Source organism: Symphalangus syndactylus, chromosome 5 (genome assembly GCF_028878055.3).
Source record: "Symphalangus syndactylus isolate Jambi chromosome 5, NHGRI_mSymSyn1-v2.1_pri, whole genome shotgun sequence".
Lineage (NCBI taxonomy): Eukaryota > Metazoa > Chordata > Mammalia > Primates > Hylobatidae > Symphalangus > Symphalangus syndactylus.
The window spans coordinates 65,080,161-65,212,414 of NC_072427.2; the positions used below are offsets into that span (position 1 = coordinate 65,080,161).

At 46.3% G+C, this 132,254-nt stretch overlaps 5 protein-coding genes across 18 annotated transcripts; 2 read left to right on the top strand and 3 right to left on the bottom strand.

The window, feature by feature from the left end:
• The first annotated feature begins 5,190 nt into the window (after positions 1-5,190).
• On the top strand, positions 5,191-66,055 carry BUB1B (BUB1 mitotic checkpoint serine/threonine kinase B). Of its 4 annotated transcripts, none has more exons than XM_055278677.2 (23): positions 5,191-5,453; positions 9,276-9,419; positions 14,314-14,373; positions 14,789-14,933; positions 20,899-21,095; positions 28,119-28,288; positions 29,568-29,782; positions 29,955-30,046; positions 40,892-41,121; positions 43,980-44,092; positions 44,611-44,726; positions 45,299-45,348; positions 46,779-46,839; positions 46,959-47,064; positions 50,573-50,847; positions 52,893-53,026; positions 53,903-54,043; positions 54,378-54,478; positions 57,436-57,585; positions 58,270-58,412; positions 62,419-62,590; positions 63,381-63,487; positions 65,496-66,055. In XM_055278677.2, exons 1-23 carry the CDS (start codon positions 5,419-5,421, stop codon positions 65,689-65,691), a joined length of 3,153 nt encoding a protein of 1,050 aa, XP_055134652.1. In that variant the 5' UTR covers positions 5,191-5,418; the 3' UTR covers positions 65,692-66,055. The 4 variants fall into 4 exon arrangements, with proteins under 4 accessions (XP_055134652.1, XP_063495156.1, XP_055134651.1 ...); XM_063639086.1 differs by having other exon boundaries at positions 5,194-5,453; positions 46,764-46,839; XM_055278676.2 differs by having other exon boundaries at positions 5,224-5,781.
• LOC129482629 (small ribosomal subunit protein uS15-like) lies at positions 54,666-55,159 on the bottom strand. The gene has a single exon (XM_055278679.2). The coding sequence runs from the start codon at positions 55,132-55,134 to the stop codon at positions 54,679-54,681; it is 456 nt and encodes a 151-aa protein (XP_055134654.1). The 5' UTR covers positions 55,135-55,159; the 3' UTR covers positions 54,666-54,678.
• Positions 66,056-84,048: 17,993 nt separating the features above from the next.
• Positions 84,049-122,357, top strand: PAK6 (p21 (RAC1) activated kinase 6). 11 transcript variants are annotated; one of them, XM_055278701.2, is made up of 11 exons: positions 84,049-84,211; positions 85,674-85,755; positions 98,313-98,424; positions 109,678-109,886; positions 110,739-111,392; positions 117,139-117,636; positions 117,781-117,914; positions 118,257-118,383; positions 118,462-118,587; positions 119,053-119,187; positions 120,802-122,357. In XM_055278701.2, the coding sequence occupies exons 4-11, from the start codon at positions 109,683-109,685 to the stop codon at positions 120,967-120,969; spliced, it is 2,046 nt and encodes a 681-aa protein (XP_055134676.2). In that variant the 5' UTR covers positions 84,049-84,211; positions 85,674-85,755; positions 98,313-98,424; positions 109,678-109,682; the 3' UTR covers positions 120,970-122,357. The 11 variants fall into 11 exon arrangements, with proteins under 11 accessions (XP_055134676.2, XP_055134673.2, XP_063495161.1 ...); XM_055278698.2 differs by lacking the exon at positions 84,049-84,211 and adding an exon at positions 84,235-84,878; XM_063639091.1 differs by lacking the exon at positions 84,049-84,211 and adding an exon at positions 84,235-84,421.
• Positions 95,797-104,457, bottom strand: LOC129482642 (collagen alpha-2(I) chain). The gene is made up of 5 exons (XM_055278729.2): positions 104,155-104,457; positions 103,748-103,939; positions 102,970-103,036; positions 97,793-98,183; positions 95,797-97,674 (listed from the first exon to the last, which is right to left on the bottom strand). Exons 1-5 carry the CDS (start codon positions 104,455-104,457, stop codon positions 97,338-97,340), a joined length of 1,290 nt encoding a protein of 429 aa, XP_055134704.2. The 3' UTR covers positions 95,797-97,337.
• Positions 122,358-125,151: 2,794 nt separating the features above from the next.
• On the bottom strand, positions 125,152-128,140 carry ANKRD63 (ankyrin repeat domain 63). The gene has a single exon (XM_055278726.2). The coding sequence runs from the start codon at positions 127,406-127,408 to the stop codon at positions 126,260-126,262; it is 1,149 nt and encodes a 382-aa protein (XP_055134701.1). The 5' UTR covers positions 127,409-128,140; the 3' UTR covers positions 125,152-126,259.
• Positions 128,141-132,254: the final 4,114 nt, after the last annotated feature.

Genomic DNA, 132,254 nt, shown 5'->3' on the forward strand with positions numbered 1-132,254 from the left:
TTGGCCAGGCTGGTCTCAAACTGCTGACTTCAGGTGATCCACCTGCCTCAGCCTCCCAAAGTGCTGGGATTACAGGCGTGACCCACCGTGCCTGGCCCTTTCCCTGTTTCTTAACAGCCCTACCATATGACTGCTTCTGAGTTTGTGATCCCTTCTGATCTTTTGCTTCTTTTTTGCCAGATGCAGAACAGTTGATACCTGGTATCTCTCCATTTACTGCATATATCAGTGTGGACATTCTCGGTTAGGCAATTTCCAATGTTTTGAGAAGACCATGAAAAGTAGGGTACTTCTACCTAAAAGCAGAAGCATACTCCAGAAAGGAGTTTTCATGGAACTGAAGACAGAAACTCTGCTCCTTGGAGAGTTCCCTAGAACCCTGTTAGCAACAGCTACTGTGAGATGCAACTGAGCAGCGGCCAGCAGCCCCCAGCCCTGGGCCGATGTATCTTTTCACCTTTCATCTCTGTTCCTCCTGGCAACACAAATTGGTTTGGCTTATTGTGCCCCCTTCTCATTGGTTCTTCTATCTCAAGACACCTAATCACTGGTAAATTGAAGATGCAGCTGCTGTTGATTGGCAGCTCTGTTAACCACTAGGGTAAAAGACCAGCATGGTGATCATGCTTTCCCAGATGTGGCATATTTCTGGCCCTGAACACCACCCCTCTCCTTCAATTCTGTCCCCCTTGACCCTCCTCTCACCCCAGATAGTCCCTCCTTCCTTCTGTGGTTGCACAGTAAACAAGCAGTCAGCCCAACGGTTCCCTGGAGACCCAGAGATTTTCATCTTTGGAGTGTCTGGCCTGCTAAAGCTGTATTTTATATCATCTGTGAAGGCAAGGCAAAGTTGAGGAAATCAGCCTTCACACAATTAAGAACATTTATATATCCACAAGCCCAGGCAAGAGATCATAGATTTTTGGACAACTAAATCCATCTAAAAACCACTGATGAAGGTAGGGTTGGTTTTGATGTAAAGTAAATACATAAAATTGAGGAGCTTCTAGAACAGTCCCATAGTGCTACCAGTTGCCACTGTGCCTGAAACTCCACCACTAAGATTTATTCCTGGCCGGGCGTGATGACTCACTCCTGTAGTCCCAGCACTTTGGGAGGCCGAGGAAGGCGGATTACTTGAGCCCAGAAGTTCAAGACGAGCCTGTGCAACATGGTGAAACCCCATCTCTACAAGAAATACAAAAATTAGCTGGGCATGGTGGCATGCACCTGTAGTCCCAGCCACTCAGGAGGCTGAGGTGGGAGGATCTCTTGAGCCTGGAAGGCAGAGGCTGCAGAGCCGAGATTGCACCACTCCACTCCAGCCCAAGTGGCAGAGTGAGACCTTGTCTTGGAAAAAAGAAAAGAAAAGATTTATTCCTTCATAAATTTTCTTCTCCTGGAGACTCCTGTTAAAATACAAGGAGCCCTGGAGGGGCAACATATTGAGTAGCATGTCCCAAAAATCTGTTCTGAAAGAAGGAGTGTGGAAAGGTTTCTTTATGGTCAAGTAAGTTTAGAGATGCAAACATATTTGAATACCCCCTGTGGTAGGCAGAATAACGGCCCTCAAAGATGTCTGTGTCCTAATGCACAGAATCTGTGAAGATGTTACTTTATGTGGCAAAAGGTATCCAGCAGATGTGATTAAGGTTCAAGACCTTAAGATGGGCCGGGCGTGGTGGCTCACGCTTGTTATCCCAGCACTTTGGGAGGCTGAGGCGGGCGGATCACGAGGTCAGGAGATCCAGACCACGGTGAAACCCCGTCTCTACTAAAAATACAAAAAATTAGCCAGGCGTGGTGGCGGGCGCCTGTAGTCCCAGCTACTCGGAGAGGCTGAGGCAGGAGAATGGCGTGAACCTGGGAGGCGGAGCTTGCAGTGAGCCGAGAAAGCGCCACTGCACTCCAGCCTGGGCGACAGAGCGAGACTCCGTCTCAAAAAAAAAAAAAAAAAAAGACCTTAAGATGGAAAGCGTAGCTTGGATCATCCAGGTGACCCCAATTTCATCACACGAGCAGAGAAATGTTCCTGTTCTCAGAGATGTGGCAATGGAAACCAGGTGAGAGAGATGCTGTATTTCTAGCTTTGAAGATGGATGAAGGCAACCATGAGTTAAGGAGTGCCAGTGTATGCCTCTAGAAACTGGAAAAAATGAAACAAATTCTCGCAAAGAGACTCCTGATAGAAACTCGGCTCTGCCGGCCGGGCGCGGTGGCTCACGCTTGTAATCCCAGCACTTTGGGAGGCCGAGGCGGGCGGATCACGAGGTCAGGAGATCGAGACCACGGTGAAACCCCGTCTCTACTAAAAATACAAAAAAATTAGCCGGGCGTGGTGGCGGGCGCCTGTAGTCCCAGCTACTCGGAGAGGCTGAGGCAGGAGAATGGCGTGAACCCGGGAGGCGGAGCTTGCAGTGAGCCGAGATCGCGCCACTGCACTCCAGCCTGGGCGACAGAGCGAGACTCCGTCTCAAAAAAAAAAAAAAAAAAAAAAGAAACTCGGCTCTGCCAATATTTTATTTAGCCCAGTGAGACCCATGTCAAATTTCTGACCTATCAAACTGTAAGATAATAAATGTGTATCGTTTTAAGCTATTAAGTTTATGATAATGCATTACAATATCATTAGGAAACAAACACACCCCCATCCTTGGAGATTCAGGTGCACTTTGGCATATTAAGGGCTCCACGAAGCTTTTCATTTAACTCAGGACTTCAGAAACTTAGTTGAACACCAAACTCTTAATCCCCTGTAACATATTAGCATCTTAGAACATGATGTGAAAAATACTGCATCTCAGTATTAACTATTTTTAACATCTGAGTGTGATTTAGTTCCTATGTTTTCAATGTGATAAGTGAAAGAATGGGACACAGGACAGGTAAGTTTTGATGGCCCAGCATGGAGGTCTAAAGAGGCGAGGCCGGGGTTGGAAAACTCATGGCAGAGCAGTGAATAGATAGGTGGGCACATGCTATAGATAAACTTTGGCTGCTATACAACTTGTGTTGTTGTGCTCAATAGTTTGTGCCAAGGCCTCCTTGCCCTTCAGGTTGACCATCTTCTCCAGGATATTTCCCCTGACCTCTTCTCCCCAGGACTAGGTTGGAAGCCTCTCTCATATGCTTCCATAGGCTCCTGAGTTTATTTATCTCCGGCTGTGGCAACAATGTACTGAAATTGCCTGTTTGTTTGTCTCTCCTACTGGCCTGAAGTTCCTGCAGGGCAAGTTCACTGTTCTCATCTTCTGTGTCCCATCCTGGTTCAGCACATTGGGATGAGCCTTTGTCTCATCCTCATTAGACCATAAATGTGTACGAGCTTAATCCTGACTTTCTTAGAATTGGCGGGTGCAGTTAAAGCCTATCTCCACCCAGGCCCTATGTTGGCTGCCCAGCTACAGTCCAGCCTAAAAACTCATTTTCCAAATTAAACCACAGAGCACCTTCTGTCATACATTTTGGAGTTTTGTTTTACCTACCTCCTTCTTTTCCCGTAGTGAAACAAGCAAGGGGTTTTAGCCTGAATGCGTTCTACATCATACCAGAGTTTATGGGGAATCCGACTAGGTTATAGGAAAGACTGAGATCAAAAGACCAAACGTTACATTTCCAAGATCGTTTGTAGGAAATGATCAAAATTGAGAAGCTGTAGATATGAACAGGACACCCTGTTGAAAGAAAATGAAGTGCTAGGCCAGTACTGGCATAAGGTAAGAGATAAAATGAGCCAGTTAGAGAATCCCATGCACCACACTCATGTGATCCTGGAAAGCTTCCTGGATGTGGAGGACTTTGATGTAAAAAGGAACCAAAATTTCCTATGAGGAATCACCCCTTCCCTCTCTCAGTCCCAAGGTGAAACACATGACTTGGTTCTGAACAATCAAAGCCCTGAATCCACTATCCCCAGCGACTGTTTGAGAGGAAGGGGTTAAGCAGGGTGACTCCTAAGTTTGAATTTGAACCTGTAAGGATAAAGTCGTGAATCTGTTACTCAATGGAGAATGACAGTAAGCCAACAACAAGAGTAGAGGCGAGAAATCGAGAGAGGCCCAGTCCACATGAGTCCTGGGTTAAGCTTTATCTGAAGTCTTTTATATATAAAAGACAGTAAATTCCCTTTTCCGAGTAGGCCGATTTAAGTTGGATTTCTATTTCTTTGGAATCAAGAGTCCTGATGATTCAGAGGAAAGAAGGACTTATATAACATGAACAAAGACAGAAAGCTGGGAACTAAGAACCAGAGGGTAGTGGACAGTATCCTTAGCACCTGGCTCTGGGAAGTGCCACCTCTGTGACCATTCCCACAGTCATAAAGGAGAAATCCCCTGTACCTGGGCTTTCTTGAACGACCGTGTTCCTGCCTCAAGGTGGCTAATGCCTGTAATCGCAGCTACTGGGGAGGCTGAGGTGGGAGGATCACTTGACCCCGGGAGCTGGAGGCTGGAGTGAGCCATGATGGGGCTACTGCACTCCAGCCTGGGCAACAGAGCAAGAAGAAGACCCTGTCTCTGAAACAAAACCAACCAACCAAACAAAAAGACCCTACTGCCCTGGTCACATCTGAGCTATCACAATTTCTTCCTCAGAAAATTGAAATTGAGACGAACAGTTTAATGTCAGTCAAGGCTAGTCTCCTGAAGGGGAAAAGAGGTAACACCTTGGGAAACATAGCATGGCTGTGTTTACTGCTTGTGGACTGAGCAGAAGAGAAAGCAAGACAGTATCATCACTTTATAAATGAGGAAAACTGACGGTCAGAAAGATTATGTAGCTTGCCTAAGGTTGCACACTTGGTATGATTTTACAGAACTAGAATCCAGCTTTTTGAATTCAAGGGTGGGGCAGGAAACAGGTCGGTGGCCTAAGAACTCTGGACGGGTGAGATTTGGGGCAGACAGCAGGGGTAGTCACTCTACAAGAGTCACGCCAAGTGCAAGCACTCAGAGACACCTCCCAACACTCAAAACAGCAAAGAAGTTCTGGTGCTTTAAGTGTTCCTCGCTCGGCTCAGAGAGCGAGCCACGACTCAAGACAGCACCTGCAGGGAATTTGTTTTGCCTAAGCCTGCTGCACTTCCACGGCCATTGACTCCCGGAAACTACAATTCCCATTACGCACCGCGTCATCGCGGACTAAACCGGTATAAACTACAAGCCCCAGAATGCCTTGGGCGAGAGGCAAGAGCACGGAGGAGCGGAGGGGCGTGGCCACGTCGACCGCGCGGGACCGTTAAATTTGAAACTTGGCGGCTAGGGGTGTGGGCTTGAGGTGGCTGGTTTGTAAGGGAGTCGAGTGCGTGCCTTGGTCGCTTCTGTAGCTCCGAGGGCAGGTTGCGGAAGAAAGCCCAGGCGGTCTGTGGCCCAGAGGAAAGGCCTGCAGCAGGACGAGGACCTGAGCCAGGAATGCAGGATGGCGGCGGTGAAGAAGGAAGGGGGTACTCTGAGGTAGATACGGGAGAAGAGCTGCTGGGGGCTGGGCCTGAGAGGACACGAAGGTGCCTGGTAGGTAATAGAAGGCTCCGCTCGGAGCAGTCGAGGGGGAGATCGGCACGGTCAGAACAGGCCCCGCCGGAGCCTCCTTCCTTTTGGAGTCGAATGCCAGAGCTGGAGGTGAAAATGCAGTGGACCGAGGGCACGTGCGAATCCTGCCGCATCCAGCTTCAAAGCGAAGAAGGCTGCGGGACCCCAGCGGAACAAAGAGTTTGGAAGTTGTAATGTGGTCTGTTTGTAACTCAGCTCAGCCACCTGCTAGTTGTTTGACCTTGGGCAAATCGTATGTATGGAAAATGCTGATGTTAATGCTGCCTTACGTGGTTCTGGGGGAATTCAAAGTATTTGTTATGTAACTGCTTCCAAATAAGCGCTCAACAAATGGCAGGTGCTATGCCAATAGCACAGAGATCTAAAAAGCCTTTAGCCAATATCATAGAGATCTAAATTATGCCAATAACATAGAGAACTAAAAAGCCTTTCTCTGCATGTTTGTGGCTTTTCCTTGTATTAAAAAAACTATATTGCAGTTCTAGATTGGAAATCTGTATGTGTTTTCACTATGGCGCCCACAATACCTAGATAAGTGCTATGTCATGGGCTCTTTCATTCATGTAACAAGTATTTTTTTGGCTAAGCTCTGAATGCAGCAAATATACAGACACAAAAATCTCAACCCTCATGAAGCTTAAGTTCTGGGATGGGATGAAGGTGGGGGAGTCAGACAACAAAGACAAACTGTTAGGTGGAGATGGTGGTCAGTACTAAAAAAAATAAAGCAAGTGGGGGTAGGGAATATTGGAGGTGGGAATTGTTGCAATTTTAGCATGAACACTGGAGCCTCACTGAGATGTCATTTTGGTCAAGACTTGAAGGAATCTCAAAAGCTAGAGGTTCTATATCTGAGGGGAGTACAAAGGCTGAGGGTGAGAGCTGGGGGAGGAAGTTGCACCTGGCATGTCCAAGGCCATTGTCACTGGAGCAGAATTAACTAGAAGAGTAAAAGGATATTATGTAAAAATGGTGAAGATGCAGATTGTAAGGACTTAGCTTTTACTCTAGTTGTAATCAAAAGTCATTGGAAGGTTTTGAGCAAAGGAAAGACATAATCTGACTTGGGTTTAAATGGGGTCACTTTGGCTGTAGTGTTGAATACACTAGAGGCAGCAAAGGATGGAAGCAAGGGACACCAGTTAAGAGGTTATTGAAATAATTCAGCCTGAAATAATTCAGCTCAAAAGTGAGTTGAGCCAGGTGGAAACCAGTGGAGATGATGAGAAGTGGTTGATTTCTGTATATATTTTGAAGGTAGAACCAGTAGGACTTGCTGACTGACTGAGGGGTATGAGAAGGGCATCAAAGTTGGCACTAAGATTTTTGGCTTTGGCAACTGAAGAATGGGATTGCCATTTATTTGAGAAAGAGGAAGACTGTGGGAGGAGCAGGTCTGGGAGGAAGTGGGGGCAGTCTTAGCTCAATTTGAGATATTTAACTGAGATAGCGTAATCACTATTTTTAAGAGCAAGAGAAGAAAGTTTAGATGAATTCAACAAACATTCCGGGCATAATAGTGTTATATCTTGTATTAGATCGTGGGCATACAAAAACAAATGGCATAGCCCTTACCTTTACAGAGTTCACACAATATAGAGCAGGTCCTGGTATAACGTCGTTTCGTTATAATGTTGATGAGAAAAAAAATCAATTCATTGCCGGGCTGCTGTGTATGTGGAGTTTGCACGTTTTCCGCATGTCTGCATGGGTTTCCTTAGGTACTCCAGTTTCCTTCTACATCCCAAAGATGTGCCTGTTGACTGGCGTGTCTAAATGATCCCAGTCTGAATGGATGTGAATGTGATTGCTCCCTGTGATGGATGGTGTCCTGTCCAGGGTTGGTTCCTGTCTGAGTTGCTGAGATGGGCTCTGGCCACCCTCAACCCCGAACTAGAATAAGTGAGTTGGAAAATGAATGAAGGAATGAATACAAATTACTGTAAAATAAAAATCTGTAAAGGCTGTGAGCAATGGCTCACACCTGTAATCCCAGCACTTCGGGAGGCTGAGGCAACAGGATTTCTTGAGCTCAGCGGTTCAAGACCAGCCTGGGCAACATAGTAAGACCTGTCTCTATTTAAAAAGTTTATATAAAGTGTGTATGATAATCATACAAATGCATGACAATAAACAATGCCTTATGAAAGTGCCCAGCATGCCCACTATAATGTTACTGTTTGTTTTTTAACTTTGTGGTGGTAGGAGGTACTTCTCGAAATTTTCACTCTCAAACATTTATTCCTTGAGTTAACCCACCAACACTATGACTGCAGTCACTCACTGATTCACCAAAAATTGGGTAAATGATTATTTTTTGTTTTCATTAATTGTTCTTAAGTGTATGGATAGCTCACATTTATTTCAATGTTTAATATTAAAAGTGTTTGTTTCGAGTCTTTATTCAGAAGTTTGGTGATGTTTTTGTGACCAGGAATATGCCATAGGAACTTAACTCTTGTTTATGTCAATCAGCCTGTGGTAAAATTGGTTTTGTTACATGTCATTTTGATTGAAGTCATAGTTTCCAAGAAGCTGTCTCTAACGAGTTTTCAGCGCTCATCTAGACTGAAGTCCCATATAACTTTCACCCTATTTCAAAGATTAGTGCCAATGTGTCTCTCTTTTTGTTTTAAGTCCAGAGGTAATGTCTCTTAGAAGTAGTCTTCTATCTAACCATTGCAGGGCTCTGAATTGCAGAATATGTAATGGTAATTACCTCCAAAACATTTCGGGGATTTTCTCAGTAGGCTTGATAGAATTGGGTGTGAGGATGCAGGGAATTGTGACTAGTAAACTGTGTTTGTTTGCTTCTGCTTTTGGCTACCTATATGTACAAACTTCAGTTTTGAGTCATCATTGAAACATGGGACATTAGTCTCACCCACACTTTGCTAATTTTAATGGTTTTTTTTGAGACAGCATCTTGCTCTGTTGCCCAGGCTGCAGTGCAGTGGTGTGATCATGGCTCACTGCAGCTTTGACCTCCTGAACCTAAGCAATGCTTCCACCTCGGTCTTCTAAGTAGCCACGACCACAGGCGTGTACCACCACGTCTGGCTAATTTTTCACCTTTTGTAGAGATGGGGGTCTTCCTGTGTTGCCCAGGGTGGTGTTGAACTCCTGAGCTCAAGCACTCCTCCTGCCTCAGCCTCCCAAAGTGGTAGGATTACAGGCATGAGCTACCACATCCGGCACTAATTTTAAATTAAACTAGATGATGCATTCAATGGTAGGTATAAAATTACTTGTTGCCTTTTTGTCTACTTTGCCAAATTTATAACACTTTTGTTCCCTTCTTTTCTTTCTGCCTTAAGCCCTATTCATTTTTCTTTTCTTTTCTTTTTTTTTTTAAAGAAAGAGGTGGGGTCTTGCTATGTTGCCCAGGCTGGTATCAAACTCCTGGCTCAAGAAATCCTCCCACTTCGGCCTCACAAAGTGGTGGGATTACAGGTGTGAGCCACTGCACATGGCCATGCCCTATTCTTATAGTACTGTCTACAATATCCTTGCCAAGTTGTCTTCCATCAGGCAATACTGTAGCCATAAACTTGAAAAACAGCTAACAAAGAAGCTTAGGCATATAATAATAATAATAATTCTGTGTCAGTCCACTATATTCAACCCAAGACCATGAATAATCACCTATTGGAAGACATTTACAATAATCTAGTGCTATAATAGTCAATGTTGGTATGAGATTTACATTTGTTTCCTTCTTCACAGTGAAGCCATGTCCCTGGAGGGAGATGAATGGGAACTGAGTAAAGAAAATGTACAACCTTTAAGGCAAGGGCGGATCATGTCCACACTTCAGGGAGCACTAGCACAAGAATCTGCCTGTAACAATACTCTTCAGCAGCAGAAACGGTGTGTAGAATGGCTGAGTCTCAACCTGTCATCATTCATCCCAAATGTTGTGGATAACATGGGTGTGGATCCATGAGGGATGGCATAATGAGTACCTTTCAAAAATTGGTAGTATGAGAATCTGTTCTCTACCTGCTTTTGTATCACATGACAGCTATCTGAAGATGTCCTCAGGTATAATTAAGAACAAGGGCTATAGGATTTCATTTCACTGTGGTGCAGCCAAACTCTTTTTATCAATAGAAATACATTTTATACAGGGGGCAGTGATAAGCATAGTAAAACAAGTATTACATTGCAATGCTTCCCAAAAGTATTATGTTAGGAAGTTATTTTTGAGAGTATGACAAAAAAAGAAGTGGTCTCCAAAGACATGTAAACCTCAGAACAATTGAATTTATACCAGAAAGTTCTCAATAATGATTTAACAAACTCTGGATAAATAAAAGCTGAAGAATACTCTTATGTTATTCAAATGGACCTGTGGATCTTGTTCTTCTTTAACTAATACATGTTTTGATAAATACGCTTTTTTAAAAAAAAGGTAAATCAGAATATCAGTTTCTACCTTCAATCTCTGACAAAAAGAAATACTGCCATTACAGGCAAAATATCATAATTTGGGATTATAATGTAATGACTATTCTTATTCATCTCTTTGGATTTTTTTTTTTTTTTTTTTAAATATGACAGGGTCTCCCTCTATCACCCAGGTTGGAGTACAGTGGCCTGATCTCAGCTCACTGCAACCTCTGCCTCCCGGTTTCAAGTGATTCTCCCACCTCAGCCTCCCAAATAGCTGGGATTACAGGCATGCGCCGCCACGCCAGGGTAATTTTTGTATTTTTAGTGGAGATGGGTCCTTGCCATGTTGGCTGTGCTGGTCTTGAACTCCTGAGCTCAAGTGATCCGCCCACCTTGGCATCCCAAAGTGGTGGGATTACAGGTGTGAGCTACCGCACCCAGCCTCATTCATCATATTTTTTCATTTTACATGCATCAGTAGATTGCTCTTTTTATTGAATAGGATTTCATTTATTTATTCACCAATTGATGAATATTTAGATTCTTCCAGTTTTGTGCTTTATGAATAATATTGCTGTGGACATTCTTTTTTTTTTTTTTTTTTTTTTTTGAGACGGAGTCTTGCTCTTTCACCCAGGCCGCTGTGGACATTCTTGAACAAGGCTTTTTGTAGACATAATTTTCTCTCTCTCTTTTTTTTTTTTTTTAAGAGACGGAGTCTCGCTCTTTTGGCCAGGCTGGAGTGCAGTGGCACGATCTTGGCTCACTGGAAGCTCTGCCTCCTGGGTTCACGCCAATCTCCTGCCTCAGCCTCCTGAGTAACTGGGACTACAGGCGCCTGCCACCACGCCCAGCTAATTTTTTCTATTTTTTAGTAGAGACAGGGTTTCACCATGTTAGCCAGGATGGTCTCGATCTCCTGACGTTGTGATCCACCCACCTCAGCCTCCCAAAGTGCTGGGATTACAGGCGTGAGCCACCGCGCCTGGCAGTAGACATAATTTTCATTTCCCTTGGAATGGAATTGTTGGCCCATAGAATAGATGTATGTTTAACTGTTGAAGAAACTGGTTTACCAAAGAGGTTGTAACATTTTACATTTCTACCAGCAACTCATGAGAGTTCATTTGTACCAAATCCACTCCAGTATTTGGCGTTGTCGGTCTTTTTCATTTTGGCCGTTCTAGTTTTGTGGAGTTGTGTCTCATTACTTTGCATTTCCCTGGTGACCAATAATGGTGAACGTTTTTTCACATGCTTTTTGGCCTTTTGTATATCTTCTTTTGTGGTGTATCTGTTTAGATATTTTGCCCAGTTTTCAAATTGTGTTGTAGGGGTTCTTTATTTACTTTTCCCAGGAGTATAGATTCAAGTTTCCCTGATTCAAGTTTCAGGAGCATAGATTCAAGATTCCCTGAATCTGTGCTCCCCAGTAGGGGTACTTTATGTAGTCTCTATACTAGTCTTTTATCAAATACATGTGTTGCAAATTTTTTTTTCCCTCACCCATGGCTGTTTATTTTCTGGGTGTTTTTTTTTAAACTGCTAAGTTTTAAATTTTGATGAAGTTCAATTAATTAGTGTTTTTGTTTTATGGTTAGTACTTTTTGTGTCCTCTTCAGGAGACTTTTGCCTACCCCAAAGTCACAAAGATACTGTCTTATATTTTCTTTTACTAGCTTCATTATTTTAGCTTTTTTTTTTTTTTTGAGACGGAGTTTTGCTCTTGTTGCCCAGGCTGGAGCGCAATCTCGGCTCACTGCAACCTCTGCCTCCTGGGTTCAAGTGATTCTCCTGCCTCAGCCTCCCGAATAGCTGGGATTACAGGCACGCACCACCATGCCTGGCTAATTTTTTATATTTTTAGTAGAGATGGGGTTTCACCATGGCCAGGCTGGTCTTGAACTTCTGACCTCAGGTGATCCGCCTGCCTCGGCCTCCCAGAGTGCTGGGATTACAGGCATGAGCCACTGGGCCCAGCCAAGCATTATTTTAGCTTTTATGTTTAGGTGTATGATTTTTCTTAAATTTATCCTTGTATATGGTGTGGGGTTGGAGTAAACAAGTTTTTTTCCTCCCATATGGGTTATCTTTCTAGTTGTTCTGCCTCCATTTGCTAAATTTTTTTTTTCCTTTCCTCATTGAATGCCTTGGGGCCCTTTTCAAAAATCATTTGACCACATATGTGTGGGTTATTTCTGGACTCTATATTCTGTTCCATTGATCAAATTGTCTATCTTTTCACCAATAAAATACACTGCCTTGATTAGTTTTACATAGCAAGTACAGCAGAGTGAGTTCTACAGCTTTTGTTCTTTTCAAAATTGCTTTAGTTATTCTTGGTCCTTTGCAAACAAATTTTGAAATCATCTTGTCAATTTCTAGAAAAGAGCCTACTGAAAAAGAAAAAAAAAAGGCTGGACATGGTGGCTCAAGCCTGTAATCCCAGCACTTTAGGAGGCCTAGGCAGGCGGATCACCTGAGGTGAGGAGTTTGAGACCAGCCTGACCAACATGGAGAAACCCTGTCTCAACTAAAAATACAAAATTAGCCGGGCGTGGTGGCGCATGCCTGTAATCCCAGCTACTCAGGAGGCTGAGGCAGGAGAATCACTTGAACCTAGGAGGTGGAGGTTGCAGTGAGCAGAGATTGCGCCATTGCACTCTAGCCTGGGCAGCAAGAGCGAAATTCCGTCTCAAAAAAAAAGAAAAAGAAAAAAGAGCCTGCTGGGATTTTGATTACATTGGTTTGAATCTATAGATCAATTGGTAGGATTGCTGATTTTTATCAGTAGTGCCTTAGATTTTATCGTTTCACCATTTCTGCAGATAATCTCATTATTTCACACTTTAATTGCCATATTAGCCTCATAACTGTGGTCCCTTCTTCTAATGCCTGGCTATCCTTATAAAGTTGCTTGATTAATCTTTCTGAAATCTTATATTTAAGATGCCCTCCAATTAAAGAACCAATAGTGGCTAGAAGAGATGGAATCCAGAGTCTTTAAATTTACATTTAAAGCATGTGCTTCTTACTTCTCCAGGGGCCTCCATTTGTTCTCGGTACTGACTTTATTTTATAGCTTAGGGTCCACTCACCTTCCTTTGGAAAAGCTCTTCCACCTTCGTAATTTTATTCAATATTAGTTTCCCTCTGTCTTGAAAAAACTTTTTCTTTCAAATTCCATGGTTCTTTCAGAGTCTCACCTTCTGAGGCTACTTCTGTGATACCTCCTTTTGACTTCTTAAAGCCTTTACTATCCATTCTTGGCTATTGTAATTTAGTATCCTGCTTTGTATTACTAGTTCATTTTTCATTTGTGTACTTTGTTTTTCTTATTAGAGTATAAGTTCCCATGTGTCAAGGACTAATTTATTATTTTTAGATCAAACATAACTGCTTATCCAATTTTTATTAATCATTTATCCAAATTCTGGCTTATCACCTAATTCTCCCCCTCTATTCTAACTGGTCAGTCTTAATTTGGTTTTAGCCCTCTGTCTTTTCCAGCTTTTTATAGTCATATTTTACCCTTTTTTTGAGGTGTTCTCCAGATTATTTATGGTATTATTCTTCTCTGACCAATGTTACCCATGGAAGTTTTTTTTGAACTTTAAAATTCTTATTTATATATTTGTTCATGTGTGTAAACCCTTTACATTTAAGACTAGTCAACCTAATAAGAAAGTACTGTTATTATCCCTATTTTACAAATGAGGAAACTGAAAACAGGGTTTAAGTAGCTTGTCCATGTTATCAGCTTGTGATTGGTGGAGCTGAATTTGAATCTAGGTTGTCTTGTTCCAGAGTTCTTAACTGCTGTGTAATATTAATACTGCTTTTCTGTATGTTGTCTTGAAATTTGTTTCTCTAATTTCTATATATTTCTCTCCTTATGTTAAGTAGAATCTTAATTATTTCTATTCTTTTTTTTTTTTTGAGACAGAGTCTCGCTCTGTTGCCCAGGCTGGAGTGCAGTGCTGCAATCTCTGCTCACTACAGCCTCTACTTCCAGGTTCAAGTGCTCCTGCCACCTCAGCCTCCCGAGTAGCTGGGATTACAGGTGCTTGGCACCACGCCCAGCTAATTTTTGTGTTTTTAGTAGAGATGGGGTTTCACCATGTTGCCCAGACTGGTCTCAAACTCCTGACCTCAAGTGATCCAACCCACTTGGCCTCCCAAAGTGTTGGGATTACAGGCATCAGCCGCTACACCTGGCGTTTTTCTATTCTTTAACAAACCCATAAACTCTAGTGCAATAGTTTAGATCAATATTACCTACTTATTACATGAATAAAAATGGAAGTGATACTTGTTCATTGGCTGTTGTCACTATTGCATATACTAACTTTTTCTGTTTAAATTTCAGGGCATTTGAATATGAAATTCGATTTTACACTGGAAATGACCCTCTGGATGTTTGGGATAGGTGGGTCTTTTTATTTCACAAGGACAATAGAAACATTAACAGATAAATCCTTATGGCCATGTTTCTCAAATTGGGGCATATGGAGTGTGTGTCAGAGTAGATAGTGGTGTCCTGGGGGCACAGAGATCCAGAATAATCATAATATATCTTCCTGAGGTGTTTAAGATTCAAGAAATTTCAAGTTTATGATGTACGACTTTGAACTACACCCTTCTATCCCTATCCTCAGTTTTCCCCAGAAGCATGTGCTGGAGATACTTTGGAGAAGTTTGAGGGATACAGGCTTAGGGTATGTCATTGAGGACCTCAAAAGAAACATACTTTACTTCTGCTAAAATCCAGAATGGGTCTTGGAGCAAGAACAAAGGTACATTTTCAATTTAAAATGTGTTCTTATCTTTTTCTTCCCATTTAGGTATATCAGCTGGACAGAGCAGAACTATCCTCAAGGTGGGAAGGAGAGTAATATGTCAACGTTATTAGAAAGAGCTGTAGAAGCACTACAAGGAGAAAAACGATATTATAGTGATCCTCGATTTCTCAATCTCTGGCTTAAATTAGTAAGTCTTTCTCAAGTGCCATCTGAGTTTTAAATATTAAACTAAGAGATTTTCTCTAGAGGTATCTGGTATACCAAAAAAAAGTAAAACAGCCATTTTGAACCATTTAGTAGATTGGAAACATTTAATAAATATGCAATACTTCTTAAATTGGTTCTACTTAAAGGTGGACTTAAATATAGTATAATAAGGTATTTTCGCCCTTTTAAGATTGATCGCAAAGTCTGTAGATCTCTCAATAAGTATGGATTAATAATTTATTTTACGTTTTGAAACAAGGTCTCACTCTGTCATGCAGGCTGGAGTGCAGTGGCTCCATCATGGCTCACTGCAGTCTAAACCTCCTGGGCTCAAGCAATCCTCTCGCCTCAGCCTCCTGAGTAACTGGGACTACAGTGCTGTGCCATTACATCTGGCTAAGTTTTTAATTTTTAATAGAGATGACGTCTCTCTCTGTTGCCCAGGCTGGTCTTGAACTCCTGAACTCAAGCCATCCTCCCACCTTGGCCTCCCAAAGTGCTGGGATTATAGGCGTGAGCCAACACCCCTAGTCCGGATTACTTACTTATTTATTCTAAACATAACTGGGTGCAGTGGTTCATGTCTGTAGTCCCAACACTTTGGGAGGCTGAGGTGGGCTGATCGCTTCAGCCCAGGAGTTCAAGACTAGTCAGGGCAAAATTGGTGAAACCCCATCTCTACAAAAGGTACAGAAATTAACCAGGTGTGGTGGCACAGCACCTGTAGTCCCAGCTACTCAGGAGGCTGAGGTGGGAGGGTCGCTTGAGCCCGGGAAGTCCAGACTACAGTGAGCCGAGATTGCACCACTGTACACCAGCCCAAGTGACAGAGCAAGATCCTGTCTCAAAAAAACAAAAATCAAAACAGAAAAACCTAATTGGGCCATTCAGCTGTACTGGAGGAGGAGGTGCAGGAGCTAACATTTGGCAGCAGTGTGGTTGTTTGGGGAAAAACTTCCCTCTGCGATTCTGATATCCCTTTCACCCCTTTATGAAAGTCATCAACATAAAGAAGTAATATTTTAGTTTTTTATTGGTCTTTGGACTTTTTTCACCTAGTATATTGCTACTGCCAAAAATGTCTGCCTCAGCTGGGCATGGTGGCTCATGCCTGTAATCCCAGCACTACTTTGTACTGTCTCACTTGACACGTAGGAAAAACATATTTTTTATTAAAAAAAGCTCACCGTTTCTTAGACACTAATATTACTGCTTTTTTTTTTTTTTTTTTTTTTTGAGACGGAGTCTCGCTCTGTCGCCCAGGCTGGAGTGCAGAGGCACAATCGCGGCTCACTGCAAGCTCCGCCTCCCGGGTTCACGCCATTCTCCTGCCTCAGCCTCTCCGAGTATCTGGGACTACAGGCGCCCGCCACCACGCCCGGCTAATTTCTTTTTGTATTTTTAGTAGTGACGGGGTTTCACCGTGGTCTCGATCTCCTGACCTTGCGATCCGCCCGCCTCGGCCTCCCAAAGTGCTGGGATTACAAGCGTGAGCCACCATGCCCGGCCTAATATTACTGCTTTTATTCTAAAATAAATTTTAAAAAATAAACAATAAATATTTGGAATTATTTACAACCACTACAATATGATGAAATATTGAATTTAAAACTGATAAGATTTCTTACTAAAATAAATCTCTTGACATTAAAACTGATAAGATTTCTTACTAAAATAAAGTAATAAAGTAATAAATTTCTTACTAAAATAAAGTAATAAAGTAAGAAATAAATTTCTTACTAAAATAAAGTAATAAAGTAAGAAATAAATTTCTTACTAAAGTAAGTCTTGAGGAGGACTGATTTTAAACTTCCAATACAGTTGACCCCTGAACAACACAGGGCATAGGTGTGCCCACCCCTCACCCAGTTGAAAGTCTGCATATAACTTTTGGCCCCCAAAATTATTAATAGCCTACTGTTGACCAGACGCCTTACCGATAACGTAAAGTTGATGAACACATAGTTTGTATGCTATATGTATTATATCTTTTTTTTTTTACAACAATGTTAGCTAGAGAAAAGAAAATATTATTAAGAAAATTATAAGGAAGAGAACGTATATTTAATAGTCATTAAGTGGATCATTATAAAGATCTTCATCCTCGTTGTCTTCACATCGAGTAGGCTGAGGAGGAAGAAAACGGGTTCGTCTTGCTGTCTCACGGGTGGCAGAGATGGAAGAAAATCTGTGTATTTGTGAACCTATGCAGTTCAGACCTGTGTTGTTCAAGGGTCAACTGTAGTTACAAGTATAGAAAATTAGGTAAATCCTGAAGGCATAAGGTATCTTGATTTCCTCAGGACATTCGACAAATATTTTTACATCCTTAGTGAAAAGTTGGAGAAATTACCTTATGGATATTAGTTACAGAAACTTATAATGAAGAATGGCACTCAAAGAATGCTAAACAGATTTGTTAGCCTGGAGTCTGTGGACTCTGGTGGTGTAACAATGGATTTTGTCCTTCATTTGTCACTAGCCTAAATAATATCTTTACATGTAATTTATTAAAAGTGTATCATCTGAGGTTAGGAGTTCGAGACCAGCCTGGCCAACATGGTGAAACCTCATCTCTACTAAAAATACAAAAAATACAAAAATTAGCCACACGTGGTGGTGCGCACATGTAATCCCAGTTACTCGGGAGGCTGAGGCAGGAGAATCACTTGAACCCAGGAGACAGAGGTTGCATGAACTGAGATCATGCCACTACACTCCAGCCTGGGCGACAGAGCGAGACTCAGTCTCAGAAAAAAAGATAATAATAAAAAAAAAAAAGATTGGACTAGCTGCACCTCTAAAGTGACTTTTAATCCCAGGATTCTATGATTATATTTAATTGGAGTTGTTAAAAGTAACAATTAATTAGAATAATTTATCTGTTTATTTTTGATAACCTGGTGCTTGTACTGAAGAAGAATAATATCATGAAGTAAAAAGCATAATCTAGATCAGTGCTACTGAAAGAAGGGTTTGCATACTGTTTGAGATAAGTACAAAAATTGAAAGTGAGCTTTTAGAAACTTTGGTAACAATTTGATATTGCCGGGACATCCAAGCACATCATCATTCTTCGAGTAACTTCTGTTTCTATTGTACTTTATATCAGTCCATAATGGAACACACACATACACACAATAAAACTGGCCCCTTCGCCACAGATTATTTGAGAAGCACTGGTGTAGACAACCATCAAATTCAAATGATCAGCACTAGAATGATCAGCAATAATCTGAACTTTGTATGTGGCTAACGAGGTACATATTAAACTATTGCTTTTTCTTTGTCGGTCTGGTCAAGAGGAGTAACAGATGAATTCTTCACGCTACTTTCTTTTGCTTTGCAGAAGGATTTCTCCAGTCAGTTATTTTATGTAACTCCTACAGTCTAGCTAAAGAAAAAATTGTTTCTGGAAAACATCTGGTATTTTTATTTAAAGGTATAAAATTATTTTAGTTTGGCAATTTAAGGGTTACCAAAAAAAAGGTTTATTTAACTTTTAGATCTATTAATCTAACCATATAGTACTTTTATTTATGTTATTTCTTATGTGATCTTATTCAGCACTCTGAATAACCTGATCTTTACTGGCTGTCCTATGCACAAGAACACCAGAACCATTCAGAAAGCTCTCAAAGTAGTGAACTCATTGTTAAGCTATATTTATGTAGTGACAGATATCAAAGACTGGATCTTATGCTGGTAGCACATTCAGAGTTATAACTTTTCTTGAAACACCATCACGTATGAGAAAACATCACTAATTTAAATAAGCAAGAAAAATCCACTTACTGAATTACTGCAAAATTAAACTATAAAATACTAATTATTTTTGTTAAAGATATAAATAAAACATTTCATTTATTTAGCATTTGTTGTACTAGACCATGATTAAGGGCTGGCATATAATAGCAATGTCTTCTGAGTTTGTAGAGCTTAGTTTATCTGAAAGACAAATGTGAAGCCATTAACTGTAACTGTAACAAAGAGAAAATTACGAGTTCTATAGGAACGCATACAAGAAGGACTTAACCTGGGCTAGACAATTAGGAACAGATAAATAGGAGACATTTGGTAAAGTAACAAATGGTAGCTTCTCTACTAGTAAAAGAACTCCTAACTAGAACATTGAAATGCTATTTTTGGCCGGACGCAGTGGCTCACGCCTGTAATCCCAGCACTTTGGGAGGCCGAGGTGGGTGGATCACGAGGTCAAGAGATGGAGACCATCCTAGCCAATATGGCGAAACCCCATCTCTACTAAAAATACAAAAATTGGCCAGCTGTGGTGGCAGGTGCCTGTAGTCCCAGCTACTCGGGAGGCTGAGGCAGGAGAATCACTTGAACCTGGGAGGCGGAAGTTGCAGTGAGGTGAGATTGTGCTGCTGCACTCCAGCCTGGGCAACAGAGCGAGACTCCGTCTCAAAAAAAAGAAAAAAGAAAAAAATGCTATTTTTATGTGAATTTAGGAATTGTTTTTAATAGCTTCTAATGCTGATTAGAGTCTGGTGGAATAAATATTTTTGCGAATTATTAAATTTCAGCATTAACAATTTTTACAACCTTCTCAGAAAGCAATTTGTTACCTTTTAACATAGTTCTAGGAATTTCTCTTAAGGGAATAATGTAAAATGTGAAAGGTTGTATGCATGAAGTTATTTTTTATAGAATTATTTATAATTGGGCAAAATTAGAAGTTGTTTAACTATCCAGAAGTAGATGAACAATTAAATTATGGAAGCTCTATTAGATGAAACATGATGCATTCATTTAAAAATAATAGTGAAAAGAATTCGAGGTTGCAGTGAACTATGATTGCGTCACTGCAGTCCAGCCTGGGCAACAGAGCAAGACCTTGTCTCTAGAAATAAAAAAAAATAAAAAATAATGGTTAAGTGTAAGCAGCAGCATGGAAAAGTGAATGATGCAGTATTATAGTGGAATAAAAGCAAATTTTATTATGATCAAAACTTTATAAGATAATATATATCCTTTTATCCTTAAGGGAAAAAAGACTGAAAAAATTTATCAAAATGTTTGTGGTGTGAGGTTTTTAGTGATATTTTCCTCCCTCTTGCTAATAGAATTATCTACATTGTATATGGTCTCATAATGTCTCTTCTAAAACACAGATTTGACCATGTCATTCCTTTGCTTATCGCTCACCCACCCTAACACATATAACAATTACTATTAGGTAGATTCAGAATTGATTAGCTTGATATTCAAGACCTATCACAGCCTTTTTCTCCAGACTTATCTTGCCTGGACCCCTACATAACTTTTAATTTTCTGTATCTTTGCTTATGCTATTTTCTCTGGCTGAAATACCCTTCCCTTCCCATTTTCCACCTGATGAAAGTCCATTTCTCCTTCAGGGCTAAGCTCAAATGTTAACCCCTTCCTCCCCCTTTTTTTTTCTTTTCTTTAGAGACAGGTTCTCACTATGTCACCCAGGCTAGAATGCAGTGGCACCATCATAGTTCAGTGCAGCCTCAAACTCTTGGGCTCAAGTGATTCTCCTGCCCCAGCCTCCTGGGTAGCTAGGACTACAGGCGCCTTCCACCATGCCCAGCTAAATTTTTAAATTTTGTTGTAGAGACAGGGTCTTGTTATGTTGCCCAGGCTTGTCTCAAACTCCTAACCTCAAGCGATCCTCCTACTCCTACCTCGGCCTCCCAAAGTGCTGTAATTACAGGCATAAGTGACTGCACCTGGCTTATTACTCCTTCTTGAAGCCTTTACTCTCCAACTCTTCTTACAAATCACTCAATTTTGTCTCTTTTTTAGGTCCTCCCAGTATGGTCCTTATCACATTGTAATAATAGATTTTTTTTCAATACAGGAATTGCATGTAGTAGTATCTCCAGTGATTGTTTGGCAACTAATAGGCATTCAATACGTAAGTAGAAATTGGTTAACTGTTAACACTTCTGTTACAGGGGCGTTTATGCAATGAGCCTTTGGATATGTACAGTTACTTGCACAACCAAGGGATTGGTGTTTCACTTGCTCAGTTCTATATCTCATGGGCAGAAGAATATGAAGCTAGAGAAAACTTTAGGAAAGCAGATGCGATATTTCAGGAAGGGATTCAACAGAAGGCTGAACCACTAGAAAGACTACAGTCCCAGCACCGGTAAACTTTCTTTGGAGCTTGTCTTAACTGTAAAAATAATAGAAATAAATTATCTCTTTTTTGCATCTGAATAAAGTGCTTTCTGGTGGATTGGCATGTTACGTTTACTTAGTTACTATTCAATTTTTTTAAAGATATATTTTAAAAATTTATCATAGAGTAAAATCTACTCTTTGGTATATAGTACTATGAGTAAAAAAACTTGTGATTATCATCATTACCAAGATACAGAATAATTTCACACCCCCTAAAAGAATTCACTTTGTAATTAGTACCTATGCTGAACCCAAACCCCTGGCAAACACTGATTTATTCTCCAGCCTATGGTTTTGCCTTTTCCAGAGTGCCATATAAATGGAATCGTATAATATATAGCCTTTTGAGTCTGGCCTGTTTGATTTAGCATAATGCATTTGAGTTGTAAAAGTTCTTTATAGATTGTAAATATAAGCCTTTGTCAGATATGTGATTTGAAAATATTTTCTCTCAGCTTAAGCCTGTTCTGTTCATTTTCTTAACTGTCTTTTTTAGAACAGAAGTTTTTAATTTTAAAGAAGTCTAATTTACAAGCTTTTCTTGTATGGATCGTGCTTTTGATGTTGTGTCTGAGAATTTTTTGTCTAGCCAAAGGTTGTTACAGAGATTTTCATCTTCAAGTTTTATAATTTCACTTTTTACATTTAGATCTCTGATCCATTTTGAGTTAATTTTTATAGAGGATAGTGGTTAAGGTTCTTTTTTAGCATATTAGTGTTCATTTGTTCCAATGCCAATTGTTGAAAAGACTAACCTTTCTCCATTGAATTGCCTTTATACCTTGATTTTAAAAAAATCAGTTGATCATATTTATGTAGGTTTATTGCTATTCTATTTTTTCTACCGATGTATGTGTCTATCCATTAGTGTTTACCATGCTATCTAGATTACTGTACCTTTTATAGTAAGTCTAGAAATCAGATAAAATGAGTACTCTTTGTTCTTATATTTAACTCTGTAGTTCATTTGACTTTCTATATAAGTTTTAGAATCAGCTTTCTGGGATTTTGATTAGGATTATACAGGAATATGGTATAATTCTCCATTTATTTAGGCTTTGCTTTTTTTTTTTTTTTAAGTAAACTTTGGCAGATTTTTGTCTTTCAAGGAATTGATCCATTCATCTAAGTTAATGAGTTTGTGGGCATAGAGTTGTTCATAATATTCCCTTATTATGCTTTTAATGTCTGTAGGTTATGTAGTGATTCTCCCTCTTTCTCCTGATACTGGTAATTTGTGTCTTCTCAGTCTGGCTAGGATATCAATTTTACTGATTGTTTTAGAAAACCAGCTTTTGGGTTCATTTCATTGATTTTTTTTTTTTTTCTCAATGATTTTCTGTTCTTAATTTTATTTCTGCACTTTATTTCTTCCCTCTTGCTTTGGATATAACTTGCTCTTCTTTTTGTAGTTTAAGGTGAAAGCCTAGATCACTGATTCTAGACCTTTCTCTTTTTCTAATATAAGCATTTAATGCTCTAAATTCCCTTCTAAGCACTGCTTTAGTTGTATCCCACAAGTTGTGATATACTGTATTTTCATTTTAATTTAGTTCAAAATATTTTCTAACTTACCCTGTGTCTTCCTTTTGACTCATGAGTTACTTAGAAGTGTATTACTTCAGTTAGGAAGTGTTTTTGTTAGGAAGTGTTTTTGGATTTTTCAGATATCTCTGTTATTGATATCTAGTTTAATTCCATAGTGGTCAGAGAACATAAGGTATATGGTTTCAAGTCTTAAATTTGTTAAGGTTTGTTTTATCACTCAGATTATGGTTTATCTTGGCGAATGTTTCATGTACACTTGAAAAATATGTGTATTCTGTTTTTTAGAGTGTAATATTCTGTAAATATAACTTAAGGCAAGTTGACTGGTAGTCTGTTCTGGTCTTCTGTATCATTGATGACTTTCTGTCTACTTGTTATATCAATTACTAAGAAGGGTTTTGAAGCCTCTTTGTGATTTTGTCTATTTCTTTTAGTCCCATCAGTTTTGCCTAATATATTTTGAAGTTCTTTTAGATGCATAAACATTTAGAATTTACCCCTGTATCATTATATAATGTCTCCCTTTATCCCTGATAATACTCCTTATTCAGAAGTCTACCTGGCCTGATATTAGTACAGCTATTCCAGCTTCCTTTTTGTTTGCATGGTACATCTTTTCCCTTTCTTTACTTTTTAAAAACCACATTAAAAAAAAAAAAAAAACACTCTTAGAGTTGTATAATCATCATTACAATCTAATTTTAGAACATTTTTAACACCCTAAAATGAACCCCATGCCCATTAGCAGTCACTCCCCATTCCTACTTACCTCACTCCTAGACAACCAGTACTCTGCTTTTTGTCCCTATGGATTTGCTTATTCTGGACATTTCAGTTAAATGGAATCCTACAATACATGGTCTTTTGTGATTGGCTTCTTTCACTTAGCATACTATTTCCTTTTTTTTTTCTTCCAGGGAGGGGAGGGTGGAACAGGGATTTTCAGCATACTATTTTCAAGGTTCATCATAAATGAACATAGTTGTGACATATATCAGTACTTTATTCCTGTTTATTGCCGAATGATATTCCATCATATGAATATTATTTATCCATTCATCAGTTAGTGAACATTTAGGTTGTTTGCACCTTTTGGCTATTACAAAATAATACTGTTATGAATATTTGTGTAACAGGTTTTTGTGTCATTTTCTTTTTACCTTTTTGTTAAGCTAGTCAAATTTAGCAGTGGAGGGTTATATACCAACTTTAGTGACACTTATGTTAATTAGCTTCTTTAACTTTTAACCTATGTCTTTATATTTTTTAAGTGGGTTTCTTATACACAGCAAATAGTTGGGTCTTGTTTTTTCCGTGAACTCTAACAATATCTTTTTTGTTATGTTGAGACCATTTAATAGAATTTTTAATATTGTTGGGTTTAGGTCTACTATTTTATTATTTGTTCCATGCCTTTTGTTCCTCTTCGGCCTCTTTCCTACCTTCTTTTGGATTATCTGAGTGTTTTTTAGTATTTCATTTTAATTTGTGTTATTGACTTTTTGCCTGTTACAACTTTTTAAGTGGTTGCTATAAGGTATATAATATACCTAAACTTTCACATTCTACTTAGAGGTAATGTTTTACCATTTAAAGTAAAATACAGAAGCTTTATAACCATAAAGGTTCCTTTATACTCCCTACCCTTTTGGTATACTTGCCATATGTATTACATCTATATGCATTGAAAACCCCACCAGACAATATTTTGTTTTGCTTTCAAAAGCCATATATATATATCTATCTTAAATAACTTAGGAAAATAGTCTCTTGTGTTTACCCTTTGTTGTTGTTGTTCTTTCTTCATTCCTGAAGCTCCAGGTTCCCTTCTAGTATCATTTCCCTTCAGTCTGAAGAACTTCTTTTAGCCATTTTCTTTTAGACCAGGTCTATTGTCAATTAATTCTCCTAGTTTTTCTTCATCTGAGAATGTCTTCATTTCATCTTCTTTCCTGAAAAATATTTTTACTGGATATAGAATTCTGGGTCAATGTTTCGTTTCTTTTTTTTCTTTTTTTTTTTTTGAGATGGAGTCTCGCTCTGTCACCCAGGCTGGAGTGCAATGGATGGCACAATTTCAGCTCACTGCAACCTCCACCTCCCAGACTCAAGTGATTCTCTTGCCTCAGCCTCCCAAGTAGCTGAGTAGCTGGGACTATAGGCATGCACCACCACACCCGGCTAATTTTTGTATTTTTAGAAGAGATGGGGTTTCATCACATTTGCCAGGCTGGTCTCAAACTCCTGACCTCAAATGATCTGCCCACCTTGGCCTCCCAAAGTGCTGGGATTACAGGCATGAGCCACTGTGCCCAGCCAACATTTCTTTTCTTTCACCACTTTAATGATGTTATCCCACTGTCTTCTGGCCTCCGTGGTTTCTTTTTTCTTTTTCTTTTTTTTTTTGAGACGGAGTCTTGCTCTGTCGTCCAGGCTAGAATGCAGTGGCGCAATCTCGGCTCACTGCAAGCCCTGCCTCCTGGGATCACGCCATTCTCCTGCCTCAGCCTCCCAAGTGGCTGGGACTACAGGTGCCTGCCACCACGCCTGGCTAATTTTTATATTTTTAGTAGAGACAGGGTTTCACCGTGTTAGCCAGGATGGTCTCAATCTTCTGATCTCGTGATCTGCCTGCCTCGGCCTCCCAAAGTGCTGGGATTACAGGCATGAGCCACTGCACCCGGCCCTCCATGGTTTCTAATAAGAAATCTGTAGTCATTTAGTAGTTCCTGACCTATACATAATGTGTTGATTTTCCTCTTGCCTTGTCCAAGATTTTTTCTTGTTTAGCTTTGGTTTTCAGAAGTTTGATTGTGATGTGTCTAGATGTGATTTTCTTTTTTTTTTTTGGAGACAGAGTCTAGCTCTGTTGCCCAGGCTGGAGTGCAGTGGCACGATCTCAGCTCACAGCAACCTCCACCTCCCGGATTCAAGCAATTCTCCTGCCTCAGCCTCCTGAGTAGCTGGGATTACAGGCATGCGCCACCATACCCAGCTGATTTTCTAATTTTAGTAGAGATGGGGTTTCTCCATGTTGGTCAGGCTGGTCTCGAACTCCTGATCTCAGGTGATCCACCCGCCTCAGCCTCCCAAAGTGCTGGGATTACAGGCATGAGCCACCACGCCTGGCCTAGATGTGATTTTCTTTACATTTAATCTGTGGTTCACTGGGCCTTTTGAATTTGTAAATGTATACCTTTCACAAAATTTGACAAGTTTTCAGCCATTATTTTTAAAATGATTTTTTATACCTATATTTCTTTCTCTCTCTGAGACTTGAGTTGCACAAATTTTAGACCATTTCCCCCGACTCTGCTACCAATAATCTGTCCAAGTTAAACCTTTTGATATCATTCCATAGGTCCCTGAAGCTCCGTTTAACCATTTTTCTTTTTGTTTTTCAGATTGGCCCATTTTTATTGCTCTGTCTTCAGGTTCACTTATTCTTTTCTCTTCCATCTCCATCCTGCTATTGAAACCATTCAACATAAATTTTTTATTTCAGATACTGTATTTTTCAATTCTAAAATTTCTGTTTCATTCTTTTTTATAATTTCTGTTTCTCTATTGAGAAGTTCTGTCTTTCCATTCATTTCAAATGTTTTTACCTTTATCTCATGGAACATAGTTATATTAGGTACTTTAAAATCTCCAGGCTGGGCACAGTGGCTCACACCTGTAATCCCAACATGCTGGGAGGCCGAGGCGGGCGAATCTCTTGATGTCAGGAATTTGAGACCAGCCTGGCCAATATGGTGAAACCCTTTCTCTACTAAAAATACAAAAATTAGCTGCGCGTGGTTGTGGGTGCCTGTAATCTCAGCCACTCGGGAGGCTGAAGCAGGAGAATCGCTTGAACCCGGGAGGCAGAGATTGTAGTGAGCCGAGATTGCACCACTGTACTCCAGCTTGGGTGACAGAATGAGACTCCATCTCAAAAAAACAAAATAAAATCTCCATCTGAAAACCATACCATCTGGGTCATTTTATGTTTGCATTTGCTTATTGTTTTTTCCTTTGAAAGTTGGTCACATTTTTCTAGTTCTTTGTGTGTCAAGTAATTCTTGTACCCTGGACATTTATCCTGACCCTATGTTATAAGACTCTGATCCTGTTGGCCAATATTCTCTGGAGAATATCTATGTTTTTTGTCTTAGTAGACAACCACACTTCAGATATTACAAGTTCTTTGTCATCTTGTGTGGCTGTTGGTTCCACTGTCAGTTCAGTTTTCAAGACCTTTGCTATGTTGCTTTGGGTCTGTCCCATGCACGTCCTGCTTAAGGGTTAATCTGGGGCTTGGGCAGTGGTTTATATCATAGTTCAGTTCTCAAAGCCTTTTCTGTGCTGCTTGGAATCTACTCTGTGCATGCATAGCTCAAGAGGGAACCTAAGATGTGTGCCAATTCACATACAGAATTAGGAGATCCTCTTGTTCAGCTCATTCCTTTGCAGTTCTCCTCCCATATTCTTTGGCCTTCAGAGTACTCTTTTCCCAGTCCTCGGGCCAGAAAGATGGGGTTTCTCTAGGAGTTTTACATTCACATACCACCACTGCAACAGTTTAAAACCACAAGAGAAAATGGAAGAATAAAAAAACAGGAAACAATCCTGCGTGGGTTGTTTCTTCAAGTTTTGACCCCTCTCCACAGTCTGCATGCTTTTGTTGACTTTTCAGAGCCCTCAGTTAGTTGCTTTTTTTGTATATTGTCTACAGTTTTTAATTCCTATCAGTGAGGGAGAGAGAGAGAAAAGGTATAGTGGGCATACTCCATCTTGGCCAACACCTGCAATTTATTCTGGGTTTTTGGGGTTTTTTTTTTACCCTTATGATAATACTTTTTAAAGCTAGTTAAATGAAGCAGTGGTAGGAATGGAGAATCTTCTGATAATACTTAAAACTGTGGCAGCAGCATAGGAAGTTTACTTTTCAAACTTCTGCCAGCTTTGCTAAAGTACAATGTCATGTCATAAGCAACTTCATTTCATATAGGTCAGGAGAAACTGTATATGTGTGTGTGCGTGCATGCGTATAGAAAAAGAGACACACAGTGATAAAATAGATGTGGCACAGTGTTAATTGGTGGCTCAAGTTTTCTAATAAAAAGTTAGTGGGGAAACTCTAATCTTAATAAATTCTGTGATCTTAGTCTTAATAACCCTAACCTGATCCTCAGATCAACTTAATGGTGATTTTCAGAATAATTTAAATTGGTCAAACTTGGGCATTTAAAGGGAGAGTTAAGTAATTCTAGCCAAAACTTTTCATGATCTTAAGGTGACTCTCTTTACTTCCGAGAGAATAAACATGTTCTTTGGGATATTTCTGCGTTCTTCCCCCAGCCTGTTCTTCTAATTTGTTTACTTTAACAAATTGGAAATTTTGAGTCTGGTAAAGTAGTGGTCACCTCACTAAAAGTTATGCATTCTGCTACTTTAGACAATTCCAAGCTCGAGTGTCTCGACAAACTCTGTTGGCACTTGAGAAAGAAGAAGAGGAGGAAGTTTTTGAGTCTTCTGTACCACAACGAAGCACACTAGCTGAACTAAAGAGCAAAGGGAAAAAGACAGCAAGAGCTCCAATCATCCGTATAGGAGGTGCTCTCAAGGGTAAGTTTGTTAAACGTTATTTCAGAAAACTTAGTTTCTAGTGGTAAAACCATGTAAGTGGTAAAATCATGTTAGAAGATAATACATAAATATACCTGTGGACACTGTTCTAGTTTGCTGAATACTGAGTAGCACAAAGAAGGAAGTCAAAGGAGAGCTAATATTATAGTGTGCAGTAAAATCAGAATGCATCAGTAATTTTGTGTCTTAATTAAGAAAGACCTAACATTTAGGAAGCATCAAGATTTTCTGAGTTTGCATTGTTAGTTGAAAGAAGATATGTAGTAACATAGCAGGTGTTGTTAAAGTGAAGCTTACGTATACCAAAGCCTCAGCGAATGATACTAATATGGTTAAGAACCCTGCCTTCAGAGCCCTTTGGGACCAGAAATTAGACTCTCTGTATACCCAAAGATCAGCAATAATTTTTTTTTAATTAACACGGACTTTTTTTTTTTAAGAGATAGGTTCTCACTCTGTTGCCTGAAACGTGGCGGTGCAATCATAGCTCACCGCAGCTTCAAAATCCTAGGCTCAAGCAGTCCTCTTGCCTCAGCCTCCCAAGTAGCTAGGATTATAGGTTTGAGCCACTGCATCTGGACAACACTGACTATTTTTTAGAGCAGTTTTAGGTTCATAGCAAAATTGAGCAGAAGGTACGGAGAATAATAAGCTTTTATTTACTAAATTTATAGCAGTTAGACATGTAAACCAGACTTTTAATCTCTTATTTCTTTCCTGGTATCAATTTATCAATACTCAGAATGTTGCTTGGTGGTTCTAGAATTAGGATATAGGGAGTGTATGGTCCCAAAGGCTGTTTCATCCAGATCGTGATGAAGCTTGATTAACCAGCCCCACAACAGAGAAAACCCCTAATAAATGGGTTAATTTTGTATTCTCTAGTTCCAGTATATCTCTGCTGATTTCCATTGAGAGAAAATTTAAAACTGAAGAATAAAACTTAGGTTAGTTTCTGATAAAACTAGATAATGTTATAATGATGACTGAAGGAAGATGCAGAATGTCTTTTTTGGAAATCTGTGAATAAAAGATGTGGGGTGACTGGAGGAGGGAAAAGAAGGCAGAATATAAGTCACAAAGGATGGATAAAATGATTCTATTTTTGATTTATTTTTTAAAGATTATTTTTAAAATTTCTTTTTTCTGTTGTAGTGGAAATACTCTCCTTGAGTTGAGGAAGAATAGGTATACTTTATCTGGCATCTAAGTTAATAATGAGACATTTTACATGAGGTTTTAATATTTTTGCTCCTAGCTCCAAGCCAGAACAGAGGACTCCAAAATCCATTTCCTCAACAGATGCAAAGTAATAGTAGAATTACTGTTTTTGATGAAAATGCTGATGAGGCTTCTACAGCAGAGTTGTCTAAGCCTACAGTCCAGCCATGGATAGCACCCCCCGTGCCCAGGGCCAAAGAGAATGAGCTGCAAGCAGGCCCTTGGAACACAGGCAGGTCCTTGGAACACAGGGTAAGGACTCCTAGATCCAGTGCTTTGCTGACACAACAAAGACTTCACATTTAGAGTAGAGAAGTATTTTTACCATCTCTTTTAATTCCTCTTGAATATTTAGCCATGGTCTATATATGCTGTCTGAGAACATAAAAACTATGGTAATTTTAGTTTTCTTCTTCATCTCCAGCCTCGTGGCAATACAGCTTCACTGATAGCTGTACCCGCTGTGCTTCCCAGTTTTACTCCATATGTGGAAGAGACTGCACAACAGCCAGTTATGTGAGTGTGGTTTTTGGATATTTTGAAGTGGGAATTATTAAGGGTGGGCAGTGGCGCCTATTCTACTTCCCAAAGGCAGTTTCTTCTTTATGAAGATGAAAGTAACCAGGCCAGGCACAGTAGCTCACACCTGTAATCCCAGCACAGGCTGAGGCAGGAGGATCCCTTGAGCCTAGGTGTTCAAGACCAGCCTGGGCAGCCTAGTGAGACCCTGTCTCTATTTATTAACAAAAAAGATAACCAGACAAAGTTTTGTATATCCTTTATGTTTGTATTCCTTTGAGTATTTAGGGTTAAAAGACCATTTGTTAATATTTTATTAAGGAATAAACATTAATTAGGTTTATATTTTCATTACTGAACATTGCTTTAGGAAAATCAATGGTGGCTATTCTGAAAGATGGATTGAACATAGATAAATAAGCTATTGGAATAGTTCAGGCAAGGATATTAAGGGGTGGTATTTGGGCAGGGTAGTGGTAATGAAAGGAGAAGGGAGCATGGATGGGAGAGGCTTCAGCAATAAAGTTAGAAGATTTGTCTGATGGGATAATGGGGATGTAGGGAAAAGATAATGTGATTTAAATGAGACGTTCTCATTTTGTCATTGATAGTAATGAGAAATCATGATAGTTTTCCCTCTTATCCTGCTTTTTCCTTCTGGACATATTTTTCCTCTTTCTTCCTAATCCGTAGCACTTCTGTTTTTAAGAAAAAGTATAGTAGCTGTTGGTTAAATAAACAAGCCAGCCTGAGATTTAGTCTAATGCTTAACATTGCCTAGTTCTTTTTTTTTTTTGAGATGGAGTCTCACTCTGTTGCCCAGGCTGGAGTGCAGTGGTGCGATTTGGGCTCACTGCAAGCTCTGCCTCCCAGGTTCACGCCATTCTCCTGCCTCAGCCTCCCAAGTAGCTGGGACTACAGGTGTCCGCCACCACGCCCGGCTAATTTTTTTTTTTTTTTAGTAGACACGGGGTTTCACCGTGTTAGCCAGGATGGTCTCGATCTCCTGACCTAGTGATCCGCCCGCCTTGGCCTCCCAAAATACTGGAATTACAGGCGTGAGCCACCACGCCCGACCCTAGTCCTAATACCAGGTTGAATTCTGTCCCAGTGCAAGAGTTACCTCATAACTAATTTATAACTCCCACTACATGCTAGGAATGCAAAAATAATAATTAAGATTTTGAGCAAAAATTCTGCCTAAGTGCTCAGGACAAGGGGAAGGCAATTTTTTTTCTTTTTTTTTTTTTTCTTTTTAAACAGAGTCTTGCTCTGTTGCCCAGCAGGCTGAAGTGCAGTGGCACCATCTCAGCTCACTGCAACCTCGACCTCCTGGTTCAACGGGCATGGCAGCCCACGTTTGCCATCCCAGCACTTTGGGAGGCCAAGGTAGGAGAATCACTCCAGGCCAGGAGTTCGAGACCAGCCTGGGCAACATAGCAAAAACCTGACCCTACAAAACAATTTTTTTTTTTTTTTTTTTTTTTTTTGGAGACGGAGTCTCGCTCTGTTGCCCAGGCTGGACTGCAGTGGCGTGATCTCGGCTCACTGCAAGCTCTACCTCCCAGTTTCGCGCCATTCTCCTGCCTCAGCCTCCCGAGTAGCTGGGACTACAGGCGCCTGCCACCACGCCTGGCTAATTTTTTCTATTTTTTAGTAGAGACGGAGTTTCACCGTGTTGGCCAGGATGGTCTCGATCTCCTGACCTCGTGATCCGCCTACCTCAGCCTCCCAAAGTGCTGGGATTACAGGTGTGAGCCACTGCACCCAGCCAACAATTTTTTTTTAATTAGCTGGGTATGGTGGTGGGTGCCTGTAGTCCTAACTACTCGAGTGGCTGAAGCAGGAGGATCACTTGAGCCCAAGAGTTTGAAGCTACAGTGAGCTATTATCATGCCACAGCACTCCAGCCTGGGCAACAGGGCAAGAACCTATCTCTAAAAAATAAATCAATTATAATAATAAAGAAAAATCAGCCTGGCATCATGGCTCATGCCTGTAATTTCAGCACTTTGGGAGGCTGAGGTGCAAGGATCGCTTGAGCCCAGGAGTTCAAGACCAGCCTGGGCAACACAGGGAGACCCTGTCTCCACAAAAAATTTAAAAACTAGCCAAGTGCGGTGGCTTGCACCTGTGGTCCCAGCTACTTGGGAAGCTAGGGATCCCTTGTGCCCAGGAGTTTGAGGCTATGGTGAGCTGTGACTGCACCACTGCACTCCAGACTAAGTACAGAGTGAGACCTTGTCTCAAAAATAAATAACGAAAATAAAAAAGAATCCTATGAGCCTTTATAGAAATTGATAACATACATTTATAGATGTCTGGTTTTTCTAATGTTTCAAGTCATTTTGTAGAAACATGACTTATGTTAAAATTAATATGGTACAGGAAATATTAAACTTATTATTTTTGAGACGGAGTCTCATTCTGTTGCCCAGGCTGGAGTGCAGTGGTGTAATCTTGGCTCACTGCAACCTCCGCCTCCTGAGTTCAAGCAATTCTCCTGCCTCAGCCTCCTGAGTAGCTGGGATTACAGGTTCGGGCCACCACACCCGGCTGATTTTTGTATTTTTAGTAGAGACAGGGTTTCACCATGTTGGTCAGGCTGGTCTCGAACTGACCTCGTGATCTGGCTGCCTCGGCCTCCCAAAGTGCTGGGATTACAGGCATGAGCCACCGTGTCCGACCTAAACTTAATTTTATTTTAAATTCTTTTCCATGAATGTTTTATTTGACCTCTCCACACATTTTTCTTTAGGTTGCGTTTTGCTTAATGATGTGTAGAAGCTCTTCATAGATGAAGAAAATCAGCTAAAAATCTATAATACGAGTTGCAAATATTTTCCCCCTACTTTGTCCTTGTCTTTTGGCTTCATGTAGCAGTAACCATTATGCTTTTAATTATCGTACAGTCAAATTTAAGTTTTCGTTTTTGTTTTTGTTTTTTTTCGAGACAGAGTCTTGCTCTGTCACCCAGGCTGGAGTGCAGTGGCGCCATCTCAGCTCACTGTAACCTCCGCCTCCCGGATTCAAGCAATTCTCTTGCCTCAGCCACCCGAGTAGCTGGCATTATAGACACCCGCCACCACGCCCAGCTAATTTTTGTATTTTTAGTAGAGCCATGGTTTCACCGTGTTCGCCAGGCTGGTCTCGAACTCCTGACCTCGAGATCTGCCCGCCTTAGCCTCCTAAAGTGCTGGGATTACAGGCATGAGCCACTGCACCCAGCCTTTTAAAGCTTTTTTTTTTTTTTTTTTTTAAGCTTCATCGAAATATAATTCCGCGGCTTTTAGTATGTTCACAGAGTTGTGCAACCCTTACCACAATCAATTTCAGAGCATTTTCATCACTCCAGAAAGAACCTTGTACCCATACCTGTAAGACTCGATTCCCCACCATTACCCCAATCCCCACCCTAGCAACCAACTGTTTTTGTCTCTATAGATAATTTACCAATTCTAGACATCTCATGTAAATAGTATAATATGTGGTCTTTGTTTTTTTCTTTGTTTTTTGTTTTTTAGACAGAGTCTTGCTCTGTCGCCCAGGCTGGAGTACATTGGTGCAATCTCTGCTCACTGCAACCTTCACCTCTCCAGTTCAAGCATTTCTCCTGTCTCAGCCTCCTGAGGATCTGGGACTACAGGCATGTGCCACCACTCCTGGCTAACTTTTGTATTTTCAGTAAAGACGGGCTTTCACCACGTTGGCCAGGCTGGTCTCAAACTCCTGACCTCAAGTGGTCCGCCCACCTCGGCTTCCCAGACTGCTGGGATTATAGGCATGAGCCACTGTGTCCGGGCAGTGTATGGTCTTTTCTAACTGGTTTCTTTCACTTAGGGTAATGTTTTCAAGGTTCATCCACGTTGTGATATGTATCAACACTTCATTATTTTTTATTGCCAAGTAATATTTCGTTGTGTGGCTCCACAACATTTTATTTAACCATTCATCAGTTGATACAAATTTTAAGTGTTTTCATTTTTTGGCTATTATGGATAATACTGCTGTGAATACTGTGTATACATTTTTGTGTGGACATGTGTTTTCATTTTTCTTGGCTGTATACCTAGGAGAGGAATTGCTGGATCATGTGATAACTCCATGTTTAATATTTTGAGGAACTGTCAAATTGTTTTCCAAAGAAGCTGCACCATTTTACCTTCTCACTTTCCCCTAATGTACGAGTACTCCAATTCCTTCCCAACACTTGTTATTATGCTTTTGTGGTTATTGTCATTCTAACAGAGATGTGAAGTGATTTCGCTGGTTTTGATTTGCATTTTCCTAGTGACTAATGATGTTGAGCCTATTTTCATAGGTTTATTGGCCTTTTGTATATCTTCTTTGGAGAAATGACTGTTTAAATCCTTGGCCTATTTTTCCTTTGGATTACAGTAGTCCCTCCTTATCTGTAGGGGATATGTTCCAAGACTCCAGTGGATGCCCGAAACTTGATAGTACCAAACCATTTATATACTATGTTTTATCTTATATATGCACCGTGGCCATAACTTTTGCAGTTTGAGGTATGACAGCAAAACTAACTTTTTTTCCTCTTTAGAAGATTCATTCTTACTGCAAATCTTATCAACTTCAGCATGTGATTTATTTTTATTTTTTTATTTTTTTTTTAGTGAAAGTTGAGGCTGGGCATGGTGGCTGATGCCTGTAATCTCAGCACTTTGGTTTTGGGAGGCTGGGGCAGGAGGATTGCTTGAGACCAGGAGTTCAAGACCAGCCTGAGCAATATAGTGAGACCCCATCTCTACTAAAAATAAAAATAAACTGGCTGGGCATAGTGGGCACATGCCTATGGTTTCCGTTACTATGGAGGCTGAGGTGGGAGGATTGTTTGTGCCCAGGAGTCCACGGCTGCAGTGAGCCAGGGTCACACCACTGTACTCCAGCCTAGGCAACAGATTCAGATCCTGTCTCTAAAAATAAAATAATAAAATAAAAGTTAAGAACTTTCACCTTTGGCATATCCAAATCACTAGCATCAATACTCTTGTGCTTTGGGGCCATTATTAACTATAATAAGGGTTACTTGAACACAAGAACTGCAATACTGGGACAGCTGATCTGATAAGAGTCAGCTGCTAAGTGACTAATATGTGGATGCTGAACAAAAGGATGATTCACATCCTAGGTGGAACAAAATGGGAATATATGGGATTTCATCAGGATAGTCAGAACGCCTTGTAATTTTTTTTTTTTTTTTTTTGAGAGCGAGTCTCTGTTGCCCAGGCTGGAGTGCAGTGGTGCCATTGTGGCTCACTGCAACCTCAGCCTCCTGGGATCAACCGATTCTTGTGCCTCAGCCTCCCAAGTAGCTGAGATTACAGGCTTGTGCCATCACACCCAGGTAATTTTTGTGTTTTTAGTAGAGACGGGGTTTTGCCATATTGCCCAGGCTGGTCTCGAACTCTTGGGCTCAAGTGATCCACCCTACTCAGCATCCCAAAATGCTGGGATTACAGGCATGAGCTACTGCACCTGGCCAGAATGACTTGTAATTTAAAACTGAAGAATTATTTCTGGAATTTTTCACTTAATATTTTTGGACCACCATTGACCATAGATAACTGAAACTGCTGAAAGTGAAACCATGAGTAAGGGGAAACTACTCTATTTGGTTTTTTATTGTTGAGTTTAAGAGTCCTTTATGTATTCTAGATACAATTTCTTATCAGATATATGATTTGCAAATATTTTCTCCCATTCTGGGTTGTCATTTTATTTTCTCAATGATCTCTTTTGAAGACCAAAAGTTATTTAAAATTTTAATGAAATGCAATTTATCTGTTTTTTAAAATTTTGTCCCTGAGCTTTCAGTGTCATATCTAAGAAGGCTCTGACTAATCCAAAGTCACGAAGATTTGCTTCTATACATTTTCTTCTAGGAGTTTTATAGTTTTAGCTCTTATATTTAGGTCTGTGATCCATTCTTAGCTAATTTTTGTGTATGGTATAAGGAAGGAGTCCAAATTCATTTTTCTTCATGTGCATATCCAGTGGTCCCAGCACCACTTGTTGAAGACTACTCTTTTGCCATTGAATGGTCTTGGCACTCTTGTTGAAATATCAGTTGACCAAAATGTATGAATTTATTTCTAGACTCTTAATTCTATTCCCTTGATCTATTTGTCTATCCTTATGTCAATACCACACAATCTTTTTTTTCCCCTACACAATCTCGATTACTGCAGATTTGTAGTAACTTTTGAAATTGAGAAGGATGAATCCAACTTTGTTCCTCTTTTTAAAGATTGTTTTGACTATTCTGATTCCCTTGTAATTCCTTATACATTTTAAGATTAGCCTGTCAATTTCTGCAGAAAAGCCAGCTGGAATTTTGATAGGAATTCTGTTGAATCTGTAGGTTAATTTAATGAATATTGACATCTTAAAAATATTAAGTCTTCTGGTCCATGAACATGGGATGTCTTTCCAGTTATATATATCTTTAAATTCTTTCAGTGTTTTGTAGGTTTCAGACTACAATTTTGCACATCTTTTTCTTTAATTAATAGACTATTTTTTAGGGCAGTGTTAGGTTTGCAGAAAAATGGAATAGAAAGTACAGAGAGTTCCCACATACTCCCTCCCCACCCCTCAACCCTGTGCACAGTTTTTCCTATTACTAACATCATGCATGAGTATGGTATATTTGTTATAACTGATGAACTAATATTGATACATTAATATTGGTTAAAGTTCTTTGTTTACATTAGGATTCACTCTAATGTGTTCTACAGTTCTGTGGGTTTTAACAAATACATAATATTATATATCCATCATTACGGTGTCATTCAGAATAGTTTCATTGTCCCAGAAATCCCCTGTGCTTCATTTGTTCATCCCTTTCTCTCTCTCCCAAAATCCCCTGTAACTATTGATCTTTTCATTGTCTTTATAGTTCTGCCCTTCCCAGAAAGTCATGTAGCTGGAATCATAGTATATGTAGCCTTTTCAATCTGGCTCCTTCCACTTAACAATAAGGTTCCTCTGCATCTTCTTCTGGCACAATACCTCATTTATAGTGCTGAATGATATTCCATTGTATAGATATGCCACGATTTGTTTATCCATTCGCCCACAGGAGGTCATTTTGGTGACTTACAAGTTTTAGCAATTATGAAAAAGGTTGCTGTAGACATTCATGTGCGGGTTGGTTGGTTTGTTTGTTTTAAATAGTCTTGTTCTTTCACCTACGCTGGAGTACAGTAGCATGATCCTGGCTCACTGCAGTCCTGACTCCTGGACTCAAGTGATCCTCCCACCTCATCCTCCCTAGTAGCTAGGGCTACAGGTGCATGCCACCATGGCTGGCTTATTATTATTTTTTTTAATGGGGTCTCACTGTGTTGCCCAGCCTGGTCTTGAACTCCTGGGATCAAGTGATCTTCCTGCGTCAGCCTCCCAAAGCACTGGGATTACAGGCATGAGTCACCACACCCAGCTAGGTTTTGGTGCAGACATAAGTTTTCAACTCATTTGGCTGGATTGTATAATAAGACTAATTTTAGCTTTGTAGGAAAGTGCCAAGTTATTTTTCAAAGTAGCTATACTGTTTTTGCATTCCTACCACCAATCAGCGAGAGCTTCTATTGTTCCACATCCTTGGCAGCATTCAGTGTTGTCAATATTTTAGATTTTAACCATTCTAATAGGTGTGTAGCAGTATCTTATTGTTTTAATTTGCAATTCCTTAATGACATCTGGGAAGCATCTTTTCATATGCTTATTACCATCTTTTTTTTTTTCATATGCTTATTACCATTTTTTTTTTCCCTTAGAGACAGTGTCTCACTCTGTTGCCCAGGCTAGGCTCAAGCAATCGTCCTGCCTTATCCACTCTGGTAGTTGGGACTACAGGTGCATGCCACCACGCCTGGCTACTTTTTTTTAAAGACAGGGTCCCAGCCAGCCATGGTGGCTCATGCCTGTAATCCCAGTACTTTGGAAGGTGAGGCATGTGGATCATGGGGTCAGGAGTTCGCCAGCATGGCAAAACCCATCTCTACTAAAAATACAAAAATTAGCTGGGCATGGTGGCAGGTGCCTGTAATCCCAGCTACTCGGGAGGCGGAGGCAGGAGAATCGCTTGAACCTGAGAGGCGGAGGTTGCAGTGAGCTGCGATCGTGCCATTGCACTCCAGCCTGGGTGACAAGAGCAAGATTCTGTCTAAAAAAAAAAAAAAAACAGGGTCTGACTGTATTGCCCAGGCTGGTCTTGAACTCCTGGCCTCAAGTGATCCTCCTGCCCCAGCCTCCCGAAGTGCTGGAATTACAGGCCACTGTGTCCAACTTCCATCTGTATGTCTTCTCTCACTTCCTTATTTTAAATTTATTGTGAAGTATTTTACTATTTTTGAAGCTATAGTAAATAGAATTGTTTTCTTAATTTCATTTTCTTCCCTTTTTTTACATGCTGCCTTGAGATGAGATTAATTTTATTTTCAGATTGTTCATTGCAAATGGATAAAATAGGTTGATGATTTGGTATACTGATCTTGTATTCTTTGACTTTGATGAACTCGTTTGTTATCTAAGACCATATCTTCTGCAAAAAGAGATAGTTTTGCTTCTTCCTTTCCCATCTGGACTCCTTTTATTTGTTTCTCTTGCCTAATAGCCTTGGCTAGAACTTCTAGTACAATGTTGTATAGAAGTGACAAGAATGGACATCCTTGTCTTGTTCCTGATCTTAGGGGGGAGAGCATCTGGCCTTTTACCATGAAGTATGATGTTAGTGTGGGTTTTTCATAGATGTCCTCTAGCAGGTTGAGCAAGCTGGGGAAACTTTTTAAGCATGTAAATGCTTGGACCCTACCATTACAGTTTTTGATTCACTGAGTCTGGGAAGGACCGGTATCTTTAGTTGTACAAAGGTATATAAGAAAATAAAAGGTATATAAGTTATTCTGACCCACAGGTTTGAAAATATCTGCTGTATCATGGTTGAAGTATCTTATACTTCATTCTTTTAAAATCTATGCTGCCACTCTGATTCTTCCCCCTCACCTGAGCACCTTGGACTTAATATTATTAGGTTCCTAATGCTATATTCTTAACTCTAATTCTTTTGGATACTAAACCATGAAAAATGGATTGTACTGCATAGGTTAACTTCTTTTTATATACTGGTTATGATTAGGATATGGTATTAAGATTTGTTTTCACCTATAAGTAATATAAGCTACTTGATTATCCCACTTATGGCTAATTTCCTTCCTTATCATGGCAGAGATGGTACTCAGAACATAATTTTATTTTCCTTTCTTTTTAATTTCAATAGATTTTGGGGAACAGGTGGTATTTGGTTACACAAATAAGTTACTTAGTGGTAATTTCTGAAATTTTGGTGCACCGGTCACCCAAGCAGTGTACACTGTACCTGATGTGTAGTCTTTTAACCCTTACTTCCCCCATCCTTTCCCCCAAATCCCCAAAGTCCATTGTATCATTTTTATGCCTTTGCGTCCTTATAGCTTAGCTCCCACTTTTAAGTGAGAACATACGATGTTTGGTTTTCCATTCCTCAGTTATGTCACTTAGAATAATAGTCTCCAATTCCATCCAGGTTGCTTCAAAAGCCATTATTTTGTTCCTTTTTGTGGCTGAGTAGTATTTCATGGTAGATATATACCACATTTTCTTTATCCACGCATTGATTGATGGGCATTTGGGCTGGTTCCATATTTTTGCAGTTGTGAATTATGTTGCTAAAACATGCATGTGCAAGTATCTTTTTCATATAATGACTTCTTTTCCTCTGGGTAGATACCCAGGAGTGGGATTGCTGGATCAAATGGTGGATCTACTTTTAGTTCCTTAAGGAATCTCCACACTGTTTTCCATAGTGGTTGTACGAGTTTACATTCCTCCGAACAGTGTAAACGTGTTCCCGTTTCACCACATCCATGCCAGTATCTATTATTTTTTGATTTTTTTATTATGGCCATTCTCACAGGAGTAAGGGGGTATCGCATTGTGGTTTTGATTTGCATTTCCCTGATAATTAGTGATACTGAACATTTTTTCATATGCTCGTTAGCCATTTGTATATCTTTTGAAAATTGTCTATTCATGTCCTTAGCCCACTTTTTGATGGGATTGTTTGTTTTTTTCTTGCTGATTTGTTTGAGTTCCTTGTAGATTCTGGATATTAGTCCTTTGTCAGATGCATAGATTGTGAATATTTTCTCCCACTCTGTGGGTTGTCTGTTTACTCTGCTGATTATTCCTTTTGTTGTGCAGAAGCTTTTTAGTTTAGTTTAGTCCCATCTAATTATCTTTGTTTTTGTTGCGTTTGCTTTTGGGTTCTTGGTCATGAAGTCTTTACCTAAGCCAATGTCTAGGAGGGTTTTTCCAATGTTATCGTCTAGAATTTTTATGGTTTCAGATCTTAGATTTAATTAAGTCTTTGATCCACCTTGAGTTGATTTTTTGTATAAGGTGAGAGAGGAGGATCTAGTTTCATTCTCCTACATGTGACTTGCCAATTATCCCAGCACCATTTGTTGAATAGAGTATCTTTCCCCACTTTACGCTTTTGTTTGCTTTGTCAAAGATCAGTTGACTGTGAGTATTTGGCTTTATTTCTGGGCTCTCTATTCTGTTCCATTGGTCTATATGCCTGTTTTTATACCGGTATTATGCTGTTTTGGTGACTATGGCCTTACAGTATAGTTTGAAGTCAGGTAATGTAAGGCCTCCAGATTTGCAGAACATAATTATTGATGGCCCTTGTAAATTATTTTTAGCTTCTTTTATCAATCTTACTGATTTTTTTTATTTTGATCCATATGAATAATAGTAATTTTGCTTCTTTAGGACACCATGTAAAATTGAACCTAGTATAAACCACATCCTAAGCACCAGAAAGCCTGGAAAGGAAGAAGGAGATCCTCTACAAAGGGTTCAGAGCCATCAGCAAGCATCTGAGGAGAAGAAAGAGAAGATGATGTATTGTAAGGAGAAGATTTATGCAGGAGTGGGGGAATTCTCCTTTGAAGAAATTCGGGCTGAAGTTTTCCGGAAGAAATTAAAAGAGCAAAGGGAAGGTATGTGTAATTCAAGTTTGTGAAAAGGACTTAACTTAGTTGTGTGAAGGTTGAGCTGATCTATTAAGTCTGAAGAAAACTAACCTTATAGTTTACCTTTGTGTGATGTTTCTGTGGTTGTACTGTTTCTTTCTGTGTATCAGCCAAAATACCATTGCTGCCTTCTATGGTTGTACTATTTCTGTGTATCAGCCAAACTCCCATTTATGCCTTCCATGAAAACTGCCTGGGGTGTGGGGGCACTGAGTATGTTTAGAAGTAAAGGAAGAAGTTCTAAACTGTGTGAACAATTTATATTCCCCAATACAATAAGCAAGCAGCTATGATCCCTGATATGCATATATGTGCATTCCATGCATCCCTATTAAGTAGTTTTCCTAATGTTATTGCTTGAAATATTTCACTTTACCTTTGATACTTTGTCTGAAATTTCTCCAAGGGCTTATTTAGATTAACATACTAGGTCATACTGCAATGATTTATATTATAGATATTCATATTGTTTTTTAAAGACATTATATTTCTAAATTAAAGGCAAAGGTTTAAAAATTGAGATATGGGGAATTTTTGGGAAACAGGAAGCAGTTCTGATTCTGGAGTCTGGAGTACTTGAAGGCAAGAGGTAGGGCAGAATGGGCTGGGAAGTAGGGAAGTAAGGCATATGGGGCTTAAGGCATGAGAAGGTGAAGGAGAATAAAGAAGGGTACAGAAAATGAGGTATGGGAGGGTCCACTTCCATTTAGACATTTTTTATTAGGATCTGTAAGGAAAAAGTAATGTTTCTTTTATACATGCATATCCAGAATAACCTACTAATATAGCTCAGCTCTCTTAACAGGATGTGGTGTTTGTGGGGTTAGCTGGGAAACTTAACCATCACTTATACTTTGAGGAGCAATCTTTTCTGAGTTCCAGGTGACAACCTGGAAGCAAACTTTGGTAAAGCAGACTGTTAGTAAGTTTGGAATTGCCTTCATTTGTTACACTAATTAGTGTCATCCAAGATTGTCAAAAGTGCCCTGGGTTCAAATGGAACTTGTGTGTCTAGGTAGGAGAGAGGGATGGTTGCAAAGCAAGGTGTTGAGTAAGGCTTTTAAAAAAGGAGAACCACTCCAGCAAAGAAATAGGCTAGGAGGGTGGCCAAATATGAACCAGAAAAGGAACTAGGTATCTAGATAAAAACTGCTTCCTAAGGGAAAAGCTTAGTCTGTACCAGATATATAGAAGGAAAATGAAAGTCCATTTTAGGGCCAGGCACAGTGGCTCACACCTGTAATCCCAGCACTTTGGGGAAAAAAAGACCAGCCTGGGCAACATGGTGAATTCTCATCTCTATGGGAAAAAGAAAAGGTACATTTTGTTTTCAACTAGCCAAAGAAGGACCTACTCTAGATTAGATGGGATTTAATTAGGAATAAGAAGGCATTGACCTCTGAGAATTTTTTAGTACTCATTTCTATTGTGTTTTTTTTGTTTTGTTTTGTTGTGTTTTAAATAGAGAGATGGGGTCTCCCTGTGTTGCCCAGGCTGGTCTCAAACTCCTGGGCTCAAGCTATCCTTCCCACCTTGGCCTTTCAAAGTGCTGGGATTATAGGCATGAGCCACCATGCAGACCTTAATACCCATTTCTAAGCTGGTCTCTGAATCTATTTCATGAACTTGTATAAATTCCCATCTGTGTATAAGTTTGTACCCTTATATAAATCCTCATTCCAATAAATGCAGTTTCTAGTTACTGTCAAAAACTGGCTTCAAAGACTTGCTAACTACTTACTCTCGGGGAAGAATACAAGAAAAGAGGAAGCCACACTCAGGGCCTACGCAAAGGTTGTTTTTTCTTTGCGTTGCACTTCCAAATCATTTTTTCCCTCTTCTTTCAAAAACTCTAGCTTCTTTCAGATTTCTGTCCTCTAGTTCTTTTCTATCTCCTGAGCCTCCTTAGTGTACTCACCTCAGACTTTTCAGTCACACCCCATCATTCATTAATTGACTAATAAGCACATGGCTCACTATCTATGCCTCTTTACCCTAACCTGCAAAACCCTGCATGGCCAAGCATGGTAGCATGCGCCTGTAGTCCCAGCTACTCAGGAGGGTGAGGCAGAAGGATTGAGCCCACAAGTTTGAGACCAGCCTGGGCAATATGGCAAGACCTCATCTCCAAAAACAAACAAAACTCCATGTGGCTTAGCCTTTGCCTACCTCTCCAACCCCATCTTTTTCTATTCACCCTCTTACTCTGCTGCAACTACACTGGACTTCCTTTGGATTCTTAGACACAGTGGTCTTTTCCTGTATTAGGGCCTTTGTGCCACCTAGTTTGTTAGCCTAGAATCTTTCCCCAGAACTTTGGCCCCTTAACATTTAAGTTACAGCTTAATAATGTCACTTTATCAGAATGATCTTCCCTGATCACTGGTCTTAAGTAGCCCTCCCTTGGCCTCCATCTCCCTACCCAATCAAACATTCTCATGTCACCTATTTTATTCTTTTTCCTAAACTGATTTTCTGGTGTGTGTGTTTCCCCCAGATTTGAATGTTAGCATCACATAACCAAGGACTTTGTAGTATGTACCACTGAAACCTAAGTACTCAGAGTTGTGCTTGGCACATAGTAGGTATTCAATGTTTTTTTCCTTTTAGTAGAAATCTGTGTTGTTGAAAGGTATTCTATTTTTTTATTGAATGGATAAAGAAAAGAATAGAGGCCTAGACCACAAGTTGAGGACCTTGGTCCACTAAAATCATTTTCATCGGTATTAGTAACATATATGTTGAGGAGATGAGCTCCAAAGGCAGTTTTTGACAGAATGAGTTACTATGAGGAATAATACCTCAAGCAACTTTACTGTTTCTAGCCGAGCTATTGACCAGTGCAGAGAAGAGAGCAGAGATGCAGAAACAGATTGAAGAGATGGAGAAGAAGCTAAAAGAAATCCAAACTACTCGGCAAGAAAGAACAGGTGATCAGGTAATTTTTCTTTTTTCAATACACAAAACTAAAATTTATTGAAACAAAGCTTAAACATTATAAAAATATAGAAGGTTAAAGTCCTCCCAACCCCCATTTAGAGTTTCTGGTAGTTTCTTAGCTGTTAGTAGCAGGAAAGTTGAGCGGGAAAGTAATTTAACAGGTGACTTCAAATGGAATTTGTGGCACGTGAAATAAGTGGTGCAGTTTATTGACTTCTTAGTTATACTCCAAGTCATTATGTTGTTAATTCTGGCTTAAGCTTTTTATTCTAGCTATGTTCCATTAAAATGAGATTGCCTAAAGAAATTTAGTATTTGCCTGGCACTGCTCAGTTGAGTACAACAGTACCGGTTTAGAGTAGGAATAAAAATCATTGGAAATGACTTTTGTGGTATACTCATTTTGTACTGTTAGTGGATGTCTAGGGAAAGAGTACAGTAAAGCTAATGTTAGAGCTAGAAAATAGCATTTTCTGGATGGGAGGGACATTAATTTTGTTTATTTAATGCAAACAGCAAGAAGAGACGATGCCTACAAAGGAAACAACTAAACTGCAAATTGCTTCTGAGTCTCAGAAAATACCAGGAATGACTCTATCCAGTTCTGTTTGTCAAGTAAACTCTTGTGCCAGGTAAGACTACATTGGTGGAAGGGACAATGCGTATAGGAGGGCATTTAGAACCAACCTTTGACTCTCTAGTGCCTTGAAGTCTCTTTGACTTTTACAGTATCGAGACATCGTTTTTATAAGTCTCTGTCACAACATAAGCTTTGATGCTGATGAGGGAGGACGGAGCATTGACTATTTTCCACTGAAGAAACATGTTTCTTATAGAAACAAATACATATAATGTTTTTAAAAAACAAAATCACCCATTTCTACCACTAAGAGATGACTACCATTAACACTGTTCTGTTCTCTTCTTTTGTGTTGTATTTTTGTTTTGTTTTATAAAAATGGCAGCTTACCATTTTGTAATCTGCTTATACTATTAATGCAGCTTGACATCTATTATCAAATATATTTCTGCAACATTTTTGATAACCAAAGCTTCCATCTTTTTTAAGAGAATTTGGATTGACAGTAATAATTTATCTTGGAATAAATATTATATTTAATGGAAATGCCTCTTGGACTTTTAAAAATTAAACAGTTCTTTCTGTGGGTATTGAGCACATGATTTAAAACAAGTTTCTTCACAGAGAAACTTCACTTGCGGAGAACATTTGGCAGGAACAACCTCATTCTAAAGGTGAGTTGTATTTGACAGCCTTGAAAAGAACTTGCTGACAAAAAATGTATTATGTAATAAATGGTAAATATTTTTAATTATGATAAAGGGATTGAAAGATAGGGGGACCAGGATACTAGGAATTTAGTATAAGCATATGCTTTATGATAGGAAAGACATTTGAAAGAGTATGTTTTTAAAGATTCCTCAGTGCTTCAAAATATTTGGTTTAATTGTAATTTTAAATTTACACTAACCACCAAATCTTATACTTTAGTTACTGTACACTAAACAGCAAAGACACTAAGGAAAGTGTTTCTTTTCAGGGAAAAAAAAAAATTTAAGCTATTTTATATTCAAATTGGTTTTCTTTTCTTCGAAACGTGTTAAAAGTGGTGAAACATGAATATCTACTTGTAATTGGTTTGGCAAAAATAAAAATAAAAAACATCAAAATCTAATTAAACCTCTGTTTTTAACAGACAATTTATTGGAAATATAAAGCATGGAGGAACGTTGTTAAACAACACAGTGGGATGGAATTGGCAAAATCCAGCATTATGGGGCTAGCAACCCAGTTTGTTCAACAAAAATTCCCCCCAAAACTCTATAGAATAAAAGGGATTTAAGAGGCATTTGAACAGTCACAGTATACGGATCTTAACTCTGCATCCCCAATTCAAACAAACTTTAAAAAAAAATTTTTTTTTATTTATTTATATTTTTTTGAGACTGAGTCTCGCTCTGTCACCCAGGCTGGAGTGTAGTGGCGCGATCTCAGCTCACTGCAAGCTCTGCCTCCTGGGTTCATGCCATTCTCCTGCCTCAGCCTCCCAACTAGCTGGGACTACAGATGCCCACCACCACACCCGGCTAATTTTTTTTTTGTATTTTTAGTAGAGACGGGGTTTCATCATGTTAGCCAGGATGGTCTTAATCTCCTGACCTCGTGATCCGCCCACCTCGGCCTCCCAAAGTGCTGGGATTACAGGTGTGAGCCACCATGCCCGGCCAAAACACTTTTTTAATTGGTAAAATATGAAACTTCTCACTGGACATTTGATATTATATATATATATTCATAAATTGTTCATTTTATAGGTAGGTATCATGTTTTGGGATGGGATTTTTAAAAAGCCTCTTTCAGAAATATATACTGATATATTTGCAGGTAAAATGACATGTCTGGAATTTGCTTTAAAATAATGCTGTTGGGTTGGGTTTGGGGAGTAGTGACAATGGTAGAGAATCTAAATGGAACAAGATAGTCTATGTTTAGGTAATTCGTAAATTGTTTCGTGACCTTTTATATGCTTGAAGTTTTTTGTTATCAAAAAAAACAGATTGCCTTCCTGCTTTCAAACAACACAAAATATTGATTAATTTATCTGGTTGTCTTGAAGAGTAAAGCATTTACTCCTAGAGTATATATCTAGTCTCTCTTTCTCTAGGTCCCAGTATACCTTTCTCCATTTTTGATGAGTTTCTTCTTTCAGAAAAGAAGAATAAAAGGTACTTTTGTTTGTTTGTTTGTTTGTTTTTACTTAAGAATTTTCTGTTATTATAAGTGAGGATAAATTAGGGGTTACTGTTATGAAAAAAATTGCTAAGTGAGGTATGTCTTTTTCCAGTCCTCCTGCAGATCCCCCACGAGTTTCAGCTCAACGAAGACCCCTTGCAGTTCTCAAAACCTCAGAAAGCATCATCTCAAATGAAGACATGTCTCCAGATGTTTGTGTAAGGAGCAGGATCCTTAAGTTAATGTAAATGGGCTAGTGGATTGTTTATTCAAATCCACAAAAGCTTAAGGTTAAAATTGAAACCACTGACTTGAATTAAGCACATGAAAAGATGCTCAGCATTATTACTCAACAGGGAAATGCAAATCAAAACCACAGTGAGATACTACTTTATATCCACTAGGATAGCTATAATAAAAAATTATGCACAGTAACAAGTGTTGGCAAAGTTGTGGAGAAATTAGAACATACATTACTGGTGGGAATGTAAAATGGTGTAGCCATTTTGGAAACTTTGGAAAACAGTTTGGCAGCTCTTTAAAATGTTAAGCACAGTTACCATATGATCCTGCAGATCTCTTCCCAGGTATATACTCAAAATAATTGAAAACACATGTTCACACAAAAAATTTGTACACAAATGTTCATAGCCATATTACTCATGATAGTGGAAACAACCCCAAATGTCCATCAACTGATGAATGGATAAACAAAATGTTACGTATCCATACCATGAAATATTATTTGGCAATAAAAAGGAATGAAGTACTAATACCTGTCACAACATAGATGAACCTTGAAAACGTTATGTCAAGTGAATGAAGCCAGATACAAACACCACACATTATATGATCTCATTTTCATGAAATATCCAGAATAGGCAAAGGTATTATGGATTGAGGTTTTCCAGGGGATTAGGGAGAGGGTGATGGAGAGTGACTACTAATGGGTATAGGGTTTCTTTTTGGAGTGATGAAAGTATTCTGGAATTAGATAGTGATGATGGTTGTACAACCTTGTGAATTTACTAAAAACCACTGAAATATACTTTAAAAGGGTCAATTTTATGGTATATGAATTATATCTCTGTAAGTGGGGAAAAATCACTAATTTTAAAGCCTTTTGTACTTTTAATTTTTTAACCAACATAGCAAAAGACATTTGTTCTTTTTTATATAAAATACCTTTTGTGGCAATGCAAAAGTTATGTGGGCCAATCATTTTTCTTCAGTAATGTTCTATATTAACCACTATAGACTAATGACATAATACTTAAGGTAAAAAGACCCTGTGTAGACATTTAAGTCAAAACAAATAACCTTTATCATTGGCATTTTATTAAAGTTTTAAGGAGGAAAAATCATTCTCTTCAAACCAGCCTCTGGAAGCTTGTTATGAGACTGAAAACAATTGAGTATGTTTAATCTGAAGACTTTTAAGGGGTGATGTGAGCAGTAGCTTTAGTGACTTAAAGCAGTGTTTTCCACATCCTAGGGAATCATTTGGAGGAAGTTTTTTTAAGAACACTTCATTTTAGTTTCTTCTCTGTTGACGTATATTTTATATCCAGTAAACTGCACAAATATTGTACAGCTAGATGAATTTTTCCATGCAATTTTTTTCCCATATCAAGATACAGAATATTTCCATCAACTCAGAAGAGACTAGGGAGTCTTTTGTAACTAACAGTGCTTAAGCCCCATTCCATCTAGGTGCCATTGGAATTTCCAGGGAAGAAGTCCAAATACGTGTTTTTGTCTTTTTAAAAATACTTTCTCAGATAATTCTGATACAGTTAGTCTACTGACTGCTATGAAAAGACAGTGATGTAAGAGTAATTAATTACATACTGTGTTCTGGAGTAAACCACCAGAGAACATGATGAACAGGCTAGATTTGGATGCAGTGGTTCTAGATTCAGCTGTTCAAGGATACGCTTAATTGTTAAAGGAGTCCAACTTCATCTACCTTTTTTTTTTAACCAGTCTTTTACTTGAATTTTGTTAATAAGTACCTACCAGAATTTTCATCCCCTAAAAAAATCATATTTAAAATGTCTAAGCTAATAGGGCCATAAGTAGTATTTGCATAAAATGTATAGATTATAAACATCTATTTTACTTTAATCACATATATATACATATAATGTATATATATAAATACATATATATGTATATATATATTTTTTTTTCTTTTTCTTTTTTAGACAAGTTCTCACTCTGTCACCCAGGCTGGAGTACAGTGGCATGATCTCAGCTCACTGCAGCCTCTGCCTCCTGCACTCAAGCATTCGTCCCACCTCAGCCTCCCAATTAGCTGGGACTACAGGTGTGAGCCACCATGCCTGGCTAATTTTTTATTTTTTGGAGAGACAGGGTTTCGCCATGTTGCCCAAGCTGGTCTCAAACTCCTGGGCTCAAGTGATCTTCCCACCTCAGCCTGCCTCCCAAAGTGTTGGGATTACAGGTGTGAGCCAATGTACCTGGCCAAAATTTTTTTTTTTTTTTTTTTGAGACTGAGTTTCACTCTTTCGCTCAGGCTGGAGTGAAGTGGCGTGATCTCAGCTCACTGCAGCCTCCGCCTCCTGGGTTCAAGCAATTCTCCTGCCTCAGCCTCCCGAGTAGCTGGGATTACAGGCGCCTGCCACCACGCCCAACTAATTTTTGTATTTTTAGTAGGGACGGGGTTTTGCCATGTTGGCCAGGCTGGTCTCGAGTGCCTGACCTCAGGTGATCCACCCACCTCAGCCTCCCAAAGTGCTGGGATTACAGGCGTGAGCCACTGCACCCGGCCTATAATTTTTTTTTTAACTATACTTTGTTTCTTCCAGATGTACCTCCCACTTTTAGTTACTAAGTCAGAAATTCAAAGTATGTGTCAAATTGGTAATGATCTAGAAAATTAATCTCTAGTATCCATATGGGTTAAATCAAATAGACACTATTTGTATACTACAGGTAAATATGTAAAGTGGTATAATCTCTGAGGACAGCTAAGTAATACAGATAAAGAACTTTAGTGTTTATAACCTTTTGACCTTACAATTCTACTTTTAGGAATTAATCCTAAGAATATGAAAGTGTTTATAAAGATTTATGTATAAGGAGAAAGTAGTTTTAAACTAGTAAAAAACAGAATAACCTGAAAGTTGGTTAATTTCTTATAGACCCACAATGTGGCCATTATGTTTTTAAAGAATTTTTAATAGCATAGGAAGGAAGAAATACAAAAAGTATGAGAAAGAGCAATACAGAGTATCATGAATGCTACAGTTTCACTGGTTTTAAAATTCCTTTTTAAATGCATAGAATATGCTATGCATATATCCTACCAGACATACATGAATTATCTTTAAGAAATAAATAAAAATTAGGTATGTAGCATAGAGGAAGAAGACCTAAAAACTATGAGGATAGCAAATTATTAGAATATTTACTAAGTGAAAGCCAGAAGAAAAATAGTATTTGTGCTTTAGTTCGTAGGTGAAATTTGTTGAGGAACAAAACCATTGCCCAATATTTTTCTTTGTATGGAGAATCTTCCTGGTACATTTTTTGGATGAAGTATCGTTTACTGTGTTCATGATATAAAAACCTTTTTATATTTGCCTAGATATTCTGATATGCTACTTCTGTACCCTATGTCTCTGAGCTAATGTGTCTCAGTAAAAAAGTTCTTCATGTATTGAAATATTTTAGCTAAACTTTATATGGTTTTTATTTCAGGATGAATTTACAGGAATTGAACCCTTGAGCGAGGATGCCATTATCACAGGCTTCAGAAATGTAACAATTTGTCCTAACCCAGAAGACACTTGTGACTTTGCCAGAGCAGCTCGTTTTGTATCCACTCCTTTTCATGAGATAATGTCCTTGAAGGATCTCCCTTCTGATCCTGAGAGACTGTTACCTGAAGAGGATCTAGATGTGAAGACCTCTGAGGACCAGCAGACAGCTTGTGGCACTATCTACAGTCAGACTCTCAGCATCAAGAAGCTGAGGTGACTGGGGATTTACAGGTTTTACAAACCAGATTGTTTACTTTCTTATTCTGCATGTGCTTGCCAGTTATAGTAATCAGTTATCAAGTTCTTACTAACTGCCAGGTACTGTGCTAAGTGCTTTACATGAGAGTAGGGCTGCCCCAGATGAAGTGTCAATGGGACTTAGTGATTGATTTGGATGTGAGGATTAAATAAATTTTGATGGTAAAAAACTAAGTGGTCTGAGAGGAGTATAGTACCATTGAGGAAACTTTGCAAAGTGTACATGACTGACAAAAAGGAGGCATTTAGTTTTTCTTTAATATTGAGTTTAAAATAGTGATAGGATAGCTTTTGTTAATTTTATTTATTTATTTATTTATTTATTGAAATGGAGTCTCACTCTGTCGCCCAGGCTGGAGTGCAGTGGCACTATCTTAGCTCACTGCAACCTCCGCCTCCCGGGTTCAAGCGATTCTCCTGCCTCAGCCTCCCAAGTAGCTGGGACTTCAGGTGTGCACCATCATGCCTGGCTTATTTTTATATTTTTAGCAGAGACGGAGTTTCGCCATGTTGGCCAGGCTGGTCTCAAACTCCTGACCTCAGGTGATCCACCCGCCTCGGCCTCTCAAAGTGCTGGGATTACAGGAGTGAGCCACTGTGCCCGGCCAGCTTATGTGAATTTTAAATAGGCAACTAGAGATGTGTTTTTTAAAAAACTATCTTTTGATAGAGAGGTGGAAATGAACTATGGAATAGATATGAGGGAATGGCTTACAGCCAGGGTCTGACCCTTGTTTTAGGTCAGCTAATTTAACTAATTCCAGTTTTAGGAATACTTTTTAATGGCCAATTTTTGCTTTTAAAGCTACATTTTGAGAGGCCAGATGCAGTGGCTCACCTCTGTAATCCTGGCACTTTGGGAGGCTGAGGGAGGCGGATCACTTGAGGCCAGGAGTTGAAGACCAGCCTGGTCAACACGGCTCTACTCAAAAAAACTTTTTTTTGAAACTTTTTCCCTACAGGCTTTTAAGCACATTTGCTAGCATGTATTCACATTGCATGATTTGGGTTTCTCTTTTCTTTGCCTAACCTTTTCTTCTTGAAGAAAAAAAAGTCCAGAGAAAGGATAAAGAGGAAGAAAGTGTCAATGTTAGTGTTTCTCAATGTTATGGAATATAGAGTAGATATTTACTATAGGTAAATAAAGCATAAATCCAGAAATGTATGCTGGACATGGCTTATTTACCAGGTTTAAAGGAGGTTACCTAGATTCTGATTTGGGGAAATAATGGACTTGAAAAATGAGACTATTGCTGAGTGCATTGGCCCTTGCCTGTAATCCCAGCACTTTGGGAGGCTAAGGTGGGAGGATCACTTGAGGCCAGAAGTTTAAGACCAGCCTGGGGAACAAAGTGATGCCTTGTGTCTAATAAAAATAAAATAGCTAGGCATGGTAGCACTCACCCAGGAAACCAAGGCTGCAGTGAGCTGTGATCACACCATTGCCCTCCAGCCTGGGTGACAGAATGAAATCCTGTCTCAAAAATAAAATGAAAAGTAAAAAAAAAAAAAAATGAGACTATCAAATAAATTGATAACAAATTATAAATTATTTAAACCTAAATTTTATTGTGTTAAAAAATAAAAGTATAACATAAAATTATAAAATTTGTACATTAAGCCTGGGTGCAGTGGCTCACGCCTATAATCCCAGCACTTTAGGTGGCTGAGACGGGTGGATCACCTGAAGTCAGGAGTTCAAGACCAGTCTGGCTAACATGGTGAAACCCTGTCTCTACTAAAAATACAAAAATTAGCTGGGCATGGTGGCAGGTGACTGTAATCCCAGCTACTCAGGAGGCTGAGACAGGAGAATCACTTGAACCCGGGAGGCAGAGGTTGCAGTGAGCCAAGATCGTGCAGTTGTGCTCCAGACTGGGTGACAAGAGCAAAACTCCGTCTCAAAAAAAGAAAAATGTATACATTAAGAATTTATGAAATTATAACAAAGTTGATATATATTGTTCCTATAAGAATTAACTTATTTTTTATTCTTTTAGCCCAATTATTGAAGACAGTCGTGAAGCCACACACTCCTCTGGCTTCTCTGGTTCTTCTGCCTCAGTTGCAAGCACCTCCTCCATCAAATCTCTTCAAATTCCTGAGAAACTAGAACTTACTAATGAGACTTCAGGTAGGATTATACATACCACTATATCCATGTCTAGTGAACACTTGTTTATCTCAGCAAACTGAGCTGTATGTTTTTCTTTTTTTGAGACAGGGTCTCACTCTGTCACCCAGGATGGAGTGCAGTGGCACAATCACAGCTCACTGCAGCCTCAAACTCACTGGGCTCGGGTGCTCCTCCTACCTCAGCCTCCCGAGTAGCTGGGACCACAACTGTGCCATCACCAATTTTTGTATTTTTTGTAGAGGCGGGGTTTCACCGTGTTGCCCAGGCTGGTCTCAAACTCCTGGCCTCAAAGGATCCTCCCGCCTCAGCCTCCCACTCCCTGGGATTATAGGTGTGAGCCACCATGCCCAGTCTATGTGTTTTTCTTTCTTAAAGTAGTTGCCGGCTGGGTGCAGTGGCTCACGCCTGTAATCCCAGCACTTTGGGAGGCCGAGGCGGGTGGATCTCGAGGTCAGGAGATCGAGACCATCCTGGCTAACACAGTGAAACCCTGTCTCTACTAAAAATACAAAAAATTAGCCGGGCATGGTGGCGGGCGCCTGTAGTCCCAGCTACTCTGGAGGCTGAGGCAGGAGAATGGCATGAACCTGGGAGGCGGAGCTTGCAGCAGTGAGCCAAGATGGCGCCACTGCACTGCAGCCTGAGCGACAGAGCGAGACTCCGTCTCAAAGAAGTTGCCATAAATTGTGAAATTTCTAGAATAGGTTAGTACGAAGTGAACACAGTTTCATAAACACCTGAGACAGGTGAGTGTAGTTAACAGTGCTGACTGTGTCATCTTGATTTTTTTTTTCTTCTACTCTGTTATAATATCCATTTTAAGCATTAGGTTTTTTTTGGTGATATCTTTTCACCTTTCCCTCCCACTGGCAGAAAACCCTACTCAGTCACCGTGGTGTTCACAGTATCGCAGACAGCTACTGAAGTCCCTACCAGAGTTAAGTGCCTCTGCAGAGTTATGTGTAGAAGACAGACCAATGCCTAAGTTGGAAATTGAGAAGGAAATTGAATTAGGTAAGTACCATTGAACGCATGTCCTCTGGTGCATGACAGTATACAAATAAGTGATTATTTGTACTTAAGCTTGATGCTTGAGCACTGTAAATATTCCTAGATTGTATTTTTTAAAAAAGCAGTATACAGGATGACACATCAGTAACTTCATGTCCTAATAATAGGAGTTATGTCTTCTCCTCTTACAATTTTTAACAAATTATTTTTAAAAGTATTCTAGATACTACTAACTGGCAAATACACCAGTGCCTCTATCCCTTAAACCAGGAGGTAAAAGCTAGAGGGCTGTATATGTTCACAGTGATTTTGAAATGGAATCAAACTTTCTCTACAGGTAACGAGGATTACTGCATTAAACGAGAATACCTAATATGTGAAGATTACAAGTTATTCTGGGTGGCGCCAAGAAACTCTGCAGAATTAACCATAATAAAGGTGGGACTGATTCTTTGTAATTTCAGTTACTTTGTAAATAATATGGATTGAAGCAATAACTGTCCTCATGTTACCATCAAATCTTTCTAATAATCTCTCTCAATATGTCCAAATATATTAAGTATCCTTTCAGTTTCATTTTTTTTTTTTTTTTTTTTTTAGTTAAACAATCATTTTATTGCTTGAGTACACAGACAAATTTATGCAACCAGGGCAGAGGCTGTAGATGATTCATATTTCCAATTGGGAGGGAGGACTCGCTTGGTCTTATAATATCGAGCCAAACGGTGAATCCGGCTGTCTATCAGAATCAGACGGAATTTAGCATCCTTATCCTTTCTGTTCCTCTCAAGATGCTTTCGAACAGCAACTGCTTTCTTAATTAAATGGTAGAGATCTTCAGGAAGATCAGGAGCAAGTCCCTTAGACTTAAGAATTCTTAAAATTTTATTGCCTGTCACAAAACGTACTTGTGCAACACCATGTGAATCTCTCAGGATTACACCGATCTGTGAAGGAGTCAGGCCCTTCTTGGCCAGTTTGTAAATCTGCTCTTTCACGTCGTCAGATGTCAACTTCAACCAAGTGGGGACGCTGCGTCGATAGGGTAAAGCCGACTGGGACAGGCCCTTCCCGGGAGCATGCATGCGACCCATGATGGCGGCGATCAGGCAACGAAAGGAAGCCAGTTTCATTTTTTTTAGGAAATCTCTGCTGATACTTTCTGGCCTGCTCCAATCTGGACAAGTTATACATTAGCTTTCACACAAACACCACCCACAATCACCTTGGAATTTCCGTTTATTATCATCCTAGGTATTCACATTACCTTTTTCTTATATTGGATACCTAGTTTCTTTTTCTCTTTGGTTTTTTGTTTTGTTTTGTTTTTTTTAAAGGACACGGTCTCTGTCATCCAGGCTGGAGTGCAGTAGCATGATCACGGCTCACTGCAGCCTCAACCTCTTGAGCTCAAGCAATCCTCCCACCTCAGCCACTGGAATAGCTGGGACCGTAGGTGCACACCACCACTCCCAGCTAATTATTTTTTGTAGAGACGGGGGCCTCTCTGTGTTGCCTAGGCTGGTCTTGAATTCATGGCTCAAGCAATCCTCCCACCTTGGCCTCCCAAAGAACTGGATTACAGGCATCTAACTTTGCTTTTGAATTTTTTTGCCATTCTGAGTCTCAAAGCTTTGTGTGAAGTTATTTTTCCCTCTTTCTGGATCCTTATAGGATCTTATTCTTGTCCCCGCTATTCTGAAATGTCACAATTACATGCTTTTTCATAAGTTTGTTGTCACTTATGTGCTAGGTACTCAATGGCCATTTCAATCTGTTAATTCCCTCAGTTCTGAGAAATTTTCTTCAGTGGGAAAAGTATTTCTTCCCCTCAGTTTTCTCTGTTCTCTTATTCTCTAATTCCTTTTATTAGAGGTGCATATGGCATCTTTTGGACAGAACCTCTAAAAATTTAACTTTTTTTCTCCTATATTCTCTCTTTGTCTTTTTACTTTACTTTCTGAGTATATTATCAGCTTAATATTTTTGGTCTTTTTACTAGGTTTTTATTTCTATATCTAATTTTCAAGAGCCTTTTTTTATTCTCAGGATTTTCTTTGTAGCATTCTATTCTTCATTTCAAAGATAGAATATTCTTTATCTTTCTGAAGTACTAATGATACTTTAAAATTTTTTTCCCCCTTTGTCATCTGTTTCTTCTTTTTTTTTTTTTTTTTTTTTGTCTGTTTTGATCTCTTTCACACTACAGGCTTTCTTCAAGTCTTTGGCTCTCTATTCATATTTAAGTATGGGACATTGAAAGCTCTGTGTATATGGAAAAACCTTGACAGCTGTGGACCTCAATGTAGGATGATCTAGCTTGGCCATTTTATTGGAAAACCCTCCAGTCTTTAGATCTTTTCTCTTGAGCTGATCAGAGAAGTCTTCTCCCTCAGAGAAGACTTCTAATTTTCTGCCTGGAGCATATAAGCCTGGCTGCTAGCTTTCTGAAATCTGAGTGAGGAAATTGGTCTGAAGAATGGAAGAGCAGGGAGGTGCATCTTAACATCTTAACTGCTGCATATATAACATCTGATATATATACTTTTTCCTGTTTTCCATGTTATTTCTAACCCCCTCAGTGGTGCCTAGTGCCCTCTAGTCCAGAGCCCTTCTGTTTTATACTCACTAGGTAATAAACTTCTGAACTTCGAGAATAGGGGAGAGGTAGTTGCTGGGCTGGGCTATGGGAGCAGAGGAGGGAAGCTGGAGTCTACCTTCCTCTTTTTTTTTTTTTTTTTTCTTCGAGACGGAGTTTTGCTCTTGTTGCCCTGGCTGGAGTGCAATGGCACGATCTTGGTTCACTGCAACCTCTGCCTCCCAGGGTCAAGGATTCTCCTGCCTCAGCCTCCCGCGTAGCTGGGATTACAGGCACTCGCCACCAAAATCCTAGCTAATTTTTTGTATTTTTAGTAGAGATGGGGTTTCACCATGTTGGTCAGGCTGGTCTTGAACCCCTGATGTCAGGTGATCCACATGCCTCGGCCTCCCAGAGTGCTGAGATTACAGGCATGAGCCACTGCACTAGGCCTACCTTCCTCTTAAATGGGATTCGATCACTCCTGTCTTAGCACCACCCTCAGCCTCACTTCCATGGATAATTGGTGCTGCCAGTTATATAATATAGGAAAATAGCCTTGTAGTGTAAATGTAGCTCAGCTTTCTCTTCTGCCAAAATCAGTTTTTATTCTAATTGGATTGTTACCTCCTGTTCTCTTTCCAGCTTATCCTCTTTCCAGAATTTGTTGTTATTGTGTCTTTTATAGTAGGTTTATGCCTTTAAAAGTATCTCTTTATTATTTCTCTATCAGAAGGGCTGGAAGGAATGTGTTTCAACCTGCCAGCCATAACCATAGACTTAATTGAACTTATTTTTAAAATACAATGTCTTACAGGTATCGTCTCAACCTGTCCCATGGGACTTTTATATCAACCTCAAGTTAAAGGAACGTTTAAATGAAGCCTTTGATCGTTTGTGCAGCTGTTATCAATATCAAGATGGCTGTATTGTTTGGCACCAATATATAAACTGCTTCACCCTTCAGGTCTGTAATACTAAAAACACAATTTAAAGTCCTCAAGTAGAGAGATTTTTGCTCCATTTAGCAAAGGAATTTAGTACAAAATTCCTGTCAATCTTCTAGAAATAGACCAATTCAAGTGTAAGTTAAAAGCATTGATAATTTTCTCAAGTTATTTTGACCAAAGATCTCTTTGGTATTTTTTTAACTTTTTTTGGTCACTTGTCAAGCATAAATAAAAGTAGAATTGTACAATGAACTCCCATGAACTAGTCATCTATGATAATCTTAGCTCATGGCCACTCTTGTTTTAGCTATACTACCCCCACTGGATAGTTTTTAAAACCTAGACACAATATGTCATTTTACTCTTTGGTTTGTTCTTAAGAAGGTTTGCTACAGATTTTGATGATAATATGAATTCTCAAAAACGGTTGGAATGAGGGTATTTTAAAACATTTATTAAGTACCTATTTTGGGCCAGGCTTATGCTTGATGCCCTTCATCATTATGTCATTAAATCCTTACAAACAATCTTATGGGAGATCGCAGTATTATTAAAACTGGGACATAGACTCAGTCTACAGAGGTGCCTACGTTCCAGTAGAGAACAAGGAAGACTACAAGCCGTCAGTTTTCAAGGTATTGAGTATAACTACAACCTGCCAAACTTGAGAAATAGTGAGTTTTCTGTCCTTCAATTTCCAGGATCTTCTCCAACACAGTGAATATATTACCCATGAAATAACAGTGTTGATTATTTATAACCTTTTGACAATAGTGGAGAAGCTACACAAAGCAGAAATAGTCCATGGTGACTTGAGTCCAAGGAGTCTGATTCTCAGAAACAGGTTGGTCCTTTTCATTCTTATAATTCTATCAGCTTTCTCTTAAAACATGGATAGTTGCCACTTTTTTTTTTTCTTTTTTGAGGCGAGGGTCTCACTCTGTCACCTAGGTTGGAGTACAGTGGCATGATCTTGGCTCACTGCAGCCTCCACCTCCCAGGTTCAAACAATTCTCCCATCTTAACCTCGCTAGTAGCTGGGACCACAGGCGTGCACCACCACACCCGGCTAATTTTTTGTATTTTTTGGTAGAGATGAGGTTTCGCCATGTTGCCCAGGCTGGTCTCAAACTCCTGGCCTCAAGTGATCTGCCCACCTCAGCCTCCCAAAGTGCTGGGATTATAGGCGTGGGCCACTGCACCCAGCTAAGTTGCCAATTTTTAAAGCCTTTTGATAAACGCCATATCGAGGAACATATTATGTTAAGAGAGTATTTACCTAAAAGTCAAAAATCATTAAGAATAGTTTAAAATAATTCAAAGAAATAAACACACTGAGGAAATAGATTAAATCAGATAAAAGAATTAATCACTGAGTATTGTGATGATATATGTCAAGATGAGATATAAAATATGAATATTTTGAGGAATATAAAGTGGATTGTTTAGTCATTCTTTGAGTGGGACCAGTGCCAATCTAGCGAGGATGCCAGCAAAATCAAGGCACTACTCAGTTTCATAGACCAAAGCTTAAGTCAGGCCTAATTGACCTGTTAGCCAAGAGAAGTGGGTAAACCCAGAGTTCAAATACAAACTATGCCAAGGAATGGGTCTTAGTGTTCAAATTAAACCCAGTGTGTCCATCAGGTTCAAGGGGTGAGCACAGAGCAGGAAATAATAAATGAATATTAAGGACTGAGAAAATACAGATCACATTCAGGCATTAACTAGGCAAAAACAGTCCAACATTTTTGCTTTGTGAAAAGGACTAGAGGACTACTACGTTCTTTTAGTGATCATTGGTGTTATGGTATTTGAGTAAAAGCAGCCTGGTTTAAAGATGCTCTGTCTGCCCAACCCTATGTCTTGGGTGAGGTGTTAACTTTGTTTCTGAGGCCACTGGTATACACTAATAGCTGGACTTATTCTTTACATTTCTTCTGAATACTTAATCTATCAGAAGAGATTGAATTAGACTCTAAATTATAGTTAACATGGAAATTAAAAGAATCCTCAATGTGTTCCTGTGATTGTAACCAAAAGAACTAGAGAATCCCACCTTCTCCCCTGAGATAGCAGAGTCAAAGGCTTTCCCAGACATAATGTAGCAGCATTTCTCATCCAGGGCACCATAGGTATTTTGGATGAGACAATTCTTTGTGAGGTATGTTCCAAGCAATGCAGGATGTTTTATATTCCTATTCCCCCCACCCACCCAATTAAGTGCAAGTAACAATCCCCTAAGCCGTTGTGACCACCAAAAATCTCCCCAAATTTCCAAATATGAGAACCCCTGGTATATTTTCACTCTACTTAATATTAAAATGACAGTGCTGAAATTCCCACGGCTGTGGAAATTGGAAGCAGAGGTTTTTTCTAAGCCTTTTAGAATTGGGCATTTGTGGTCCAATGAAGTGTGATAACCCTTCTCTCAGCCACCAGAGGCTCTAGGAAAGTCCATAGTATTAAAGAGGCATTGCTTTTTACTTTGTCACTGCTTATCAAATTTAATCAGAAATTTCACATAGATTCATAAGGAATTAAAAACCAGAAAGGGGCCGAGCACAGTGACTCATGCCTATAATCCCAGCACTTTTGGAGGCCAAGGTGGGCAGATCACCTGAGGTTGGGAGTTCAAGACCAGCCTGACCAACATAGAGAAACCCCATCTCTACTAAAAATACAAAATTAGCCAGGTGTGGTGGTGCATGCCTGTAATCCCAGCTACTTGGGAGGCTGAGGCAGGAGAATTGCTTGAACCCAGGAGGCACGGGTTGTGGTGAACCGAGATCGCACCATTGCACTCCAGCCTGGGCAACAAGAGCAAAACTCTGTCTCAAAGAAAAGCCAGAGGCTGGGCGTGGTGGCTCACACCTGTAATCCCAGCATTTTGGGAGGCCGAGGCGGGTGGATCACGAGGTCAGGAGATCGAGACCATCCTGGCTAACACAGTGAAACCCCGTCTCTACTAAAAATACAAAAAGTTAGCCAGCCGTGGTGGCAGGTGCCTGTAGTCCCAGCTACTCAGGAGGCTGGGGCAGGAGAATGGCGTGAACCTGGGAGGTGGAGCTTGCAGTGAGCCCAGATCGTGCCACTGCACTCCAGCCTGGGTGACAGAGCAAGACTCCGTCTCAAAACAAAACAACAACAAAAGCCAGAAAGGGCTGGATGCAGTGGTTCACATCTGCAATCCCAGCACTTTGGGAGGCAAAGGCAGGAGGATCTCTTGAGGCCAGGAGTTCAAGACCAGCCTGGTCAACATAGCAAGACCCCGTCTCTACAAAAATAAAATGAAAGCCAGAAAGAACCTTTTGAAATTGCTTAGTTTAGTTGCTTACTTTAGTTTCTGCATATTTTTTGTGAGGAAAATGAGATCCAAAAAAATGGAATGCCCTACCCAAAGTAACAGTGAGTGAGTAGCTGATTAGAGGGCTAGGACACCTTCATGCATACTTCTTTTTATTAATCTATGAAACATTTTTTCCTTTGCCTCCAAAGTTATATAAATATTTTACAATTATGCTGGGCATGGTGACTCATCTGTAATCCCAGCACTTTGGGAGACCAAGGCAGAGGATCACTTGAGCCTAGGAGTTCAAGACCAGTCTGGGCAATATAATGAGACCTCATCTCTACAAAAAATTAAGAAATTAGCCAGGCGTGTTGGCACACACCAGTAGTCCCAGCTACTCAGGAGGCTGAGATGGGAGGATCGCTTGAACCTAGGAGGCAGAGACTGCACTGAGCTGAGATCGCACCACTGTACTCCAGCCTCAGTGACAAGAGTGTAGACCTTGTCTAAGAAACCAAACAAAACACACGCACACACATGTAATATATATATATATAATACATATGTATGTTTTATATATATCAGAATCCACGATCCCTATGATTGTAACAATATATATATACTATATATATATATATTTTTTTTTTGTTATAGTATAGTTTTATGGTGGCCAAAAAAGGTTGGCTCTTGTGCCAAGGAAAAATAGGAGCAGTTATCAATTTTAAAGTAAAATACATAGATCATTCTGTGCTGTGGAGGTATGTAATTGGAGTAGTTAAAGACTATATTTAGGAATATTGTACCAATATCAGGAGTTTGAGGGAATTAATTGAGAAAAACAGACAAAAGGAACACATGAAAACCCACTCTTTTCATTTATAAACAGTTCCTATGTCTCCTTGGAGAATAGCATTATTGCATAGGATAGATAAACCCAAGGAAAACAAAATTAATTGATAATTAATTAGTATTATAAAGGTTTTTTTAGTAAATAAGAACTGGAATTACAAATAAGAGTAAGATAAAATGGTGTTTTACAAGAAATTTTACAATATAGACAGGACTTTATAAAACAGACTTGCATTGTTTTCCATTAAACTCTGGAAGGAAGAATCTAAACAATACTTGGAAAGCCTATCTGGAATAGTAAACAAGAAAGGCTATGACACCTATAAAATTTTAATTTCCTCCATCATAATTCCTGTCAGTGTATAAATCATTGCAATTGTATGTGTTAATGTGTACAGTACAGGGAAGAAGCCTGTCCTCTGCTTCCATACTTACTTTATATAACATGGAAGCTTGATAAATGTTTAATGGTGGCCATGTACCGTGATTGAAATATACTTTGTGTCACCAAACTGGTGACATTCCTTCCGCATTCCTTGGACACTGCCACTGCTGAGTCTTACAGGTGCATTTTCAAAATTAACCACTGGAGGGAGTTGTTGGCATAGCTAAGATGTACCCAAGGTACCTTTTTTTTTTTTAAAGACCAGTTATACAGCTTCTTTCATGGCCTATTTTTATTATCTCCTTCTCTTAAATCTGGGCTCAGAATCCACGATCCCTATGATTGTAACAAGAACAATCAAGCTTTGAAGATAGTGGACTTTTCCTACAGTGTTGACCTTAGGGTGCAGCTGGATGTTTTTACCCTCAGCGGCTTTCGGACTGTACAGATCCTGGAAGGACAAAAGATCCTGGCTAACTGTTCTTCTCCCTACCAGGTAAGTGTAAAACAAGCCTGAGCAAATATGGAGAGGGTTTATTAATCTCTTTATTATCTAGATAAGCTATAAAAGCTAGTGTTTACTGATATTGACTCTCCTAGAATAGATGACCTAGTTTTCAAATATCACCAAGTCAAGTAAAATGTAACATTTTCGTGTTACAGCATTGAAGAATATACACATACACGTGCAAACACATGACTAACTCTGTAACCGAGTGCCAAGGCCATTCCTACTGCCTACCACCCATGTAATCTTTTATAAGTTATTTCCTGTGATCTTCTCTGTAAAATAGGGATAACAGTCTCTGCTATGTGTTTATCAGAATTGTTATGAGGAGTAAATGAAGTAATGTATATAAAAAGAACATTAGCACAAATGTAAAGTCTTTTGTATGGTGGCATTATATGCCGAAATTCCTTCTAACTCAGCTTTAGACATAAGACATTTGCTGATTGAATATGTAGCACGAACCTGAACTAATCATGTGGACCCCATTTCGATCACAGCTGGAGTTCATGCAAACTCAGTAGGTCTACAAATTTGAATGTGATAGTCCAAATATTTCATCTTTTGTTCTTAAGGATAATTCCTAGAGTCGGCTCTATTGATCACTTCTTTGGAGAGCTCCTCCCTTTACTGTAAGGGTGAGGAACAGTCTACTAAAATGTATGTCATAAAATAAACTTAGTTAAGCACTGTAATACCTTTCAACTTCCTACCGAAATAAGCTGCCATGGTAGAGGCAGAGAATTATTTTAGCTGATGGTGCTTTTTGTGATTTCAGGTAGACCTGTTTGGTGTAGCAGATTTAGCGCATTTACTATTGTTCAAGGAACACCTGCAGGTCTTCTGGGATGGGTCCTTCTGGAAACTTAGCCAAAATATTTCTGAGTAAGTACTGATAAATGTCAGGGTCTCTGCCTGTCCCAATAATTTTCTGTTTCTCTTGGGTGCTATCTCTGCTTTGGCAGCCTTAGTTTTTTAATCCAAATGCCATGATTCCAGTAGTTTCAGCCAGTTTTCATTAGAGTATCAGCAGAGCAGCTAGTGCAGGAAAAGGGAACTGCTCACTAAAAATAAGATTCAAAACTATTCAGACTTCAGGACATCATTCTGAATCTAGCTGTATCTTCCAGACTACGGCTATAGTATGGAAGCTTCCCTGTTTAGATATGTGAAAAGAAACATTTCATGAGAATAATTTTCTAACCAATTGGTATTAGCCTTAAATTCCTTTTTATTTATTTATTTATTTTTTGAGACGGAGTCTCGCTCTGTCACCCAGGCTGGAGTGCAGTGGCACGATCTCGGCTCACTGCAACCTCTGCCTGCCAGGTTCAAGTGATTCCCAGCCTCAGCCTCCTAAGTAGCTGGGATTACAGATGCGCACCACCATGCCTGGCTCATTTTTGTATTTTTAGTAGAGATGGGGTTTCACTATGTTGGCCAGGCTGATCTCGAACTCCTGACCTCGTGATCCGCCCGCCTCGGCCTCCCAAAGTGCTAGGATTACAGGTGTGAGCCACCGTGTCTGGCCTAAATTCCTTTTTAATAGCAATTATTACCAAAAGTTAATAAGCATCCTTTGAAAAGACTTACATTTCTAAACTATATGCTAATTTTAGGCTATTATTTATTTAATAAGTGGATAGAACCAAACCAAATAACTAAATCTCCTGGAGAAGAAGTAAGTGGTCTCTTAATAAGCACTGCTTGGTCTCAGAATCTTAGTACTCCCTCAAGCCTGCTCATAAAACTTACTAAGTCAGCCGGGCATGGTGGCTCACACCTGTAATCACAGCACTTTGGGAGGCCGAGGCAGATCACCTGAGGTCAGGAGTTTGAGAGCAGCCTGGACAACATGGCGAAACCTTGTCTCTACTCAAAATACAAGAAAATTAGCTGGGTGTGGTGGCACATGCCTGTAATCCTAGGAAGCTGAGGCACGAGAATCACTTGAACCCGGGAGGGAGAGGTTGCAGTGAGCTGAGATCGCGCCACTGCACTCCACCCAGGGCAACAGAGTGAGACTCCATCTCAAAAAAACTTAAGTATCTATGTTCCACTTTAGCTTATCTTAGCAAATAAGTTCCCAGCCTAAGTTTGCCAGTCTGTCACCTATTGTTATATTCTTTGGTTAAAAAAAAAATGAGTGTTGAAGATTTAATGCCCCTTCTCTATTTTCATCTTTGAATAATTGAATTGTACTTTTCTCTTCATTTAATTCAGAACTTGGCCAGTGTTGTCTCTTACATGAACTTTTAAAAATAGGCTTGAAATACAATGTAAGACATATAGGATGGATATAGGCATGTCCACTTGGCTATGGTCCAGGCAGGTCTGGCTGCTAACACAAGCAGAAACAAGTGGGGTCAGTTGGGGTTTCCTAACAGCCCTGCCTTATCTAATAAGGGAAGTTTCTCTGATCAAAAGAAAATAATAACAAGCAAAGGTACAAATATATTAAGCAGTAGTTACTTTAGTGAAGCTTATGATTATCAGAGAATTGTAAAGATGATCCACTACTGGGGTAGGAGAAAGAAGCTGTAGCCTTTTTAATGACCTAGACTCTAGGAAAGTTAGAGGAAATAAAATTCCTTTTTCTTCTATTTGTAGAAGAAAAGTGCTATGTCTTAGTACACAGAGGAAATTTATAGATTTAGATGAGAGATCTTCTTTCCCTTTATGTGCATTGTATCTTGGCTTTTCCCACTATGGTAGCCCTTTTTTGTAGTTCTTCCCTGGGCTTTCAAAGGACTATTTGAATGATCTCTAACCCTAGAGTTCTAGGTATTACCTTACACCATTTTGGTGCATAAATGTACCACTGAGTTAAACTAAAAGGAATTATAATTTTCACATGCCTAATCTTGATGGATATGGTTTTATATATTTTTAGGCTAAAAGATGGTGAATTGTGGAATAAATTCTTTGTGCGGATTCTGAATGCCAATGATGAGGCCACAGTGTCTGTTCTTGGGGAGCTTGCAGCAGAAATGAATGGGGTTTTTGACACTACATTCCAAAGTCACCTGAACAAAGCCTTATGGAAGGTAGGGAAGTTAACTAGTCCTGGGGCTTTGCTCTTTCAGTGAGCTAGGCAATCAAGTCTCATAGATTGCTGCCTCAGAGCAATGGTTGCATTGTGGAACACTGAAACTGTATATGCTGTAATTTAATTTAGGACACATTTAGATGCACTACTGTTGCTGTTCTACTTTGTGATAGAGGTATATTTCGAAGTAATTGACATTTTTTACACAGTGATATACTTACTCATGGCCTTGTCTAACTTTTATGAAGAACTATTTTATTCTAAACAGGCTCATTACAAATGGTTACCTTGTTATTTAACCCATTTGTCTCTACTTTTCCCTGTACTTTTCCCATTTGTAATTTGTAAAATGTTCTCTTATGATCACCATGTATTTTGTAAATAATAAAATAGTATCTGTTAAATTTGTGCTTCTAACATGTCATGTAGTTTTTGCAAACTAAAATAACAAATGGCTTAATTTTGCAGAGAGGAGCTATTTTGCCATGGAAATTTATGTATCCTAGACTTAGAATTGTTACAATAGGGTTGTGACGAGACAGAGTAGCCAACTATTTCTTTAGGTGGGTCTGACCTTCCAATAAGTGGTCTAGACTGAAAAGTAGGTAAGATGATATGCATAAGACCAAATATCCTTCAATTTCAAGTGGCATGATTGTATACGTGGCTTATGTTTTAATGTTGTCACTTTTTTGGAGACAGGGTGTCCTCTGTTGCCCAGGCCATAGCCTTGATTTCCCAGGCTCTGGCAATTTTCCCACCTCAGCCTCCCAAGTAGTTGGGAGCACAGGCGCACACCACCACTCTGGCTAATTTTTTGTATTTTTGTAGAGATGGGGTTTCGCCACATTGCCCAGGCTGGTCTCGAACTCCTGGGCTCAAGTGATCTGCCCACCTCAGCCGCCCAAAGTGCTGAGATTACAGGCGTGAGCCACCATGCCTGGCCCTAATGCTTTCACTTTTATCCACCAAGCTCCTTGGTCTATTTATATAATCTAGTGGCACTGCTGCTGGGGTCTTTTGATTAGGAATGTGACTCATAGAAAGTAAAAGCAAATGTGTTAAACAGGGTTTAGCAACCTTTCAGAAATGGAATAATCCCCATTCTATTACATGCAGAATGACTTGGAGGGGGCAAGAGTCAGTGAAGGAATAAAAGGAAATTTTGCTTGAAAGATTTGAGGAAGCAGGAGGTCAGAATAAAACGATAACTTTGAAGTATGAAATAGTTTGGAAGAGAATAGGCCTAGATAAAGTATTGGACTCCCAAAGGGAAGCGTGAATTACACCTGGCCTCAGGGATAGGGAAGAAAATTGGTAGAAAAAGGCAGTGAAAATTATCCAACTATCAGCCGGGCACCGTGACTCATGCCTGTAATCCCAGCACTTTGGGAGGCCAAGGAGGGAGATTCACGTGAGGCCAGGAGTTTGAGAGCTGCCTGGGCAACAAAGTGAGCCCCATCTCTACAAAAAATAAAAATAAACATAAATTAGTTGAGTGCAGTGGCACATGCCTGTAGTCCTAGCTGCTTGGGAAGCTGAGGCGAAAGGATTGCTTGAGCCTGGGAGTTCAAGGTTTGGTGAGCATGATTGCGCCATTGCACTCTTGCTCTGGGTGACAGAACAAGACCCTGCCTCTAACAAAAAAAGGAAAGAAAATTATCTAATTATCTATTTCATATCTAAATGCCAAAATTATCTAATGTTCCTCCATGCTAGTGCCTTATTTTTTTTTTTTCACTCTAGTTGTCACTGTTACTGCTCTTAAGATTGCTGGAAAGCAGAAAATCCTACGTATGTCTCAACTAAAAATATTTAAGCAGATATAGTTGAAGCACTGCAACATGACTTGGATCTGAAAGATAATCAACTTAGAAATATTTGCTTTTAACCAAAATACAGCTTTCCAAACATTCTCACATTTGCTTCTCGTACTGATGATGTAAAATGATATATCTGTATCTTTTACATAATCAAGCCCCTCTCCTCTCCGCTCTCCTCATTTCTCAGTTCACTGTGTTGACACATGAAGTTATTACTCTGAGACTGGACAGAAAATTTAGATTTATTCTTAATGTAGGCTTAGCTACTATGTAGTGAATTCTTTAGCAACCTTGACAGCAGGCTGCTATGAAGTAAAGCTTTGTTTCTGAAAATAGGCTGTGAGGAAAGGGTGGGGAATCTGAGGAAGCTACTTTGTTAGAGAACTTGCATCTGTTTTGCCATCCCTCCCTTCCATTCCAATCTCTTCCAACCCCAGCCCTTCTTTGTAGAGAGGAGAAAAGGGTACCTGACCATTTAGGACTTACAATGTCTTAGGTTTTCAGTTTGCCTAAGCATAAAACCACAAAGTGAGATCCTTTACATTTCCCTTATATTTTATGCTTATTTGTCTTGGGAGAAGGAAGCCTTTCCTTTTTGGCAGAAGTTTCAAATGGTTCTTATTTCTTGTCTCACTAAGGCAGTAATAGTGTAGTGATGGACCTGGTTGGGTAGTGGGGGACAGCTGAAAATGCAGGAGTTTTACTTTTTTTTTTTTTTTTTTGAGACGGAGTCTCGCTCTGTCGCCCAGGCTGGAGTGCAGTGGCGCAATCTCGGCTCACTGCAAGCTCCGCCTCCCGGGTTCACGCCATTCTCCTGCCTCAGCCTCTCCGAGTAGCTGGGACTACAGGCGCCCGCCACCACGCCCGGCTAATTTTTTGTATTTTTAGTAGAGACGGGGTTTCACTGTGGTCTCGATCTCCTGACCTCGTGATCCGCCCGTCTTGGCCTCCCAAAGTGCTGGGATTACAAGCGTGAGCCACTGCGCCCGGCCAGGAGTTTTACTTTTATTTGAAAAGAGACCACATAACATATAGCATCTCACCATTCACAAAATGTACATCCACCAATACTACTCCACTGTTAGAGCCTTCGTCCTCCTATGGCAGTAGTATAAGAAACCTTCCACCAAGTCAGAGTGCTCTAACTGATGCCAAACCTGAACCTGGAAATAAAGATTTTCCTGGAGCAGTAAAACTTCAGGCTGTTGGCTGAGCTATTATCTCAAGGTAGATAAGAAAGCCTTTCAGAAGGTGAGCACATGGTTCTTTGAAATAACTCATTGGTGTCTTTAAGCTGAAGCCTTTAAGCAAAGACAGCAAAGAAGTTGCATCTGAAAATGAGGAATTCTTCCAACTGCACCAGTTCTTTCTAATGTGCCAAAATTAGCTTCTAATTTGGCTCCTAAAATTAAGATTTTCCTAGTGAGGAGAATGCATTTAAAAAAATTTTTTTGGTGATACGGCAAACTTCTACCTTAATGGGGTCCTTGGTTCTACCAGAGACATAAGAAGCTATGACTATTTAATAGGACAAAGATGGCATTTTAAGTCAGTATGTGAAAAGATTATTTAATAACTGGTGTTAAAACAATGGATTAGGCTGGGTGCGGTGGCTTACACCTGTAATCCCAACACTTTGGGAGACTGAGGCGGGTGGATTACCTGAGGTCAGGAGTTCGTGACCAGACTAGCCAACATGGTGAAACCCCCATCTCTGCTAAAAATACAAAATTAGCCATGTGTGGTGGTGCATGCCTATAATCCCAGCTACTTGGGAGGCTGAGGCAGGAGAATCACTTGAACCCAGGAGGTGGAGGTTGCAGTTAACCAAGATCATGCCATTGTACTCCAGCCTGGGCAACAAGAGTGAAACTCTGTCTCAAAAAAAAAAAAGAAAACCCACAATGGATTAAAGCTTGAACTCTATCTCCAGTGCCACTACTAGTTCATATAGCACCTTTGTGCAAATTAGAAAAGGCCCCTTCCTCTAGTGGATTCAGTACCTTCCAATGCACCACAGCTTGACTGAATTTCAGTCCCCACTTACCCCCTCAGCCTGGTACCCTTGTGCAGCAAATACATTGTGCAGTCTTATGCATTGATCTTGCCTGTTTCACTGCTTATCCCCAAAATAATTTTGGAGAAATCAGAAATTTTAATCAAAATACAATGTAATAGATGGTTTTGCAATCTTTTGCCTGTGTGACATGAAAGCAAGATATAAACAAGAAGATTGCTATTACTATAGTAGATAAAAAATTAGATATAGCATGGCCACCTATCCTCCCCTCCAAAAAAATTAAAACCATAAATTCAAACTAGGAACATTTACTGGCAACAAATATTTACATGTTTTTTTTGCCTCGACTTAGGGATCTTGCTCTGTCGCCCAGGCTGCAATGAAGTGGTAAGATCAACTCCTGGTTTCAGGCCTCCCAAGTAGCTGGGAGTCTCGGTGCACGCCACCACACCTGGCTAATTTTTTTAATCTTTAGTAGAGACAAAGTCTCACTGTGTTGTCCAGGCTTGCATCCACTTTCATCTGGTCTCATGACTCTGTTGTTCCTACCCACCTCCAGCCAAATTAGAACCCTCCAAAGACTTTACCATGGCCTATAAGACCCTAGCCTATCTGACCCCACTCTCTCTGACCTCCTCCCGGACTCCCCTCTTCCTCACCCACACTGCTGTAGTCAGCCTCCTTGCTGCTTCTCAAATGTGCCAACTAATTTCCCTCTCCCTCTCTTTAAAGCCTTTTGGCTTTAAAGGCCAGATGTTTTTTGGCCTTGTTTTCCTTGATCTTCGTGTAAATTACTCCCTTTCTTCCTTTCAGGTAGGTGTCTTCTCAAATCTCCACTCTATCAGAGAGGCTGTCCCTGACCATTCTGTACACTGTACAGAATAGCATCCCATCCCACACACACTGCTATCACTTTCTATCCCTTTTTACCCTCCTTTATTTTTTTTCTATAGCATCTGTCACTGCCTCGTGCATGTGTCTGTGTTGTGTGTGCGCGTGTATACATACACTTTTTTTCTTTATCTCTCTACTAGAATTTAAACTCCTTAAGGGTGGGAATTTTCTTTGTTGCCTGTTTGACTGCACTGTCTAGAACAGTGCCTGAATGAATAAAACTGTTTTACCTAAAGTACAAAAAACTCTTAAAAAATTGATAAACTAAAAGAAACAGGCAAAGGACATGAACAATCCACTAAAACATTTTAATGGCTCATATACCTGAGATGTTCATTCCTAATTAAATAAAATGCAAAATAAATGAGAAATTGTCATACACTCTAAATGGTTGAAAATTGTATTTGTAAGGATGATAAACAGGTACTCATTATTAATTGGGATGCAAATTGGTACATTATTAGAAGTTAATTTGGCAAAATTCACTTAAATATTCCCTTGAGCTGAGAAATTTTTCTAAGAATTTATCTCACAAAAGCATTGACACAGGAGCTCAGAGAAAGCACTGTTTCTAACACTTGTCCTCTCTGCTTCCAAGACTCGACAGTCCCCAGAGGGATAATTCATGTGACAGACCCCAGGAAGGTAGTGCTGGCACTAGTGCAGAGGTGCTGGCAGGCCATCTCTGTAGGCTTCAGGGTGCCTCGCCATTGGCAGGGAACGCCCTTCCAATTTGCCATGAGCACTTGTAGATGGCAGAACCTGAGATAGGCAGACATTTTCAGCCTATGTAGGGAAAAAAGTGGTGGGGAAAAAGTGATTGCCTTTGGTGGGGAGAGCGTATGGGAGTGGAGAGAGGAAAGAATGAAGGCTCTTGCTTTTCAATTTGTACATTTATAAGCATTTTGAATTTTCTGACCATGTACATGAATTGCTTTTTTAAAAAATGTACTGGGTTAATCTAGGCTAAGAAATTATAGGCCATGTTTTTGCCATCTCTTCCCTCCTCTATGTTGTAAAAAATAAGCCTTGTAAGTGTTCGTTTTTTAAAAAACTGGGACTTTGGAAAGCTTTATTATCTAAACATGAAAGCAAGGTTGATATGGAATTCAAATGAGAGTAAAAATAATTTTAAATCATTGAAGATAATATATCTGAGCTTTTATTTTTAGTATATGAAAATTCATGTTTAAATGTTTTATACTGTTCTATTAGAGATATGCTTTGTAAAATTGCCATCTTCCTACTATTACAACTTCCTATGTCTGTGAACGAGGTATCGAATTATATAAAATCCAACTATTTTCAACACAAAATACATTTTTTATGGCTTTCATATAAAAACTTGAGTTTTCACAAAGTGATGTATGTTTAAGAAAAGAACAAACAGTGATGAACTTAGGCTAAACTTCTATAGACGTGCTTTTTTTCCATCAAAGCATATTACTTCCAATAATCTTGCTCCTTAGAGGCTTGTATGGCAAACCTTTGACTTATGAGTAGTATTGTCCTGTAAATTCATGTTTGCCTTTCCATAGGAAATTGTGGTTGTCCTGTCAAACTGCTAGTTTTTAAGCCCCTTGTGAGCAGGGGACTATGTGTCTATTAATTTTATATACTCCCAGAAATGAGCACATGGTTCTTAAAAATAAGTAGTGAATTAAAATATTGGAAAAGACCAGCCACAAGTTCAGAAAGTAGTTACATTGGCGCCTTGGTGAGAGGGAAAAATATCTGAGTGAGTCTCTAGATGTAGCTGAAGGTGTAATCTTACTTTCATTTTTAGTATGCCACTTTATACGTTTCTTTAACATGTAATAAGTGACTGCTGACCTTACATTGCAATACACTTCACTGTCCTGTTTACACCTTTTTCAATTAAATGTTATTTTCACAAGTATATTCCACTGAAATGTGTACTGTATTTCCTATTAAATTGCATCAGTCTTGAAATTAAAGTGAGGATGGCATTTCATAAAAACAAATACCAGTTAAAATCTGTGGACAAAAAGATATGCATTTTATTTGTTTTCTTTTTTAAAACTTTTTTTTTTTTTCTTGGCATTTTAAAGCCTAGCTGTCTCCCCACACCCCTGCATTCCCCCACCAAGAGATGGGGTTTCACCATGTTGCCCAGGCTGGTCTCGAACTCCTGAGCTCAAACAGTTTGCCCACCTTGGCCTCCCAAAATGCTGGGACTACAAGCATAAGCCACCGTGCCTGGCCCTTATTTGTTTCCTTTTGCATTTTAAACAAAATTGAAAAATCTGATAACCTTAGAACAAAGTGATAACACAAATTTTTTTTTTTTTTTTTTTTGAGACGGAGTCTCGCTCTGTCGCCCAGGCTGGAGTGCAGTGGCGCGATCTTGGCTCATTCCAAGTTCCACCTCCCAGGTTCACACCATTCTCCTGCCTCAGCTTCCCGAGTAGCTGGGACTACAGGCGCCTGCCACCACGCCCGGCTAATTTTTTGTATTTTTAGTAGAGATGGGGTTTCACCGTGTTAGCCAGGATGGTCTTGATCTCCTGACCTCGTGATCTGCCCACCTCGGCCTCCCAAAGTGCTGGGATTACAGGTGTGAGCCACCGCGCCTGGCCTGTGATAACACAATTTAAAAAGATGACATGCATGAAGCTTCAGTGATATTGTCTCATTCAAAGAAATGATAGCTAAGGGTGAATGAGTGTGCATGAGTCCAGAGTCCCAGCGAGTCCAGGGGGTCAAGCTGGCAGAAATATGAGTGAGGCAGAGTAGACGAAAGCTAACTAGCATGGCCAGGAGGGACTTTTTCAGACCAACTGTACCCCATCACTGAACAGATATAAAAGCCATTGCCTAGGACTCACTCAGACAAGCATGTTCAATATCCTAGCATATGGACCAGTGGCTGAGGTTCCATGGTATAGGCCACTGGGGGCAGCTGTGTAGCTCCTCCTTGTACCATTCCTCTGTGACATTTTATTATGAATTGCCTTGCCTTGGACTTGTCTCTATGTATGGCCTTACCTCTCCAACTCATATGAGTTTGTTGGGGGCAAGTTTTCTTTTTTTTTTTTTTTTTTTTTTTTTGAGTTGGAGTTTCACTCTTGTTGCCCAGGCTGGAGTGCAATGGCGCAATCTTGGCTCACTGCAACCTCCACCTTCTAGGTTCAAGCGATTCTCCTGCCTCAGCCTCCTGAGTAGCTGGGATTATAGGCATCCACCACCATGCCCAACTAATTTTGTATTTTTAGTAGAGGCGAGGTTTCTCCACGTTGGTCAGACTAGTCTTGAACTCCCGACCTCAAGTGATCCACCCCCATCGGCCTCCCAAAGTGCTGGGATTACAGGCGTGAGCCACTGCACCCGGCCAGCAAGTTCTCTTTTTATGCCCTGGTTAGGACTTCAATATAGTGCTTACATTATAAGGGGTTAACTTTACAGGCCCAAGGTCTCTTAGAACCTTCTCAGCATTGAGATGGCTCTCTGCCTATGGTACCAAACCAAACACTAGCATGGTGGCTAGAAATTCTGCCTTTAGCCAGAATATCTGGACTTGAATCCTAGCTGTGTAGCACTGGACAAGTTAACCTCTCTGAGCCAGTGTCATCTATAAAATGAGGATAACTGAAGTGCCTACTTTACGGAGTATTGAGAACTGAAGCTTTAAGTACACATACTTGTAGATGTTTGTATTGATTTAGTTCTAATGTTTAATGGCCTGAGGTTCTCTGGAAACCTCTCAAGTAATTTGAGATCTCAGCTGGTTGATCGGAGCCTTACTATCTTTTGACTTAGTATACACAGTATAGCTAAACCTGTAATATAATAAAAGTAAGTGAAACAAATGTAGTATTCTGTAATTTAGAGATAAGGGAAAATTAGTTGTTTCTATCAGGATAAGTTTCAGGGAACCAAATATTTGTACTTAAAGAGATAGTCCTTAAGATCAGCCAAATACCAAGGTATCAGGAAAGTCCATTCAGTCCCCATTCTCATTCCACAAGGCCGTTTCAGCCCAAAGGACCTCTGGCTTGCAGCTGGGCTGCTTCTGTGCCATGTTCAGAGTGCAGAGATCTTTAAAAGGCTGACTTGGGTCCTGTTTGCTCCGAGGTACCAGGCAGGGTCTTGCTGCCCACCAGCCACTTACAGGTGCATCTCAGTCTTCCTCTCTCCAACCAGGAGAAATGGCTTTCTAGCTTAGGGGCATAGCCTACTGATCCCATTTAAGGCATCTAGTCCCTTCCTGAGACTCTCTTGTTGCTAGAGCATCCAGCCACACAACAATGTTGTGGTCAACAGTGAGCCTCATATCTGACTGTAGTCTCATAAGATACAATACCAAAATTTTACTGTACCTTTTCTATGTTTAAATATGTTTACTTTTTATTATTTTTTGAGACAAGGTCTCACTCTGTTGCAGGCTGGAGTGTGGTGACATGATCAGAGCTCACTTCAGCTCCATATTCTAGGCTTAAGCGCTTCTCCCACCTAAGCCTCCCAAGTAGCTGGGACTACAGGTGTGTGCTACCACACCTGGCTAACTTTCTTTTTTTAAAATTAGAGACGGTGTCTCACAATGTTGCCTAGGCTGGTCTCAAACTCCTGAACTCAAGGGATCCTCCCACCTCGGCCTCCCAAAATGCTGGTATTACAGGTGTGAGCAACTGCCTGCAGCCTAAATATGTTTAGATACACAAATGCATACCTTTGTGTCACAACTGCCTACTGTATTCAGTACAGTAACATGCTGTGCAGGTTTGTAGCCTAGGGGCAATAGGCTACACCATATAGTCTAGGTATGTAGTAGGTTTAGACCATCTAAGTTTGTGTAACTACACTCTGATGTTTGCACAATGAAACTACCTAACAACGCATTTCTCAGAACGTATCTCTGTGATTAAGCTAGTATCTGTCATTAAGCAATGCACGACTGTATTTCTATTTTATGCTCTGCTACATCCCTCACCTTAGCCAATGAATAAAAGGTGATCACTTGCTTAACAGGAAAAAGGAAAGGGGAAAATAATAGGAAGCCCTGTGAACTCAATTCAGAAACTGGAAAACCTGGGCTCAAAAGCTGCTTGATCTGATTAGGTCACTGCCTTTGCTTGCCCATCTAAACTAGTAGTGATGGCCCCTACCCCAAACGGTTCTTATGAGAATGAACACAAGACAGTAGGTGAGCATGGAAGTTCCTTGACTTAGAGCAAGCAGTGATTCGTGTCTGCTTCCCCAGCATCTAGCCCAGGGCAAGGCACATGGGAGGCAGTAGAAGCTGGTGCAAACCACTGGTGAATCTAGGCCACTGTTGAGAGAGATGCCTGACATTCTTATTCACTCAGGCCTGCAGCTGCAACCTGTTGACTCCTGTTTTACTCTTTGTTGAACACAGAAATGTGTTCATTTTTGCCCTCCAGGGCAGCAATAATATCTTGGAATGTAGCAAAAAAGATAAGCCCCTATATATTAAGTTCTACTGTGGCCTCCACAGTGATGATGGGTACCACAAAGAATATAACAAAATGTAAGGCATGCTCACTCCCTTCAGAGACCTTATAATTTGGAGAAACAGGCCACAACACTTAAAAGCCAAGATAATATATGAGAGAAATAAGTCAGTCAAAAACGGACATCTCGAGGGAAGCCATGAGCAGGAGCTGATGGAGTGGAGCAGTGTATATGTTAGACTGATGTAAGGGCTAGTGTGGCATGATAGGGCCTGGAGCTGGCTTATATTAGGTAGTTTTCAGCTGCAAAAAAACCCAGAAGAACAACCAAAATATCTTAAGTGGTAAGAATATCTGTTATTTCACATAACAACAAACCTGGAGCTCAGAGGTTCATGCGGGGCCCAAGTTGTTTCCACCTGCCTATTCCTCTGTCCTCAGCATGTTGGCTTTTGTCCTCGAGCTGGTTGCCTTGTGGGTCTCATTTGGCTACCACAGTTGCAAGTTCCTCAACAACTTGGAGCAGCATAGGAAAACTTTCTCCCAAAACCCTCGCAGCTGGCTTCCTCGCTTGTCTCTTGGCCAGATTGTCACATATCTGAGTCTACACCAATCCCTGGCAAAGGGAAGGGCGTTACCAAGATTGGTTTAAACTTAAGATTCACCCCTAAGGGCTGGGGCTGGGGAGAGGCCTTTTGCTGGGTACACAGTTAGGAGAGGAGTATACATTCTAATAAATTGGGTTTCTTCCAGCAAGGGAGGTGAGATGGATTTAGAAAGGCAACCAAGCTGGGCATGGTGGCTCACACCTGTAATCCCAGCTACTCAGGAGGCTGAGGTGGGAGGATCAGTTGATCCCAGGAGTCTGAGGTTACTGTGAGCTATGGTGGCACCAATACACTCCAGCCTGTGTGACAGAGAAAGACCTCATTTTATTTTATTTTATTTTCTTAAAAAGCAACCAAATGTCTGCTATATAGGTAATGTTGTTGCTGGGAAGAAAAAAGGAAGGATTTGCTAACACAATAGCATCCTAGACTCTGAAACAGATCGCCTGGGTTCAAACCCATGTCCTGTCATTTAATGACCTGAGTAAGTAAGTTAACACCACAATGCCTTAGTTGCATCATCTCTGAAATGGGATTATAATGGTTCCTACCCAGACTATAAATTTCATGGGGACAGGGTCTCATCTTGCTCACTGAGTTCCCCCCAGCACCTAGCAGAAAGCATTGTACCTAGCAGGTACTCGGTAGATATTTGTTGAATGGGTTAATTGTATTGTGAGGATTAAATGAGTTAGTGTATGGCAAGGGTTCAGCACAGCACATAATCTAAAGTATGTGCTCAAAAAAATAGTGTTTCACTGCAGGCTTTGTAGAGACCTTTGGAACCCTCTTTCAGCAGTCCCCAACCTTTTTGGCACCAGGGACCAGTCGCATGAAAGACAGTTTTTCCACAGATGGGGGATGGTGGGGGATGGTTTCGGGGTGCAACTAAATTCTCAACCTAGATCCCTTGCATGCACAGTTCACAATAGAGTTCGCATGCCTATGAAAATCTAATGCCCCTTGCAGGAGGCAGAGCTCAGGCAGTAATGCATGCTTGCCTGCTGCTCACCTCCTACTGTGCAGCCCAGTTCCTATCAGGCCACAGACCGGTACCAGTCCGTGGCCCAGGGGTTGGGGACCCCTGGTGTGTCTTCTGGCTCCTTTGCACCACCTACGCTGCCAGGCTTAGCAGCAGCCCTAGAAACAGGTGTGTCAAGAAGACTCTGCTCCTGGTGGGCTGGGGCTGAGATGGCAGAGGCCCATCCCATCATATGCTAGAAAGAGGACACACTTGTGAGTCCAGGACTTGGGATTCTACAGTTTGCAGCTCTGCTCGGACTGGCTTCTGGGCAGCTCCTCACTTTGCCATTAACTCCTCAGAGTCAAGCCCCAGATGCCCCTTGGACCAGCCCCACTCCTAAGGTCATCTGGTCAGGGTCTGCAGGGGTGACGCTTTCATTGACAAAAGGCTTTTATTTTTGGTCCTATCCCTAGTGAAGTCCCAGCCAGTCTTTGGTAGTCACCCACTTTTCCTGCTCTGACAGAGATGGGCCAGCCCCTCCCATAGGGGCTGCTCCCGGGAAAGGCTCATCCACAGGCTAGGCCTCTGCTGGGCCTGCTGCCAGCCACTGAGCCTTTGGCAATTGAGAGCTGACTCCCCACTGAGGTGTAGGCCTCCGTCCAGCCAGCACAGAATGAGGCACATCCCTTGTAGCAGTACCCACAGCTCCTGTCACGGCAGGCTGTGGCCAGACCCTGATTGAGTGGCTCCCTCTCAGCCATCTGTTCAGTCACCCAGAAACAAGTCAAAGCTCCCAGTGAGTTCCTGCCTCAGCCATTTGGTGTCACAAGGAAAGCCAGGGCGTTGCCACTTCCTGATTTGGGACAAGATGTGTAAATACATTGAGCCTCAGACTCCTTATCTGTAGAACTTGGAGTAATAACTACTTCATGGTGTTTTAAGGATTCCATGGAATCACAGATGGAAAGAGCCTAGATGTACTATGCCTGACTTGTTGGAGACTTCACATAAAAGGGTTTTCAGCTGCTGCCACCCCATCTTTTAAGTATTTTCACAATCCCATACACCTGGTCCTGGCAAAAAGAATTTCATTCCCTGTTCACTTACTTGAAAACCCCTCTTCTTTTTTTCGAGAGGGCCTCACTCTGTTGCCCAGGCTGGAGTGCAATGGCCAAATCTCAGCTCACTGCAGCCTCAACCTCCCAAGTAGATGGGACTACAGATGTGCACCACCATGCCTGGCTAATTTTATTTTTTTGTGAGATGAGGTCTCACTGTTGCCCAGGCTGGTCTCGAATTCCTGGACTCGAGCAATTCTCAGGCCTTGGCCTCCCAAAGTGCCAGGATTAAGGCGTGAGCCACCACGGCCAGCCTGAAAACCCTTTTTCCTGAGGGAAAACTGTTCTGGAAGTCGACAGCAGAGTCCCTTGCCAGGGCCACTTCTAATACTGATGAGATTCTGGCCTGTGCTCCCCTCCCTCATATCTTGTGTAGCATTGTGACTAGAGATTGGGTAAAAAGGGAAGACCTTGCCAAATGTTGCCCACCTGCTACTCTCTCCAGCTGTCTGCTGACATTGGCCACTTGAGTCTCTTGTCACTGACTGTGCCCACCCTTGGACCCTGCTAGCATCCTCCACACACCTTGCCCACAGGAGGACAGCAGGAGCAGGGCCACAGGGGAGGGCATGCAAGGGACCTATCTGACAAGGCCCTGAAACTTCCTTCCCACTGAGGACCCCAGGACCTAGTCATCCCCTACTTTGCTGCCAATACTTTGGGAGCAGGCAGATGTCCAGGAAGCGTCTGTTCCTCTGTACCCTCCCTGCCAAGGAAGGAGCTTGAGAAAAATCTCTTGAAGGTAGAGCCCCTGCTTCTGGCCTAGCTCTCCTGGAGGCGCAGGGCTGACGAGTGCCGCCAAGGTAAGGCCAGCTCTGGAGTGTGGGATATACAGGCCTCCAGTGGCAACACCTGCTCATTAATCAAGCCCTTCCTTTCCGGAACCTGCCCTGGCTTGGGATGGTGGGAAGGAAGGAGGACAGAATCTGTTCCTCCCTTCCTGGCCCTGCGGTGAGAGGCGCTGACTAGTGTAGGTGGGTGGAGACAGGCCCATCAGAAGGCCTGAGTGAGGCACCCTCTGTACATGCAGCACAAGCAGGTGTGGAGTGTGGGGAGGAATCTAAAGATCTAGAAAAATTTGGCAGCAAAGGGGTTTTACCCACACACTGGAGCCCTAGGCTTTGTTTCTAACAGTTTTTCTTATTCTTTAGGAAAACTTGGGAAGCACTGGTTTATGAAAATTTTTAGAACTTCATTGCTACGTGGCCTTTCCAAACACATCCCCAGATGGTTTCTTTAAAACCATGCAGTGGGACAAGGTTGATATAAACAGTTGTTCCAGCTGAATCCAACTCACCATAATGGTGCAGGTGAGGCAAATTACTTTTGAGACTGCAAGTACTGTATATGTCCATTAACAAAAACACAGTAAAAGACTTTAAGAAATTGTAAAGGACACTGGCTTGACTGATTCATGCGGCTGCAAATCCCTGGGAGCCAAGATTCAAAGGCAGAAATGTCTGTGGTGACAGCACCACCACTGCCTTTGACCAAATTACAGATCTGTCACACTCAGAGCTTGCTGCTAGCATGGGGCTGCCATTGGCAGCAAAGGGGTCTGTGAGGAGGAACAGCTGAGTTCCTGACTGCCTTTAATTTTCTCTGAGGCTTTGCTGAGTCACCTCATCTCTTGGGGCTGTGGTTTTCTCACCTGTAGAAGGAGGGACAGGGCTGATATCCCTAGAGTGCCTTTCAGCTCTGGGATTCACGCATTCTAAGGAGGTTGGCTAGAGCACAGAACCTCTAAAGATGTTCATTTATTCCTTCAACAAAGTTTACATGAGCACCTGCCATGTGCTAAGCACCAGGGCCCACCACTGGCCCAAAAGCACAAGCATCTGCTGGCCTGCCCACTGCAGCAGCAGCCATACCTTTGCAGGTTGGTGGAGCCCCCCTTTTACAGCCTGTGGAAAAAATGGTTCTAAATTTGCAGATCCTTTCATCAAATCAGGAAGTCATGAAACATGATAGAATAGAGGAACTGGTCTCAGTTTGCACAGGCCATCAGTTTCACAAGACAGGAGTCAAATATCAACAATGGCTGATTATCACACTCAGGAATTGAAAATAATTAGAAAAAGAGGCAAAGATGCTGTGGCAACCATTGGCTGGTCCCCTTTGGTCTCCCGCACCCATTCCTCTTTGGTTTAGTAACAGCACTCTAACTTTCCTCCCTATATCGTGTGATAACAGAAGCACTGTCTCCAGGATACCCTCCCCTGAGCCAGCCAATCAGACTCCTTCCCTGCAAGGATGCACTAGGTGGACAGCATGGTGGGAGCACCTCTCATCCAGGCAGGGGTGATCTGTGGGACTGCAGTCAGTCCTGACACTTAGAGACCCCAGGACTGCCATAGCTTCTGTTCTGGACTTGATTCTCCAGGCTGACAGAGAACCTGACTGATGCAGATCCAGGGGAGCTGGTTTGTTTAGTTCTCAGTTCCTTTCATGAAATGGCTATTATCTCTGCTAGCTACTATAGCAGAAATCTGGAAAACATGATTTTTCTTGATTTATGAAATTGTTGATGTTTCTTCAGGAATTTCCGCCTGCTTCTCATAAACTGGCAGAAACTTAGAAATGTTACATTTCTTAAAGAGAGTCCTTGTAGTTATTATCTGAATAAGATAATAGTGTTTTGAATTTAATGTAATAAACTCTATCTCCTGCCTTAGTGCCTTCACATCTTCATGTTGCCCCTCCTTCTAACAACATTTCTGAAAATTTGAAAGACATGAAGGAAGAAAAAGTGTTTTCCATATCCCCACATTGCCTTAAAGTGGAATTTGCAGAGGAAAATGTTCAAATATACACGTTTTATGTACTCTCCATAGCTCTTGGGTTTCTATTATTAGGGTTTGTTTGTTTGTTTGTTTGTTTGTTTGTTTGTTTTGAGGCTGAGTCTCGCTCTGTTGCCCAGGCTGGAATGCAATGGCGCAATCTGCTCACTGCAATCTCCACCTCCCGGGTTCGAGCAATTCTCCTGCCTCAGCCTCCTGAGTAGCTGAGATTACAGGTGCCTGCCACCACGCCCGGCTAATTTTTATACTTTTAGTAGAGATGGGGTTCACCATGTTGGCCAGGCTGGTCTCGAACTCCTGACCTCAGGTGATCCACCCGCCTTGGCCTCCCAAAGTGTTGGGATTACAGGCGTGTGCCATCGCGCCTGGCCTATTATTAGTTTTAAAAACATACGTTCCTTTATTTTTACTTTCGTATTGTTTAAATACAACAATACATGTTCACTGAAACAATGCAAGAGTGTAAAAAGTCCAAAGTGAAAGACCCCTCTCACCACCACTCCTATTTCCAAGGATAACCACGTTGACAGTTTGCGGTTTAAACATACAGATATAGAAATATCTTTAAATAAAAAAACTTGTATGAGATTATGCCATCTCATTTTCAAGTTAACATTGATCAACCTGGTCTTTTCGCTCAACGATCGTGGTCATCCTTCCTCATACATACATATGCACATACATACCGGTACACACATAGCTGGTACATACATACCGACTGACCAAACTCATTCATTTTAAGGCTGCAGATACTTCATTGCATGGGATGTACCATCCTGTATAGATCTGTCACCCAATTAATCTGCCCAATTGATGCACATTTTGGTGGCTTCAAATTCTTTGCAGTTACAAACAGTGCTACCGTGAATATTCTTATACAAATATCTTCAGGCCGATGTGCAACTATTTCTTAACTTGGATTCCTAGAAGTGCATTTGCTGGATCAAGTACATACACATTTTGAAATTTTGGTCAAGACTGTAAAATTGCCCTCCAAGAAGACTGTACCAATTCACTCTCCCACCTGCCATTTTTTTTTCACTATATAATGACAGGGAGTCTCATATCCCTTTTGTTTTAGTTTGCATTTCCTGGATCATTCGTCAGTGAGACAGAGCAGAAGTGGATTATTTATAAGTTTACACACAAAATTACATTGATATACAAAAAGAAGAAAAATACAGAGTTCCTCTCCAAAAGGAACTGATAGCCTAGTTAAAGGGAAAATGTTTCATAGTGACCACAAATTGAAATTTTTTTTTTTTTTTGAGACAGAGTCTCACTCCGTCGCCAGGCTGGAGTACAGTGGCACAATCTTGGCTCACTGCAACCTCCGCCTCCCGGGTTCAAGCAATTCTCTTGCCTCAGCCTCCCAAGTAGCTGGGATTACAGGCACGTGCCACCACACCCAGCTAATTTTTGTATTTTTAGTAGAACGGGGTTTCACCATGTTGGCCAGGCTGGTCTCGATCTCTTGACCTCATGGTCCACCTGGCTCAGCCTCCCAAAGTGCTGGGATTACAGGCATGAGCCACCGTGCCTGGCCACAAATTGAAATTCTTATGTTTAATGCCATGACATCTAACACTGCGTTCAATCAAAATGTCTATGCATGCAGCTTGAGACCTTTGCACAGAAGGTGCCTGGGGTCATGGTTTGGGAAGATTAATCTGCCACCAGTGGAGGGGTAGATAAAAACTAATGTTTATTGGGATCAAGATGAGCAGTCTCTGTGCCAGAAACTTTATTCATTTAATTTCCACAGCCCCGTGAGGCAGGTGAAATCATCCCCATTTTGTGGATGAGGAAATTGAAGTTCAATCGGTTCAATAACATGCCAAAGGTCACTCAACTGATGAACACGGAGCTGAGATGCGGAAGACTGAAAACTCAGAGCCTGGGCTTTTAACCAAACACAACATGGCTTTGCTACAGAAGAAAATTAGAAAGAGTTTTCAAAAATAAAATGTAGAGCCGAGTGCCACCTTGGATATAAGGGACTGAGGGACGGGAAGAGTCAAGAACTCCCAGGCTTCCCTCTGGCTGTCAATAGCCAGTGGGTCCTGGCAGTGGGAGCTGGGCCATCAGAGGTGGCGCCTGAAGTGGGGCAGGCACAAAATGGGTTTTGGGGCAAGCATTTGCCCAGGTGGTGGTCAAAGCCACAGAAAAAAAGTGTTTGGCGGAGTGGTGGCTGAGTGTGGAGAGAGATGAGCAGAAGACCAAGCCTGGAGCTTGGGCAGCCCACGATTGGACACTAGGAGAAGAAAAGGAGCCAGTGGAGGAGACACTAGGCTAGGGATGGGGAGGGCACTGTGGAAGGCTGGGATCCACCAGGTGCTCCAGGGAGCTGGCAGGGGGGCACATCAAGGAGCTCAAGCTGCCTCACCAGCAAATGCCTCCGTTTCTGACCAGGGGCAGTGAAATAAAGGGACCCGGTTGAGTAACTGGTTTCTGGTCCCTGCCAGCCCAGGAAGCCAGCACCCACCCTGCCTTACATCCCATGTGCCACTCTCAGCCTTCGAAGCAAAACCAGCTGAGACCAGCACCTGCCAGGTCTGAATGCAGCTCCAAGTTCTGGGGGGTGGGGGTGGGGGTGAGCCAAGGAGGTCTGGCTTCTCTAGGGCAAGGGTAGGAAGGACAGCAGGGAGGCTCACCCCGAGCCCGGCAGGCAGCCCCTCCTCCTCCTCCCCTTCAGCAAAGAAAGGCAGAGAAAAACGTGTTTTTATAAATAGCTCCAGCCCCAGCTGATTTGTAAATTCAGTGGGTTTTTTGTGTCAATGACATCACCTTCCTCCCCATGGCAACCCCCGACGATATCAAAATTGCCAAGCAACGTTGGAGCAGCTCGGCGCCCCAAAGGAGCAGGTCGATGCCTGAGGATTTAATGGAGAAATCCCAAAGTGAGCCGGGGCGCACGGTGGAGGAGGGGCGCGCCGCAGCCGGGGCCGCTGGGCCCTGATGGGCGGGAGCGGGGTGGAGCGGCCTCGCCTGCCAGGCAGCCCTGGGCGCTGGGCTGCGCGGCCACACTCCGGAGACAGCCACGGTCCAGGCAGGTGGGGGAGGGCGCTGCTCCCGTCCTGATGTGCCAGGAGCCGCCAGCAGCCATCCAGGTGACTAAGCCGGCCCACTAGCACTGAGTCACCGCCCGCCTCGAGCTGTTCTTGCTTCTTCTTTGCATCTGATTATTTTGGGAGCTGGAAACTTGGAGCTGCACCTGAGTCCCGCCCCTTCTAGCTCTCCCCTCCCTACCTTGGGCTCCAGGAAGATGGGACTTGCTGTGAGTCTGCTGCCACCCCCTAAAGATATGGAAGACGCTGTGGGGGCCAGAGGTGCCCCGGGGGCTGTGGCGGCAGGCAGAGTGCAATAGCAGATATGGTGGTCAGGCTGTCCGTGTGTGTCCTCTGGAGGTGTTGGGACAGAAGGGCAGTCTTGTCCGAGCTGACTGGAGTCCTCCCGGACTGGCTCTGAACTCATCTCCCACGGGGATGTTTCTGTAAAGGAGTGGCTTCTGGGGTCGGAGTGGCATTTGGAGAGCGAGGCTGGATTGGCTTAGGCTGGCCTGGGCAGGTAGGTGGCTCTGTGCTGGGCGTGGACCCACGTGTGTGTGAGTGCGAGAGTGTGTAAGCCAGTGTGTGTGCCGTCCCCTTGCTGGGGACAGCAGCTGGGTCCAGCAGAGAGCTGGCTGGGGGCTTGACAGGAGTTTATCTTAACTGATGCTGGGTGGGCGCAGGCCCTGAGATGGGCGTCAGGGAGAGGGGACGCCAGACACACGGCCTGAGCAGGGTGAGGAGTAGCTGCCAGCCCTGGCAGGCCCAGGCCCTGTCTGGGTGCACAGGACAGAGATACAGCAAGATGCCCAGGTAGGAAGCCGTCCGGAGGGGCTGGCCAGGGTGAGAGCCCATCACTGGGGGGCTGGACAGCCCATCAGCTGCCCTTTCATTCTGGCAGGCCTGGGTACCAAGGAAACAGCTTCCTACCAAGAACCTTGTCACTCTCTTATGCAGGGCCAGGCAGCACCCATGTGCGTATCTGCTGAGCTCACAGGGACACATTCAGTGAGAAGGGTGCTGGCCAGGACACAGCTTCCCCATGATCAGGACCCAGCGGGTGCCACCTCAAGCCCCTGGTCCCCACAGGGCATGCCCCAGTGTGTGTCAGGAGGAGGGGGGAGGTCCCTTCTCCCCCACACAGCTGGCAGCTTTGCGGGCACCAGTGAGTAAGCTGCCAGAGGGAGGGAGGCTGTGTGCCCACAGCGGCAGGACAACACCAACCAGGAGCCTTCAAGAGAAGAGGCTGGGTGAGAAAAGCACTGAGGTTTTCTTTTCCTTTTTTTTTTTTTTTTTTTTTCTATTTTGCCTGAAGGGAGTGCCGCTTCCTGGGCTAGAGACAAGCACCAGCCTGCAGTGGAGAACGCAGGGCCCGCTGCCCAGAAGGAGCAGCCACGGTAAGGTCCCCACTGTTGCTGCATGCTCCGGATTCCTGGGCTAGGGATGGGGGTGCCAAGGTGTCCAGGCTGCCTCCCACCTGGGACAGGGAGGTTAACTTCACAGCTGTGGGTTCCTGGGTCAAGGGGCTCCACTCCCCACCCGACCTGCTACCTTCTTTCCAGATTGATTGTGAAACAGTCCAATCCCAGCTGGACTCTGGCTCCCTAGCTAGAGGGAGAGGTGCTTGTTTCTGCTCTTCCTGCATGTGCTTCCTGCCCCTGCTGGGCCAAGCCAGTGCCACCAGGACACCCCCATCCAAGGTCCCTCTCACTTTACCACCTCTGGGACATTTCCCTTGTGTATTCATTCCACAAATATTTAGGGAGCACTGCTGGGTCCCAGGCTCCAAGTCACACCCTTTGGCTGGGTTTTACCTGGCACAGATTCTGACTCTGAAACTCAGCATCAGGGCAGGTTCAGGGAGCTGCCTGGCCAAGCATGGTCACTCCTCACAGGCCTCGGTCTCCCCACCCCTGCTGCAGGGTGGATGACCTGGTCAGCTTCGGGGACATCGGGCCCAGTGAGCTCGGGTTTATAAAGCACTGGGCCCCACCAGGAAGCAAGGCTAATGTCCTGCGGTCTCCAGTTGTCTTTTCCCTGGCATTGTACACCAAGAGGTTTGTGCTGTTCTGCTTGGGGTCTTCCTGAGGCTGGTTCTGGTGGGAACTGGGTTGCAGGAGGAGAGGATGAGCTTAGGAGCCGTGTGGCCCCCAGGCCTGGTGGGCCTGGGACTCAGCCCCACGGGAGCTCATCTAGCTGGGGTTGAGGCCTTTGGGGCAAGCAAGGAGTCCCCTCTGCAGGCAGGCTTCCCTGGCGGTTGTCCTGGCCCAGGCTTGGAGGTGGCACCTGGGAGCCCTAGTGACAGAGAGCCTGGTCAGGGAAGGGTCAGCACCAGAGGCAAGCCCTTCTGGGAGCAGCTGATTTGGATGGAAGCTCCGTGCACCTGAGAGGGGTAGTGTGGGGACTGCACGGCCTGTCCAGTGCCCCGAAGACAAAGTGATGCTTTGTGAGTGCTCTGGGCCCTCCCGGACTTGCCAGACACAGGGAGGGTGCAGTGGGTGGGGTCACTAGCCAAAGAAAGCCCGCCCTGTGCACAACTCCTAAGGATGACCAAAAAGTCCCCTGCCCTGGAGGAGCACATGTGCTCAGAGTCAGGAGGAACCCATAAGTGTCTCTCATGCCAGTGAATTCCCACACCTGGCTCCCGGATGAGAATGCCCCAGCTGTGGGGGTATCTCCTGCTGCCTCACAAAAGGTGACTCTGTGCCTAGGAGTCTTCCATGCATGCAGAGCTGAGCAGCGGCTGCTGCCCAGTTGGGGGCAGAGGGGCCGAGGCTGTCGAGCACTAGGCAGACAGCAGGCAAGCAGCAGGCAGCAGGTTGGGCCAGGAGGGAGCAGACAGTAGGAGCCAGGGCAGGCTGAGCAGGAAAGGAAAAGGCTGCCTGGGGTCCTGAGGGCTCAGGGAGGACTCCAGACAGCTGGCCTTCTTATGCCAGCCCGCTTCTGTGGGAGAGGCCCTCTGCATAGGTGACTGGGCAGGGAAGAGGCTAAGACACTGAGAGATTGAATTCCTCACCCAAATGGCCCAGAGATGCCCACTGCATACAGTGTTCTGGGTGCAGAAGGCGGGAAGGACTCATGGGACGCTGTCCTGTGGACTGAAGCAGAAAGTCCTTCCCGTAAGATGCCCTCATCGCCCTGAGCAGGAAGGCCCAGGCTGTGGAAGCAGTGCCTGAGACCTGAGCAGCAGGAAGGATGCCAGTAAAGCTTATCAGGAGGCATCTGGCCGCCTGCACCTACCGGGCCTCAAGGAGACAGCTTATTTCTGGGAGCCTCCTTGGTAGAAAGAGGTGGACTAGCCAGCAGGTTGGGGAGGAGCATTGCAAATGGAAGCTTCTGAGGGCAGAATGAGTTCTCAACTTGCTGAAGCCAAGGCTGGCCCTCCTGCCCAGGGCGAGCAGTCTGCCTGGGCCTGGGAAGCTGTCCTCTTCTGAGGAGGCGCCCTCCACCCCACCAGAGCTCAGCCCTAGGGCCCAGGAAGGGCTAAGGCAAGAAGAGTGAGATGTGAGATAAAGGGGACCGTGTCTCTTCCTGGCAGGGTGTGGGGTCCAGGCAGCACCTTGTTCTGGCACACAGGCTGCCAAGCAGATGACAGCCATGGCCTGACTACTAGGTGCAAGCACTGGTGGCAGGAAGAGGGCGTGGACAAAGCAGGACAGAGCTCTTGCCCTGGGGATGATCATAGTCCTGCAGCAGAGCAGTGGAGAGGAAAGCTGAGCTGAGCGTGGGGCCAACCGCGCCAGAAACAAGCAGAGCCACAAAGCCACCATCAGCCCCCGGGTGGCTTCGTCCTTTTGCCCACTCTGGGTCCGACTCATCGTTGAAGTTGGCAGCCATGACCCATCCAGCCCAGATGATTTATAAGTTTACACCAATACTGTGCAATGGTTCTTAACATAGAACTTTATAAAGATGGACAAAAAAGATAAGTTGAGAATGACAAACAAAGGAAGAAGCAGCTTCTATCTGCAGTTGCAGGAGGAGGTGAAGGCTCAGGGAGATAGACCAGGGCGGGAAGAGGCAGGATGGTGGTTGGTTAACATGAAGTCAGCAGTGTGAGCTTCAGGCCCGGTGCTGCCTCTTCCTGGTGACTCGGGCAAGTTACTTCATGTCTCTGGATCTCAATTTCCTCTCCTGTCCAACAGAGATAATTATAGTACCTATGAGTTAGGGTTGTTGAGAGGATTAAATAAGATAATAAGTGAATGCTCTGAATGGCATGACTGGCACGTACGTACATGTTCAGCAAGAGATAACTATTATCACCATGATGATAACTGGTGTCAGAGGAACAAAGTGCCAGGAGAGACCATACCTTGTTCGGGGGCATCAGGAAAGGCTTCACGGAGGAGGTGACTTTGAAAGAACCCTCCTCTGAGGAGAAACGAAAGCTCTCAGAATGCCCAGGAAAGCTGGGAAGAAACAATAATGCCAGGTGTATTTTTTTCCCAAATAGCACATTGTTTGTCCACTGAGGCTTTCTAAGGAATAACTTGAGACTCCTCCTTCTGGGGTCTAGACTTGGAGGTCTTGAGGACTTGAAGTGGGCTGCTCCTAGTGAAGGGATCGAGAGCCGGGCTGTGGCCCTGGCCCTACTCCTTTTGAGACCTGGAAGCGTTTTTCACACGCTGGTCCTAACTGCATGAGGAACTGTGTTCTGCTAAGCCCCATCTAAAGCATACACTTGGTGATGTGGCAGGCAGAGGGGCCAGGCGGGGCCACGGCAGGCTCCTGGATCACTCTGGCAAGTGGCTTAGAAATGCCTAGTAATCGTGGGCAAGGTGCAGTGGCTCACGCCTGTAATCCCAGCACTTTGGGAGGCCGAGGTGGGCAGATCACGAGATCAAGAGATTGAGACCATCCTGGCCAACACGGTGAAACCCCGTCTCTACTAAAAAATACAAAAAATTAGCCGGACGTGGTGGCGCATGCCTGTAGTCCCAGCTACCCGGGAGGCTGAGGCAGGGGAATTGCTTGAACCCGGGAGGCGGAGGTTGAAGTGAGCTGGGATCGTGCCACTGCCCTCCAGCCTGGCCACAGAGCAAGACTCTGTCTCAAAAAAAAAACAAAAAACAAAAAACAAAAACAAAAAAAAAACATTGCCAGTAATCGTGAGGCTCCATCTCAGAGACTTTTGTTTTTTCTTTTATTCCTTTTCTTCTTTTTTTTCTTTTTCTTTTTTTTCTTTTTTGAGATGGAGTTTTGCTCTTATTGCCCAGGCTGGAGTGCAGTGGCGCAATCTTGGCTCTCTGCAACCTCCGCCTCCCGGGTTCAAGCGATTCTCCTGCCTCAGCCTCCCAAGTAGGTGGGATTACAAGCACCCACCACCATGCCCGGCTAATTTTTGTATTTTTAGTAGAGACGGGGTTTCACCATGTTGGCCAGGCTAGTCTGGAACTCCTGACCTCGGGTGATCCACTCACCTCAGCCTCCCAAAGTGCTGGGATTACAGATGTGAGCCACCACACCCGGCCTGTTTTTTCTACAAAGGATTATCTGTTCTATGAATTTAGGAAAGGTAATCCTAAAGCTTATTCACCTAAGAAAAACGAGGCAATCCCAGAGCATTACAGGCTTTCTTGGGCTGGGGGAACTCACATGTGAAAAAACAGGTTCCCTCATAACTCCGTGAGAGGCCGCAACTCCCTCGGCCCCAGCAAAGGGACACCTCTGCTGGCCAGCATTTCCTACAAAACCTCATCACGACACATTAGGCAGGGCAGAGAGCCAAGTATTCATGGAGGGACAGTGATGACTTTTTTTGCACACCTGTGGATTCTCCGTGGCAACCTATTCCCCAAAAGTGCTGCCTCGGTCAGCAAATCCCAGTGTCTCTCTGCCCAGGCAACAATCTCTTGCGCTCTGGTCTGCCCACAGCCTCCATGCACTCAGCTCCTTGGGCCTCTTGCTAAGGGGCTGGAAGCAGAGCTGTGTCCTTCAGGCTGTCAAGGACCTGGTGAGGGATCCTCTGGGTGTCCCGGGAAGCAGGTTCAGAAAGCTCAGTTCAGCTGGTGCTGTGTTTTGATCTCTGATCCCAGTGCAGCGGGGACCAGCCCACTCAACTCAGTGCAGATAGCAACAAACCAGTCACCTTGCCCAAGGCCTCCTGCTGCCTGCCTGCCTGCCTGGTGACCAGGACTCCTAAAGGCTGCTGCAGCAGCAGCAGCAGGGTTAAAACTTTAAAACCGGGAGGACTGGTTCTGTGGCTCAGCTTCCTCGCCTGGAGAGGCTCCAGCCTCCATTTTCTTTCTTTCAGCTTATGGAATTATGCAAGAAAGCACAGAGGGTGGAGGGAGCAAGGGGACCAGTTATGCCACAGCCTCCTGCACCACCAGAGCACAGTCCCAGGTCAGCAAAGAGGAGCTCTGAGGAGGAAAAGGCTGCCCCAGGAAAGAGCTGGCCATCTCAGATTGCTGTAGCACATTCAAGCCAAAGGGAGTTCCCAGAGAATGTTTCATCCAGCCCCCATAATTTTAGAGTGGGAAACAGAGGTCCAGAGAAGGAAAGTGGGTCCTGAGGCCACACAGCTAACTAATGGCAGAGTCAGTTTCCAGCCCAGGGATCCCCAGCTGCCTGCCCAGCACTCTTACTACCCAGGCTGCTCCCCCACCCCCGTGCTACCAAGGGGCCCATGCAGGAGCAGGCAGCGCCACTGGGTAACTTGATGGCTTGGGAGAGGCGGACTGGCCTGACACATTGGGAGGCTGGGCAGGTCCCCCCTTTGTTTCTATTGTGCTATTTGGGTGCCTCCTGCCATCCCCCCTGCATTCTGCTGGACCCGAAACCACAGCCCAGCCTACGCTTGTCAGTCAAGTGCTTCCCGAGGATAAACTTTGCACATGGCACCCAGGCCATTCTTGGGGACCAGGCCACTCCCTGATGAAGAGATCTAACTAATTTATAAATTGATTGATTCAAGTTCTTTTTGTCCCAGGTAACTTCATGTCTGAAGCCAAAGAAGGGAGTCATGATGAGTGTCAGAGATTAAACGGAGATTCTGGGGCAGAGGGTAGGGGAGGCACCTGGGAGGCCCTGTTCTTCAGATGATCTTCTTATCAGTGTAGACTTTTGACCCCAGGCAGGCATTTACATGTCCAATAGCCACCATCAGAGGTCAGTTCCCAGAAGCAGGAGGCCTGTCACTTGTCACCGGTCACCAGGCCCAAGCTAGACAAGAAGACTTTTTCTATTCCACTAGAGTGTATCTTGATGATGATGTGTCTGGGATCCAGAAAGGTGGGGAGAGGTAGAGGTCTCAGATCCTGGGGAGGGATGGAGCCGGCCCCAGGGGGAAAGAATGCAAGGCCGCCAGTGAGCAGGCATTCAGGGCTCCTGTCGAGGAGAGGGTGGTCGGGACAGGAGGAGGGGCTGCCTCATGGATGATGAGGTCCATCATCCTAGCAGAGGCTGTTGTACCAGCCATTGACGAGGGTGTGGCAGTGGTGTTACCAGAACCCTCCTATGTCAGCGTTCAAATAAATGTCCCAGCAGGCCAACCACCCCTGCAGCAGTCAAGGGGTTCTATCCGGTGTGTTCCAGAATGCTGGGGAAGGGAGGACCCTGAGAAGGATGGCAGCATGGCACAGACACGCCATGTGGCAGTTAGACAGGTCATGCCTTCTGACCCAAGGCACATGCAGAGGTCCACAGACTCTGGGGCCAGCTAGTTAGTGTTCCTAGGGGGCTGCACAGCCCAGAGCCTGTGAGTTTTGTGCATCTGGAGCTAAGGTGTCCTGCCCAAAGTTTTGGAGGTGGGCCTCAGGCAACAAATACCTTGCTTCCTCACACCCCCTTTTCTTCCTTGGAGCTTGGGCCTGGGCCCTCCCCTAGTCAGGCACAGGCCTCTGCTCCCCTACACTCACCTGTCCTTCCTGAAAGTCAGCCACTGGGCTCCACGCAGGGGTGTCACAGTCACAGCCCTGCTCCAGCCTCAGACCTGGGGCAGTCACTGGAAGCTCAGAAGAGAGAAGACAAGATAATGAAAGTTTCCCATTCAAGGAGGCATCCAGCTGTTAGTTCTGCCAGCAAAAATGCCAGCCAGAGAGCTAAACTGCCAGCAAAAGATATTTGGATGGAACTTTGGAGGCCATTAAGAGCAGGCGCTGCAAAGCAATTGTAGCGAGAAGATATTAAATGAATCCATCATGTCTCTAAAATGAGTGTCCTTACCACGGATCTGGCTCTTGCTGTTCCCCAGCCCTTCCCAGGGTAGCCCAGGATGCACCTGGGACGGGCACCGCAGCCTGCAATGGTCCCTCCATCTGAGGGGCTCCTCCCGGGGTCACCAGGCCCCTTTGGGACTGTCAAGCTGGTTTAGCCCCCAGTGTCAGGTTGTGTTTGGGGAGGATGGTTTTATATATTCTCACTGGCACAGGAAGCCTAGTGCAGACGCAGAACCTGGAAAGGCAGGCAGAGAGAGAGAGGCTCGAGGTTCTGCTGAGGCCCAGGGTATCAGCAGGACACATCTGTCCAGCAGCCGGGTGGGGACCCATGGACTTTTCCAAAACACCTAACCAGGCCCCAGACAGTGCTACTCCCTGGCGCTGGGCTCTCTTTCTGGAACCTGGGGTGAACAGACCTGTTGGGTTGATTTAGTAGCAAGTGGTAGCCTTGTTTTCTGGACGAATCCTGGGATTCTACTCCGTGACACATCAAACCAAGCTCCCGTGTGCATGCCCGGGGTCGGGGAGGGGAGCTTTCTCCTTGGTCCCTTCCGCAGCTGTGAGGGCTGAGGGTTAAGAACCTCTCACCCCATTTGGGGGTGCTGCTCCTCCATAGCCCTGTACCCCAATGCTCTAGACCTTATTATTCCACCACCTTCCCTAGGGAGGGAGGTACTCTTTCCATTACACGCATCAGGAAAGTGAGGCCAGAGACATGCTTTAAGTCTTGAGAGGCAAGAGGGCTCCCATCCGCAGGACTCCATGGCTCTGCAGCTAGACTCCGTCAACTTCCCTCCTGCCTGGGGACCCCAAGGTCCTGGCAGTGTCAGCTCCCTCGGCTCACACTTCCAGATGCTCGAAGGTTCAGAGGTTTGCACCTCCCTCTTGGTCCCATCAGCAGAGAGAGATGGGTAGTCCCATCAGGGTGAGGGGCAGGAAGAAGCAGGTGCTGGGCAGCCTGGAGGAGAGGGGGAGGAAGGGATTTTCTCCCAAGAGTGCCTCTCTCCCAGGCTTCGGGCTCCAGGGTGAGTGGGCAGCGACCCCTCTAGGAGCCCCGGCTCCGCAGGGCTCCTCCTGCCAAGCATCCAGCACACGTGCCCCCACCTCCCCAGCAGGTCCTGCTTGAGGGCCTGAGGTGACTGGGCCATCTGGGTCTGTGAAGGGCAGATGTGAGATGCAGGAACTTCAGGCAGGGTGCTGGCTTGTGGCCAGGAAAGCCTAGCACCTGATTCCTAGCAGGGAACTCAGTGACAGAGTGGGGGAATCTGAGGACCCCTCTGCCCCTCACACCCAGTGCCATGTGGGGGTCCTCATGTGTTACACAGAAATAGGGAGGGACAGTCCTCCTACCCCCGCCCCCAGCCCTCTTGTGTCTCATGTGACAGCCTTCCTGGGCAGAGATTTTTTAAAATACAAATGCCTTATATTAAGGTCTGAGTTGGTCTCTCCCCACTGCCTGTTCAAACATTCCATGGCACCAGCAGCCTCTAAGCAGCAGAGTTGAGAGCACCACCTTTGGGGTCAAATACACTTCCGTTCAAATTCCAGCTCCTCCACTCAGTAACTGGCTTACTTAGTCTTTCTGGACTGGATAACAAAATACTATGGACTGGTGGCTTATAAACAACAGAAATTTATTTCTCACAGTTCTGGAAGCTGAGAAGCCCAAGAGCAAGGTGCTGGCAGATCTGGTGTCTGGTGAGGGCCTGCTTCCAGGTTCAGAGCTGGCTGTCTTTTTGCTATAACCTCACATGATGGAAAGGGCCAGGGATCTCTCTGGGGGCCTCTTTCATAAAGGCATGAATCCCATTCATGAGGGCTCTGCTTTCGTGACTTAACCACCTGCCAACAACCCCACCTCCTAATACCCTCGTATTAGTGATTAGGTTTCAACAGATGAATCTTGGGGGGACGTAGTTTCAACAGATGAATCTTGGGGGGACACATTCAGTCTATAGCAGTAATTATGAGACCTTCAGCTGTTCTTTAACCACTCCGAGCCTCAGTTTCCTCATTTGTAAAATGCGAATAATAATTGTACAGGACTTCCATCCCAGGGTTCTTGTGAAGACTAAGGGAGGTAGCACAGGTACATAGCTTTGTACGGGGCCTGGCCCATGGGAAGCATGCCGTCATTGGCAGCCATTATTATTTCTATTATTAGGGGAGGGCAGAGTCACCCAGAGGAAGGAGTCTGAATGGAGTAAAAGAGCTTGTTAGTCGCCTTCCTCATCCCCAGGAAACTTTTCAAGTCATGGAGCAGAAAGATGCAGGGAAGGGATAATGTGTTTGTCTTTCTAAACCACAAGCTGATCCCTATCTTTCCTCTTTGGCCCTAGCCCGAGCACTCAGCCCTGGCTGTTGGCGCTCAGATGTTACAACAGGCCCTGACAGCCACAGGCTGAGGGATAACCGGGAAGTGCCTGCCCCACCCGATGTGCCCACCTTGCTGCCCTCCCAAACCATACTGGCCTGCCAGTGCCTCTGAGATGGCACCACTCCAAGAGCCGTGTCCCCTGGTGAAATGTGTTTTGGGTGTCTCTTCCAGAGATCCTACCCAATTTGTAGAATGCGAGTGCCTGGACAATTCCTTCAACCAGAAGGTCTGTGCCAGTAGCCAAGGCTCCTCAAAGGAGGATGTGCCTGGAGCCCTCTGTGCTCAGCACAGCAACCTGGGAACAAGGCCAGAGGGTGGCACATGGATGCTGCAGGAGACACTGTCCCCAGACTGCTCCTGACACTTCCTGTGCTGTTGTTCTGCCCTTTCCTCCTGGGCAGGGCTGAGCTGGGCATGGATCAGAGGAGAATAGAGAAGGGGGAGAGTCACACACAGGAATTAATCACTCAGGACCTACCCTGAATGGATGATTCAGTGTGTATTCCCAGCTGTCTCAATGTGTGGGGAGGGGCGTGGCAACGGGGCGGATTGTGCAACCCAGTGCAGCTGAACCTCGTGTAGATGAGACTGTAAGTGCAGAAAACTGGCGTTGTGATGGACCTGAGGGATTCCCTAGTCTAGTCTTGTATCCAGTTCTCTGGCCTACCCAACTGACAGTTATTCTTGAATACCTCCAGTGATGGGGAACTCATCACCTCCTTGGTCAGTCTAACTTGACCCTCTGCCTCTCTCAAGGCCCAAACCCACTGTAGCTCTCAAGGGGTGGGAGGAACCCAAGGTTTCCTAGAGTTATTCTCTATAGGGTGAGGATGGGACTTGGCTAGTCACCATTCTAGGGTACCTAAGCCTGGATTCAAACCAAATTAAATATCAGTTCGTTTCTGGTAATAATCTAACATTTATACTTTATTGTAGTTCTGTTCAAAAGTACTTCTCGGAGCTGTGGTTTGGGTATATAAGGCATTTGTAGCAAAAGAAAATAATTCACAGGTGCATTCATGAATCAGTAAAAATAATTCAGGGTGTCGATTCTAGGTTAGACAATATAATGCATTTCATTCTAGCTTTAGTTCATGGTTCATTTCAAATCCTCGGCAACCAATCTCTCCCACCTCCACGCAGCACATTCTGCTTCTGCAGCCAGCATTCGACCAGTGCACCCATGTCCTTGGGTAACGAATCTGTGGGGGGAGCCATTCTGATATCACCTGGTCCCCCTCCCACTGCCCCCTCATCCGAGGCCTAGCAGTCAGCTTCCTGGGTGACCACAGGCGGTCAGAGTTTGTCTAAGCGGGTCAGGCCTATAGTATTGTCCAGTCAGAGGAAAGAGAAAGAATCTGCGTGGGAAAGACACAAAGAGGAGGAGGAGGAGACGACAGAGTAAGGGGAGGAGAACAAAAACTAAATATAAATATGTGTTGGGGATGTTGGGGATGGCAGCAGGGTATGGTTAGCTGGCTGGCTCCCACACCACTGTCCCACAGCACACAGGGCCAGCATCTGCACCTGGCACCATGCTTTCCCTAGGAAAGCTGAGGGCATTGGGCTTGTGGTGCAGCTACACAGGGTACAGACCTGTTTGGGACTGGCAGGTTCCCACGGGTTGCCTGAGCTCTATTTGGTGGGCGCCTTAGAGTGAACTGTGTGAAACCATTACAGCCTGTAATGCAAAAGATTGGGCCGTGAGTAGACTGATGCGTCTAAAGAATCAGTGAATAAAAATAAGTGGCCATAGTGACCTCAGTTAATCACTGAAGTCTGAGGTGCCCAACAATGATTTTTGAAATCCCTGCACTGTCCTTGGTCCCCGCTCTGTGACACTGGCAGTCACCCAGCCACCACTTGAGGGCAGCCATTTGGAGTCCACATGTACTGAGTTTCCAAGCCAGAACCTCCTCAGCTCTCAGCCAGCACACAGCCTCTCTCTGGGGCCCCAAGACAAGGAGAGCAAAGGTCTTCTCACTTCTTTATCTGGGAAAGAGACAGGTGATCCCTGTCCCTTCCCCCAGTATAGAAAACACCCTGTACCCCAAAAGAAACATGGCACAGGGGCAGCCAGGAGTGAGCCCCTTGGAATGGCCATTCTGATCTTAGGCAGGGACTGCTGAGGACAAGCAGAGGATGCCGACTCTGGAACAAAATCACAGGCGGAGGGGCTCCGGAACAGGCCCTAGCCGCTCTGGGGGTGCGGTTCTCCTGCCCTAGGACTCTCAGGCTAGAAAGTCCTCAGGACTTAGGACTGCGCAAGGTCTGACAAGGGAACTGGAATCCCTTAAATCCTGCTTTCCTGCCTGTGCAAGGGGCTACCCCAGCACAGTCTTGGGGCCCTGTCCACATGGGACAGATCATCCAAGGTGACAGGTTTTCCGGCTCCCGCGTGGGCTCTCCAGGATGTGTGGGTGGGCACACGCGGCCCCGCTCAGGCCCGGGAGAGTCGGCCCGCGGCTCTGGAGCGTGCATCTGCGATGCCAGCGAACGAGGTGATTACACACAGCCGGCGCCCAGCTGGTTCTCCAGGACGGGTCTTCGCGAGGCGGCCACTGGGGCGTGGAGCCGCAGGCAGGTCCCCGCGGCTGTGGCCAGGCCAGGGCCTGGAGGCGAAGGGCGGGCGGGAGCTGGGGCCAAGCTGGTGGAGAGAAAGAGTTGAGCAGCAGGGAGCCCCTCGGGCAGAGGGGCTCCTGGCCAAGGCCCCAGCGACCATCGGCAACTTCTCCCGCGCTCTGGGTTCGGTGCCGCGTCCTACCTGAGGCCACACCCTGAAATCAAAATCGCTGTCAGGTGAAGCCGGCGCTGCACCAACGTGTAAGCGCGGCCCCTCCTCGGCGTTCCCGCGCCGAGGTCCCTCCCGCGGAGGGCGGGCCCGGCTCCCAAGACCTCTTCGAGCGTCCCCGGGCTCCCCGCTCCGCAGGTGGGTTCCCCGGCTGCCCTGGAGGGTCGCGGCGAGAGGACGGGCCTCCCAACACGCGCGGCCCCCTTCCTGGGTGCCTATGCCCCGAAGTTCGGGACCAGCCGGCGCCAGGCGAGGGGCCTTGGGCGCAGGCATCTGGAGCTCCGCGCCCCTGGAGCGGGACCTCCCTCCGCGGGCGCCCGCCCAGCGCGGGGCATTCGCGTCCCCGAGAGGGCGCAGCAGTGGGGCCTGCGAGCTGGGGCCGGGTGGCCGCGCCGGGTCGGAGTGCGGCTGGAGAGGGGCCGCCCCGGAAGCGGTGCTGGTCCCAAGGTCCCCTTCTCCCCGTAAGCCCCGCAAAGAGCCTGCCGCCTCTTGCACCTGAGCCAGGAGTTCAGTCGGGAGGCGGGCGCGGGGCGGTTCCCAGCGCCTGGACGCCAGCCAGTCGCAACACCCGCGGGAACACTTGCTACATTTGCCATAATGCATTTCTGATCTGTTTCCGCGCAGGCCTGCGGAGGACTGGCCCAGCAAGGTCCCAGGTCTTCCCTCTCCTCAGCGCCTAAGAGAGCGGCCCAGTGCGGGTGAGGAGTCGCGAGGAAGAGGCGGAAGGCACCGGAAGGTGAGTGAGCGAGCGGCGCCCAGCCCTAGAGCCTTCTGCACCCATTTTGAAGAGCAGGCAGGGAGGGACAGTGGCAGGCAGGTGGCCCTCCTGGGCTGGCTCCTTCCTGGTACTGCTAGGCAGCGGAGGTGGTCCCTTCCAGGTGCCGTCTCTCGATCCTTAGTGGGTGCATGTTAAGTCACTTCCACCACTTTGCCCCATGGCCCCACCGTAGGCTGGTAGACGTCAAGACCTCAAATGGCCCGCCCTGCCCCCGGGCCCATCTTCAGGTCTGATGCCTGTCCTGGGTGAGGGTGTCACCGCAGCAGAGTGCAGGGAATTCATGCCGGGGAAGAGGTTCCCAAACAGAAAAGGTGGTGGCAGGCCCAGTGGCTGTGCAGGGCAGGGTGGGAGGCAGCCGCGGGAGACTCCTGCAGGAGTCACAGGTGAAGCTGCGGCTCCACACATCCCAGCCCATCGCTCATTCCCAGATCTCCAGACCTGCTCAGGTGGCATCAGATCTGGAGTGTGAGTGCTGCTAGGAGCACTGGAGGCTAAGCCATGAAGAGCTCCCAGGGTGTAGGTTGCGTTTTCTGTATCCTGCCCCATTCTGGTGGTTTTTTGGGGGCTTTTCTGCCTTGTTTTTCTTGGGTGAAGGGGGCAGGGGGGCTCAGGTCTGTGTCCATGCTCGTTTTTGGTGGCCGGTGTGGCACAGGTTGCCACACTGGGTAAAAAAATGCCTGGTTCCATGCAAGGTGAGGTTGAGCCTGCAATGCCATGAATTCTCCTCCATAGTATATCGGACAGTGGCGGAAGACACATTTGGAACCGAAGAGAGTGGGGTTTGAATTCATCCAGACTTTGCCTTTGACTCCTTAGACAAGTTGCTTCACTTCTCTACAAACTTATAAATGGCCTCATCTGTAAAATGGGAATGCGAATGCCTTCCTCCTCATAGGGCGGTTGTGGGGAGTAACTGCCTCATCGCCTGCAGCTGCTATGTTGGGAAGGGCTAAACCACTCCGAGTTCTCCCATCCTGGGGAGCTTTGAGGGCAGTCTGGCTGTTTGGCAAGCTATTGTCAGAGGGTATTAGAGCAAAGCAGTAGGAATAAAGTAAAGGTAGGGGTCCTTGGAGGGTGAGTAGTGAGAGACCCTAATTCAGGGTCTCTGGACCTCGTGGTGACCCAGGGAAGGGGCCATTTCTGGAAGAGGATCTGGCTTGGGCATCAGAAACAGCAGCATCCCCTGCACATCACACATGTTCATGTGTTCATGGGTGACCCTGGAACCTCAACTGTTGCCTGGGACAGAGGGAGCCTCTGGCTCGAGTTTCCAGTCCCATCTCTGCTCTGCATAGCTGTGTGATCCAGGGCAGGTCATTTGACTTCTCTGGGCACGGCATTGTGGATAAGCCTGGAGTTTGGAGTTGGAGAGATCTGACTTTGAATCCCAGCTCCACACTTACTGTCTTGGACAATTACTTCTCTCTGAGCCTCAGTTTCTTCATCTGTAAAACAGAGCTTGCAGTAGCTACAATTAGCCATTAGATGCACTAATAAAAAGCACCTAGCACAGTCTCTCCATGTGGTGGGCACTTTATAAGCATACCTTTCTTTTCTCACCTCCTCCTTCTCTCTCCAGCTCCCTGCTGTCTTTAAAATGGGCCCAGCAAAGCAGGTTCAGCCCAACTCACAGTGGTGTTGTAAGTGTAAAGTAAGGAGGTGAAATAGAGGTCTGGAAAGTTAAGAGCTGTAGAAAAAAAGGCAATCTTGTGATTAGGGATGCCAGAGGTTCCTTCTAGCTAGGCATTGAGGACCCTATGCTAAGGACTCAGACCTCTGTGTGCAGAGACTGTTGAGAATCTAGGGTAGGCCGGGCGCGGTGGCTCATGCCTGTAATCCTAGCACTTTGGGAGGCCGAGGTGGGCGGATCACGAGGTCAGGAGATCGAGACCACGGTGAAACCCCGTCTCTAATAAAAACACACAAAAAATTAGCTGGGCACAGTGGCAGGCGCCTGTAGTCCCAGCTACTCAGGAGGCTGAGGCAGGAGAATGGCGTGAACCTGGGAGGCGGAGCTTGCAGTGAGCCGAGATTGCACCACTGCACTCCAGCCTGGGCAACAGAGCAAGACTATGTCTCAAAAAAAAAAAAAAAAAAAAAAAAGAATCTAGGATAGTGACAGGGTCCCTGGCTTGCATCCCTCCCAGGAAGCCATTCTTCAGGTCTTGCCTTAGAAATAACCGTACGCCCAGGAAAGCCCAGTGCTGTGCAGCAGGAGGGGATAGGCAAGGGTTGGGATTCGAGGTACAATAAACGGAGGTCAGAGGGCTGTTCTAGCCTGAGCTGCTGCTGGACCGCAGCAGTGTCCATGCAGGCTGAAGCTGGGCCCAGAAAGAGGGCCTGAGTCAATATTGACCTTCCTTGGCTGGCCGGCCTGCTTTTCAGCCTGTCATTCAGCTGGAGTGTTGACACAAGCGACTGAACGAGCTGTATTATTGTATTCTTTTAAACAGCAGCCCATTATCTCTCCCCTGGGGATTCACTGGGGCCAGTGGTGTGGGAATGGTGACAAAGGCAGGGAGCCCAAACATTTTGGCAGGTTGCGTGTCATGCTGTCTGCCCTGGCCCATGCTGCATCTCTCTGGGTCCCTCAAGTGGGACAGCAGAGCTTCAGGGTCCTGCTCATCCTCCTGGGGCCTCTCTGCACTTCAGCACACTGACCCTGAGCAGGTTGTCTGAATGTTGTGGGCATCCACATGAGGGCCACAACCTGCGTCTAGGACCTTCCTCCCCTGCAGGTGACGGCTGAGCAGAAAAGCAGATGAAATTTCCTTCCCCCGTGTATTTTGGGGGCCAGGATAGGGTGCTGGGGTGCCACCTCTCCTGACTCTTGAGTCACGTGAAGAGGAGCAGATGGCAGACTCAGACCCCAGTAGGGGCTGAGGTGAGATGGTTCAGCTCCACACAAGGATCAGCGAGGGGACAGAGGGGACAGAAGGCAGGGGCTGCAGGGGGAGCTTTTCATCGCTGAATGAGTTCTAGCAGAGTGCGGGCAGCCTCCTGTTGGGAATGCCAGAGGGACTGAAATTTGGGCCAAGGGGAAGGTCAGACCCCGTCAGGAGTCCCACAGATCCTGCATTACCATCTCTTCTGGCTGCAGAAGGTTGGCCTAGAGCAACATCTGTTTGGAAGAAGCAAACTAAACCACACAAGAGTGAGGATTTCCTCTTGTTTACCATGGCCCCCAGAGCCTGGAGTAGAGTAGGTCCATAATAGATACTTTCTGAATAAAGGAATAGTATAATTTCCCAGCTGGGCACGGTGGTGTGCTCCTCTAGTCCTAACCACTCAAGCGACTGAGGTGGGAGGGTGGGTTGAGGCCAGAAGTTCAAGGCTGCAGTAAGCTCTGATCGTGCCACTGCATTTCAGCCTGGGCGACTGAGCGAGACTCTGTCTCTAAAAAAAATTTTTTTTTGAAACAAACTTCTGAAAGTAAAGTTTGAGAAAAATCCTTCTGGCCAATGAGAATATTCCAGTGAAAGGCTGTCTTCTGTTCACAGTAATTCTCAGCCAAGGGGTCGGGTGAGGCCTGTCACCTGTCAGAATGTGTGTGGGATGACAGTTCCCAAAGGGGGTTACAAAGAGGTCAAGAAACCCTGCTGCAGGTCTCAGCGTGTCAGGGCCCAGCCCTGGAGGTGACAGGGTCCTCTGGAGGCCACTCTGACAGGTTGGTGATGGTAGTAGAGTACTTTCCTAAGTTTGGTAGCACTCAGGGGGCTCACCTCTGTCTTGGGGCTGTGATTCTAGGATAGACCCTTCCCCAAAGTGTCTTGGCTGGGCCTGGGAATAACAGAGGGTGGTAGTAGGAGCAGATGGCCACTGCAGCCAAATTCACATCAGGTCCTGGGTCAGACTCGTGCCTGCCCCTTCTTTGCCTCTCGGCTTGAACGAGTCACTTAGTCTCTCCTTCTCTGCATAATGGAGACAGTACTAGTGCTACCTCACAGGCTTGTGGCGAGGAGATCACATGTGTGAAATGCTCAGCCCGGAGCCTGCTACTTACGACTTATGCTAGGCTCTTCCTGAGTGACGACCATGAGAAATACCCAAAGCTCCTCCGTGAGCAGGAACAGATGCTCCCCCTCACTGTGCCTGGAGAAGCTGGCAGAGGTGAATTAATCCATCCCTTGTCACCTACAAAAATGCCGAGGAGGCCTACAGAAGGCGAGTAGGCCAAGGTCACAAGCCGGGACTTAGGAACACCAAGCCCGAGGTCCACGCTGAGCCAGCACTCGGCCTTGTGGCCCAGGACTTGAGCCCTGATAAGCAGACCCTGAGCCTCACTGTGAGAAAGCCTGGGCATGCCACCCCCTCTCACTCCCTGGCACCTTGAGCAACCCAGGAGCTGGCCCACTGGGCAGCGGACTCCTCTCTTCCCAGTCGCCTGGAAATGGCAGGGAATTCCACCAGCTTCATTTCTAACAGCTTCCCAGCAATCCCAGCGCTTACACAGCCAACCCAATGCTGACCCCTCCAGGTGGCTGCAAACCCCTTTAGACTCACTTTCTGGAAGCCAGCTTCCCAGCCTCAGCTCGTTCTTGTGAATCCGTTCCGTAGGCTGTGTCCTTTCCTTGAAAGGGACTCAATATGTGCAAACAGCCCAAACTCACTCTAGGCCAGGTCTGGAGGGTCAGGTGGGTGACCATGTGGGATACCACCACTTCTGGTGAAAAGCGGGGTGACGGGTTAGGAGGACAGCTGAGGTGGGCTCACAATGACCCCAAAGGCAGTTCCCAAAGAGGAGTTCTGGAAATACCAGAGCATGTTTGAAACAGGCAGGTGCATTCCAAGGGGTCTGCCTTGCACAGCAATGCTCATTTGAATGCCTGTGCTCTGGCTTGAGGTTTAAAGGCAGACTCATCCTCTGTAGTGCCACCCTGCATTTGTGGGGCCCTGATGGCTCTGGTGGCCCTGGCATCCCAGGGCCCGGCCCATGGATGTCTTCTCTCCAAGGAGGAGACGTTGTTGGGGAGGGTGGCCCACCCACAGTACAGCTGCTTTTCTCAGCTGTGGACACTAGACCAGCCAAGCCTCATTGCCATGCTCTGGGAATCCCCTTGTCTCTGTGGAACAGTAGCATCCGCCACAATACTTACTCACCCCCTCCTCAAGCCAAGCCTATGGGTTGCCTGGCTTCAGGCTGAGCTCCTACAGAGGGGCTGTGGACACATCCTGTGCTGGACAGAACACACACACACCTGCTGTTTCTGTAGCTTTTCCTAGATGCCAGGCCCTGACCATCACAGTCCCCACCATGACCTCTTGGAAACATTTCACTCACCCCTTGCTGGGTGGGAAAACACCTGCTTCCTTGCAAGGTAATGGTCAGCCCGCAAGTCAGGACAGCCCCAGGCCCGCTGGCCTCTGACTCACAGGTCAGCCCAGGAAAGAATTTAGCAGGCTTCTTCCCTGGAGGGGTCAGCCCTGTCCTACACACCTCACGCATATCCCGCCTGTTTCTGTTCATAAAGACCTCCAGGGAGGGAGAAGAACCACAGCCGACTCAGTCCAGGGTAAGCATGGTGGATGGAGCAGGGGCTCTGGAATCAGATCTGGGTTCAAACCTCAACTCAGTCATTTCCTGGTTCTGCAGCCTCAGGCAAGCTGTTGAACCTCTTTGAGCCTCATCTGGATTTGTGGATAACAATTCCTTGTCTCAGGGTTGCTGTGAGGGTTAAATGAGCTAACCTTCAGAAGGGGCTTAGCACATAATAGGTGCTCAAGAAAAGTTTCTTCCCTTTCTGTGTCTGAGACGGCTGCTCCTCCGACACCACTGTCGCACTCCTCAGTGACCCCAGGTACATAGCTCCCTGAACTGTCCACCAGCTCCGCCCTCAGGTTTACTGGGGGTAGCAGCATTTCCTCCAGAAAGCCTGTGCCAGGAACTGTCGGCCCCCCCTGGCCAGGCTCCAGCCGGAGGAAGCCCCACAGCAGGGGAGCTTCCGTCTTGAACTGGTTTGGGCTGGACCCTTCCCTCCCAGCCCTGGGCATCCCCCCTAATGCAGTCATGGGTCAGCCAGCAGGAAGATGTCTGCAGACATCCAGAAGAGAAAAGTTCAAAGCAGTCCTCACACACGGCAGTGCCTTTCCAGCCTGAGGTGGAATCTTCAGTGTGGCCTCCCTCCCCTGTATTAAGGTGAAGTGTCAGCCAGGAGGGGCTGGGGCTGTGCCCGAGCTGGCCACCCCATTCTGCTTGTTTCCACGTCAGGGTCGTAGGCTCACATCACTTCTTTCAAGTGAGGCAGGAGAAACGGCAGGGTCTGGCCCTCTGAGGGGGAGTCCCCCTCCTTCCTCCTCCTGGTGTCTTCTTGGAGGAAAGCTCCTCCTGTAGATGAATATTGCATGCAGATGGAGATGCTAGAGGGGCGACAGTAACGGCTGGCATGGCCTGTTTGACTTAACCTTGGGGCCCCGTGGCTGGTGCAGCACCCACCTCCCTCAGCCCAGTGGCCTTGGAGACATGGATGGGAAAAGGACCCCTGGAAATGGCAAGCAGAGGCCCTGGCTGACCGGGTGGGCATGCTCTGAGGACACAGCCTGATGCTGGGGAGAGGCAGGGCATGTTTGGTCCTGGGTGATTCACTCACGATGACCGGGGCAACACTGGTCCCATTCAGGTGGGCGAACGTCTCTTAGGCATTCAGTCTCCATGGATCACTCTTCTCTGTATTTAAAAATATTTTGTTTTTGGCCAGACACGGTGGCTCACGCCTGTAATCCCAGCACTTTGGGAGGCTGAAGGCAGGTGGATCACCTGAGGTCAGGAGTTCAATACCAGCCTAGCCAATGTGGTGAAACCCCATCTCTACTAAAAATACAAAAATTAGCCAGACGTGGTGGTATGCACCTGTAGTCCCAGCTACTTGGGAGGCTGAGGCAGGAGAATCACTTGAACCTGGAAGGCAGAGGTTGCAGTGAGCCAAGATCGCACCACTGTACTCCAGCCTGGGCAACAGAGTGAAACTCTGTCTCAAAAAAAAAAAAAAAAAAAAATGTTTTTTTTAAGAGAAGCAATCCGTCATCTTTAAGGAAAACTTAGAAGAGTAGAAAGATAGAATAGAAGGAGATCACCTGTAGCCCCACTAGGTAAATGGGACAACTAATATTTTGATGTATTTCCTTCAAATAGCCATTGTATTCACACTGCGTTGACAAATTACCATAGGCAAAATCTTTAAAAATCCCCAACCCTAATCTGTATCATCAAGAATTCCACTTTGGGCAAAGTAAACGTTGATAGTTTAATTCGTGTCTGGGACCCATGAGTGTGGACAGGTTTAGGCCCCAGCAGGTCGTGGGCTCCAGGAGAGCCCACCAAACCGGGCCCCTCATAATGACCACACTGGACCTGAGGGAGGTGACAGCCAGGCTACGGGTGCCCGCCGTCACTCCCACCAGCTTTATTATTTTACCTTTCACATTGAGGTCTGTGATCTGTCTGCGTAATTTTGGAGTATGATATGAGCTCGTTCTTCCGGGTTCATTTTTTTTCTATGCAGAGATCAAATTACTTCAGCTATATTTATTAAAAAGATCATCCATTCCCCCAGCATGTTGTAGGGGATCTCTATCTCCTGACCTTGTGATCCGCCCACCTTGGCCTCCCAAAGTGCTGGGATTACAGGCGTGAGCCACCACACCCGGCACTTTTTAAAAATTTCATGTTGTCACTGGTATGTAGAAATCCAGTTGATTTTTTAAAATATTAACCTTGAGGCTGGGCACGGTGGCTTATGCCTGTAATCCCAGCACTTTGGGAGGCTGAGGCAGGTGGATCACAAAGTCAAGAGATTGTGACCATCCTGGCCAACATGGTGAAACCCTGTCTCTACTAAAAATACAAAAATTAGCTGGGTGTGATGGCGCGCACCTGTAGTCCCAGCTACTTGGGAGGCTGAGGCAGGAGAATCACTTGAACCCGGGAGGCGGAGATTGCAGTGAGCTGAGATCGCACCACTGCACTCCAGCATGGGCAAGACAGCGAGACTCCATCTCAAAAAAAAAAAAAAAAAAAATATATATATATATATATATATATATAGACCTTGAATCAGGGACCTTTTAAATTCACTCCCTTAATCCCAGTTTTACATAGATTCTCTCGCATTTTCTACTTACACAGTCATGTTGTCCCACACAGTGTTGGCCTCACCACATTTCAGATGAGTCCTAGCTGCCTCCCTTTAGGTGGTTGATTGGTTGATTTTCCAGAGCTAAGTGATGGCCTGTGGTTTCTAAAGCTCTACTCCCTAGCCCCCAAAGCCTGAGCTCAGCTGATTGCTTCTGCTAACTCCCACCCTCACCATCACCACTCCTGGCCCTGGGACACCCTCTGGGCTGTCCTTCTTTCTTCTTCAGCCTCCCTGCCGCCTCTGGGAAGAACTTGTTTCGGAATGGCTCGCTATTAGAATGGACTCAGGAGAGGCTCCCACAGTTAGAGACCATTTGCTAAAGATGCTCTCCCTGTGCATCCCCACAGCAAAAGCTGAGCGCTTGGGTGGGGCAGGGGAGTTGGGGAGAGGGGTGTTCTGGGGTGGGTGGTGGGGGGCAGATTCACCAGATCTTCTTCAGCTGCAGTCTGTGTCCCTGCACCTCCAGAAGACTTCACAGAGCTAGGGAGGAGGGCGAAGCAGGCAGCTCAACTAATCCAGGGATAGCAGGTCTATCCAAGAGACTGGGGGAATAGACCTGCTGAATAAAGACTCTTCTGTAGCAAAAGGCAAAGGCTGTAATCCCAGCACTTTGGGAGACCAAGGCGGGTGGATCATTTGAAGTCAGAAGTTCGAGACCAGCCTGGCCAACATGGTGAAATCCCGTCTCTACTAAAAATACAAAAATTAGCCGGGTATGTTGGTGGGTGCCTGTAATCTCAGCTATTCAGGAGGCTGAGGCAAGAGAATCACTTGAATGCGGGAGGTGGAGTTTGCAGTGAGCCCAGATGGTGCCACTACACTCCAGTCTGGGCGACAGGGTGGCAAGATTCCTTCTCAAAAAAAAAAAAGGCAAAGGCCAAAAGGGAGGAAGACACATTTTACCAAACCATGATGTATATATGGCAAGATCCCCAGGTCCCAGACACCTGACATCAGGCATGACCCCTTTGACTGGTAAGTCTGAGCAGAAAGTGGTTTGGTGTTACTCCCAGACTTGTATCTGCCGAAGTGCCAGTGTCTGGAGGGCCTGAGCTTCAAGACAGGGATACAAAGAGAGGTGACATCACAAGAGAAACAGCCTTCATGTATGGGGACTGTGCTTACTTCACACACCCTAAACCCTATGAGCTGTCTTTCATTAACCCCACTGGCTCAGATCATTTCAGTAACTTGTTCAAAATCTCTCCAAATTAGTGGGAGACTCATCTGCAACTCACACAGGTTATTTTATTCCAAAGGGCTTGGTCTGTAAGGGTCCCGCACATGTGGCTCTGCCTCTAGGGAGTGTTTGGTGGACTCCCGAACCTCAAGACCCAGAAGCATGGCTGACATTGAGATGTGACGTGGGCCCTGATTGAGTCATGCATGGTGAATTCCTAGTGGGGAACCACTGGCTGTCCAGGGTCTCTGCCTTTCTGCCAGCTGCCTCCCAGATCTGCGACCTCCTTCAGAACCTGCCAAAATGACTAGGAAAATGCTGTTTCCAGAGCAAGAGCCAAAAGAGAACATGACGGCCCTGCACTCCAGAGCTTCAGGCAGATGAGTAATCCAAGCTTTCAGTTCAAGAATCATGTTTCAGTTTGTTTCTTGAAGCCTGGAAGTGACCTTTTCAGATACATAAGAACCCAGTGAGCTGTTCTGAGCCTCTTCAGATCCAAAAGCATTCAAGCGGCAGCCCTGGCCCTGTCTGCCATCAACATGTGATCCCAGGTCCCGGGCTCCCCTGAAGGCGAAACTACAGCAACCCTTTGGATGTGTCCCTCCCCTTCCCAGGCCCCCAATTCCCCCCCTCTCAGATCTACCCATGCTATCCATTGCAAGCCTGTGTCACTTCTGTAGATGGAGCTCAGCACGACCTTAGGCAAAGCCAGAATCAGCAAGGCACGGGACACAGGCTTGATTGCAGGTTAAGTGTTTTATTGTTTGTTTGTTTTTTGAGACAGAGTCTCACTCTATTGCCCAGGCTGGAGCGCAGTGGTGCAATCTCGGCTCACTGCAGCCTCAGCCTCCTAGGTTCAAGCGATTCTCCTCCCTCAACCCCATGGGTATCCAGGACTACAGGCATGTGCCACCAGGCCCGGCTAATTTCTTTGTATTTTTAGTCAAGACAGGTTTTCACCATGTTGGCCAAGCTGGTCTCAAACTCCTGACCTCAGGTGATCCACCCGCCTCGGCCTCTCAGAGTGCTAGGATTACAGGTGATGTTTTACATAGAGCTCCAACACCAGAGAGAAGAGTGTCAACGGGAGGTGGTGCTCTCTGCCTTCTCTGGAGAGCTTTACCCCTAAGTTAGCTGCCCCTCAGCCACCCCAGGCTATCCTCTTGGCTCAGGGCCTTTCTGGAATTGAGGTAAAGCACCTGGTAACCATGAAGGCCTTTTGGGGGCTCCCTGATACATAATAGTCCCAGACTGGGCGGCATGTCTGTGATCAGCTGGTTGGCTTTTTATTAATGTGTCATATTAACAGGTTCAACCATCCTGGGACAAAGCTGAGTTGTAATAAAAAAAAAAAACAAGCCAACAAAAAAATAACTTTAATATACTGTTGGATTGGATAGTTTTAAGATTTTCATAGTTATGTTCCTAAATGATATTGAGTCAAATTTTCCTTTTCTTGTACTCTCCTTATCTGGTTTTAAGAATCAAAGTCATACTCGTTTCATAAAACAAGCTTGCTAACTTTCCTCCCTCTTTCCCCATTTTTAAAATTCATTGACAGATAGTGGAATGATACTTGTAATGGGCTTTGGATTTTGTAAAAACACACCCCCAGAGTCTGCCTGCTCCGCAGGGGACTGGGCACAGGCCAGAAGACACCTCTTTTCCTTGTTTACAGTCTGCATTGGCTTATTTATGGCACGTTCGTTGTTTCTGGGACTGTTCTGCTGGGAGCCAGCCATTTCCCCGAGGAAGCAGAGATGGAGGTGGAGGGAAGCCCTAGGCTTCTAGGGGAGCTGTGCTGGGGGAGGGGAGGGAGCCCTGAACCTGGTGCCCCAGCCCCTGCTGCAGCCACCCCTCTTTCCCAGGCAGCAGCTCAACCTGACTCTGCCCTTACAGGCACCATGTTCCGCAAGAAAAAGAAGAAACGCCCTGAGATCTCGGCGCCACAGAACTTCCAGCACCGTGTCCACACCTCCTTCGACCCCAAAGAAGGCAAGTTTGTGGGCCTCCCCCCACAATGGCAGAACATCCTGGACACACTGCGGCGCCCCAAGCCCGTGGTGGACCCTTCGCGAATCACAAGGGTGCAGCTCCAGCCCATGAAGGTAAGAGGGGCAGGCAGGGATGGGGTTCAGCCTCTCCCAGTACTCAGACAACCATGCCTGGCTAAACCTCAGAAAGACCCCCGGAGGAAGCACCTACTTCACAGCTATCAATTAACCAGCTGTTTTAACTCCCTCCCTGTCAGCCTGCCATTCTCTCCCTGGGTAAGCCAGGGCGAAGGAGGCTGGGGAGACCCTCTCTGCAGGGTGGTGGGGTTGCCAGATTCAGCACGTGAAAATGTAAGATGCTCAGTTGCATTTGTATTTCAGATAACAACGAATAGTCTTTTAGGACATGTCCCATTCAAAATTTGGACCTGCAGCCCCATAGGGACTGAGGACTCTCCCAGACCAGGAGAATTTTAGTTGTGAGGGTCAGGACTAGTAGACCCAAGAGCGTCGTAGAAGTTGGGGTCAGGGGCCCTATCAGGGTTTGGAGGCTGCGAAGCCAGTGTGTGTGGAGGAGCCCCCGGCCTGGTCTCTTTTCCTCAGAGGGCTGGGCACATCTCTCCCAGACACCCGTGGAGCTAGAGAATAGAGCCCCGCCCCCTGAGCTCCAGCTCCCTGGCCCAGCCGACCACACTCCTGGGCATGCTGGATGCAGCCCCATGGCACTCGCCATCTGCTCTGCTGACGCTGGGCCTTCTCCCCGCATCCCTGCATCCAGCACAGGCGGGACCCAGGATGGGCCCTGATAAATTATGGAAAAATTAATGGGTGGATGACACAGCAGGGAAGGTCCTTAGGTGGTCCTCCCCAGGGCCCCCAAGGACATTCTGGGACCCTGATCTCCCGGCCGCCCCTCCCTGCCACAATCAGGCAGCTCCCACACACTCTTTTCTCTCCCCCCTACAGACAGTGGTGCGGGGCAGCGCAGTGCCTGTGGATGGCTACATCTCAGGGCTGCTCAACGACATCCAGAAGTTGTCAGTCATCAGCTCCAACACCCTGCGTGGCCGCAGCCCCACCAGCCGGCGGCGGGCACAGTCCCTGGGGCTGCTGGGGGATGAGCACTGGGCCACCGACCCAGACATGTACCTCCAGAGCCCCCAGTCTGAGCGCACTGACCCCCACGGCCTCTACCTCAGCTGCAACGGGGGCACACCAGCAGGCCACAAGCAGATGCCGTGGCCCGAGCCACAGAGCCCACGGGTCCTGCCCAATGGGCTGGCCGCAAAGGCACAGTCCCTGGGCCCCACCGAGTTTCAGGGTGCCTCACAGCGCTGTCTGCAGCTGGGTGCCTGCCTGCAGAGCTCCCCCCCAGGAGCCTCGCCCCCCACGGCCACCAATAGGCGTGGAATGAAGGCTGCCAAGCATGGCTCTGAGGAGGCCCGGCCACAGTCCTGCCTGGTGGGCTCAGCCACGGGCAGGCCAGGTGGGGAAGGCAGCCCTAGCCCTAAGACCCGGGAGAGCAGCCTGAAGCGCAGGCTATTCCGGAGCATGTTCCTGTCCACTGCTGCCACGGCCCCTCCAAGCAGCAGCAAGCCAGGCCCTCCACCACAGAGCAAGGTAAGTCAGGAGTCTGGCCTGCAGGTGTCCACTGGGGAGTGGGTGTAGGGACACAGGCCTTGCCTAGCTTTCCCCTTGGAGGACTTTGAAAGAGGCTCCCTGTACTGCTTCCGCCTGCGGCGGCAGAAATGTGCACAGTAACCTCTTCCCTAAGGAGGGTGGCTCACCTCCTCCTTCCCTCCCTTCCTTTCCTTCTTTTCTCTGTGGCTGTTGTTTCCCATTTCTGTCATTATTTGTTCCCGAGTGTGTGGCCATAGGAAAAGCTGGATTTGCGTAGTCCAGGGGCAGCAGGAGGCCGACTTGTGGCATGTGTGACTGCTTCAGACGCACATTTTTCTTGTGAGAAAGGAGAGGATGAAGGGAGCCCCCGTGGTGACATTTCTTGGCAGGCAGAGTGGAGCACCTTTTTGCTTCTTCCAGGCCCTCCAGCATCCTGTTGATAGTGACAGTAACCTCTTTTCCCATTTGGCAGAGGAGGAGACTGACAGAGAGAGGGTGAGACACCCCCAGGCATGATGGAGAGTGAGTCAGAGAAGGAAGGTGGGGAGTGCTCTGGGGCTGCCTCTCCGGCCCGGGCCCTGTTGGCTCATGACTCTTGCGTATGAAGGCTTTACAAGCACAGCAGTCGCTTGTTCTTTAGCTCCTTCCTGGGAGGGTCAAAGGCAGGCCTAAGAAACGGCTGCTGACAGTGGCATGGGTAATGGAGCCTCCCCTCCCTCCTGGGAGGGCTTTAAGACAAGCCTGGGTACTCCCCTGTCATCAGTGGGGTGAGTGTGGCCCAGCCTACACAGGGTGTGGGTTTGGGGATGACCTGGACTACAAACTTTCTGGGTCACTGCCTGCCAGCTGAGGTACTCAGAGAAAGTTCTGGGCGGCCGCGCACGGTGGCTCACGTCTGTAGTCCCAGCACTTTGGGAGGCTGAGGTGGACAGATCACAAGGTCAGGAGATCGAGACCATCCTGGCTAACACAGTGAAACCCCGTCTCTACTAAAAATACAAAAAAAATTAGCCGGGCGCGGTGGCGGGCGCCTGTAATCCCAGCTACTCAGGAGGCTGAGGCAGGAGAATGGCGTGAACCCGGGAGGCGGAGCTTGCAGTGAGCCGAGATCGTGCCACTGCACTCCAGCCTGGGTGACAGAGCGAGACTCCGTCTCAAAAAAAAAGAGAGAGAAAGTTCTGGGCTTTGTGCACTCCAGTCCCCTACTAGGTTAAAGGACAGTGGGTTGGGATCCCCATGGGTTGTGGCTTGATGTATCTGTGACAGGAGCATGAGCATCTGTGAGCTGCAGGGTGTCTGGAAGGCTGTGCCTCTGGGGAGACTCAGCCAGAAAACCAACGTAAGATCAGGACAGTGCACCCTGCTGGGAAGGTGAGAATCGGAGCCTGACCTCCCTCTGTCTCTCAGGAGTCCTGCTGGGAGGCCTCAGGGATTTGGAGAAAGGGGTTGTCAACACTGGGCTGGGCACTCATTTGCATCTTTCTGGGCTCCTGCCAGCACCCCACAGCAGGGGGAGAGGCCTGTCCATCCCTGCACAATGTACTGAGTACTCACCATGGGCCACTGCTGCTGGGTATGCTGGGATATCTCCCATACTTGTGGGAGCAGGCGGTAGTTATCTTGAGCTCGGCAACACCATACTTCCAAATCCAGGGGAGTGGTTTCCTTCTGGGCAACTCAGACACATCTTTCAAGATTTCTACTCTGAAGCCAAGCCTCTCAACGGCAAGGCTGAGACCCCCCAAGCTGCTCTGGGCCGGGGCTTCTCAGCGTCCTCACTGCTGACCCTCAGGTCAGTCCATCGTTTGTGGTGGGCTCTCCTTGCACTGTAGCAGCCTCCCTGGCCTCTACTCACTAGAAGCTGGTGGTACCCCCAGTTGGAATAACCAAAAATGCCTCCAGACATTGCCAAATGTCACTTGAGCACTCCGATTAAGAACGCCTTAAGCAAATTCAGTAACACAGATGGGGAGCATCAGCCTTCCTCCTCCTCCTCCACCACCTACCCCAGGAGCCCCCATATCAAGCCAGCAGCCCTTGGCACTGGGGCTGACTCTGGACACTCGCAGCAGCTTCTATAACAGCAGTTAGGCCACAGAGGCCATGCGGTGTGCCAGGCATGGCTATGGGAGGGTCTGAGTATAGACTCCAGGGCTCCTGTACCTAGCCCCAGGCAGTGAGGCCTGGAGTCACTCTAGCTAAAGAGCACAGGAAGACAGGGCGTGGGGGCACAGAGGCCAAAGAGGCAAGACAGTTTGTTAGGAGCTTGCAGGGATTAGACATGTTCCACTTAGAGTCAGAAGGACAAACATTGGTTAAGCACCTACTGTGTACTCCGATATATGTCAAGGATACATGGCACCAGTGGGATTGCAGCATGGGAGTCAGCAGCCATGGGCGTCCTGTGGGTTCCAGTGCCTACAGGACAACCAAACAACCCATAGGGTTATGAGGATTACATGAGATAGTATATTGAAGGCACTTGTCAAAGTGGTAAGCCCTCAATAAATGGCTTTAGTAGTAGTATTTGAGATGGCGTCTCCCTCTGTCACCCAGGCTGGAGTGCAGTGGCACAACCTTGGCTCACTGCAACCTCCACCTCCTGGGTTCAAGTGATCCACCCACCTCAGCCTCCCAAGTAGCTGGGATTACAGGCACGCTCCACCATACCCAGCTAATTTTTGTATTTTTAGAAGAGATGGTTTCACCATGTTGGCCAGGCTGGTCTTGAACTCCTGACCTCAAGTGATCCACCTGTCTTGGCCTCCCAAAGTGCTGGGATTACAGGCGCCTGAGCCACCATGCCAGGCCGGCTTTATTATTTGTAAAAATACTATGCCATGGCCTCTCCCCTTTAGGATACTTACGGTACAGCCCCCTAAGCCCACAGCTGGGGAGCCATGGCTCAGGGCGGGAAATGAGGCATTGCTGTAAATGTATGCATGACTCTTCTAGTGGCTTTCTTCCCAAGAGGTCTATCACGTGAGTAACTTCAGAATTAATCCAGAGCCTGTAACAATTAATTAATTCCATTGTCATGTCCCCCTTTCCCTTTCTTGTGTGGCCTCACAAGTTTCATCTGGTCCTTGCTTGTGATTACATTGATAAAAGCTCCCTCCCTGTGGAGACAGGCAGTGAAGCCAACGAAAGGACGCTAGGGACCAGACCTTGCCAGGCTGAAGACCAAGCCAGCTCCCCAGACTCCCCAGCCTGTGTCCGACTCTGCTTGTGCTAGGCTCCTGGCTGGGCCATTCCTCCCCCAGCCTCCAGACGCAGGCTCCGCCCTGAGCCCAGCCAGCACCTACAGCAGCACCAGCAGCAGCAGCAGCACAGGGACCCGGCCCGTGGAGACAGGGAAGAAACCCCTACCTCGGCCTGTCCACGTGGTGCCCACACATCCTCAGAGTAGAGCTGGCCCATACAGAAGCCCTAGAGGCCAGGAGGGGAATGATCTCATTTTACAGCCTTTCTTAGGAGCTTCAGGATAAGAGGTCATCAGAGCCACCTCAAGAGCAGCTTTAGGTGGTCCCCAAGCTTCTGCCCTGACCCACATGGACGGGGGCCTGGAGAGCATGTTTTCTGAGTTAAGTCCACACTCAGGTCAGCAGGCAGCCTCCTTAGAGCCCCGAGCCTTTCTACAGGCTGACTGTGTGATGCAGCGAGCCCTGCCCCACTTCCCTCCCTGTCCCTGCCTGGTGACGTCTCATGGAACCTCTGTTCCCAGGACCTGGCATCACAGCCTCAGTCATGGCCATGTTCCCTCTACACCCCCTCACAGCCCTCCCAGAGGCTCCCTGAGGCCATAAGATCATACCGCCCACTCATGCAGAGCTTCTCAAAGTATGTTCCATGGGCCTCCTAGGACCCAGGGACCTTCTTCAAATGCAGAGTCTCTGCTCTCGGCTCCCACCGAATCAGGCCCTGAGGCGGGAAGTCTGCAGTTTATCTAGCTCCCCAGATCACTGCGCACATCCCTGCATTGTAGTGGAGACTGGGGCTCAGAGAGGACGACTTGCCTAAGGCTCATCACAGGGCAGAGCAGCCCAGGGCTGGGCCCCAGGTCCTGACAGCCCAGTCCAGGGGTCCCACTGCTCCACTACACAGTGGATGGTGACAATGTCACAGTGTCACAGTGGATGGTAACAATGTCACAGTGGATGGTGACAGTCAGATGCTGGCAAGGACATGGGAGAATGTTTACTGTCCAAATGCACTCATCAGGGATGGAGTGAGTCCAGGCAGTCCTGGGAGGATTTCTAGCTTCTTTCCTGTGAAGGTCAAGCACACACTCGGGTGGGCAGGCAGGTGTGGGGGTGGCAGAAGTCTGCCCCAGCATGGCTGTCAGCCAGCAGGAGTGCCTATTCCACCCTAAGCAGGCCAGGGACTTGGCTGGAGAGTGGAAGCCCTGAAGCTGCAGGGGGCTGGGGAAGGAAGGGAGTGGGGGTTGCTAAAGACAGTAAAAAGACTCTGGTGGGGCCCAAGGCCCAGATTTGGGGTTTGGGGTCCCTGTGCAAGCATCCCAGCCCAAACTTACTGCTTGAGATCTCCTGTAAGTTATTTCAGCTCTGGGATCAGGACCAGGACCCACTGGGCACCTAAGACAATGGCTTACATGATGGGTTTGGAGAAGTTCCTCGAAGGCTTTTTCTGCAGCCCCTGAAGCATCCCTCTCCAGGTGCCCTTTAAAAACACGGAAAACCTGGGAGGGGTCATGGTGCATATCACCGCTCCTTGGGGAGAACCCAAAGATGGGCGGGCACCTTTCCTGTCAGAAACAGCAGGAGGGCTTGGGCTCAGAAAAGCAAGAAGCCTCGCAGGCTTCCAGGGCCGGGCCTGAGCAGGGCCCACTGGGGGCCCAGGCTGCCCCTCAGCTCCACCTTCCCTCCCTCCCTCCCTCCCCGCCAGAGCCAGTGAGGATAGGCCCCCTACCTTCTCCTCCCTCCCGTGGGCTCCTTAGCCAGGAGTTTCACGCCAGGGAGGAAGTGGAAGGACTCCTTTGGGGGTCCTTAAGACATCTCCCCATCCCTGGCCTCAAGGCTTGGGTTTGGCTGGACCTACCCTCCTAACTCCAGATCCCTCTGGCAACAGATTCCCAGCCCAGGGGAGACACCTGAGAACCCCCCAGATGGTGACATACCTCTGTGGTCCTCTGTCAGGGACATAACCTCCCAGCACAGATTCGCAAACTCCCTGCTGCAGGCACAAGCAGGGCTATGGGGCCCCAGATGTGGCTCCCCTGCCTTGGTTCAGGGAGTAACCCTGAACCTTGCCCACTGCTCACCACCCCACTGCCAGGCCTCTTCTACCCCCATGGGTCCTGGGGTGGGGGCGCCTTGGGAGTGAAGAATGCCTCTGACCCAGATTCTTCAAGCAGCCTCTGAGCACAGAGGAAGAGTCTGCCTTATGGCAGCCTCCCTGGGGTCTAGCTGTCAATCGCCCAGGAAGAAATACCCAGTACAGGACCCGGCGGGGAGCTGGCCTTCTCTGTCTTCCCAGGTGCAGCAGAGCGAGTGTAAGGAGCTGTCTTGGGCCTGCCCAGCTTGGTGCCCTGTGGGGGGCTGCTGGCACAGGACTGTGGCTGGGCTTCAGCTCTGTCTGAAAATCTTTGCTCAGAGCACCTCCCTAGTTTGATACCCTGCCTGACCCTGCCAGAGTCCAGAGGTCATGGCGGCCAGCCCCTGCCTCCAGGAAGGTTATTCCAAATGCTCCCACAGCCCTGCCCCTTCCTGTTGCTTTGTCCCTGCAGCCCAACTCCTCTTTCCGACCGCCGCAGAAAGACAACCCCCCAAGCCTGGTGGCCAAGGCCCAGTCCTTGCCCTCGGACCAGCCGGTGGGGACCTTCAGCCCTCTGACCACTTCGGATACCAGCAGCCCCCAGAAGTCCCTCCGCACAGCCCCGGCCACAGGCCAGCTTCCAGGCCGGTCTTCCCCAGCGGGTTCCCCCCGCACCTGGCACGCCCAGATCAGCACCAGCAACCTGTACCTGCCCCAGGACCCCACGGTTGCCAAGGGCGCCCTGGCTGGTGAGGACACAGGTGTTGTGACACATGAGCAGTTCAAGGCTGCGCTCAGGATGGTGGTGGACCAGGGTGACCCCCGGCTGCTGCTGGACAGCTACGTGAAGATTGGCGAGGGCTCCACCGGCATCGTCTGCTTGGCCCGGGAGAAGCACTCGGGCCGCCAGGTGGCCATCAAGATGATGGACCTCAGAAAGCAGCAGCGCAGGGAGCTGCTCTTCAACGAGGTGGGAGGACAGGGTGGGACACAGACGGGGGCGTTGGGGATGGGCAGTCAGCAGCCAGCCAGGCTGGACATCTGTGAGCAGGGGCAGTGGGTGGCCATGCGTCTGGGCACTGTGCCTGGCACTCAGGCCCCCGCCTGCCCCCAGGTGGTGATCATGCGGGACTACCAGCACTTCAACGTGGTGGAGATGTACAAGAGCTACCTGGTGGGCGAGGAGCTGTGGGTGCTCATGGAGTTCCTGCAGGGAGGAGCCCTCACAGACATCGTCTCCCAAGTCAGGTAGGCAGCCGAGAGGGCTGGGCCCTGAGTGCAGGCTGCCCTCACCATGGCCCTGCCAAGACAGTGTGGTCTTCTGCCTGTGGCCCAGAAGACTTGGGATGCCTGGGCTCCCCTGCCTGCTGGGGTAACTGAGACCCAGGGGTCTTGGGAGTGAAGAAGAGAAGGATGGCTTCTAGCCAAGGCTCAAGCCCCAGTTTTCACCAGGGCTATGGCCTATGCTGCCAAACAGATTGCCTGGGAGCCATGGGGCCGAGCAGCAGGGACTCCTACTCTGCTCAGCCACCCGACGACCTGCCAGAGCTAACATTCTCTTCCATCGGGCGGCCCCACCTTCCCGTGCAGGCTGAATGAGGAGCAGATCGCCACTGTGTGTGAGGCTGTGCTGCAGGCCCTGGCCTACCTGCATGCCCAGGGCGTCATCCACCGGGACATCAAGAGTGACTCCATCTTGCTGACCCTCGATGGCAGGGTAGGTCCCATCCTGTCCCTGGCACAGCCACGCTCCCACTTCCTCCTGGTCCACCACTCACTCCCCTTTCAACCCCAGGTGAAGCTCTCGGACTTCGGATTCTGCGCTCAGATCAGCAAAGACGTCCCTAAGAGGAAGTCCCTCGTGGGAACCCCCTACTGGATGGCTCCTGAAGTGATCTCCAGGTCTTTGTATGCCACTGAGGTAACCGTTCCCTCCACCCCCCAGACCTCCCAAAAGCAACTTGGCAACTGGCACCTCTTCTCCTGTGGCCCCTCCAGTGATCTCACCAAAAGCAGCCCTGGTTTTCAGAGTCCCACCTAGTCAACACCCTCCCCCCTTTCGATGGGGCTGCTCTCACCCAATGACTTTGCTGCCAGGAACCAGTCCTGCAGGTGCTTTCCTCAGCTCAAGGGCAGAATGGGGTATGGCCGGGCCTCGCATGGATGATGGCCTTTCTCTGAGTGACTGACAGCTGTGTCCCTATAGACAGTGGTCACTCATGCAGGCAGTAACTGGCCACAGGGCAGGTGACCAGGGTAGGAAGGAGACAGACCCACCAAGGAAAGCTGGGGCCAGCTGTCCCCCCTCCACCACTGCTGCCACCAGAACGCGGCTACCAAGGGGCCAGGCTCTGGCCATGGGGTCAGGGACATTTTCCTCCTGCAGGTGGATATCTGGTCTCTGGGCATCATGGTGATTGAGATGGTGGATGGGGAGCCACCGTACTTCAGTGACTCCCCAGTGCAAGCCATGAAGAGGCTCCGGGACAGCCCCCCGCCCAAGCTGAAAAACTCTCACAAGGTCAGTTGGCACACAAGGGTGCGACCTCGCAGACCCCATTCCTCCTGAGGCAAGAGGACCAGAACCTGGGCTCCCAGCACCTCCCTTCAGGGTCTGGGCTCCTGGAAAAGGCTCCTCTTTCTCTACACAAAACCTGCACCTGGGTGTGGAGCTGCATCTACGCACAAGTTGGCATGTGCGCTCCAACAAGTCGCCTCCCACAGCTGTGGCAGGAGGGTTGCTGCTTGGCAGGCACTGGTCGGAAGCCCAGTGGGGCCCATGAGCAGGGAAAGCCAGGACACCAGCAATCCCTGCTGTGCAGGGAGGAATTCAGAGAAGCTTCACTGAGCACAAACCCTTCTAACCCTTGTCGGGAGATCCATACCATGATTCGATGTCCCCGTCCGTCACGGCGAGTCGGCTCATGCTCCATCGTTGCACACCCCGACACAGCTAAGCCACAGCGTTCCCCTTAAAGCCAGTATAAGTGCATGGAAGTGTATACATGTAACCCTTTTTGCCAAATCCGCCCCAACCCCGCAGGCCTTACTGTGGACGCCCCCTGCTGGCAGGTCAGCACGGGGCTGCTAAGTAGCACCGCCATCTGGTGGCCAAAGCAAGAAATGTCTCAGAGGGCTGAAGCCTCTCCTCTAAAATAGCAAAAAATAAAATAAAAGTTCTGTGGCCCCAACACAAAGCTGGATGGGAGGACCAACAGGAAACATCTTCCAAGACAACTGGTCCTTGGAGCCCGCACCGCTAACCCCAAAATTAGCATATAAAGATGTCCAGTTGGCTAATTCCTCAGAGGATGTAGCCTTTTGCCCAAGACTGAGCCTCATCCCAAGATACTGGCTCAAAATGAACCAAGATAAGCCCTTGCCTTAGACTCTAAGGCCTAGAGCAACAAAGAAATCTTCCTTTTCAGGTCTCACTTTATTTTCTATTTTTCAGAGCACTTCCTCATCCTTGACCTGTTTGTCTCTGTTGTTGTTTTTTGTTTGTTTTTTTTTGAGATGGAGTCTCTCTCTGTTGCTCAGGCTGGAATGCAGTGGTGCGATCTCGGCTCACTGCAACCTCCACCTCCTGGGTTCAAGCAATTCTCCTGCCTCAGCCTCCTGAGTAGCTGGGATTATAGGCACGCGCCACCATGCCCGGCTAATTTTTGTATTTTTAGTAGAGACGGGGTTTCGCCATGTTGGTCAGGCTGGTCTACGAACTCCTGACCGTGTAATCTGCCCAGCTTGGCCTCCCAAAGTGCTGGGATTACAGGCATGAGCCACCGCGCCCAGCAACCTGTTTTTAAAATTTCAAAAGCCCTATGTGGCAGACAGGGCAAGCATACTTTATCACTAGCCCATTTTACAGATGAGAAAACTGAGGCCTAGAGAAAACTGTGACTTGCCTGAGATCAGGGATAGAGCCAGGCCTGGATCACTGATGCCAATTCTCTGCCCCTTCCACAGAGCTATAGCATCTGAATGCTGAGAGCCTTGGGGGATGGGGAGGGACAAGGGGACAGGAAGTTGAAAAACCAGCGAATTCAAGACTTTCAAACAATGATAAGGCCAGGCAATCAGGTCACCCCAAAGTGACTGCAAATTGTGGCTTCATCTCACTGCCCTGTCTCTACAGGTCTCCCCGGTGCTGCGAGACTTCCTGGAGCGGATGCTGGTGCGGGACCCCCAAGAGAGAGCCACAGCCCAGGAGCTCCTAGACCACCCCTTCCTGCTGCAGACAGGGCTACCTGAGTGCCTGGTGCCCCTGATCCAGCTCTACCGAAAGCAGACCTCCACCTGCTGAGCCCACCCCGAGTATGCCTGCCACCTATGCCCACAGGCAGGGCACACTGAGCAGCCAGCCTGCCGGCAGGACTTGCCTGCCTCCTCCTCCTCAGTATTCTCTCCAAAGATTGAAATGTGAAGCCCCAGCCCCACCCTCTGCCCTTCAGCCTACTGGGCCAGGCCGGACCTGCCCCCTCAGTGTCTCTCCCTCCCGAGTCCCCAGATGGAGACCCCTTCTACAGGATGACCCCTTGATATTTGCACAGGGATATTTCTAAGAAACGCAGAGGCCAGCGTTCCTGGCCTCTGCAGCCAACACAGTAGAAAAGGCTGCTGTGGTTTTTTAAAGGTAGTTGTACACTAGCGTCCTAGGCCACTGCAGAGGGCAGACTGCTGGTCTCCACAGATACTTGCTGTTCTCAGCTCCAGCTTCAAACCTCGGGTCTCGAGAGGGCCACGGGGTGGTTTTTATGACCGGAATCCCGCTTCCTCTCTCACATCTGATGTCCTGAAGGTGCAGTCCCACCTGTACGGTCCCTCCCCGCCCAGAACTATGAATGGCCTGCTCCAGGCCATGGCTGGGGGCAGGGAGTGAGGGGACAATTTCTGAGTGAAAGAGAAAGAATGGGGTCGGTGGTGAAGGTGCTCTCACTTTACAGAATGGAGAGAACATCGTGTGTGTGTGTGTGTGTGTGTGTGTGTGTAAGGGGAGGAAAGCCACCTTGACAGCCCAGGTCCCTCCAGGTCACCCACAGCCAGCTTCAGGAAGGCTGCCCCATCCTCTCTCCCACTAAGTTCTGGCCTGAAGGGACCTGCTTTCTTGGCCTGGCTTCCACCTCTCCACTCCTGTGTCTACCTGGCCAGTGGAGTGGTCCATGCTAAGTCTAACACGTCCTGGGAGCTCAGGAGGCTTCTGAGCTTCTCCTGTACTGTGCATCGTGAGGGCCAGACACAGGAATGTAAGGAATGGCAACTGCGTTACCTTTCAAGTTTATCTCAGTGACCAGGTCAGCAGGGACCCATTGTTCTCTTCAGAACCCTATCTGGGAGAGAAGGCGAACCACCTCTGGGTTTCCATCATGTCGAGGTCACAGGCATCCATGTGTGCAAACCATCTGCCCCGGTTGCCTCCACAGACAGCTATCTCCTTGTCCTCCTCAGCCCCGCCCCACTTCAGGGCTGCTGTGAGATGGAATTCCAGGAAAGAACTTCAGGTGTCTGGACCCTTTCTATCTAGATAATATTTTTAGATTTTTCTGCTCCCTAGTGACCTACCTGGGGACAAAGAAATTGCAAGGACTTTTTTTTAAGGGTCAGAGTTTTCAAAACAAAAGCATCTTCCCTAGAAATTTTTGTGAATTGTTTGCACTTGTGCCTGTTTTAAATTAAATCGAGTGTTCAAAGCCATTGGGCTTCCTGTGTCTCTGGGAGTGGAGACTGGCCGTCTTGGAGGGGGGGTCTTCTGTGGTGGGTGAATCTCCTGTAGCCTCCCCTCCTCCCCATGTGAGCTCTTCAGCAGCCACGCCACAGAACACCCAACTTCCCTGGTGGCCTGTGGACCCGAAAGGAGGGCAGAGAGGAAGGGAAACAGGAAATGAAAGGCCCTTGGGAATGGAGGCGATGAAAAAAAGCCAGGGCCTTGCGCTGCATTTGCTGGGGGTGGCCACAGTGGCTGATGACCACCCTGCGTGTCAGCTTCTCCCGTCCTCTGCGTGCTCCTCGCCCCCGCCCCGGACCTCCAGCTGTCCATAGGAAGTGGTCTGAAACTGCTTCCAGTGGGAGAGCAGTCCCTGCCTCATTCCTCAGGACTGGGGGAGATGGTGTGGAGTTCAGAAAAAACGGAGCAGAGCCTGGAAACCAGGGAGCCTGGGCTCTCATCCTAGGGGTGGGGAGGTGGATAAAATTATCTTGCAACTTCCAGCTCCCACACGGATTCCCGCACGTCCTTCCTGAGATCTCCCACTGCCCAGGGTTCAGGAGCAAGCCAGGAGCAAGGAACCATGCAACCTTTCTTTCACTTCCCAGTGCATTCACACCCTGACAGGTGCCCTGGTGCTGCGGCTGGCCCAGCCCGTCCCCCCAGCTCAGCAGAAGCAGCACCTGTGACTTACCTTCAGGAGCCAGCACAGTGGGACGGGCAGGGCGGAGGTTCACTAAGGCAGGGGCCTTCACAGGAGGCAAGGGCTCCGTCCATCTCTCCAAAGGGAGCCGACGGTCAGGAGTGCTTGATAAGGCAAAGAGAGGCCAGTTCTCGCAACGGAATACTGGATTTATTAACTATTCTTTGAGTTCTAATAGTCCTTCCAGCACACAATATCACTCTGAAAGGGTGTGCGTATATCCCACAGCTCACACACAGACCACTTCTGATCTTAGGGTACCCGAGCACCAGCATCCTGGGTGACTCTTCACAATGACAAAAGCAACAAGAATTGGAAAAGCAAAATATTTAGAAAAGTCTCTTCTGAAGGTAGAGATTGCTAGAGAGGACCCAGCCTCAACACCCTGGGGCTGACAAAGGGAGTTCAGGGGAGAAAAATGTGGTAAAACATGGGAGTTCTGCACGGAGCCGGGCCTGGGAAGGAGTCTGTATGTATGGACAGCAAGGCAGTCAGACACACGATGCAGTTCAGACAGGAAAGAGCCGCTGCAGTTGTTTAGAAACATCGCTTTCTACCACCAAACTCTTGGCAGCTTCACAGAGAAGAGCCCTCATGGTTGTTTATCCAGTCAAGAGGGCCCAGGGTGACATTCAACCAGAAAGCCGCATATCAGAGATACTGGAAAGATTACAGCACCTCTGATACAATGTGCAACCCAGACTTCATGCTGTTAAGCCAAAATACTTGCATTCCTACACCACTAAAAACGTCATTAATATTCAACACAGTTGAAAAGGGAGTACACGAGCAAGCAAGGGTCAGAAAGCAGCAGTTTGCACTTGGGGTGTCCAGTGGTCCCCACCCTACCCCAGACCCTCTCCCTCAGGCTTTTCAGGCACTTGGTATTGTGCACCCACCACCCAGACGGGGGGACTGAGGAGAGGCAGATGTTTTGGGAGAAGAGGGGAGGGAGAGGGCAGAATACCTCAGAAACCAAAGCAAATATCAGAAGAAAACTGCATAATCGGCAGGTGCCAAGAGAAGGGTTGGCAGCTCCAGCTTTTCGGAAGAGAGCAGTAGCTCTCAGGACACACAGCCTTAACTTGGAAGATTTAACTTGGGGTCCTTAGTGAAGGGTCTGGGCTCCTGCTACTCTCAATGCAAGTTTTTTGTTCATTGTCCCTCACTTCACTGCTGTGAAGTGACTTCAAGTATCCGGATTTAATATTCTACAAGAGGAAGAGGATTCCACGATAAATGCACATGGAGGACGAAGTACACACGGGTGATCCCAAAGAAAACCGGGTGTCTGAGCTCCGAGCCGGGGCGCAGCGGGGAGGGCCCAGCGCTGCCACCAGGGGGCACCAGAGATCACGTCCAGTGCGCCGGCCTGCGTGGCCTAGCGGATGGGGGAAGCGGGGGGCAAGGACTGGATAGGTGTCCTGACACCTGCACGAGGCCCACTCCTGGCCGCCCACCCCTCACCGCCAGGCCCAGCAGTATCTCGGCACAGTCATTCTCGCTCTGGGCAGTTCCCTGGGAGTTGCTGGCGAGAAGCCTTCCGTACCGCAAAGGCAAACAGATCGACGTCCTGCAAAGACCTTACTGCAGGCAGGTGAAAGGCTTCAAGTTCCACCCTCAGGGTTCACAAAAGAGCCCCACCTGCCGTCTCCCCGCGGGCCAGGCGCACTGACACACGTGCTAGCGCTTCCGCAGGGTCCTAGCGCACGCGCCCCGCCGGACCCCCGCCCCCAACCCCGCTGCCTAGCTAGGCCAGCACAGGGCAGGAGGATGGGGGCGAGCAGGCAGGGGACAAAGGACAATGTCAGCAAAGGGCCTCTGACTCACTCATCTGCCCAGTAATAAAACTGGGCCGGGCCTGCGTCCCACGCGGTAGGACCAAGGCAGGAGTCCCGGGTCTCGACCTCTAGCATCCATCATCCGCCCTGCCCCCCATTAACGGCCCAGCGAGAAGCAGGAGCCGTTTAACAGGCTCCTTCCAGCTCTCGCCAGAGTTTGATATAATTTAAACCTGGACCTGCAGCTCGTGTGGGCTCCCGACTCCCGCGCGCCGCCGTTTCACGTCGCAAACACTTCAGTCAATTATCCCCCTCGCGGAGCTTCTATTTAAAGAGATATTGTCAGGCTCTTAAGCCTCGGAATCAGACCCGCTGCTTTCTGCTTCATATACAAAGGCTTAAAACACGAGTTCTTTTAAGATTGGAAGAAATACAATTAAGCACAGCCTTCGCAACTGTTCCATCCCGCGGGAGCACCCACGTGCGGGACCGGGGAGCTGGGAGGCGTGGAGGCGGGGAAGCGCTCAGTCCTTTCCATTTCAGGCTTCTGTGAGCCAGCAGAAATAGGGCTTGGGCCTCCAGGGGTGAGGTGTTGAACCTCGATGATGGAATTCAAATGCATTTGGGCTGAAGAGCGGGCTGGCTCAGGAGCTCGGAGTTGGCCTGGGTAGGGGTTGTGTGGAGCAGTGACCCCACATTATCAATGAAGCTGAATCCTGGGGCAGAGACAGAGGGAGCTGGAGTTACCCAGGAGCTGATTCAAGGGACAATTGGTGTTCACACTAGGGACTCTCCCACTCCCAAAATATGCTTTCATTGCCTTGAGACAGGAGTTTCTACCCTGGAAAATCACAACAGCCAGACCCCTTCCTCCTCAGCCCTCCAGTCCTGAAAGGCTCTAGGGCCCCCTCGGTCCTTTCGTTCTCTCACACTTCAAGGGAAAGGAGACTTTGGTAGTTTGTGGGATTATTGTCAGCATCAGTAGGCAGTGAGTGGGGAGGCTGGGTCTTTATTCTCCAAGGTGGACCCTTCTATTTGCCTGGCTGCCCAGTTGTTGGGAAACCCAGCGAGGGGAGGGGGACCGGACAGGAGCGACAGGTGGCTAGGCCGACCCAGGACTGAGCCTGAGGGCTGGGGAGGGGGAATCCACCTTCCTGGCTGTGGCCTACGGAACCAGTCAATTGACACCTCTAGACCTAGGCAGGGAATACCGAGGAGCACAAAAAAGAACATGGAGGTCCCTTATTTCTGGTGGAGGGCTGGTGGAGGTCTCGCCTTGGCAGGGAGGCAGGTTCCAAAATGGACTGCGGGGGGCGGCTGCCGAAAAGGTGAGGGACCTAGAAGGGAGAAATACCAGTGGAGTAGAAACGGGAGGGTGGGGGAAGCAGGCCTCGGGCCTTGGCGCCGTTTACCGCTGGGCACGCAGCACCACAGCCTCGGTGCCCGCCTGCCAAGGGTTCGGCCCAGGCACCGAGACAGGCAGAGCGTTGGCCTCTAACTCCAGGCCACTCTCCGGCCCTGGCGCCTCCCCGACCAGGCTGGGGATATCTGGGGCTGTGGAGCGTCGGCGCAAACCCAGGCGGCCAGAGCCGGGGCCGCCCTCCGGGTGGGGACTGAGGCCAATGGGGGCTTGCACTAAGGTTGGGGGCGCTCCCTCCAGCACCTCCTGTGAGCGCCACCGCCCAGTCCCCGAAGACTGGGGCGAGTTTGGTAGGGCCATCAGGGCCCCAGCCCGCAGGCGGGCCGCCTCCTCCTCGGTTACCGCACCCAGAGCCAGGCTCATGCTCCGACCCAGCTCGGGCCGTTCGCTGCCCTGCGCCCGGTGCCGGCCCGAATTCTTGCCCGCTGAGCCAGCCTCGCCGCCGTGGCCGTGGCCGCCCGCCGCTCGCGCAAAGCGCGCCAGGAGAGGCCGCGGGAGGCGGCGGGGGCTGGGTCGTCGACGCTCGGGGCTGGCCGCGGGGGCCGGGTGGCCAGGGGGACTATCGGAGTTGGAGCCCCGAGCCGCAGCAGCGGCGGCGGCGCGGCCCCAGGGCCCGGTGAGGGCCTGCACACAGGTCCCGTGGCCGCGGGAGGCAGCCAGTTGCAGCGCGGTGAGCCCCGCACGGTTGGTGCGGTCGAGGCGCAGGCCTAGGCGGCGGAAGGACCGCACCAGGAACTCGAGCACCGCCCCGTGGCCGCAGGCCGCCGCCCACATCACCGGGCTGTTGCCCGCAGAGTCGGCCGCCTCGGGGTCACCGCTGAACTGCACCAGCAGCTGCACGGCGTCCAGGTGGCCTCGCTCGCACGCCAGGCTGAGTGCGGTGCGGCCGCGCTCGTCCCGCAGGTTCACGGCAGCACCCTGCTCGAGCAGCAGCCGCACGAAGCGCGCGCGCAGCGCGGGGTCGGGCAGCCCCACTGCCACCATGAGCGGCGTACGGCCCTGCTCCGCGCGGCAGTCGATGATGCTGCGGTCCAGCGCATCCAACACGAAGCGGGCCAAGTGCACTTTGCCCGCCTGCATGGCCTCCAGGAAGGTGCGCGTCCCCGCTCGGGGGCACAGGTCCTTGGGTTTGAGCATGGCCCCGGCCGCCTCGCCCGGGCAGCCTGGCAGTTCCGCACGGGGGCGCCCCTGTTCTCGCGCCCCGCAGGGCTCCGGCCTCCGCCGGCGCTCTGATACCTCTCACTCCGCGCGTGGGCGGCTGCAGCCGAGGGTCGCGGGGTTCCTACTCCGGTGTCTGGGAGGCTCCGACTGCCCCGCCGCTCCTGGGCCGCACGCCTGGCGTCTCGCCGCTCCTTCCCCGGGCCTCCCGCCTGGAGGTGTTGATTGCTCGCTACTCCAGGCTCCGCTCCTGGCCCGCCACCAGACGTCGGGAGCCGAGGCTCGACCCTCTCCCGAGTCTCCAGCCGCTTTCCCCGTGTCCGGCGCCCCTCAGTCCTCGTGGTTTGGAGCCGCCGTGCCACTCACCCGCACCTCGGGCAGCCCCCGCTCCCCCGCAGCGACGGTGGCGCCCGCCGTGCACGCCTGCTTCCAGCCCTGGCGGGGCGCGCCGCTCCTCAAGCTGCTGGCGCCGTTCCTCCGCCTCCTCCCCTCTCGCGGGGGCCGGGCCACGCCAGGGCGCTTGCTCCTTCCTTGGGGGGCTCAGCGGCGCGGGAGCTGCCGCCCGCCTAGATACCTGACTTTATAGCCTCGGGGGTCTCCATGGCAATGGCTGTCCTGGAAGCGGACTGCGCCGTCAGGGCAGAGACGGACGGGGTGGGGGAGACCGCTCCTGACCCCCACCCCTTCGTGGGCCACGAAGTCGGGGAGCGGTTCCTCCTCCGCGCTCCCCTGGGAATGCGGCGGCGGTTGCGGGGCGGGGGCGGGGGCTGCTCGCCCGGGGGCCACATGCACCCGACCGGGCCAATCCCAAAGTCGCAGTCTTCTCTCCCCGCCCTCCGCCCCCACCCGAGTCGGTGCCCTAGGCTCCTTAGAAACTGGCGGGACCTCGGGCTCGTCGGCGAAGACAGAAAGCTGCCCCCAGCGGTCCAGGGTGAAAGGAAGTGGGACCCCATGAGCGCAGAACTGGACCACGCGCGAGCTAGGGGTGGCAGCGAAAGGCGGATGAGGAGTAATCTGGGGAAGGGGGGTATACGTGCCGCGGGTTGGGGGCGCTCAGTCTGGCTGGGAACTGCCACTTGAAGTGCAGAGAATCACGCACTAACACATAATTGTTCCTCCCGCACACGCTCCCTGGGAACGAGGGGTGGGGGCCGAGTGCGCTCTCCAATTTCAGACGTCTCCAACCCCGACAACGCGCCCGCGTGCCAGCTCCCGGTGGCTGCCTAGCGGGGAGTGTAGAGGCCCAGACCGGGAAGGGGCTCCTTAGGACCCGGGACTGCCGCGGGCATGGTAGGAATTCCCTGGCGCCGCCACCCTGGAAAGAGCTAGGTACCCACGCGAGGCTCCCTGCCCCTCGCTTCTCCCTTGAGCACAAAACAACCCCCAGGCCACGGGGTTCTGGCTCTGACCACTGGCTGACCCCTAAAGAGAGTAGGCAAGCACAAGTTCCATTTTCCGTAAGATGCTTGGAGAAACCACTACATCTCCTCTCCCTCCGGCCAGCAGGTCCCCCTCGGTCCTGGAGGAGGGGGGATGATACACAGGCCTGGGCAGAGCGGAGTTAGGGCGCCTCAGAGCCTGGGTGTGGGTGGTGGGGAGGGAGTGAGTAGGGTTGGAATGGATATTTGTAAAGTAAGGAGTGAAGCAGGTATCAGCTGCAGAATTTACTGAGACTTTTCATGAGCCGCACATTTTGTTGCCGGCAGCGGGTAAGAGAGAGACAGAGGCTCGGTTCTGGATGCGAGACGTTCCCCCTCTTAAGAAGACAACACTGGGACTTAAAAAATGGACGTTGTCACCTGAGGGCTGAATACATCTGCTAAATACGTACCAACACAGTCCTTGGATGAAAAGATGGACCTTTTAAAGATAGGACTTCAACGATGTGCGGGATCTAGCTGCAAAAGAAAGAAGGAAGGAATCCCAGACCGGGTGCAGTAGCTCACGCCTGTAATCCCAGCACTTTGGGAGGCCGAGATGGGTGGATCATGAGATCAAGAGATCGGGACCATCCTGGCCAACATGGTAAAACCCCGTCTCTACTAAAAATACAAAAATTAGCTGGGCGTGGTGGCACGCGCCTGTAGTCCCTGCTACTTGGGAGGCTGAGGCAAGAGAATTGCTTGAACCTGGGAGGCGGAGCTTGCAGTGAGCCGAGATTGCGCCACTGCACTCCAGCCTGGAGACAGAGCGAGACTCCGTCTCAAAAAAAAAAAAAAAAGGAAGTAATTCCAGACAGGTTCTAGAGGCAAAGGCTTGGAAGCAGGATAAACCTTCAGGGGACACTACTGAGGGCTGCTTTAAGGGGTCCCTTCCTATCAGAGACAGGAAATAAGGGAAGAATGATGGTGTTCTCAGCCTGAGCAGATGCTTTGCAGTAGGAGATGCCTGGGGAAAGGTACTGGGCATAGATAGGCGTGGCAAAGTGGGCTCATGGCCCTGCACCCTGAACCTCTTGCCTCTCTCCAGCTCCCAGGCTCCAGGAATGTCCGTCTTGAATTTGGCGCCCAGGCCATGGAGCAGAGGCTCCCACTCCCCTCTGTCACGTGAGGAGCATGTGATGTGTACCTGCATCCACTATGAAGCCCCCCCTTTTCTCTTTTTGCATTTGTTAAGCCTTTGGTCAGGGCTCTGCCAATTTTCTTTCCTGGTGTCATGTAAAGGCCACAGATCTGACATCAGCGTTAAGTCCCAGCTTGAAGGCATTTACTAGCAGTGTGGCTCCAAGCCTGCATATTCTCAGCTGCAAAATGAAACTGATAAATACCAGCCCTGCCTGCTTTACACAAGAACAAGTTAGAGAGTGTCAGGGAAAGAGCTACATAGTTATTTCATTTTTTTTGTTTTGTTTTGTTTTCTAGAGCTGCATAGTTATTTAGAGTGCAGCCCTCAAAGCTGCTCCCACCCCCTTCTGGGGTGGCCCCCAGGAATGGGTAGAGACTCTCCACCCCCAGTAACTGGGCAGGAATGCTCTCCTTCTTTACTCAGCAGAAGAAAGGCTCTTCTTCGCTTTATGACTCAACTTCTCTTTTCAGCAGTGTGAGGGAAATTGCTTTCTTCCCTTCTATTTCCAAGGTCAGAGGAGGGTGTACCCCTGGAACCTGTGTGTGGCCCACCAGCCTGACAAGCCATGACTCACACCCCCCAGGTGGAGGAGAGAAGCAGTAGAAACCCAGAATGGGCACTTTCTTGGTCCTGAAGAGCCCCTCCTCCCTGAGACAACTGAGCTTCATTTCTGTCCCTGTTCCCCCGTAGTGGATTGAGACAGTTCCAGGGAAGAAGAGTTGGGGCAGAAAGTGCTGTGCTGGGTACCCTTTGGAAGGAGCAGTTGGTTCCCATGGCAGGAAGGGGGTGGTGGTGCCAGGTCTCGAGCCCTGGAGCCTTTGCTCTGACTTCCCTATGGGCTCAGTATGTTCTGAACAGAAAAGAAACAGCAAAGCTGAAAAAAAGCTGAGACTCTGCTGCAGAGCACAGAGGCACCAACAGCCGGAATTAGAAGCTGTCGCTTAGGGAGCTGAAGGCTGACAGGAGATGGAACCCAGGCAGGCAGGGGGCAGGCAGGCACATCATACTCACCTCCCTCCACTCCCCTCCCCTCCCGTCCCACCTGCTGGGCCTGTCCCCCCAGCAGGCCCCAGGCTGGCAAAAGGGCTCCCTCCCCAAGATGCCTCAGTGTGGTCTGCCACTCTGTCTGCAACTGCCTCCCTCCCAGGCCCCTTCTTTCCTCAAGTGTCACCAGCCCCCTCACGCTGTCACGTTGCACCAGCTTGGCAGGGTTGGGCCTGGTGGCATGTGTCTGGGAGATCCAGAGGGCTGCTCAGGGGATGCAGGGGGCGGGGTGAGTCAGCAGGGGACTCGAGTCTGAGTCAGCAATGGAATTGGGAAAGGGGTAGGGACCCTTCTCTTTGTGCAAAAGGTGAAACTGAGGCATGATGGGTGAAGGGAGCCTTGCCCCAGTCCCATAGATACACAGCAGTGATGGAACCCAGGTGTCCTTCACCTGCCCCAGTACCCCAAGGGAGGGCGTCAACTCTTCCTCTATACATCCCCTGCAGCCAGAGACTAATTCATCTCCAGGGCCCAGAGATGGCATTTGCCTAAGGGACACCTTGCCTTTTGGGGAGGAAAGCAGGGAGGCAGGTATCCAGGCCTGACCACATGGGAAGGCCCCAGTGTGCTATGCAGAGGCCTCTCCAGGGGCAGGATTGCATCGCCTTCCCCATTCCTGGGCTACCCAGCTCCAGACTGGGAGCCCAGAGACTCTGCGTGACCTGGCCCAGAGGCGAGGGCAAGACAGCTTTTCCTTCTCCTGTACAGTCATCAGCAAAATCTGGGGGCTGCCCAGTGGGCTCCACTGGGCTCTGGCTCTGGCTTACGTGCACATGCCTGGGTCAGTGAGTTCCTCTAGGCCCGAATCCTCACCTTTACAGCCCAGTGCCTGGCAGAAAGGTTGAAGATAGGGCACCGCCCTGGGGTATAGGTGGTCTGCCCCAGTGTATCCAGTCTGTAGTGATGTAGGGAGCAGGATGATCAATGCTAGGCCTTAGCCCAGTAAATGATCAGGCCCCCTCACCTCACCCTACAGCCAGGGCCTGGTAGAATCCCAGAGGTCAGACTCCCAGAGGGATGGATGGCAGGGTGGGGGCAGGAGGACCTGTTTACTTTCCAAAGGAACAGGTGCTCACGACTAATGGCATCTGCTGTAACTCTCTAATAAGAAAACAACCTCTTCCCAGAATCAACCCCCCCTCTGCCTCTCCTAAGCCAGTGCCTGTCCCTATTTGGGATTTGGGATCATGTCATCGGTGCAGTGAGTGGCTGCCCA

Excerpts from the sequence above, each read along its gene's own strand:
- BUB1B (XM_055278676.2), top strand. The coding sequence starts at position 5,723 with ATGTGGTCTGTTTGTAACTCAGCTCAGCCACCTGCTAGTTGTTTGACC. Across the intron at positions 41,122-43,979 it reads ATTAAAAGAGCAAAGGGAAG|CCGAGCTATTGACCAGTGCA; the intron begins GTATGTGTAATT and ends TACTGTTTCTAG. Across the intron at positions 44,727-45,298 it reads CAAGTAAACTCTTGTGCCAG|AGAAACTTCACTTGCGGAGA; the intron begins GTAAGACTACAT and ends GTTTCTTCACAG.
- LOC129482629 (XM_055278679.2), bottom strand. The coding sequence starts at position 55,134 with ATGGGTCGCATGCATGCTCCCGGGAAGGGCCTGTCCCAGTCGGCTTTA.
- LOC129482642 (XM_055278729.2), bottom strand. The coding sequence starts at position 104,457 with ATGCCCAGGGCTGGGAGGGAAGGGTCCAGCCCAAACCAGTTCAAGACG. Across the intron at positions 103,037-103,747 it reads GTTTTCCCACCCAGCAAGGG|GAAAGGACACAGCCTACGGA; the intron begins GTGAGTGAAATG and ends GTCCCTTTCAAG. Across the intron at positions 97,675-97,792 it reads GCCCGGGGACGCTCGAAGAG|GGTGTGGCCTCAGGTAGGAC; the intron begins GTCTTGGGAGCC and ends TTTTGATTTCAG.
- PAK6 (XM_055278706.2), top strand. The coding sequence starts at position 108,661 with ATGGGTATCCAGGACTACAGGCATGTGCCACCAGGCCCGGCTAATTTC. Across the intron at positions 108,818-109,677 it reads TCAGAGTGCTAGGATTACAG|GCACCATGTTCCGCAAGAAA; the intron begins GTGATGTTTTAC and ends CTGCCCTTACAG. Across the intron at positions 111,393-117,138 it reads GCCCTCCACCACAGAGCAAG|CCCAACTCCTCTTTCCGACC; the intron begins GTAAGTCAGGAG and ends TTGTCCCTGCAG.
- ANKRD63 (XM_055278726.2), bottom strand. The coding sequence starts at position 127,408 with ATGCTCAAACCCAAGGACCTGTGCCCCCGAGCGGGGACGCGCACCTTC.